This window comes from Zalophus californianus, chromosome 4 (assembly GCF_009762305.2).
Source record: "Zalophus californianus isolate mZalCal1 chromosome 4, mZalCal1.pri.v2, whole genome shotgun sequence".
NCBI classification, from domain to species: Eukaryota; Metazoa; Chordata; class Mammalia; order Carnivora; family Otariidae; genus Zalophus; species Zalophus californianus.
The window spans coordinates 104,407,716-104,518,630 of record NC_045598.1 but is presented as its reverse complement, the minus strand read 5'-3'; the positions used below and the strand labels follow the sequence as shown (position 1 = coordinate 104,518,630).

The following is a 110,915-nucleotide window of genomic DNA, read 5'->3' as shown; positions in this document are numbered from 1 at the left end:
CCCTCCATACAGCTAGAAGTGCAAGCTTTGTTTTCTAAGCACTTTGAAAGGAAGTGAACAGATCTGAGAAGTAAAACTGGAATACAAAGTCAAAAGTGTGAAGAAGTTTTCCACTAGCCAGGACTTTGGAGGGGTGGAGAGGAAGACCTGAAAACTTTAATTCTCTATTTTTTTTTGTTTGTTTCCTGCAGAACTGAAATTCTCCTTTATCTCACTTAGAGTAATTAGTCTACAGAAGAAGACTTTTTCTGCTTATAATTTTCAGGACTAATGTGAACATTTTGGACAACCTTTAACATGATACAGTGGTTTTCAACCAGTGATGATTTTGCTCCCCAGGGGACATTTAGCAAAGTCTGGAGACATTGTTGTTTGTCACAGCTGGGGTTGGGGAGTGCTACTGCATCTAGTGGGTAGAGGCCAGGGGTTGCTGCTAAACGTCCAACAATTCAAGGGCAAAGACTTATGGGCCCGCCGTATCAATAGTGTGTAGTTGAAAAATCTTGGGTTAATAGGATGTTATTTAATTTTTTTTAAAGATTTTATTTATTTACTTGACAGAGAGAGACACAGTGAGAGAGGGCGCCCCAGGATGTTATTTAATTTTTGACGGACTTTCTGTGGTAGTGATGTCAGATAGTGTTTAAAAATTTTACTATAGGGGCGCCTGGGTTGCTCAGTCGTTAAGCGTCTGCCTTCAGCTCAGGTCATGGACCCAGGGTCCTGGGATCGATAACCGCATCGGGCTCCCTGCTCGGCGGGAAGCCTGCTTCCCCCTCCCCGACTCCCCCTGCTTGTGTTCCCTCTCTTGCTGTGTCTCTGTCAAATAAATGAATAAAACCTTTAAAAAAAATTATTATAAAAGTATAAGCACTAGAGGGCAGTACCTGCCCAACAGTTGCAACTGATGTTACTTTACTTTGGTGGGGGAGGGGAGGGTCTTTGAAGGAAAAAAGAGCTTGTGATTTAGGTAACTTGAAGGTGACTGTAAAAGATCCTTAAAGAAGTATTTAAGTAATTCTAGATCAAAAGACAGTTTTAACGATTACCGTTTCTGAAGTCAGTAAAAGCAGAGCAAGAAGGGCTTTTTTTTCTTTTTATAGTGATACCTTGTGAACTGTTGCCAGAGAGAGGGGAAAATTCACGCGAGGTTTTCACATACTGAAACATAACGTCATTGCTACTAACACTTCCATTTGCTCTCTTGAAGCAGGTGATGGAAAGTCGCTATTCCTAGGGCATATGGATTCCTGTAATGCTGTTGAAGCTGTGTCTAGAACAGGGGAACTTAGAAAGGCAGTGATTGAACCCACTAGACAACTCAGTCTGACTCAACTCTGTGATTCTATGAAACAGATAAAAAAATACCCAGTTTGTTGCTGGAAGTTATTTACGTTAGCTATCTATACAAGAATGCAATAAAATTTTCCTAAGGGTCGGTCCAGTTTTTAAAAATGAAACAATTGAGGTGGGTGGGGGGATGGAGTCACTGGATGATGGGCATTAAGGAGGGCACTCGATGTGATGAGCACTGGAGTGTTATAGGCAACTGATGAATTATTGAACTCTACATCTGAAACTAATGATATACTATATGTTGGCTAGTTAAAAAAATAAAAACAGAAAAAAAAAGAAAATTATTTTTCCTTTTTAGTATGAGACATCCAAGCTTAAGCCTGAGTTTTTGGGGATTTTAATAAAAATTGAACCCCTTCCCCAAAACAGGTTAAACCATTTGCTAAACTCATGCTAAACTCACATTTTTATTATTAAACATTCAAGGTGTACAACATGGTATAAAGAACGGACACGTCTTCTCCAGTTGTATCCTTCTCTCCCTGCCTTCTGCCCTGCCCTCAGGCCCAGGGAAATGAGTTTGATGTTTGACATTCTCCTGTGTTTCTTTTTACTTTTATTACATGTGTTAAAAATGCAGAGTAATATATAACTTTTGCATATTTAAAAACTATATGCCTGGCATGTAAGTGTTCTGTAATTTGTATTTTTCCTTCAACATTATGTCCATGTTGATAAAAATAGCTCCAGTTATACCAACATTTATTTATTATCTTTACGATTATAGATATTTAGGTTGTTTCCAGATTTGCTAATACAAATAATGATGTTATGTACGTTTTCATATTTAGTTGTCTTTGTGTACATGCTCATTTTTTGCCATTTTACCAAATATAATTTTTAAAAATGCAAAAAGCTATAACCTGTTGCATCAGACTGCATATTTTCTGAAAGTCTTAAATATGAAGAGAATTCTCTGAATCTTATGCTTTCATTTGGTTTAAGTGATGAGCTTAAGCACATCTTTTTTGTTGCTTCTGGGGCTAGGGAGAGGGTAGTAACTGGTGTAGTGGTACAGAATACCCACTAGGTTTATCTTTCTTTTGAGAGGGTGCTAGGAATTGAGAAAAGACTAGGAAAATAATGGGCTCATGTAATTTTTTTAAAAATACTTTATTTATTTATTTGACAGAGGGAGAGAGGGAGAGAACAAGCAAGGGGAGCAGCAGAGGGAGAAGGAGAAGCAGGCTCCCCGCTGAGCAGGGAGCCCGATGTGGGGCTTGATCCCAGGACCCTGGGATCATAACTTGAGCCAAAGGCAGACATTTACCTGACTGAGCCACCCAGATACCCTGGGCTCATGTAATTTTTGAACTTAAAGATCTCTTTTAAATATTCAAGAATAGGTCATATTAAACAAAACATAAGTAGTTCAGACTGACTTTATTGGTCTGGACTGGCTTTACTGCCTTCTGCTAGAATGTAAAATCCATGAAAGCAGTAATTTTTGTCTGTTTTTGTTTATACTTGTAAAAATGCCTAGCATGTAGCAGATGTTCAAGGAATATCTGGTCATTGAATGAATGAATATATAGAACCCAATCCATCTGGATGAAAGCTTGAAATTCATTGAACTACTTGGATATTTATAATACATCACTTAATACTAAACAATACTATATTTGGAATTATCAAGATATTGTTTTTCATCTAGGTTTTTTACACAGTAAAGACACAGTTGTGACTTTGCTCTCCATGGTGAATAATAATGAAAATAGCTAACCCTAGTGAGTAAATGCTAGGCACAGTGCATTACATGTATACACTCTTTTAATCCATGTAAGAACTCTATGAGGTAGGTATTATTATCATCTCCATTTTTACCAGTGAAGAAACCAAACACAGAGAGCTTAAATAACTGTCAGAAGGCTAGAAAGTGGCAGAGCAGATATTTGAAATCAAACAGTTTGGAAGAATTTTATTGTTTAAACCTGGGATCTTTGAAGTCTTAGAGTCCAATCCTTTTAAGTCAAGCTTTATAATAGAAATGTAACATGAGAGGCTCCTGGGTGGCTCAGTCAGTTAAGCGTCCGATTCTTGATTTCTGCTGGGGTCTTGATCTCAGGGGTGTAGGATCAAGCCCCGTGTTTGAGCTCCATGCTCACTGGTGAGTCTGCTGGAGATGCTCTCTCTCCCAACCCCCCAATCCCCCTCCACACTTGTGCTCTCGCTCTCTCTCTCTCAAATAAATAAGTAAATCTTTAAAAAATATATAACATGAGCCACTTAAAAAAAAAAAGATTTTATTTATTTATTTGACAGAGAGATAGAGCCAGAGAGCACAAGGTGGGGAATGGCAGAGGGAGAGGGAGAAGAAGACCCACCGACAAGCAGAGAGTCAGATGTGGGGCTCCATCCCATGACCCCAGCACCCGGGTAGCTCAGTTAAGCATCTGCCTTCTGCTGGGGTCATGATCCTGTGGTCCTGGGATCTAGCCCCACACCCCTGCATCGCATCAGGCTCCCTGCTTGGTGGGGAGCCTGCTTTTCCCTCTCCCTCTGCCTGCCCTCCCCCTGCTTGTGCTCTCTCTGTCAGATAAGTAAAATCTTAAAAAAATTTATTTTATTTTTTTAATTACTTACTTTTTAAAGATTTATGTATTTTAGAGAGAGCATGAGTGAGCAAGGGGAAGGGCAAAGGGAGAGGGAGAGCAGCAGACTCCCCACTGAGGCACCCTAAAAGATTTTTTATTTTTAAGCAATACTTACACCCGATATAGAGCTTGAATTTAGAACCCCAAGATCAAGAGTCTCATGCTCTACCAACTGAGTTAGCCAGGCACCCCCCAAATTATGAGCATTTCAAAAAAATGTTCACAACTATAATTTAAAATGCCTACATGCCAATAGTGTGATGTGTCGTAATTTCTTCAGCCATCCCCCATGGTTAGACATTTATTCCAGTTTTCCATACAGGTATACTTTGGAGATATTGTGGGTTTGATTTCAGATCTCTGCAATAAAGCAAATCAAATGAATTTTTTGGTTTCCCAGTGTATATAAAAGTTATGTTTATAGGCACCTGCGTGGCTTAGATGGGTGAGCATCTGCCTTCGGCTCGGGTTGTGGTCCCGGGGTCCTGGGATTGGGTCCCGCATCAGGCTCCCTGCTGGGCGGGGAGCCTGCTTCTCCCTCTGCCTCTGCCTCTCTCTCTCTCTCTGACTCTCATGGATAAATAAATAAAACTTTAAAAAAAGTTATGTTTATAATATACTGTTGTCTAATTAGTATGCAATAGCTTTATCTCTAAAAAAATGTATATACCAGGGCACCTGGGTGGCTCAGTTGGTTAAGCATCTGACTGGCTCAGGTCATGGTCTCAGGGTCCTGGGATGGAGCCCCACCTCTGTCTGGCTCCGTGCTCAGCGGGGAGTCTGCTTCTTCCTCTCCTTCTGCACCCCCCCCGCTCATGCTCGCTCTCTCTCAAATAAATAAAATATTTAAAAAATGTAAATACCTTAATTAAAAAATACTTTATTGCTGAAAAATGCTAACCATCATCTGAGCTTTCAGTAAGTCACTATCTTTTTTGCTGGTGGATGGTTTTCCTGCAATGTTGACGGCTGCTGACTGATCAGGGTGGTGGTTGCTGAAGGCTGGGGTGGCTGAGGCAATTTTTAAAAATAAGACAACAGGGTTGCCTGCCTGGCTCACTTGGAAGAGCATGCAACTCTTGATCTTGGGGTTGTAAGTTCAAGCCCCACGTTGGGTGTAGAGATTACTTAAAAAAAAAAAAAAACTAAAAAAAAAAAGGCAACAATGAAGTTTGCCGTAGCAATTGGCTTTTCCTTCCACAAATGATTTCTCTAGCATGCGATTCTGTTTGATAGCATTTTACCCACAGTAGAACTTCTTTCAAAACTGGAGCCAGTCTTCTCAAATCCTGCTGCTGCTTTATCAACTACATTTATGTAATATTCCAAGTCCTTTGTTGTCATTTCAAGAATCTTCACAGCACCTTCACCAGGAATAGAGTCCATCTCAAAAAACCACTTTTTTAAAAATTAACATATAATATATTATTTGTTTCAGGGGTACAGGTCTGTGATTCATCAGTCTTACACAATTCACAGCGCTCACCACCACACATACCGTCCCCAAAGTCCATCACCCAGCCACCCCATCCCCGAGAAACCACTTTCTTTGCTCATCCTAAGAAGCAGCTTCTCATCCCTTCAAGTTTGATCATGAGATTGCAGCAATTCAGTCACACCTCCGGCTCCACTTGTAATTCTCATTCTCCTGCTGTTTCCACTACCCTGCAGTTACTTCCTCCACTGAAGTCTTGAAACCCTCAAGGTCATCCATGGGGGTTGGAATCAACTTCTTCCAAACTCTTGTTAATCTTACTATCTTGACCTCTTCCCATGAATCACGAATCGTAAGACATGAATCATGTCTTATGGCATCTAGAATAGTGAAAGCTTTCCAGGTGGTTTTCAATTTATTTTGTCCAGCTCCATCAGAGGAATCACTATGGTAGCAATATCCTTATGAAATGTATTTCTAAGCTTTGCGGAGTGACAGTATCATAGTCAATGAGGTTTATCTGAGGCGTGATTATTGCTAATTGAAATGTATTTCTTAAATAATAAGATTTGAAAGTTGGAATGACTCCTTGATCCATGAGCAGCAGAATGGACGCTGTGTTAGCAGGCATGAAAACAATATTAATCTCATTGTACATCTCCATCAGAGCTCTTGGGTGACCAGGAGCATTGTCAAGGATCAGTAATATTTTGAAAGGAATCCTTTTTCTGAGCAGTAGGTCTCACAGGTGGGCCTTGTTTCATTTCTAGAGCACAGGCAGAGTAGATTTAGCATAATTCTTAAAGGTCTAGGATTTTCATAATGGTAAATGAGCATTGGCTTTAACTGAAAGTCACCAGCTGTAATAGTCTCTAACAAGAGAATCAGCCTGTCCTTTGAAGTTTTGAAGCCTTGAAGCCATGCGCTGACTTCTGCTTTCTAGCTATGAAAGCTCTAGGTGACATCTTCCAACACAAGGCTATCTCATCTACACTGAAAATCTGTTATTTAGTGTAGTCACCTTCATTAATGATCTTTTTAGCTAGATCATCTGGATAACTTTGCAGCTTTGACATCAGCACTTGCCACTTCATCTTACACTTTTATGTTATGGAAATGGCTTTTTTCCTTAAATCTCATGAACCAACCTCTGCTAGCTTCAAACTCTTCTTCTGCAGCTTCCTCACCTCTCTCAGCCTTCCCAGGAATGAATAGACTTAGGGCTTTGCTCTGGATCAGGCTTTGGTTTAAGGGAGTATTGTGGCTGGTTTGAGCTATCCAGACCACTAAAACTTTCTCCATATCAGCAAATAGGCGGTTTTGCTTTTTTATCAGTTGTGTATTCACTGGAGTAGCACTTTTAATTGCCTTCAAGAGCTTTTCCTTTGCATTCACAATGTGGCTAACCGAATCCAGAGACTTAGCTTTTGGCCTGTCTTGGCTTTTGACATGCCTTCCTTACTAAGTTCAGTCATTTCTAGCTTTTGATTTAAAATTGAGAGACATAAAAAATAAATAAAAATAAATAAAATAGAATTGAGAGACATGTGACTCTTCCTTTCCTTTAAACACTTAGGGGTCATTGTAGGGTTATTGGTTGGTCTAATTTTAATATTGTTGTGTCTCAGGGAATGGAGAGGCCCAAGGAGAGGGAGAGAGGCAGAGGAACGGCTGGTCAGGAGAACAGTCAGAACACCTACAACATTTATGATTAAGTTTGCCATCTTACATGGGCATGGTTCATGGTGCCCTAAAACAATGAGAATAGTAACATCACAGATCACCATAAGAAAAATAATAATAATGAAAAAGTTTGAAATTTTTTGAGAATTACTAAAATGTGACACAGACACGAAGTGAGCAAAGGCTGTTGAAAAAATGGTGCCGATAGACTCGTTCAATGTAGAGTTGCCACAAATTCTACAATTGTAAAAAATTCCTGCTTTTCCTTCTGACCCTGCCCCCTCTCATGTGCTCTCTCTCTCTCATTCTCTCTCTCTCTCAAATAAATAAATAAAATCTTTAAAAAAAATTCAGTATCTGTGAAGCTTAATAAAGTGAAGTGCAATAAAACGATGTATGCCTGTGTTTCTTTTTGTTTTGTTTTCTATTTTAACATTTACTCTGCATTCTTTTTTTTTTTTTTAAAGATTTTATTTATTTATTTGACAGAGAGAGCACAAGCAGGGGACGTGTCAGGCAGAGGGAGAGGGAGAAGCAGGTTCCCCGCTGAGCAGATGGAACTCGATCCCAGGACCCCAGGATCATGACCTGAGCCGAAGGCAGTCACTTACCCAAACTGAGCCACCCAGGTGCCCCTACTCTGCATTCTAATATATATATATATATATGCACACACATATATATATTCTTTTTAATTAACATATAATAATAAATTTATATATTCTTTTTATTTTTTTATTTTTTTTAGAAGAAACCATTCATCTGCTTTCCCAACATGAATTGTAACAGCTGTCTACATGATACTGTTGCATTTATTTTTATTTATTTATTTTTTAAAGATTTTATTTATTTGAGACAGAATGAGAGAGAGAGAGCACATGAGAGGGGGGAGGGTCAGAGGGAGAAGCAGACTCCCTGCCGAGCAGGGAGCCTGATGCGGGACTCAATCCAGGGACTCCAGGATCATGACCTGAGCTGAAGGCAGTCGCTTAACCAACTGAGCCACCCAGGCGCCCTATATATTCTTTTTAATTAACATATAATGTATTATTTGTTTCAGGGGTACAGGTCTGTGATTCATTAGTCTTAAATAATACCCAGTGCTCATTACAACACATATCCTCCCCGATGTCCATCACCCAGTTACCCCATCCCCTCACCCCGTCCCTCCCCTCCAGCAACCCTCAGTTTGTTTCCTATGATTAAGAGTCTCTTATGGTTTGTCTCCCTCTCTGGTTTCATCTTGTTTCATTTTTCCCTCCCTTCCCCTATGATCCTCTGCCTTGTGTCTTAAATTCCACGTATCAGTGAGATCATATGGTAACTGTCTTTCTCCGAATGACTCATTTTGCTTAGTATAATACCCTCTATAGTTCCATCCATGTCATTGCAAATGGCAAGATTTCATTTTTTAGTGGCTGCATAATACTCCATTGTATATATATATACCACATCTTCTTTATCCATTCATCTGTTGATGAAGGCATACTTGTGTTTGTAAACAAACTCTTTTTTATATTCAGGATTATTTTCTTTTTTTCTTTTTTGGGGGGCTCTATACTCTGTTTTTATTTATAAAAATCTTTATTTTTATTTCAAGTTTTTATTTAAATTCTATTTAGTTAATATATATGGTAAAATTGGTTTCAGTTGTAGAAGTTAGTGATTCATGACGTACATCTAACACCCCAGTGCTCATCACAAGTGCCCTTCTTAATATCTATCACCCATTTAGCCCACCCCCCACCCACCTCCCTCCATCAACCCTCAGTTTGTTCTCTATAGTTAAGAGTTTCTTATGGTTGGTTTCTCTCTTTCTCTTTTTTTTCCCTTCCCCTATGTTCATTTGTTTCTTAAATTCTACGTGAGCGACACCATATGACATTTGTCTTTCTCTGACTGACTTATTTATTTCACTTTCTATAATAATACACTAGCTCCATCCACATCATTGCAAATGGCAAGATTTCATTCTTTTGTTGGATGAGTAATATTCCATTGTGTGTGTGTGTGTGTGTGTGTGTACCACATCTCTCTCTTTTTTTTTAACAGTATTTATTATTTATTTATTTATTTATAGTGCAGGGGAGGGGGGAGGAGGGAAGGGGAGGAGCAGAGGTAGAGGGATAAGCAGACTCTGAGCTGAGTGCAGAGCTGGAGGTGGGACTCGATTCCACCACCCTCAGATCATGACCTGAGCTGAAATCCAGAGTCTACTGCTCAGCCAGCTGAGCTACCCAGGTGCCCCTACACCACATCTTCTTTATCCATTCATCAGTCGATGGACATTTAGACTCTTTCCATAATTTGGCTTTTGCTGTTAGTGCCGCTATAAATATTGGGGTGCATGTGCCCCTTTGAGTCAGTATTTTTGTATCCTTTGGGCAAATACCTAGTAGTGCAATTGCTGGTTGGTAGGGTAGTTCTATTTTTAACTTTTTGAGGAAACTCCATACTATTTTCCCGAGCAGGATTATTTTCTTTAGGTCCAATTCCTGCAAACGGAACTGCCATTCTGAAGAATGTAAACATTTTTAAGGTTCATGATATATTTTAACAAATTGCATACTAGAAGGGTTGTCCCATTTGCACCTCATCGTGTGTGAAAGGGCCCATTTCATGGCAGTCACCAGCACTGAAGCAGTCTCATTTTTTTTTCTAAATTGAGAGATCAAAAATGTTATTTTATTGTTTTAATATCAATTCTTTGGTTGCTATTATTCAGTATGAACATTTCCTCGTATATGGCTGTTTTCTATATTATAATTTACTTTGCCATTTTCTCAGGTTTTTCTTATCAGGTCATTTGAGTCCTTGATATATTAAGACATTGTTAGTTTTTTAAATGAATAGTGTTATAGTTCCTTTAAAATAATCCTTTCAACACCAACTTTCAACATTAAGAGTTTTTGTTTTTGTAAATATTATTTGAAGAAAACATTTAGTTTCAGTTTTTTAGGCGCTCTTTTGAACTTTCTTTTTTTCTTTAAAATTTTTTATTGTTATCTTAATCACCATGCATTACATCATTAGTTTTTGATGTAGTGTTCCATGAGTCATTGTTTGTGCATAACACCCAGTGCTCCACGCAGAATGTGCCCTCTTTAATACCCATCACCAGGTTAACCCATCCCCCCACCCCCCTCCCCTCTAGAACCCTCAGTTTGTTTTTCAGAGTCCATCATCTCTCATGGTTCGTCTCCCCCTCTGATTTACTCCCCTTCATTCTTCCCCTCCTGCTATCTTCTTCTTCTTTGTTTTTTTCTTAACATATATTGAATTATTTGTTTCAGAGGTACAGATCTGTGATTCAACAGTCTTGCACAATTCACAGCACTCACCATAGCACATACCCTCCCCAATGTCTATCACCCAGACACCCCATCCCTCCCACCCCCCCACCACTCCAGCAACCCTCAGTTTGTTTCCTGAGATTAAGAATTCCTCATATCAGTGAGGTCATATGATACATGTCTTTCTCTGATTGACTTATTTCACTCAGCATAATACCCTCCAGTTCCATCCACGTCGTTGCAAATGGCAAGATCTCATTCCTTTTAATGGCTGCATAATATCCCATTGTGTATATATACCACATCTTCTTTATCCATTCATCTGTCGATGGACATCTTGGCTCTTTCCACAGTTTGGCTATTGTGGACATTGCTGCTATAAACATTGGGGTGCACGTACCCCTTCGGATCCCTACATTTGTATCTTTGGGGTAAATACCCAGTAGTGCAATTGCTGGATCGTATGGTAGCTCTATTTTCAACTTTTTGAGGAACCTCCATACTGTTTTCCAGAGTGGTTGCACCAGCTTACATTCCCACCCACAGTGTAGGAGGGTTCCCCTTTCTCCGCATCCCTGCCAACATCTGTCGTTTCCTGACTTGTTAATTTTAGCCATTCTGACTGGTGTGAGGTAGTATCTCATTGAGGTTTTGATTTGGATTTCCCTGATGCTGAGCGATGTTGAGCACTTTTTCATGTGTCTGTTGGCCATTTGGATGTCTTCTTTGGAAAAATGTCTGTTTGTGTCTTCTGCCCATTTCTTGATTGGATTATTTGTTCTTTGGGTGTTGAGTTTGATAAGTTCTTTATAGATTTTGGATACTAGCCCTTTATCTGATATGTCATTTGCAAATATTTTCTCCCATTCTGTCGATTGTCTTTTGGTTTTGTTGACTGTTTCTTTTGCTGTGCAAAAGCTTTTTATCTTGATGAAATCCCAATATGAACTGCTTTCTTATACTGTCAATGGCTGGGGGATCCATTAATTTCTGCAAAAAAATTGTAGAAAAAATGCTTTTGGAAAAAATATGCCTTTGGGAATATTTACTTTGGATTATCTGCACCAACTCTTCTCCTACGATAGTGCCAATAGAGTTGGTTGCATGTGAAGATTTTTAAAAAATTAATTTATTGAGCTGCAAATCACATACAAAATGATTTTTACATTCAAATTTTGAAAAGCTGTATTGTTTGATTTGGAAAGGATGGATGGGCTATGCACCACTTTTTTTTTTTTTTTTTTTTTTTTATATCCCAAAACCTGAAGAGTGCCTTATTGTTGATTCCCAGTGCTCAGGACTTTTTTTTTTCCTCCAATAGCTGAAAACGGAGACTTCTGGGTACTTTTTTATTTCTTCTTTCTTCACAGTTTTAAAAGAGCCTCTTGCCTCCACTGTTTGTCATTATGTGTACTGAAGTACAGAATAGAAAATGCAAAACAAGACAGCTGTACAGGAGGTTTTTCTTTTTAAAGAAGTCATAGACAAATGGCACAAGGTTCACTGTTCTTGCCAGCTGAGAGCTGAGCTTCCAGAAAGCGCTACTTTAGGGGAACAAGTGATGTAGTGTGGAAGGTCTGAAAGTCTTCATTGACACAACAGCCGGGAGCCTCTTGTACCACATTGTCTGGTATGCGCTGCCCTTCGGAAACCAGCTCTTGAGACTGCCACACTCCCAACATCCCCCAACGCTTAAAAAATAGTTTGTTTTGTTTTTTGTTTTGTGTGTGTGTGTGTGTGTGTGTGTGTGTGTGTGTGTTTGTCATTGTTCTTAGTTTTCTAAGGGAAGTTCCTGAAAAGGTGTTTGTTTTTGTTTATCTTTGCCCTTTGGGTGTTAGTCAATGATTCCCATAATCCCTTGGGGGCCTGGGCAGTAAGGCCATGACCCTGACAAATCAGTCTAGCATTAGTGTTTGTTTTCTGAGCTGCAAGCAGAAGGGAGTACTGGAGTGGAGGAACATAAGGCAAATCTGAAGCTGATGATTTAAGCCATTATTGATAGTTTCCCAGGTTTCTTGAAGGTTGATGTGGAGAGATTTAAGTTTATTGTAAGAAATAACTTTCCAGTGGAACAAGATATTAAAAGTTATAGGTTTGTATCAGTGAAGTTGTAGACTCATTTGTAAACATAGAGAGCTCTTCAAGGAAGACACAGTGATCTGTGGCATGTTGGTTTGGTCCAGAAGGGCTGGGGCCAGGCAACCTCTTCATCGATGTCTTTCATTCAAGTCTTAATAGAGCTCTCATTATGTGTCTCGAGAAAGGATGCGGCCTGTGCTCCTAACTTTGAGGAACTCAGAGTCAGAGACCCGTAGCCTGGAAGATCCTTAGAGATCAGTACTCCACGCTTATTCTGCAGGGAGCACTGAGGCCTGGAAGGGTGATTTGCTCAAGACTACACTGAGAATTAGTGGCAGACTCGACTTTCTGGAAGCTAAATCTTTCTACTTCCAGCTTGGTATTTTTCCATTCACCTATTGTTGAAACTGCTCTATAGCTGTTAGAGAGCAACTCAAGACAATATATAATTAAGTGTAAATTGAATAATCAGTTGCCATCAAATATGGGGAGAGTGCAATTGTTAACTGTAGTTGTCTGGATGTATATGACAGATTTTGAGGAATTGGGTATGGTGAGGACATTAGAAAAGAACCCGAAAAATCTGGTCTCTGTTCTGTGTTGTTGGGGGACATACACGAAGAAATTTACATCCTTCAGTCCAAGGCCAAAGCCTTTAAAGGTGCTCTCTGTTGGTGCACAGGCGCCCACGAAATTCCCCTGGCAAAGATCAAAGTGAAAGCAGGGCTGGGTTGGGAGGTCAGGGGTGGGAGAAGGAGTGCAGTCCAGGTGCTTCACGGATTTCTGAGTAAGCTTGGAAAGGCTAGCATACCTTTGGGGATGAACCTAGATTGCTAGACCTTTGGGTCTATGACAGGAGGGTCCCTTGTACAAGTCTGGATGTAAAGAACTTGAGTTGTCCCCCCACCCGATAACTCCTGCTTGGCTGTTAGGAGTTAGTTCTTGGCCTTAATATTTGATTTCTTCTCGCCCTCTATGCCATATAGGTTTCCTTTCCCTTTGTAGAGGATTGCCGAAAGCAAAAGTAACAATCAGAACCATCTGCCACTTAAATAAGAGGAGATGTATCACTTTTAATAGAAAGGATGCTTGTTCCTACAGCAGAAGGGTAGTCATCAGAGAGGAAAGCCTGTGGTTACTGCTCTGCAGTCAAGTTGGTGGGTGGGGGTGGGGGGTCCCCAAAGAGCAAACATCAGATACAGAGAGTTAGAGGCCAGAGGGAGCACACTGCTGGCTCAGGGAGCCGGAAGTTCAGTGCCTCTGCAGCAGGGCTGGAGTTTAGAGCAGGGGGCAGGCCCTGAGGCATGTAGTGAGGGGGGCGGGGAGGGGGAGGCTGAGGCTGAGGCTGAAGAATCCAGATCTGGAGGGTCCCGTCAGAAAGTAGATTTTAGAAAACAAATAAAGAGAAATAAAACAAAAAAGTTTAAAAAAATGTAGATTTTACCTCAAGGGCAATGGGGAATATTAGTATCATTTAAATTTTAGAATGTTTGGATTGCAGTGTGGGGATGACTTATGAAAAAGGGAGGAAGAGAAACAATGAATCGATGAGACTAATTACAACCCTGTTCCAGCAGGTTGAAGTGAGGGGAACTGATGGTCTGAACCATGTAGGGGCAGAACCGGGAACAGCGCTTTTGGGCCTCAGGGCAAACATCCCAAAATTGACCTTCAGACAACTCTGTAATTCAAGATTTGCCCTGCAAATGGGTGTGACTGGTAATGTGCCTTTCAATAACTTTCAATTAAACTAAACATTCTGGATATTTAGTGCTATTTTAAAAGTGCTATTCTTTTAAAACAATTATGTACATAAAAAAAAAAAAATCTACCTCCTTTAGATTTTTGTCTACAGGAGCAAAGTACAGTCAACCCCTGGCAGTTGGTCTGGGACGGAGGTGGGTGAGGGAGGGAGGTAATCAGATTTAGGAGATATTTAAGAAGTAGGATGGACAAGGAAAGCTTTTGAGGGGGAAAATATTTTGAATTCATTTTTTTTAGGTTTTTTTAATTGAAAGAGTAATATATGCTATGGTAAAATTCAAACAGTACTAAAGATATACAATGAAAATATGTCTCCTTAACCAAAGTCAACCAGTGTTAATAGTTCTTATGTACTCTTCTAGAAATTTTTTGTGCCAGTGTAAACTTATATAGGTATTGCTGGGTGAACTGGGGAGACCCTGGGCCCTGGTGCCTTGATCCAGCCAGACCAGAAGGAGTCGCCGAAGATTCTTGGTCTTGTCACGAGAATGAATTCAAGAACAGACACATAAACCTGGATGAATAACACAAGCAGAAAAGTTTGTGAAAGTGAAAAGTGAGCTCTGGAGGTATGAGAGCTGTGTGCCCTGGGGGTGGGTTTCTATCTTTTATTGACAGTTGTTAACTAGGGGTTTGACTATTTACTACTTGGGGTGGGAGGCAGGGTTTCCCAGTTTTTTTTTTCTTAATTTGGTCAGGAGTTTCCTGTGATGGCATTGGCCATTTTGGGCCTATCTGGTTTGATCCGGCTTCTTGTGGAGTGCTGTGGGGACAGGCCTCTGACCTTCCCAGTATCTGCCCATGACTTCCTCATTGTTGACCTCCAGGTATCCTGTCAGAACCTAACTAACTGCCTACTCTAACACAGGCATACCTCAGAAATATTGTGGGTTCAGTTCCAGATCACTGCAATAAAGTGAGTCAAATGAATTTTTTGGTTTCCCAGTGCATCTAAAAGTCATGTTTATACTATACTGTACTCTATTAAATGTGCAATAACACTGTGTCTCAAAAATTGTACATGCTTTAATTTAAAAATACTTCATTGCTAAAAATGCTATCATGTGAGCTTTCAGCAAGTTGTAATCACTGATTACAGATCACCATAACTAATACAATAATAATGAAAAAGTTTGAAATATCATGAGGATTACCAAAATGTGATAGAGACATAAGGTGAGCAAGTGCTGTTGGAAAAATGGTGCCCCTAAACTTGCTCGATGCAGGGTTGCTGCAGACCTTTGATTTGTAAAAAAAAGGCAATATTTGCAAAGCACAATAAAAAGAGGAATGCCTGTTCTTTTTAATATTTTTGCAAAAATAATATTTATTTGTATTAAAATAAATATTAAAATGTTTAATATCTCTCTTTTTATAAAACGGGGAACACACTATGCACCCTGCTCTTCCCTTTACTAATTCACTGAAACATTGTCTTTTGGCAGTTTTGCCACATCTACTTTATTCTTTTTAATGATTGCTTAATGGTCCATTGAATTAATGTGTTATCATTATCTATATTGGTTTGCAAACTGATGGACTTCAGGGCTGTTTCCAGTTTTTGACATTTGAGTTAGATTATAAATAAGAGCAGACACATGAATAAATGAAGGAAGAATTCTAGGTGGTGAAAAGAGGTTTACACATGAACAGGGACCCCTAGCATTTTTGTGACTGAGGAGCTAGCTGTTCTTGACTTGCCTCAGCCTGAAGGTGACATATTTATGAGGGCAGAGGTGGGAGAGCAGTGGGTGTTTATGCAGACCTTCGAGTCTGTGTGTAGAATTGGAATGTGACTTGAGAGCTGGGCATTTCTAACAGGCAGTACCCACTTCGTCAGCAATTAGAGATCTTTCAGGGGAAGAGGTGTGAACACCGACCACATTCCCCTCCATAGAGATGCCTTCTTGCCCCTCCATAGCTGTCACCCTATTGCATTCTATTTTTTTTGAAAGATTTTATTTATTTATTTGACAGAGAGAGCGAGGGAGCACAAGCAGGAGGAGCAGCAGAGGGAGAGGGAGAAGCAAGCTCCCCGCTGAGCAAGGAGCCTGATGCGGAGCTCGATCCCAGGACCCTGGGATCATGACCTGAGCCGAAGGCAGATGCTTAAGGACTGAGCCACCCAGGTGGCTATTGCATCTAAATCTGCCTGCTATCGTAGTTGTTTCCCTGGGCACCCTCGCCAGAGTGAGAAACATGAAGGATTTGTAAAAGACAGAAAATAGGTTTGATGGCTTGAATAGAAAGTTATGTCAGGGGAGAACGAGAAATGGGCCATCTGTGTAAAGCCACGCCCTTTCACCTAAGCCCATTTGCCCTCTCCCACTGCTGTTGGAAGAGTTCATCCCAGATGTACCCATTTTTCAGTTGCATGATTTTGAGAGAGTCTCCCGCTTCAGTTCCCCTATCAGTAAAATGGGCATAAGTCCTGGTTGGCACAAGTACTGAGAAGGTTGAAGAAGCCAATGGATATGAATGGGCCTATTTCACTTTTTCCAAGGCCTTCACAGAATGGAATTTGTATAAGGCAATATGTGATCCAATCCAAGACAGTGAAGCATAATCTATTCTTTCCTGAGATGTGCTTGCCAGTGGCCAAGGTAAGCCTCTTATACCCTCAGCCTGTGTGCTTTATTTAAACAATTCCTGAAAGTTCATCACCTTTTGGAAAATATTACCAAATTTCTTACCTATCACCTTTAGGAAAATATTACCAAATTGTATATCACTCTGTGGTTGGCAAAGAGACCTTAGCAACAGTGGTCTCGTATAAGCCTCCCAGCAAACCATCCAGGGTAAGTAAGGCATATTTGATTCCCAGGTAGTTGGTGGTACAACAGGCTCAGAGAGATTGATGTAAAGAAACTGAGACTCAGAGAAGACACAGAAATAATAAACAGCAGAGATCAGGGATAGGTCTCCTCTAGACAACTTACAGGACTGATGAGGTGAGAGATGACAGCCCTGCTCTCAGTCTGCCTAGGCTTGCGATTCTCGTGTCTGTTTTCCCCAGTCATATTTTACATCCTAATAGAATGCATGTCACTTTTAAAATAATTTAAAAAAAGATTCTATTTATTTGTCAGAGAGAGAGAGCATGAGCTCTCTCTTACCATAACCCTATGAGGTAAGCAGAGCAAATAGGAGTAATTCCACTTTGCAGATGAGGAAATAGATTTAGGAATTGGGACCTGCCCAAGTAAGGAGCAGAGCCAGAATGGGAACTTGACTCTTTGGTCAACAACTTCAGTGCCCTTTTTATACTTTCATTAATGTTATTAGGCTTTTTATTATGCTTTTATTGTACATTTGTAACTTTTGCTAAAATTCAAATTAGATAACCTTGTGTAGACATTCATTACAAAACATTTATTGAGTACCTTGGTAAACTGGTCAGCATCTAGTTGCAAGAAAAGTAAATAAACAGTTACAGTCAAAGATATAACATACTTTGCAATTTGGAGATTTAATAAGTGGTTTTTAATGACAGCATGGTGACAACTTTTCCTCAAAAGGTAATAATCACAATTGACTTTTGTAAAAAGTGGGAGAAGGAAGTCACATACACACATACCCGTGTGTGTGTAACGCGCACACCCCTGCCCCCCATCAGTGAAAATTATCTGAATTTTACATTCCAGTAAGTAACTGGCATTTTCTTGGCATACCGACCCGCAGGGGATTACAAGCTGCAGTGTTGTGTATCAGCAGAGGATGTCAAGTGGATTCCGGTATTCTGTTACTTTGATGTCACTGCCCAGCCTTGTTTTGGTCTTTTCCTTGCTAACAGATACCACAACATCATGTGAAAAAAAGAGAATTTGTAATAATTTCCTTTGTAAACAGCATATTTCTTGCTTGATAATGAAGACTTTGCTTACAGAAGTCCTCGTGCTATTTTGGGGCCATAATTGGTTGTTGGTCTGCTCATCCTTCTTGGTTCTCCAGGGCAAAGGTGACCTGGAGCAGATTCTAAGAGAGGACGGATGGGGCAACGACCTTAGAGATCAAAGATTAGACAGAGCAGTGCCTTCGGAGCGCTAGATTTGGAATTAAAAAAAAAAAAAAGAAGAGGAGCAAAACTCCTCTATATAGTGAAAAATTAACTTTACGCGAAGTAAAGGGAAGAGTTGAAGCAGAGCTATGACTTTTGCCCTCTGCTCCCAGGAGGCGATCTCTAGGCATCTAGAATGTCCCACTTCATAGGGATGTCTTTGCTCTGAGGCTGGGGCTGGCGACTGGACAGTCTAACGGTGTGATTTGTGACAGCTTTGGAACACGCTGTATCAGTTCCAGCCTCCAGAGGAGCTGAAGATTATGGGTCAAAAGTGTGGGCAGTGTGTGATTGAGCCCTAGTAAAAGCTCCCGGACTCCAAGGACTTGGTGGATAAGGGTCACTGGTTGGCAACACTCGAGGATTGTCACACATTGTAACCAGGAGGAGGTAATGCCATCCAGGACTCCACAGGAGATGACGAGAAGCTTTGTGTTGCCCCCCCCACCGCAGATTTCACCCCATCTGTCTCTTCTTTTGGCTGGTTCTGATTTGTATCCTTTCGTTATAATAAAACTTTTACTGTGGGGCGCCTGGGTGGCTCAGTCAGTTAAGCGTCTGCCTTTGGCTCAGGTCATGATCCTGGCTGGGGTCCTGGGATCGAGCCCCATGTTGGGCTGTACGCTTAGTGGGGCTCCACTGCTTCTTCCTCTCCTTCTCCTTCTGACCCTCCCCCCACTCATGCTCTCTCTCAATTAAACAAATAAAATCTTTAAAAAAACCCACCTTTAATTGTAAGTACAGTGCTTTCCTGGGTTCTGTGAGTAGTTCTAGCAAATTATCTTGAGTAGGTAGTGGGATCCCCAAACTTGTCTCTGGTGACTGAAGTGAGGGCAACCTTGTGAGCACTGTGCCTTTCACCTGTGAACTTTGTCCACCTGTGTCACTGGGGTCAGACATCATTGCATTTCCCAAAACCTGATTTTAGATTTAGATTTTGGCACTTTCTAGCTTGGTTACTTCTGTCAGCCTCAGGGATTTTTTTCCCCCTTAATTTGGGGGTCACCCCTGTTCTATTTTCCTTACAGAGTTAATTCTTAATGTGTGTAAAAGAATACGCTACTTAAAAACTGTGATGGGCCATCAAGATATATTAATGTGACCACAGTGGACGTAAATGGTGGGGATGAATGTAGCAGAGGCGTGAGTGAGACAGGCAAGACTTCATTCCATCATTCATTACACAAATAATTGTTGTGTTTCTATACTGTCTGCAGAGTGCTAGGGAGATAAGAGTGAAGAGTCAAGGCCCTGCCCCTGTGGGGCCCATATTCTACTCAGGGAGAGAGAGAATGAGAAGGCAAAAGTGGCAAATGATCAGGCTGTGGTCACTGTTGGAAGCAAAGAGTGATATGGCAGGGCGCGCTTCCACTGGAAGAGACAGAGTGACCAGGAAAGAGCTATCAGAGGAGCTGACATTTGAATAAAGATTTTAAGGCAGAGAACTAGAGTGTTTTTTAGGTGGGAGAATAGCAAGGGCAAAGCGCCTGAGGTGGGAAGGAGGTCGGTGTGTTCGAAGAATAGGAGGTAGGTCTTTGTGGCTGGATTGGGAGAACATAAGGTGGGACATATGCACGGGTCAGATGATGAAGGGCCTTATTTTCCAGGAAAAGGAGTTGGGATTTTTATTTTAAGAGTGATGTGAAGCTAAGTCGATTTTAAGTAGGCAAGTTACATGAATTGCTTTAAGAAGACATTCCAGCTGCGGCCTGGGGAAGAGCTGAAGCAGAGAGAGAGGTCATCAGGAGACCATGCAGTTATTCAGGTGAGGGCCTGGCAGAGGACAGATAGAGAAATGGTCGGATACTAGCTATGTGCTTTTGAAGTAGAGCCAGACGCCTTGCAGGTGGATTAGACGGTGGCGCTGGGGAGGACACGAGGAAGAAAGGTGTGTTGGGTCCTCTGGGAAGCAGATGCCAAGGAGTGGGGAGTGTAAGAGGTATCAGAGGTGGGGTATGTCTATGAAAAGAAAGGGGAGAGGAAGCAGGACTGGTCAGGGAGAGCCTCGGTCTGAAATGCAGGTAAAATCTTGGGCAACCCGTTGGGGAACCTCAGGGCAAAGGTGTCTTGGGAGGGGAGGTTCCATTGGGCAGAAATGTCCGGGCCCTAGTGACCCCTCATGTTGCTCTCAGTCATTGGTGGGGGGCTGCCTGGGAGGAGTTTGCCCCGGCTTAAAAACTGAGACAGATCCTGAAGTTTCTACCAGCTGGAGGCTGACAGCTGACTGCATTTCTTACAGCTGATCAGCAAGCTCTCGCCTGAGGACAGATCCAAGCGGGTCACCGCCATGGCTACCAAAGTCCATCCCTTGTATCATGTGGACCCATCCCCCGGACACATGGTGGGGGGGCGGGTAGCCCTTCCAGAGTCCTAGTGAGCTCTCTTCCTAAAGGGACTTAGGAAAGGATGGTCTGTGGATTAACCACAGGCTATTGCTGCAGCTGGTCTTGGGGCTGCAACTGATAAATGACTGTCTCCCTGCTCCATTATCCACTCCAAATTCCACTGTCCCTCTCTGCCAGAGATTATTCCCACTCTCATCTCTGCTGGCCTTGATGGCTTGCCTGGTGGAGAAACCCAAGCCCTTATTCTTGAGGCGGTCTGAGACCCCAATAACCTCACCCTTCACTGGCTGTGCTGGGCTTGCCATTCACATCACAGTCAGGCAACGGAGTGCCAAGAGGTGCCCATGGGGATCACCCGAGTTCCATACATATTCCTGCCCCATGTGTTTAGTAGCATTCCATCTCGTTTTGCTGGGCAGGCTCAATATCCCTGTCTCAGTCCCCACTCAAAGCCACCACCTTGCGTGTCACCCAGGATATGGGCTAGAGCAGTACTCCTAGGTATCCAACGTATTGTCTCCAGAACAAAGAGGTCCATGAGGTATTGTGCTTCCTTTGTGGATGCAATATGCCGCAGTTTGTCTTTTCTTTATAGGAGATGTCCTAGCATGCCTCTGACCTCTGGATCCCCCAAACTATTGCGGGGGAGGTCCCTAGAATCTTCATAGAGTTTATATCACACCCTCTTGAGTGAGTGTGTCTTACCAAGACTTCCAGGGGCCTTCTTGTTCCTTCTCTCCAATCAGCACAATGCCACTGATGCGGTGGATCAATGTGGTGTTCTCCGGGATGTCCGCATGGTCTAGATCTTTTCTGAATGTATCACGACAGAGATTGGGAGAGTTGTTATAGCCTGGGGGAAAAGCCTAATGAATGTTGCTCAGTCCATGTGAATGCTGCTTCTGATCCTCTTTCCTGATTGGGATACAGAAGAATGTGTATGTTACATCGATGGCCACATGTCATGTATTTGAAGTCATATTTATCTGCTGTAGCAATGAGACCACATCCAGTGTGGTGGCCGCAATCAGGGCTTGAATTGAGCTCACTGTAGTCTACCGTCATTCTCCAGGATCCATCTATTTTCTGTAGGAACCGGAGTGGAGAATTAAACAGAGTTATGATAGAGACCACTATCCCTTGAGATCCTTAAGGGTGGTGCTGATTTCTGTCTTCCTTCCAAAATGGGATATACATATATATAATTTTTAAATTTATTTTTCCCCTTTCAATTCATTTAATTTCAACAATCTGTCAAAAAAGAGCCAATAAGCAAATATTGAATTACACTTTGTTGAGTTTTTCAAACCCTCCACTGCAGACTATAAAAACGTCTTGTGCGTCTCTCACCCTGATCACCCTGCTACTTTTCCATATTCCACGGGCCACGCATAGATGCAAAGCCGGCACGGTCTACTTGGAGCCAGTAGACAGGAGGACGAGGAGGCCTGATGAAACACTTACGGACAAAATATAGTTCACTGTGGGGTTGAAGTTCGTCAATATAAAGAAGGAAGCAACAATGACCAAGACCAGAAATAGGGTGTTGTTATAGAAGATGGAAAGTGTTGTGGCTTCAGAGTCAGCAACTTCCCTCTTCTTCCACAAGATTCTTTCATCTTTTTCCTTTCGAGACATCTTTCTGTTATCAGCTTCAGAAAGTTTTCAAGTCGCTTCTTTGGCAACAGCATCCTCCCTCTTCTGTGCTACTAGATGGGGATGGTGGACATGATGAAGTCGTTCTTGAGGAAGAGCGTGGAGGACTTGGCTGAGAGGTTGCAGCTGAAATCCTGCAGGAGCAGATCCTCCTCAGATTGCTGCTTGGAGCCACCTTTGGGGGCCATGGTGGAGCTCATATTTTAAATTGAAGTGTAGTTGACACAATGTTACATGAGTTTTAGTATACAACATAGTGATGGGACAACTCTGTATGTACGCTGTGCTCACCACAAGGGTAGCTGCCGTCAGTCACCATACAACACTGTTACAATAGCATTGACTAAATTCCCTGCGCTGTACTTTTCACCCCCATGACTTATCCCATAATTGGAAGCCCATACCAACCCCCCCCAAACACACCCCTTCACGCTTTTTGCCCACCCCTCTAACTCTCCTTCTCTCTGGCAACCACCAGTTTGTTTTGGGATATTGTTTTTTATTTACCACATTGCCTTAGAGGTGTGAGAATGGGGAGAGAGGCACAATTTCAGAAGCTTCCCCACTGTGATAGCTCTTATCGCATACACCAATGACCCAACATAGCGACTTTCCCAACAGCCAAAATCAGTTCCAGTTACACATATAGGAACGGGGCAATGACCACCAGGTGGGGCCATGGACCCGTGGAGCATCTTGCGATGGATTTCAGCCAGGACTCCATTTTGATGGGTCAGGAGTCCATCAGTCTAGTCCACCAAGCAGTCCATGTCCACAATGACAATTTCAGGTCTCTGAATATCAGGATCATTTCAGACCCTATGTCATACTGGATACTCCCCCCTCCTCTGGTTCACAGTTGCCCAAGCAAATGGCTGTTCAGGCCCTTTGCCAGAAGGACTGGTGGAATTATTACAATATATACTTGCAGTAGGGTCCTTCTTCCTGGGGACTCATCCACATTTTCATTCAGTAGATTTCAGGTCTGAAAACAATTTCAGATGTAGGAACTGGGCAAGGGATCATGACATTTTTTTAAGTGTCTTTAAAACATTTTATATTTAACTGTGGTTTAAAGACCTATAATAAAACTTATCATCTTACCGATTTTTAAGTGTGCAATTCAGTAGTGTTAAGCATATCCACGATGTTGGGCAGCCCAGCTCTAGAACTTTCTCATCTTGCCATACGGAAACTCTGTACCCATGAAACAACAACTCCCCGTTTCCCCCTGCCCGCCCCCCAGCCCCTGGAAACCACCATTCTACTTTTTGTTTCTATGAATCTGACTACTTTAGATACCTCATGTAAGTGGAATCATACAGTATTTGTTTTTTGTGTGTGTGTCTGGCTTAGTTCACTTAGTAAAATATCCTCAAGGTTCTTGCGTTGGGCTCCACACCGGGCATGGAGCCTGCTTAAAAAATAAAATAAAATGTCCTCAAGGTTCATTCACGTTGTAGTATATGACAGATTTCCTTCCTTTTTAAGGCTGAATACTATTTCATTATATGTATATATAGCACATTTTGTTTATCCATTCATCCTTTGATGAACACCTGAATTACTTCCGTCTCTGGCCCATTGTGACTAATGCTGCTATGGACATGGGTGAGCGGATATGTCTTCAAGATCTTGCTTTCAATTATTTTGGGGATATGCTAGGAGTGGGATTGCTGGATCATGTGGTAATTCTGTTTTTATTTTTTTGGAGGAACCACCATATTGTTTTCCATAGTGGATGCACCATTTTACATTGTTACCAACAGTGCTCAGGGGTCTCAATTTCTCCACTTTCTTCTAGCTGGAGACTGTTCCATTCTCTTTATTATTTCTCCCTCAACTTTTGCTTGCAAAAGGATTCCATATTGGTATTGTTAGCATTCTGCTTGGAAATCTCCTTAGCCACCTCCAACAAGTTTATTACATTCATTTTCTATTTTCCAAGTACCACAGGTTTCATAAATTATTCCACTGCTATATAGCAAAGACGACCCTTTCCTCTAAGCATCCAATAGCAATTTCCTCCCTGCTCAGCCAGCTGTACTAATAGTCTTCTTGCTGCCTGCCCTTTTTGCCTCTGTCTGCTCCCTGGGCCCAGTGCTAATGCATGTGTTTTTTTAGGTTTTAATTATGGCCATCTTCCACTTCCACGTACCAATTTCTGCTTCAGTATCTACTGCTGAATTGCAAATCACCCCCAAACTTAGTGGCTTAAGACAACAACGATTTATTCATTTCTCACAATTCTGTGGGTTGATCGGACAGTTTGGTCTTCAGGTCTTGCGTGGTGTGCTGTGTTTCGCCATGTTTGTGTGGAGGCTTGGATGTCGGGATGATTCTATGTGGTTTCAGGACCTCTTCCCCACGTGGTCTCACATCTTCAAGAATGCTCGTCCAAGCTTCTTTTATGCAACTGAATTTTAAGAAGCCCAGGCTTCTTACATGCAGTGAGGGAACTGCAAGACCTTTTAGGGCCTAAACTCTGGAACCTACACAATGGCACGTTCTGTTGCTCAAAGCAAGTTACAAGGCAAACCCAGATTCAAGTGGCAGTTGGAGAAAGAGCAACGCCTCTCGAGCAGAGGACCAGTAAACTCACATTGCAAAAGAGCATGGAAGGAGGCTGGTTCGGCAAGGACCATTATTTAAGGATTTTCCACACTTATTTAAGTTCAAGCCGCCTGTTAGGCACTGAAGTAGAGATGTCAAATGGGCACGTGGCTGTGTGTGCCTTGATCTCCGAGGCGGGCTGGGGCCTGGAAAGTGAATTTGGGAGTCATCTACATATAGACATGATGCTTCCGTGAATTGTCCTGCCCACCCGGTTCCTGGTTGCTGTGTAAGTTTGGACTGTGGATGGGGAAGGGTGCGAGCGGAGTGCAGCTCATTGCAGCCAGAGCTGGGCGGGGCGGGGGAGAAACCTTCTGTTCCGGCGGTGGCTCTGCGTCCTCCTCTCCACTCGGGCAGAGAGCACTTCGCTAGGCTTCTCCTTCCCTTCCCACCTCAGTAGAGCCCCTAGTGCTAGGGATGAGGTTAGGAGAGCTTGCCTGCACGCAGAGGACGGAGGGCAGGGAAGCGTTCTACTGCCCTGCTTTGCCACCTACAGAAAGGAACCCGGGAAACTGAGGACCACGTTGCCCTGCTCCGTCTCCTTTCTGTTGTGCCGCTTTCCTGCCAGGTGGGAAAGCTGCACGAGGAACTCGATTCTACCCCTCCTGGCTGTTCTTCTCAGCCTTCATCTAGAAGACAGTAATTGGGCGTCATCACAATACTTGGTTAACCCAAACCTGATCACCTTTATTTTACACTTTTCTGTGTTTCTCGGGAAGAAGGGGGCTCTTCGCTCTCACTGTTTTAATATCTGGAAGAAGGGAAAGCAAGAGTGAGGCTGAATCTAGCATTTCTGAAAGAAGGAGGTGATTTCAGAGTTATTCCAAACCAGCTGGAAAGACAGGGGAGACCACCCCAACTTGTCCAAAGCAGGAAGCAAAGAGGAAGAGGGATTAAGAGTTGGAGACTGGGGTGCAGATCAAGATTCTAGTGCTACCCACTCTTTTAGGAGTTACTCTTCTCCGTAATTGTCCCCCAAGAAAGGGAAAACTGCCTTATGTGCCTCGTTCCCATCACTGCACCAACCTCTACCCTCCTGATAACTTAGGAGGAGCTGGGAATCTGTATTCTTTCCAACCTTAACGCCGTTTTCCGCACATTTGTTAACTCTCCAAGATCCTATTTTTAAACTGGGTCTGCTAATTTTTGTATTCTCCCCTTGCCTGCTTCCAGGGCGGGGTTGGGCTGGGGCTGGGGCTGGGCTGGGGCTGGGGTGAGGCATGTACAAGAGTTTCTGGCTCCATCTCTCATTTCCTGAGCTGAGCTGGGTTGTACTAATTGACCTCAAGGGTCTCAGCTGTGCTAAGCTGGGTGTTTGTTAGATCTCGTTAGGCTCGTGATTAGTGCAGAAAATCTAGGTCAGAGGCAACTGGTTGGAGTGATGGTCTCAGGGGGCGTGAATAAAGGCGGGGAATAGCAAACAGGTTCCTGGTTCTGTGGGTGGGGTGAGCCAGGGACAGGGACCGGGGAGACTGGTGTCATACACACAGACGGAGAGACACAGGGTCACGTGCAGAAAGGCGCTCAAACTCTTGGATGCGCGAGTGTGCTGGAGTGTGTGTGTGTGTGTGTGTGTGTGTGTGTGTGTGTGTGTGTGTGTTGTATTTGCTCCCGCGTTTACTCGGGTTTCTTTCCAACCTCTCCTTATATGGTGTGGCTCCAGAGCGGGCTGGGGATTGGCTGCTGTGCTTGGGAGACTGGGAGCTTGGAAGAAAGGAGGAAGAGAACTGTACCGAGCAGGGGCTGGGAGTGAGAAGGGGAGGGGGCTGGAGCCGAGCTCCGAGCTTCGAGCTTCGAGGGAGGGCCGTGGAATGGGGCTGGGTCCCCTGCTTGCCTGTGAGGTGTAGAAAAGGGAGAGATTTTGGGGGGATGGTTTTGGTGGAATATACCGGTGACAGAGGGACTGGGAGCTAGGGTCAGAGTTCCAGGCTCAGCAGGGCATGCTCTCCGAAGGCCGGAGCAGGAGTTAGAGAAACTTGCGGGGTTCTCCACTTTTCTTCTCGCCCTGAACAGCCTACAGCTCTGCGAAATCGCATGCACAGGAACCCATGAGCTCTGCAGGTCAACACCGCAGACATTTTCCTCCTGTCTCCCAGACGGCTACTTCACAAGCGAGGGCGGGGGAACAGGCAAAGTTGAGGAAAAGGCCACTGAAATGTGAAATGGCATTTAGTTCTTCACCTCTCTCCACTCCTTACCTCGTTTCAACTCTGCGTCCTGGATTTCCCCATCTCCCCATCCTAGGGCCTCCCAAAAGATTCTCCCTTTTCCAGTTCCTTTGTGTAAGAAAGAAATATAGCCCAATTGATGGGAGAGGGAAGGCAAGGAAGAAAAAATACACATCCTGAAGCAGGTCCGCTGGCAACTGTGTGATAAGCGAGTGGGCTCACAGACCCCCTGCCCAATCTACCCACTTCCCAGAACCCAGCAACTGGGAGGGAGTGGAGGCAATATGGCAGGTGAAGAAACTGGGCTGGTAGAATGCGGGGAGAGAGGTCTGGGCGAGGGGAAGCTGGGCTCCCGGTGCTCTCGTCCTCCCGTCCGCCCACCTTCAGGGTCCCAGGGGCAAGGCTGGCTTGGTGCTGACCCCCGCGGCTCCGGAGGACAGGCGATCTGGCGCCCCGCCCCCCACGCCCCCCATCTCCAGCCGTAGCCCCGTCCCTGGCGCTGCGTGTCCTTGAAGAAAGGGCGCGGGCACTGCGTGGGGCAGGCGGCCTCAGTCCGCTCCCGCACTACAACAAAGTGGCAGCGATCAACCGCGGGCCCGAGGTCCCCTAGAGCCCTCGCTGTCCCCAGGCCAGCGTGGCGTTGTCGTGGGCACAGCCGCCGCAGGCATTTGCTCAGTGTCCGCGGCAGGCATTTCCCTCCGGCCCCTTTGCCCACCCGGCCGCCCAACAGGAACGCTCCATGTTGCAGATGAGCAAACGGGGCAGTCAGAAAGCTGGTGCCTTGCCCGGGGGCCTCATAAGGAAAAAGTCAGAATCTGAACCCAGATCTGTCTGGTTCCCAAGCTGGGCTCCTTTCGCTCCCCTGCGGCCTGGTTCTGGGGCCTGGGCCTTAGTCCCCGCCCCCCCCCAGAAGCCCCCCATCTTTCTTTTCTGCTCCCCTCACCTGTCATTCTCCTCCCAGGGCCTCCCTGTGTCCTCCAGCTCCCCTGGCAGCCACAGGGAATTGGCACCTTGGGACAGACACGTTCTTCCGGCTTTTGTCTTTTTCTTCATTATGTGGGAGCAACCAGGAAGAAAAAGAAGAGGGAAAGTGCTGGTAAAATAAAATTAATACGAAGGTGGACACTTCTACAAGGAAATAGTTTAACCTTGATTTTCATGATTGGACAACAAGGGGGTCTACCGAGCATGTGAGTTTAGTAGAGCGAGGCCTGTTGGGAGCATGGCAAGTCTGCAGACCCAGATTTCCTCACCTGCTACCTCAGGAGACCCTGGGCAGGACATTTAGGTGGCGCTCTGGTGTTCTCTCCCTCACTCAAGTAGGATACATACTCCTCGGGGAAGAGACTTGTTTAAAGAACTACAGGCCAGACCTGGGGAAAACCCTTCAGGATCGCATGGTGCAAGAACCTCTCTTCCATAGAGACTGTTTAACTTGGAGACATCCCCCATCGGGCTTACTTGGGATGCGTAAGTAACATCAGAGCAGAAGATTGGGAATTGAAGGGTCTGCGCTTCCCCCAGGGGATTTTCCTTTTCTCCCTCCTTCCGCATCTTCCTGAATGTCACATTGGGGCAGCCTCACCGCCAGCACCAACAGGCCATCTGTCCCCACGTTCTCCCCTTTCACCCCCAAGAGGAGCGCTAGGTCTTGACTCTTGGAAGCAAGAGGAGAACCTAGGGAAGAGGGTCAAGGGGCTAGCAAGGGGTGCATATACTTCCAAGTGGCTTCTAACCCCTTTAGTTGATTCGTGAGGCTCTCTGTCCCCTTCCTGTCAAAACCCACTCAGCTCTTGCCTTCACAACCCTTCTCTGGCCCCTGTCACTGTTGCTAATCTGATCTTAGGAACTTCAGAGGGAAGAAGCAAACAAAACAGAATGAGTGTGTGAAATCCACCGTTGACAAGAATGCAGGGGGGGCCTGGCCAGGAGGGTGGTGGCGTGAGCACAGAAATGTTTTGCTGAAGTCGGGGCCTGATGAGTGTTGGGAGAGAGGTTTGAGGAAGGAGAGGGAGAGGCTACAGGAAACCCAGCTTGGCCAAAAGAGGAACCTGGCCACACGTTTGGTTTTCCCCTCAATCCTGCCCAGCTTGCATTGCAAATCAGTTTCGTTCTTAGTGCGGTTCTTCTGTGGGGTCAGCCGCCCCTAGTTCCCCTGCACTTCCCCCCACCCCCACTGAAGGACCACACCATTCCAACTGTCCAGCACTGGATCTTCGAGTCGGTGTCGGGAAAGGTGGGGAAATGAAGGGAAGACACATGGCAAACAAGATAGCCAGGCAGCTCGGTCTCATTAGAGGGTATGAGTGAGAAGCTGGTGTGTCTGGTGGGATCCCACAAATCCTACTCAGGGCCGGGACAGATGTCACTTCTGTGTGCGCAGTTGGCAGTGGCTTCCGTATCCCCAGGGTTAGAGCTGGACAGCTGAAATCTCACCCTCAGATTGAAAACCTGGAATGGGATGGAACAGAAAAAGGCTCCCCCGCACACTTGGCTTATGCACGTCCTTGGGAGCCGCAGAAGGTTCCCTGCCGTGTCTGAGGGGTGGTGTGTGTAAATGGCCAGACTATGCCTTTATTCCCCCCTCTCTTCATCTAGGTGAGAGCTTCTTAATACTGCTGTAGGGGTCACCTCCTCAAATCCGAGGCAACTGAGATGCCAGAGAAACAGCCACAGATAAGGAAGGAAAGGGGGGTAGGGGGAAGGTTGGGCAGCAGCAAGAGCAACGAGTTTGTGGTTTTTTTTTTTTTTTCCTTTTTTTGACTGAGGTAAATAAAAAAGCTTTATCCTGCAACACTTGGAGATAAGAGTCCGTGTACCCCACCCCCCAAGTTCCAGCCGCCATCCCCCTCGTTCACATCAGGCTCTTCCGGTACTGACTGTGCTGAGTGGCTGGTCTGAGGTGGGAGTCGGGGGTCTGCAGGTCCATCTGTCTATACAGGTCCCTCAGCTCCCTGACTTCCTGCAGCACCCTCTTTGCTTGGCTCCAATTCGACGACGCCTCTCCCAGCAGCCGCTCCGTCTCCAGCAGCCGCTGCTCTGACTCAGAATCAGGAGGGGACCCCGGGGGGTCCTTGGCCTTTCGCTTCCCATCTCCCAGTCCCTGAACCTCTGTCAGCAGCTCCTGAGTCTTCTCCAGTTTCCTGGCGACCAGGTCCTGGATCCGGGACAGCTGCCCCGGGTGGGGTGGAATGAGGCCTGGGGGGTCCCCGGCCCGCAGCTGGAGGGTGCAGGCCGGGGCAGCGTCCCGCTGAGACAGGATCTCCTCCAAGGAGGCACAGCGGCCTTTCTCTGCGGGGCTCAGCTTCTTGGGGGCCTGGGGCGTGTAGGTGGCCCCTTTGTCTGGCTTTTCCCAAGCCCGGGGCAGGCCGCTGGCTCGGTCTGAGGAGGGCTGGATGCGGTCTGAGTCTGCTCTCCGCCGGCTGCTGGCCAGATGGGCCACAGACTTATCCAGGTCCACGCGAAAGCTCTCGGCGCAAGAGGCTGGTTCCTCCGGAGAAGGGTCTTCCTCCTGGATCAGGTCCAAAGTCAGCATCCCGTCCGAGGTAGAAGTGGAAGCCTAGGGAAGGAGAGGGCGGGGGTGAAGGGGTGAACTGCCATCAGTAGGCTGTTCAGGAGTGACTGTCTGAAAGAGGCAAACTGGCCTTCTCCCTCCTCCATCCTGACTGAGCCCTTTGACTTTCTTACTGTTTCTTATTCCTTCGATAGTGATTGGAACTTTTCTCTGACTGTTCTGTGATTTAAAGTAACTTCTCCCGCTCATGTCCCATACTCTCCCTTTTACTATAAACCTCCTGAAGAGTGCCTTTTTTCCTCCGTCTTGGGGACTCTAAGCACCAAATGGGGTTTGACACACACAGGATGCTGGGCACAGCGCAACTGCTGTCCTCTTCCGTCTGTGTCCTCCGGACCCTGCACCTCACCAGCCTCTGCCCTTTAGAGCTCAGAGCCGTGCGCCTTAGAGTAAAACTTGTGCGATTTCCAGAACACTACCGTAATAAAAAACAATAGAGGTACTATTCAGCACCTCAGGTGTATCGATGTAGGTGCTGTTTCAGTCATTCATTCATTCCTCACAGCAGCCCTTCAAGGCGGGCATGGTGCCTGCCCCCTTTCCTGCTGAAGACGTGCAGCCTCAGGGAGGGAGTCAGGAGAGAGTAAACTGCAAAGCTAGGTTACAACCTGGTTCTGTCTGACTCCAAAGCCTGTGCTCTTTCTACTATACCCGACTGCCTCTCTCTCTCTAGAGACCGAGAGCTCGGACAGTGAGAGGAACCAGCACTTGGTGTGTTGTGGGGCGGGGGGGGGGGGTGGGGGGTGTCACGTTGATCCTTCCTCCTGGAAGTGACTGCAGGGCCTGATGCCACCGCTGCGCAGTTAACTTCTACTCCGTGGCACAGCACTCACCTCTTCTATGTTTGCTTTCCTTGTGGGTAGATCTCATTTTCCACCAAGAATGATACATTTATTGAGGGCAAGGACTTTTGAACTCATAGTAGGTGCTAAATAAGTATTTCTGATTTGGAGGAATCAGGCAGGGGGACAGGGTGAAGAGACTTCCTGAGCCTTTGACCTTGGTACCACAGATGCCTCTGGTGGGCTGAACACTCTCGTCTGAGACGGACCCACATGGAGTTGGTCCTTGAACAAGTTTTACTTTCTTACAATCTTACGTACCACGGCCATCAGGTGTCCCCGAGTTGGGGGGCGGCGGGAGTGCTGGATTTTTGCCCTGTCTCGAGTGGGGTGCGCCAGATAGCTGTCCTCCTCAACGGTGACCTGTAGAGATGCATTGTGAGTCATGGGCGCTCTTCAGAGAGTGTAACCAACCCAGCATCCCCCGAACATGCCCGGACTGGGAAATAAACCCACCCCATTGACTGGTTCTGAGAAAATCCAAGGGCAAGGCCTTTATTGCATGTGCGGGGGCTCCAAGGCTGGCCCCAGGCACCACGAAGCATGGAAAGAGGAGTTGGCGGAAAGACTCAGAAGGAGGGACAATGGGGTTTTCAGAGGGGGCTAAAGAAGCATAGCTCGGGGTGGGGGGGGAGCAGGTTAAGTGGGGTCCACCCCCAAAGCTCCCCCTTTACATGAGTCATGGGTACTGCCTCTGCCCTGGTGCTCCTCCCCTCCACATGAGCCCCCCTGACCTCATCCAAGATACGGTTCTTGGCTCGGGTGATAGCAGAGTTGAGGGCATTGATCCATGATTCCTTCTCTTCTGGACTCACGGCCAGGAAGATCAGGTTGGGAGCCTGTGAGGGGAAGATTCTTGGTTCAGCCAGCGTTTTAGGGTTGGTGCCTCACTAGGAAGGGTGAAGAAATAAGGAATTATCATCTCATTCTCTTAGACCCAGCTCCTAGAAGGAGAGAGATTCTGCTTCCAGAGTCATCCACAACCTAAGGAAACCAGCCTCTAGTCCTAGAAGATGCCACAGCTTAGGGGTTGTTTTAGAAATGACCAAGGAAGAGCTAGGAAGGGTAATGGATATTACCATGTCACTGGAGATAATTATAGGAGGTTTGACAGTTAATAAAGGACAGGTACTAAAATACAGATCTTTAGTGTTTGAGTAAACAGAAAGCGACAGGAACTTCCCTGAGTCCCCTCAGACAAGAGAAATTAGATTCAGAACTTATCAGGGTACGGGGAAAGTGATTTTCTTCCAAGAGATGTATGATGTATGTGTGCCTGTGTGTGTGTGAGAGAGAGAGAGAGAGAGAGAGAGAGAGAGAGCGAGCTGATCTCTGTGGTTGGATAGTTTAAAGGCTGGCTCGCCTGGAGGGAAGGCAATGGCCACAATAGTCTCAGGTTATATAACAAAAGCTGTCAGGAGGGCAAGTGTGGGGCCTCTGGGCCCAGAGTCGGGGGAGAACCTGAAGGGCAAGGGTGTTCTCCTCTGCCCCCGACATGCAAGCCGGCCTGGGTTCCAGGGGCCCAGGAGGCAGGAGAAACCTACCGTGTTGCCGGGCTGTTTGGAGTGGGCAAGAGTAAACTTGCTATGATTTTTCTTGCTCCTGCTCTTGGATTTCCGGAGCTCTTCACACTTCTCATAGTCACTCAGGTCAAACACCTCTTGAACATTTTTCTCATCTTTTACCTAGGGGAGGGTTCGAGGTGAGGTGCTGAGGAGAAGACAACTTCATGCCTTCCCCCAGACTGTTAATTTAGGCCGGTTCTGGGAAACAGGATGAGCCTAAGGAGAGGGGAGGGAGCACAGGGTAGGAGAGCTCTCTGACCCAAGGCCCACACAGGCCTGAGAGTGGGCATGGTCCTGGGGCAGCCCTCAAGCCCCGACTCCTCCTGTGGGTTTCCATGTAAACCCCTTATCCCCTTATCCACACTCTCTTCGGCTAAGCTCCTGTTTCCAGAGCCCCAGGATCTGTCTCTTCACTATGACCCCTGTTATGTCCTTCAAAAGACACGGCTTACGTGGTGGCTAATAGGTTAATCCTATCATCCTGCAGAAAGCAAGACCTGGGAGGCTGTTGATCATCCAGAGGGAGGAGATAAAAGCAGGGTCAGCATCACGGGATGTCTCCAGGCAAATGCTACCTCTGGTCTCCCCCATCTTATTAAATGTTTACACTGTTGCTTTATTTTAATTTTAATTGATTAATTTTTTAAAAAAGATTTTATTGGCTAGAGAGAGAGAGAGCACAAGCAGAGGGAGCGGCAGAGGGAGAGGGAGAAGCAGGCATGCAGGCCTCAATCCCAGGGCCCTGGGATCATGACCTGAGCCGAAGACAGACGCTTAACTGACTCCCTACACTGTCGCTTTTTTTTTTTTTTAAAGGTTTTATTATTATCATTATTTTTTAAAGATTTGTTTATTTGCAGAGAGAGACACAGCGAGAGAGGGAACACAAGCAGGGTGGGTGGGAGAGGGAGAGGCAGGCTTCCCGTGGAGCAGAGAGCCCGATGCGGGGCTTGATCCCAGGACCCTGGGATCATGACCTGAGCCAAAGGCAGACGCTTAACGACGGAGCCACGCAGGTGCTCCAGGTTTTATTATTTTTTTTAAGTAATCTCTACATCCAACACGGGGCTCGAACTCAGAACCCCAAGATCAAGAGTCGCACGCTCCACTGGCTGAGCCAGCCAGGGTTTCTTACCTGACTCCCTCCTCAAATATATATTATTCTAAAAAGAGTCATCGACCTCCTTCATTTCAGGAGCTTCAGCACCACAGAAACAGTAGTCCCCTGTGTTGAGTTTGTTCAGACAAGCTGAAAAATATACCTGTAGTTCTTACCCTACTCCTGCTCTCCGAGCTACTGAGACAACCCGGCCTAGCCCTTGCAGGCTCTGAGAGCCACTTAAATCAACCACCTCTCCCTAGACAAAGATGCGCTTACACTGTCCCTGGAGGACATTTCAGACTTGTATTCTGCTACTTCTTTCCATGGTTCCAATTTTGAGAGCCTAAGTGCCTTCCTGCCTGGAAGTTCTCCTTTGTGTCTAAACTGAGCCCTTCCTGCTCGTGGTGTCTCTCTTGCACCCTGGTTCTACCCTTCGCAGCGTTAGCCAGCATGTGGCCCTTCACCCTCTTGCTGAACGTCTCATCAGAGACCACAATTCTCTCTCCATCCTCTGACCCCAACCTCTGTGGAGTGCCACAAAGCAAATCCCAGTAATACTTCTGCCGAGGTCTCTTGAAAAATCTCTCCGTTGTTTCTCCTCTCCACTAAGGTGTTCCCCACAGGCCTGAGACTCTGAAGCTGTGGCTCACGGATTGTTCTGGCTTACAAGAGGAGAGGAGAGGGACTTAGTCACTGGCCCAGATGAGCAGCCTGTGATTAGAAAGCGCTTTGTCCCTCTACCATTTGAGCCTGGGATCGGAAGACCCTGGGAACGAGCTGCGTGTTTTCCTGGGATGAGAGAGGAAGAGCGCGAGTGCTTGTCTTGTCAAAACTAAACAAACAGATAAAAGTAGTCTCCTATCTCCCTTGGAAGACACCCACCCTCCCTGATTGGAACTGTTTCTCAAGCGTGAACTAGGAACTGTGTGCACGCAGGTGACTTCATCTATTCCCCTGGTTCTCAGCAGCCTTGAGGTGGGGGAGTGAGTCTCTCTTCCACTCCCCGGCCCACCTCTGGTCTTGCATCTGCCTGTCCTTCGGACTCACCGCTGGGGCCAGGGGGCTGACACAGAGGCGGAGGGCTCATCACACAGCCTCGCTGGGGTCAATGGCTGCTCATACATCTGCCTGTTTGTGTTGGCCTGGAGTGCCTCCCCCATGGCTTTCCCCTTCCAGGGCTCCCCGGCTTGAGGCTAGTAAGTGACCAGAGGCCCGGGAGGCTTGTGGATGGGAGCAGGGAAGGTGTTGGCAAGGGGTATCTGAGAACAATTCCCAGAAATGTGGGGCAGGGAGGGAGGATGATGCATCAGCCCTGCTGTCCTTCTTCCTCAGTCTTGAGACTATCAGCAGCCGCCAGGACTCAGAGAGGGAAGTGCTGGGTGTGTGTACGGAGCCAGGGGAGGAGAGTTACTTGTTCTGTTTTCCTTTCAGGAAGGGAAGGGAAGGGAGAAGGGAAGGAAAGGGAGGGGGGTATTCTGCCTCAGACACGCTGACAAGGAGCTCCAGGAAGGAGACAGTGACAGAGGTTAGGCCGAGGTAGGAGAAAGGACAAGACAAACGGATTCCAGTCCCACGGCAGATGGACAGCTCCGAGACCCTCGTCCCAAAGTCTCATTTATAATTACCCATCTTCCAAAGCTAGCCCTTCCTTTCCCCTGGGCCCACTGAAAGGGATTTTCCCTTGCCAAAAAAGATGCCCTGAACCCAATTTCCTCTACCAGGAGATCTCCCTAAGAGCTAGTTTCTCTTCCTATACATCAGCCCCATGATCATAAGGTGCCCTTTGAGAATGAGGAAAATGATTAATAACAACAAATACAGAAGGATTTCTTTGATGGAGGTGGTGGTGGGAGACCCCCTTTATGAGGAGAGGTAACAAAAAAAGACTGTTGAAAATTCGAGGGGAGAGGGTTAGGGATATTCTTGCATTAACACATAAATTACAAACATTATACTTTGTATTTTGAAAAAAAACCCTTGAATCTATTAGCTCTGGAGCTTGTGGGAAGTGGACAGAATAGAGCCCAGAGTCCTCTGTCAGCTTCACCCTTAGCCCAGGCCTGCCGTAGCATGGAAACGGGCTCCAAAGAAGAGGAGTAACAGTAGGCTTGTCCCCACTTCTCCTGCACCCTTCTCAGCAGGGGGCCCCATGACCAGTCAGATGCTCCTGACTCAGAGGACACCAAGCCTTGGAGGCTGAGGTCATTCGAGCCTTCCCCCTGTCTCTGTACTCCTTCATCCACAAACAGGGAGCAAGCATGCTCTTTCGCTCCCAGACTCTTTTCTTTGGACAAATACAAACAAGAAAAGATGTCTTGTTCCTTCTACCCTTTCCCTGTTCTCATGGTTCCCCTCTGACGTGTGGGAAGTTCTCCCTGATTGCTCACCAGAGTTTCCTGCCATTATGAAGTTCGGGGAAGACAGGAGATACCCTTTGACACTTGCTTATTATTACTATTTTTTAAACTGGAAAGCCAGCAAAATGTGGAAAAACCTTCTACAGGATTTGGGATTGGGTGGAGGTGGCCCTTAAGAAGAAATCCTGCTGTCAAAGTCTTCTCCCACTGCCCTCCATCACCAAGTTCCCAGCTTGGTGTAAACAGTCAGGTCGAAACACCCAAAAGAGGGATGGCTCGGGCCTGGGCACAGCTTAGCTCTCCCCTACTTGCCTAGGTACATGTTCTGTTCAAATGAAGACTTTCTCTAGGACTGCGCATGTGTCTGTTTCAATACCATATAAGGCTTTATTTACCTAAATATAGTCTACTGCAGAAAGCAGAAGAGGTTAGAACTCAGGGTGGACTTCCCAGTTAGGCTGGGGGGGGGGGCACAGGATTAGGGGAGGAAGGGCCACCCAACCAGGGGAGCACAGGACAGTGTCCTAGCCTAATGTGGACATTCTCAGAAGTAGGGGACTGGAATGACTTCCAACTCAGGGAAGGCAATGTCAGTTTCTCAGGTGTTACTGATCTCAAGAAATAGAGATAAAAGGGAGAAGAGTGTGGGTTCAGTGATCTGGGCTCAGGTTCTGAATGCCGACTGTGGTTTTCATTTTAACTACCCAGGGACGGACAGGGGTTCCTGACTCCATTTGTCTCCTTTCTGACACAACTGGGGGAAGTTATGAAGAGGGTGGAGAATGAGTTCCTTGCTGCTGCTGCTGCTGCTTCTTTTAATGGAGTGGGAAGCATACAGGTTAGGAACGTTGGCTTCAACAGAAATAACTGCCACTCATAGATACTCTGCCTGAGGTCATATGAGACTGACCCAGGGTTGTGTATGTGTTTTCTGTGACTGGGGCAGCTGCAGTTGTGATATGACCCGCATATGCCCCCCCTGCTAGAGACAGGACCAAGGAGGTTCGCTGGCTGGGGGCAGGGGCACGGGAAGGGGTGAAGAAGAAGCTGAGCAGAGTTTTTCAGCAGCCGTGGCAAAGAAAAAAAAAAAATCCTACCTCCAGTTAGCTGCCAGGATAGGGTAGGGGGCAGCAGGGGACACTTAGAACTTTTGGGACACCTTGGGGGGGGGGGTCATCGTCGTTGTCAGAAAGGTGTTTGTCAAGAAAAATCATTAAGTAAAATGCCACGCTCGACTTCGATTTCTAACTCGGGTCTTCTGGAGAAAGGGTGACCTTTCTCTGCAGATCTGACAGGGGTAGAGACCAACCGAATTGCTGAACTTGCTTTTGGAACAAAATGGGGTGGGGGTGAGGGAAGCGGGAGGCGGAGGTAGGTGAGTCCCCTGTGGAGGGACAAAACGGGGAATGTGAGGAAGCAGGGACAGCGGAGGCAGAGGGCACCTACCTCCTTCTCAGAGATGTACAGCTGGTCCCCCTTCAGCACCACATAACGGTTTTTCCAAATCTCCCTGAAAATCCCTTTCCCGCAGAATTTCCGGACCCAGCCGACCTTCTCCGGCGGTGCGGACGGCTGGTTGCCATCCTGAAGCCCCTGCCCCAGGGCAAGAGCAGAACCTTCCGGTTAGGTGGCTATCGCCTTCTCCTCGTCTCATTCCGGCCCTCACGACCCCCCTCGGCTCCCCTCTCGCCGGCTTTCCCGTGACCGCCCCCCACCCCCCCCAGAGGCTGGACTCAGGGCGCCCCGCGTTCGCTCCCCACTCCTCGGAAGGTTTTCACTCCGGGCAACTCTCTACCCCACCGCTGCCCTCCCGCTTCCCCCACATAAACAACTCCAAGTGCGAGAGGAAGGGGCCGGGGCCCGGCCTGGGCGGAGGGTGGCCTCCGGCTGGCCGCCAGGTCCCCCGCCCCCTCCCGCAGCCTCGGTCCCCGCCGCGCCGGGATTAACGGCATTTTATTTTATTTCTCATTGTCTCGGGGCCGCTGCAGCGCGCACGCAGGCGGCGGCCGGCCGCCCGGGGGAGGGGGCGCCGGGGGCCGGCGGAAAGTGAGCCAAGTCCAAGCCCCCGACCCAAGTCCGCACACAAAAGCCCCCCCCCTCGGCGGCGCCGGGGCCGCGGGGCCGGGGTCCTCGGAGCGGCCGGCGGCGGGCGCGGGCGCACTCACCCTCTTGGTGGAATTGTTCTTCTTCATCATTCCGGGTGGGCGCGGGCGCGGGCGCGGGGGGAAGGGGCCGGCTGGCGGAGCTGCCCCCGGCGCCGCCGCCGCCGCTCCTCCCTCCCTCTCCCGGACTCTCCCCTTCTTTGTAGCTCCGGTTACACTAAAGGCCGGCCTCCCTCGCACTCGCACACACACGCACGCCCGCTCCCCGCCCCTCGGCGCCCTCCATCCCGGCGCCCACGCGGCCCGGGCCCCCGCGCGCCCCCGCCGCCAGGTCCCCGGGCCGGCGCGCTGTGGGCGGCCCGGCCCGCGCCCCGCGGTTCCATCCGCCGGCCCGCTGACGTTGCGAGTTCAGAATAAAGGGCGAATCGCGGAGCCGGAGATGGTGCGCTCCCCCACCCCCCTCCTTTGTTTCTGACTCGCTGAGGGTGAAGAAGACAGACCTAAACCCAGCGGGAGAGCGGCTCCCGGGGCGGGGGACGGGGAGCGGGGCTGGTCCGAGGGACCCACGCTCGCACCTGCGGCCGGAGCCGGGGGTGGAGCCCGAGACAGCGACCCGCTGGACCTGCCCAGACAGCCCGCGGAGGCGGCTGGAACGGATAATGGAGAGAGGTCTAGGAAGACCGAGATAACCTAGATCGAGATCGTCTCCCTCCCAAACACAAAAACAAAAACAAGAGCGGGAGGTGGGAGGGCGCCCGCCTTACCGAGAACCGGCATCTGGAATTCACACTCCCTGGGTGGTAGAGATAGTGGCCTGGGTAGGTCAGGTGCTGGGGAAAAGTTTTATGTTCCCAGAGGACTGGGGTACTGGTTGGTGTGTAGGGGCACGCGGGGGGAGTGGAGTGCATAGTAATCCATATTGCTACCAGTTTACAAAGCCTCAGGCCTTCTTTGAGCCTCCTAAGTATGAAGTGGATATACGTATGAGCTCCATTGCACATAGAGAGAAGTGAGACTCAGGATGGCCGAGGGATATGCAGACACACACGCTAAGTACTGGCAGGAGTAGATTTCTCTGTCTCCAAAGCCATTGTCCAGAGTACCATGTGGCTTTAAATATAAGCTCCAGGTGAGGCTTAAACTTCCTATTACCTGGGTATCTCTTCCTGCTGCACTGACCTGGAAACATCCCATCCGAATCCAGTGGAGGGAAGGGCTCCATGCCCAGAGGATGCCCTGACTAGGGGAAACCTCTGCTCATGCCTCCCACACCAGATCTGCCTCAGAGCTTACAGACTTATATTAGTAACTTCATTTTTTTCCAGTACAGATTTAAGGTGGGGAGTCAGGAAACCCAGGTTTGGGTACTAGTTTCATCATCACGACTTTGTGGCCTTTGGTCAAGTCACTGAATTTCTTTCTTTTTTAAAAAAATTTTAATTTTAGATTTTATTTATTTATTTAAGAGAGATAGGAGCAGAGGGAGAGGGACAAGCAGACTCTGCACTGACCTCAGAGCCCCAGGCGGGTCTCCATCTTACAACCCTGAGATCGTGACCTGAGCAGAAACTAAAGAGTCGGGGGCTTAACCCACTGAGCCACTCAGGCGCCCCAAGTCACTGAATTTCGTTAGAACTCTGTTCCTCAACATATTAACTGGTGAGGGATGAGCTGCCAATTCCCTCAACAAGGAAAGTTAGTGGGATATAGGAGATGACCTGTCGAAGTCCTGTGAAAATCTGCAAGTATTGTCCTCTAGAGCTAATTATTGAACAATAATAAGCTAACAGACACATTGCCTGGCATATGGTAGACATGCAACGACCAAAAAATGAATACAAATCCCTGGCACACAAGAGCAGGGAAAAGGAAGAACTCTTTTTTTCTGGAGATGTCTCAAGATAAAAGAAAGTATTGACCAATTTTGTGGTTTCAGGAATGGGGTGGTCTTGGCTTTTTCTGGCATCTGTCAAATGAAGGAGGGGCTTTTCTCTTTTCCCAGCCACCCCCTTTCCTCCTCATCCAATAATATTCCTCTTAACCTCTTTCCATTTACCACAGTAATTAATGCCTCTATTTTAGACTGATACAGAAATTTATCATTTCAAAATGCTCTTAGATATAATTTCTTTAAATCTTTAGTGCCACCTTGTGAGGTATGTGGAATAAATATTATTCCCATTTGGAAAATGAGTAAACTGCATGGCAACTCAATCGACTTGGCCATGTTTACAAAGTTACTGGCTAACTGGATTAGAATCCAGGTGTTCTGACTCCAGTCTACTGTTTAGGCTTTGTGTACACACACACACACACACACACACACACACACACACACACACACACGCCCTCACCCACCTCTCCCCTTCCACCATCTCTATTTCTCACTCTCTGTTTAAAAAGTGCTTTAAAAAGAATGAGAAAATCCAGGGTATCTTCATAAGTAAGGAAGCCAAATGTCCCAGTGTACTGGTGAGGAAAAAGTAGCAGGCATGCTCTTTTGAGGGCTTGCTGGCCAGGCAGATGAGAGCAGTTTGGATTTACAGTTCAAACAGATTCTGGCTTATGGGAGACGAGAGATTCATTTGCCCCATCTTCCTTTCTCCTCCTTTCAAAAGTCAACAAATATCTGAGTGTCTGCTGTATGCAAGGTAGTGGGGTCCTTTGTGCTGGAGCTTTGTGGAACATCAGGCAGAGGGACTGCTAAAAAATCAAAACCCTCCAAAGTAATTTTCAGATTCCAGAACAGATGCATGTGGGCTGGAGAACCTTTCCTGCCTATTTGCTCCGTAAGATGTTACATAAATCTCTGGGTTTTTCTTTCACTAACCTGCACTGCTGCACTGTCTCATCTTACTGTCCTGCCCCTATCCCCCTCACCTTGCCTCCCGGGGTCCTGTTACTCACACCTCTTTCCCTGGGCCATCCTCCTCCCGGGCCTATTCCTCGGCTCACTTCTCTCTCACCAGGTGAGTATCATGGCACCTGAATTGGGATTTTGGATTTAGGACTATTTCCAAATTCCAATTCTTAAGTGAGAATTCTCAGAGTGGGAATTTACGGGTGCTTTTACACATTGTCATAGCACTGTCTCCTCAGTGAGCTTGACACCATCGTACACATGAACCACAAAGATGACTCAAGCCAATTTCTCTCTTTAGTGGAGAGAAGATACTGGGAGAACTCGTGATGGGGTTACCTCCCTAATAGCATCACCATAGGTAAGACACACCTGCCAGCAACTTTATTCTTCAACTGTTTTATAAGCCACTCCAAGTAAGGGAGGAAGGAAGGAGCTATCAGCGATAAGGATTGTGAGTTGCTGCTTGCAAGTTTACCATGCAAAAACTGCTGTCCAAACATTTGGTTAGCTAAAAACAGTGCCTCGGCTTTGTAGAATAAATGGGACATTTGACTAGAGCATTTCAATCTGTGGAAGAGAGGTCATTAAAAGCACATGAGACTTCAGGGAAAATGCTGTTTTTAAAGGGTAAAGATAAAGAGCCACTCATAATGTAATCAGTTCTGTAAATCTTAAATAAAAATGTAAGTCTTTGGGGCATCTGGATGGCTCAGTTGGTTAAGCATTGGACTCTTGACTTTGGCTCAGGTCATGATCTCAGGTCATGAAATAGTGCCCGAGTTGGGCTCTGCGCTGGCTGTGCAGCCTGTTTGGGATTCTCTCCTCCTCCCTCTGCCCCTCCCCGGCAACTCACACGCGTGCATGCACAGTTTCTCTCTCTCTAAAAAAAATACTTAAAAAATTATTTAAAAATGTATGTAAGTCTCTGATCCTTAATAAAGAAATGCCAACTTCTGGCATCAAACATCTTGAGGATAAGGCTCACTTTTTATTTTTTATTTATTTATTTTTAAAGATTTTATTTATTTGACAGAGAGAGACACAGCGAGAGAAGAACACAAGCAGGGGGAGTGGGAGAGGGAGAAGCAGGCTTCCCCCGAGCAGGGAGCCCGATCCCAGGACCTTGGGATCATGACCTGAGCTCAAGGCAGACGCTTAACGACTGAGCCACCCAGGCGCCCCAAGGCTCACTTTTTAGATTTCTTGGTAGTGTTAGTTGAGTAGGCACAATGGAAGCAGGCAAATAATAGGAGGAATGATATGAGAAGTCTCTGTTCCTTTTTTTAAAAAGATTTATTTTACAGAGAGCGAGTGAGGGAGCAGAGGGGGAGGCAGAGAATCTCAAGCAGACTCCCTGATGAGCAGAGAGCCCAAGGCAGGGCTCGATGCCTCCACCCTGAGATCATGACCTGAGCTGAAATCAAGAGTTGGTTGCTTAACCGACTGAGCCACCCAGGCGCCCCGAAAAGTCTCTGTTGTTATTATTCTTATTCCAAAGAGTTATCTTGCCAAGAGGAAGGGAAGCACGGGTAATCCTGCTTGGAGGGAGGTTTCTGTTTATTTGAAAAAACTATGTAACTCATAAAATGCTGCAATTAAAATAATGTGCCCCCAAGTGAAGGCAGTCTTTTTTATTACAAAAAAGGGAGTAATTTGTAAAAATGTACCTAAAAATGACCCACAAAAAAAAAAAGGAATTTAGGTCTTAGCTCTTAGCTAAAATATGGACACAGCCTTAGGGCTTCACATGAGTATGAGTTAAAGAAACAACGGAGAAAAGGGAGAGGGAATGGGGAAAAGGGAGCTGGATAGAATGACCTTTATTTTTTCCCTTATTTCTTCAGCTGCTGATTAGTGCAGTGGGAGGGTCGACAGGAATCTGATCTTTCTGTATAGTGATTTTGTATCCCCAGGTTGGAGACAGGAATCAATCTTATTGTCTATTATTAGCGTTTGCAATGTTCTAAGTGCTTTATATGTATTATCAAATTCTTATAATCCTGTGAGGACGGTACTTTATTACTCTCATTTTTTCAAAAGATTTATTTATTTTAGAGACAGAGTGGGCAAGCAGGGAGAGGGGCAGAGGGAGAGGGATGGAGAGAGAGAGGGAGAGAGAGAGAAGCCGACTCCCCACTGAGCACAGAGCCACATTCAGGGCTCAATCTCATGACCCTGAGATCGTGACCTAAGCTAAAATCGAGTTGGCTGCTTAACTGACTGAGCCACCCAGGTGCTCCTATTACTCTTATTTTACAGATGAGGACACTGAGCCACAAGGAGACTACATGGCATTCCCAAAGCCTGATAACTGTGGCGGATTGGAACTTAGGCTCTCTGAGGCTAGAGAATATTTTATGTTCAACATAAAAATAAGGTTAAAAAATATACAAAGGACTTACGGAGAACCAGGGCAGGATTGCGCTGTGGTGTTTTTGCTATGATTTGAGGATGCCAGAACTTCCTGGCATTAGTGACATCACCACTTTCCACCGCTTTCAAGACAATCGAAATTGACACCAGAATTTATCATTTGCCTTGACATACTTTAAATATCCTTTGGATAGAAGCAATGCCTTCTCTATGTTCGGTGTTAAGCCAGCTCATGCCTCGTCTCATGAATTCCCATAAATAGTTATTAACCCCAAAGAAATAAAAACTTGTATCTTTTCACAAAATGGATTTTTATTGTAGTCATCCATGGTTTCTCAGTGCCACAAAAGACAAGACAATGTAGGAACAATTTTGGGATGGTTCTTTACAGAAACATGATGGGTTTTCAAAAAACGAGGTGTGCAGGAATGTGGTTAATGAAAAGTAAAAGGGGTCAAGAGAAGAGAGGATGTGTAGTGTGTGCGTCAAATGATTACTTTTTAAACTCCTCTGAGCTCTGATAACCGTTTTCTCAAGTAAGATCCCAACAGAATTCATCAGAAACTGAAGTGATTGTGCTGTCAAATACAAGGAATACATCTGTTTATTTAATACAGAAACCATGAGAAAAGTGGGTTGGGATGGGCATAGACTTATTCTCAACTCATCACTGGGAGTCTTGGTGTCTGTGCCAACAGTTCAGGAATTAGCAGGCTACTTGGAGATGGGTTATAACGACAAGCACAAAACCCAGGGCTCTTCTCCAACACCTCTGGCCAGCAGGGAAGGCCTGCAGAGAGCCTAGAGGGGAAGTCGCGCCATTCTCTTCACCTCACCATCACCATTTCATCTTCTGCTTGCTGACCTCGATGGAACTTGAGAGCTCTCCCTGCTTCGGCTGTGCAGTCCAGAAGCCAGAACTTCCTCTAGGAAACTAAGCAGTAGATTTGAGGTTACTCAAAGGAAAAAAAAAAGCATCTCCAAAAACAGAGTATCTCGCCCATGACATGTAACTGGCTAAAGGATAGCATGATTAGTATGCAAGGAGTACTGGTCTGCTATCTGGGTGCAGAAGAGGGGCATCAGTTGAACACTCAAACATCCGGATTAGAAGGAGCACCCCTTAGTGCTCTTCCCCAGGGTTCTCACTAACCTGGAAGACCTGTTAAGACTGAGTTTCCAGTTTGAAATTTCTAGTTAGGAACCCAGTTTTTTTTTTTCAATTTTATCTATCTATCCATCTATCATCTATCTATCAAATCTATCTACCTAGAAGGGAGCATAAGTGGTGAGAGGAGTAGAAAGGGAGGTGGAGGGAGGGGGAAAAATCTCAAGCAGACTCCATGCTGAGTGTGGATTCTGATGCGGGGCTGGATCTCACAACCCTGAGATCACGACCTGAGCTGAAATCGAGTCCGACGCTTAACTGACTGAGTCCCCCAGGTGCCCCGGAACCCAGAATTTTTAAGAGCAAGGCTACCATATTAATTGAGAACCGTGTTACATCAGCACCTCTTATTTGACTCTTAAAATGGCCTCAGAACATGGATTGTGCCTCTAGTCTCCTTCGTAGCGAGGGGACTCTGCAAAGTGGCACCAGAGTTGATTTTCTAAAACACAGATGATATCCTATTGCACACTTTCACCTCATCAGCTTTAAAACCTTTCTTTTTAATACCCATCACCAGGCTAACCCATCCCCCCACCCTCCTCCCATCTAGAACCCTCAGTTTGTTTCTCAGAGTCCATAGTCCCCCTCCGATTTCCCCCCCTTCATTTTTCCCTTCCTACATGTACTGCATGGAGCACTGGGTGTTATACCCATGAATCATGAAACACTGCATCAAAAACTAATGATGTAATAATGTATGGTGATTAACATAATAAAATAAAATTAAAAAAACCTTTCTTTTGCTTACAGAACGATGTACAGATTAAAATTCAAGGCCCTTCATAATGTATCCCCATAATAATACTTGTATTTATTTTGTTCTGAGGACTGTTTTAAGCCACATGTGTATGTGTATATGTATGTGTGAAGTAGATGCTATTTTCTCATTTGAGAGATGACGAAACCAAGCTATAGAGGTGAAGTGACTTGCCAAGTTCACCAGAGCCAATAAGTGGCTGAGCTGGGATTCAAACCCAGGCCCTGGAACCTGTGCCCTTGGGCCCCACGCACAGCGCGGCTTGTCCGCCTGGCAGCGTCCAGCCATTTGCTATCCCCTAAACACCTCCTGAGCTTTCCCACCTGTATGCTGTGCTCTTCTGTCTTGTGTCTGAAACGACAGACAGCCCTTCTTTGTCTGATGAAATCCTTTTTATCCTTTAAGGCTGACGATTAAAAGTCACCTTTTCTGTGAAGCCTTCTCAAACTTCTTCAGGCTGCATGGATCCCGCCCATCGCTATAACCCTCACTCTTCTACTGCTATTTGGGCTCCGTGTTGTTATTCACCAGGTACCCTCTCTATTATTGCCACCACACTAGACGGTGAGCTGCTCAGGGCGGGTCTAGGCCTTCTTCAGCTTGGATCTGCAGGGCTTAGCACATAGGCTGATATCTAGTAGGGACCCAGTAACGGTGTACTGAATAAATGAGCTCATCAAGATAGCTACACATGGGGGTGCCTGGGTGGTGCAGTCGGTTAAGCGTCCAACTCTTGGTTTCGTCTCAGGTCATGATCTCGCGGTCATGGGACTGAGCCCTGAGCTGGGCTCTGCGCTCAGCTTGGAGTCTGCTTCAAATTCTCTCTCCCTCTCCTTCTTGCTCACTCTCTCTCTCTCCCTCTCAAATAAAATCTTAAAAAAAAAAAGACGAAATAGCTACATGTTGGCAAGAGAGCCTTTGCTATGATACAGGCGTCTGGGGGCAGTATGGTAAGCATGCTGCAGTCACTCTCAGGAGACAGATCTGTAGGGAGGGTTGGAGGGATGACCAGGTACCTTATCATTGCCATCGTTTTGTAGTTTTAGACCTGGCAGATTCTGGACTTGGAGGATTTAAATTCCAAACTCCTTTGCAAAAGAAAAAAAAATGATGAAGTAGAGGGAAAGGAGTAGAAGCTAAATTTATTTATTCCCCTACTGAAATCCAGGCACCTTTGTCTGGCCTGGGCTTTTGGCCAGTTGGACTGGAGACACTTGGAGGGCAGAAAACAAGTGTCAGGGAATGAGGCAGCATTGCTTTTTTGAAAGATAACACAAGAAGTCTTTGATTAGTGACTTAGAGTAAGAATGAAACAAATGTGCTGGGAAACCCTACAGGAATTTATCAGGTGATCTTTGCTTCACTTCAGACTCTGCAACCAGTGCAAAGGAAAGAAGTAACTTAACTGAAATTATACTTCAAGATCCTCCCCTGTGTATCAACAAGACCCCACATTCTTGACTGCAAAGAGAAAATACTATTTATATTTGCCAAGTCTAATTTTGTTTCCTAGGGCCATTGTGACTTTTAAAAAGGATCTATTTGAGGACTTTGATGAGTCACAGCAGAATGCTTTAAAAATTATGGGCGATGAACATATTGGTATCTATACCCCAAATTTAGACTATGTTTAAAAACAACAACAAAAGAATGACTTTTGTTTCCTAGCTTTTTTTTGCATATAGAGATTTATTTAAATTCAATTAGCCAACATATAGTACATCATTAGTTTTTGATATAGTGTTCACTGATTCATTAGTTGCATATAACAATCAGTGCTCATCACATCGCGTGCCCTCCTTAATGCCCATCACCCAGTTACCCCATCCTCCCATCCACCTCCCTTCCACAACCCTCAGTTTGTTTCCCAGAGTCAAGAGTCTCTCATGGTTTGTCTCCCTCTCTGATTTCTTCCCATTCGGTTTTCCCTCCCTTCCCCTATGATCCTCGAATCTAGCTTTGTTTTAAATCAATTTCACTTTAGAAGCAAATTCAAAAATTCCCTTCTCCTGTGATATCATAATCTAATTCAATTCAGCTCAGTTCAATTTAACAGGTGTTTTACTAAGCATTCATTATCAAGTAGGCACTGAGCTAGGTGTACAAAGGAACACTTGTTATGATTCCTACCTTTAAGGGACTCTTAGAGATGGATACACAATCACAACTCAATGTGAGACAACACATAAACAAAGATGGTACCAGGAGCTACCGGAGGGGATTAATGCTACTGCTTGTCTTGGTTTGTGCTGTCATCATTCACAACTTTATGGAGAGAAGCCAGGTGGGCAGAGAAAAAGCCCTGATTTTATTTTATTTTATTAATTTATTTACTTAGAGGTGGGGAGAGGCAGAGGGAAAGGGAGAGAATCTTAAGCGGGTGCCCAACATGGAGCCTGATGTGGGGCTTGATCTCACAACCCTGGAGTCATGACCTGAGCCAAAATCGAGTCCACCGCTGCACCAACTGAGCCACCCAGGTGCCCCAAGAGACCTAATTTTAAAAAGTCAACCCCAAGGGTCGCCTGGGGGGCTCAGTCGGTGAAGCGTCTGACTCATGATTTTGGCTCAGGTCATGATCTCATGGGTCATGAGACTGATCCTGGTCTGGCTCCGTGCTCAGTGGGGGAGTCTGTTTGAGATTCTCTCCCCCTCTCTCCCAACTTGCGCCCATATGCGCACACACTCTCTCAAATATATAAATAAATGTTAAAAAAAAAGAGTCAACTTCAAAAACTCTTGTATCATGCATTGGAAAAAGAGTTTGTTCACTTTTCAGTCTTTGGTAAGGAACTGGAAACTAACACTCAAAGGATTTTAGATTGTAATTACTTAAGCAATTGAGTTGAACAACTGTGCTTCTAAACAAAGCTGTATAAGACTATCTCTATCTATCTATCTAACACTTATATCTCCCTTTTTTTCACTCTATTCCACAGATAGAAATTATGAGTTTCTTCATAATAAAAAACCAAAGACACCAAAGGAAGCTAGAATCGAATGTGAAGTGGTAAATGAAACAAAATGAATGGCATTTATAGGAAGCAGGAGCCTAGAAAAAGACTTCCTGGAAAATAATGAGGAAAAAAAAACCCCAAATATTTGCGTTAATGGAGTAATAATCTTCTAATTACAGCCAAACACTTAGCTGGAGATGCTGCAACACAGGAGTGGGTGAGAGAGAAGGATATGATGGAGCGTTTAACAGCCCAGAGCACTGACAAGCCCTCTCCACTGTCCGCTGCTTACAGCTGTCGGCGCTGCTATCATGTCCCCTACCTCTCTGCTTCTGCACACACTATTCCCTCCGTCTGCAAGGCTGCCCCATCCCTCCCGTACTTTATCTGAACTGTGCATCTGTTACAACTCAACTCTCGCGTTATCAATCCTCTAGGAATTCATTTGTCTCTGTGTCTTTTTCCATGTAAGCCTATAAGCTTTTTGAGGACACAAGTAATACATGAACACATTCTTTTGGCAAAAGTTTTGAATAGTACGCATAGAGCTCAAGGCTCCCGGACCTTTCTTCTCCCCATTGCTCTTTCCAGAGGTAACAATTTGATTAACAAATATTTATTAACTGCCTACTATGTGCCAGGCACTGCTCTAGAAGCTGTAAATATAGCAATAAGTAAAAAAAAAAAATTCTTCCCTCATGGGATTTATATTCCAATGGGAGAAAGGGAAGGTAAATGAAATTAATAAGTGAAAAGTAATAATAACATAACAGTAATAATAATGGTGAGCTCATATCACTGTACGCGAGGTTCTCATGAGATAAAAACTATCCCACGTTACAAAGAAATGGAGGCTCAGAGAAGCCAAGGTCTTACATCTTCAAAGTGACAGAGTCGGGATACAAACCCAGGCATCTGCCTTCAGAGTTTGTTCTCCTAAGCACGATGCAGCATTGCCTCTCTACAGTATGTGAGATGAACAAAGTGCTTTGGAGGAAAATACAGCAGGTTTGAAAAAGAGTTGGAGGTGGTGCTGGTGGTGTGAGATTTTAAATCCTGTGGTCAAGGAAGGCCTCACTGAGAAACTGACATCTGAGCCAAGACCTGAATGAGGCAAGGGAAGGTATCTGGGGGAAGGGCAAGTGCAAAGGGACCAAGGCCGGGTGTGTTCGGGGAACAGAGAGGAGGCTACTGTGGCTGGAGTGAAGTAATTAAGGTATTGGGTAGTGAGATATAAGACTGGAGATGTTAAGGAAGGGGATGGAGGGGAGTAGGAAGATGAGATCACGTGAGGCCTGGTAGCTTATTGTAAGGATTTTGATTTTTACTCTGAGTAAGATGGGTAACCCTGGAGGCTTTTGTGCAGAGATGAGACTTGCCTGAGTGACCTGGGCATGTCGCTATCACTAGACATATCACTAGAGTGACCCAGAGAACAGACTGTAGGGTTAAGGGTTAAGGGTGAGGCAATTGTAACAATCCAGGTGGGAAATGGTGGTGTCATGGATTAGGACAGCAGTAGTGAGAGGTGTCAGATTCTGGACATATTTTGAAGGAAAGGATCGTAAGATTTACTGATGAATCAGGATGCAGGGGAGTCAAGAAAACACCAAGTTTTTGGCCTAAGTAACTAGAAGGATGGATATGCAATTAACTGAGATGGAAAGTCTGAGGGAGGATCGTGTTTAGAAAGGTGTATCAGAAGCTTGGTCTTGATCGTGTTAAATATGGATAATTAGACATTCAAATAGAAGTGTCAAGTAGACAGCTGAATATACAAATCTGGAGTTTGGGGGGGAAGTGCAGACTAGAAACAGTGGTTCTTAATGGGAAGGGGTGTGAGAGAGGAGATGTGATTTTATCCCCACGGGACAGCCGGCAATGTCTGGAAACAGTTTTGGTTGTCGTAACTGGTGGAATGCCACTGGCTTCCACTGTGTAGAAGCCAGGGATGTTGCTGAACATCCTACAATGCACAGGACAGTTCACCGCAACAAAGAATTATCTGGTCCCAAACACTAATAGTGCTGAGGCTGAAAAACTCTGGATGAGAGATATAAATTTAGGAGTCAGTAGCAGACAGATTTTAAAGCCATGAGCCTGGATGAGATTGCCAAGGAAGTGGGTATAGAGAGAGAAGAAGAGAGGTGGTCTAAGGACAGAGTTCCAGGGATTCCCAAAATAGGAGAAATGAACAAAAGTGACAGAGAAGGAATGGCCAGTGAGGTAGGAAGAACAGGAGATTATAGTTTCTGGAAGCTAAGAGATGAAGGTGTTTCCAAGGGAAGAGACTGAACAACTGCATCAAATGTTGCTGACAGGTCAAGTAAAATGAGTGCTAAAAGCTGACTCTGGGGTTAGCCATGTGGAGGTCCCTGGGGACCATAGCAAGAACAATTCCAGAGAGTGATGGGGTGAAAGCCTGAACAGATTGAGGCTTAAAAGAGTCTGTGGGTTCAAGAGAATATGTAAGGAGAGGAATCAGAGACAATGATTAGAAACAGTTCTTCAAGAATTTTTGCCACAAAAGAGAACAGAGAAATGATATGGAACCTGGAAAGAGATAAGAGGCTAATACAGGGTTTTTAAAGGCAGGGTTAAAGTCAGTATGTTTCTATGCTTCTATGAATGATCCACTAGCATGAGAAAAACTGATTGAGGAGAGAGGAGTCAATTTGGAGTGATATCCTGGAGGAGGTGAGGGATGAGACCTGGTGCCTACCTGGGGGTGAGCTAGGCTAAGAACACTGGTCCCAGGGGATGGGGGGTGGTGGCAGTGAGAGCATGGGGAGTTCTCTTCTAATGGCTTCTCTTACCAGTTAATGTACATCTTGACTAATATCTTTTTGATCTGTGTATCTGCAGTAAAAAATAGATGCTGAATTTAGAGTTTGCTGAGTGAATATCTTAATCAGATACGTATTTCTATTTTATTTATTTGAGAGAGAGCGAGAGAGCACGAGTGAGAGAGCACAAGCAGAGGGAGTGGCAGGCAGAGGGAGAGGGAGAGGCAGGGTCCCCACCGAGCAGGGAGCCCGAGGTGGGACACGATCTTGGGACTTCAGGATCATGACCTGAGCCAGACAGATGCTTAATTGACTGAGCCACCCAGGCACCCCCAGATTCATATTTTTTAAAAAAGTTAAGACCTCATCTTAAATGTCACCTGTCATGCTAAACATTTTCTAAATATCCAACAGCAATTTTATCAGGAGCAAAGAAAACCATTGGCATTCAAGCACCGATGTCTGACAAAGGTAGGAATCTTATATACAGCTCTTCACTGGATATATGATTTACCCATAAAGAACTTCTCATTATTTCTCAAATGTGCTGTTCCTCTTTTTTTTTTTTTCTTTTTTAAGTTCCTGTCCTTAACTATGCTGTTTCCTTATCCCTGACTGCTCTTCCTATGGAAATCCAACTTATTCTTTAAGGTCTAGCTCAAATGGTATCTCCTCTGTGAAGTATTTCCTGATTACTTTGCTTGAATTAGTTACTTCTATTTAGGACACATTTTACTTAAGTTACATGCATTAACACTTCTCAAAATAAAAAAAAATTTATTTAAATTCAATTAATTAACATAGAATGTATTAGTTTCAGAGGTAGAGGTCAGTGATTCATCAGTCTCATATAATACCCAGTGCTCATTACATCACATGCCCTCCTTAATGTCCATCACTCACTTACCCCATCCCCCCATCCCTGCCCCTCCAGCAACCCTCAGTTTGTTTCCTATGATTAAGAGTCTCTTATGGTTTCTCTCCCTCTCTGATTTCATCTTGTTTTATTCTTCCCTCTCTTCCCCTATGATACTCTGTTTTATCTCTTAAATTCCATATATGAGTGAGATCATATAATTGTCTTTCTCTGATTGACTTATTTCGCTTAGCGTAATACCCTCTAGTTCCATCCACGTCGTTGCAAATGGCAAGATTTCATTTTTTGATGGCTGCATAATATTCCATTGTATATATAGACCACATCTTCTTTATCCATTCATCTGTTGATGGACATTTGGGCTCTTTCCACAGTCTGACTATTGTGGATGTTCCTGCTATAAATATTGGGGTGCGGGTGCCCCTTTGGATCACTACATTTTTATCTTTAAGGTAAATACCCAGTAACACTTCACAAATTTTTGTACCTGAAAACCCCTAACAACAGAAAAGAATGAACTTATTATTATTATTTTTTAAGTAGGTTCCATGCCCAATGTGGGGCTTGAACTCACGACCCTGAGATCAAAAGCCACATGCTCTACCAACTAAGCCAGCCAGGCACCCCTGAATTTATTAGTCTCAAGGGTATAGTCCAAATTGGTTTACCACCTTACATCTTTCTTTGAAGTCTGGTATTTTGTTTTTTAAAACTCCATAAAAATTTTGTTATTTTTCATAAAAGGACCTTTTAAATTTTGATATAAGCATATTTTAAGGTACTAATCAGTTATTTAATTCTACCTCTGAACATCTCCCCAAAGTATAAGAAAATGGACTCTCCAAGAGATGTGTCATGTTTATTTTGTGCTTTTTTGTGTCCCTGGGACTAATTATATCCTGATTTGAGAAATACAAAAATTTTTTGATCCCCCTCCACTGGACCATATGATCATCAAAGATAAGGACATATTATTTTCTTTGAATTTTAGACGCTGACTTGAATAATACCGTGTATAAAGCAGCTACTCAAGAAATATTTTCCCTTGTGCTCCCAAACAATATAATCATAACCTCCGTCAATATCGTGGCTCACATTTCCTCTTGCTGCTCTTTGATAAAAGCAATAACAGTAAACAAGACAAGACTAAACTAAACAAAAAGCCAACAACTTAACGGTAGATGGACAGGTGAATGGAGAAGTAAACTGTGGTATGTTCACACAATAAAATGTTACATAGCACTGAAAAAGGAGTGAACAAAGGTTATATGGTACAATATAGATGAATCTTAGAAGCAATGTTGAGTGAAAAAAATATGAAACCATTTTTTATAAAGCTCAAAAATAAGCAAAGCTAAATAATGCATTGTTTAGAAATATATAGATAAGCAATAAAAATCTCCCACCAAAGCAAGGAACTAAACACAAGATGTAGCATAGTGCTTACCTGTTGTAGGGAGGTAAGGGATATAATTGGAGAGGAATACAAACAGATCCATGTTATTGGCAATTTTCTAGTTCTTGGGTTATGTGAAGGATTCAAGGGTGTTCATTATATTATTATACCTTCTAACTTGTATGTTACATATATTTATTTATAAATATAAAAATATGTTAAAATACAATAAAGGGGAAAAAAAGCTGAATGGGTTTCTTTACTGTGGAGTTTCTCAGAATCTTCAACACGCTAATGTGAATTCTGACTTTCCAAGAGAAGGATGCAGTGTTTTCTAAACTTAGTTGGCTATAGAACCCTTTTTTAAGGCACTACCTATCAACACCCAACAAATATACCAAACACATTTTCTATAGGACAGACCTTAGGAAACACTGAATTAAGACATAAAATATTTCCTTGATTATAAACCAGTTCCACTGAGGATACTTTGTCCTATGACACTTCCTTACAAACAATGTACTGCCTACTAAAAAATGTAGCTACTCCTTCCCATTTCCCACCTTAGTACTGGACACCTGACTTATAAAAACAAAACAAAACAAAACAAAAAGCCAAGCAAAAGAAAACAAACAAAAAGGAGCCCTTGGCTTTATTTCTTCTCCCACTGAGAAGAAACAGGACAAAAAAGCAAGCAATGGGATTCTGCATGTATCCAGCACTGTGCATGTATCATTCACTGGAGTGCATGTGAGGAGGAAGGGTTACCCTCTTAGTCCACAGGGCACAAGATGGACTCCTCAGGGACAGAACCGCCTGTAATAACACTTACATGGAGGTCTGAAAGGAGATTATCATCTGAAAACAAAAAGAGCTAGAGATGTATTTTCTCACCACTGGGAACATTCAAGACCACATCAATCTGTCAGAGCCACCACAACTATGGGAGAAGGGTGACCCCCATAAAAAATGCAAGAAACAAAGCCCCCAAATAACCTACCTGTAGCAAGCATAGTTGCTAAAGACTCTGCAGACCTATTAATTACAGAGGTGCTGACTCTGGCAGCCCTCAAAGGGGACATCTGAAGTGAGCACAAATGGAACTTGAGCTACTAAAAATTTTTGTCCTCATAGACCACAAGGGTCATCTGGCAACAGGGCTACCTTCATAGTAAATTTCATCACTGCCCCAGTATATTCCTACTTGGGATAATAATATAATTCTGCTCTCGAATTATATTAAAGTGAAGGTTTTCAAAACAAATGATTTGGAAGTACAGGAGATGACAGAGGTGGTGATGATGAATAATATCCAAAGTCCCTTTTACTTTGTGTCCCCCAAATACAATAGTAACAGTATCAGCGGCAGCAAGTAACAGAGTGCTTACACTGTGCCAGATTCTCCTCCAAGCATTTTATATATATTCTATTATCCAGTCGTCACAAAAATGATATGAAAGAGCTATTATGACCTCCCTTTTACAGCTGAGAAACTGAGGTGCAAAAAGGTTAAATAGTTTGCATAGTCATACAAGTGGACACATGGCAAAAGTGGGATTTAACAAAGGTAGTCTGGCGCTGGGGCCCATGCTCGTAACTGCTATGCACACTGCCTTTCGAAAGACCAAGGGGTATTATGTCATGTGCAATAGTGAAAGTTTGACTTCTTTGCCGATAGAGCAACAATGTCCACAATAGCCAAAAGAGCCCAGCCAGCTGTCCTTCGACAGATGAATGGATAAAGAAGATGTGGTATATATGCACAATGGAATATTCCTCAGCGACCAAAAAAAAAAAAATGAAATCTTGCCATGTACAACGATATGGATGGAACTAGAGGGTATTATGCTAAGTGAAGTCAGTCAGAGAAGGACAATTATCATATGATCTCACTCATTATGTCGAAGTTAAGAAACAAGACAGAGGATCATAGGGGAAGGAAGGGAAGAATAAAATCAGAGAGGGGGAGAAACTATAAGAGACTTAACTGCAGGAAACAAACTGGGCTGCTGGAGGGGAGGTGGGTGGGGGAATGGGGTAACTGGGTGATGGGCATTAAGGACGGCACGGAATGTAATGAGCACCGGGTGTTATATGCAACTGATGAATCACTAACCTCTACCTCTGAAACTAATAATAATGTTAATTAAGTTTAAATTAAAAAAAAGATATATTTAAAAAAAAAGACCAAAGGGTACCCAAAGGTGATTTGTAAATCACAGGTCCTATTCAGCCCAGAGGCTCTAATGATAATCCCAGTGAAAGAACAGGTGTCTTGACGGATGCATCATTCGCGGTTGGGGAAGGCAATACAGCTTTGGTGGAGGAATGACAACTCGGGGTTGTGCTGAGGATAACCAACTACCCTTAGCACTTAATAATCCCAATGACATCAGGTCGATGACTTTTAAAAATCTGTAGAACATTTTAGTATTTATCATAAAAACATAGAAATGTAGATAAAACAGGAAGGAAACAAGTCACTTTTGTGTCACTCCACAGAGTTAGAAATGTTGAACTTTTCCTTCCATTTTCAACCTTTTATTGTTTCATCCAACAAAGCCCGAAACAAATAAGCAAGTATGTATTGGGTCTTACATACCATACAAAAAAGCACGCCCTACAAACTTGTAAGAGACAAGAACATTTTCCTAAAACGCAACATTCTGGCTACAAGAAACAAACTATTTAACCAAGTTTATGCAAAGGAGAAAGGTGTACCGGATGGCACGGGGCTGGGTGTGAGATGGAGCGACCTGGGAAGGGGATGAGTGCTGCTCTGGGACCAGACGGTATCTACCTCTGACTCTCTTGCCCCTGTGTCTCTCTCATTTACTGACAGGGGATACACTCCATCACAGCTCTGGTCCCAGCAGGAAAGTAAAGTCCCCCCAGCATCTCTACAGAGACGGTGATGATTCCAACTGTTTCAAAACCGATCCTGAAATGCCCATAAGTGAACAAGAGTGTCCTCTGGATTCCTCTTCCTTTGAAACACAAATTGTTACAGGATCCTAATTTTTTCTAAATAATTCAGAGATCGAACCAACTCGTGGTTACAGGAGAAGGTCCAAGTTTCTAGTGTTACTTGTTTAGGTAGAAATCTATAAAGTACCTATTGATGATATGAATCAGCCCCCTCCCACCTTCAAATTTATTTATAGAAATTCAAAATGCCAACTGTTTTCTAAATCCTAAACTGTGCTCTCTACAAAAAAAACCTGTACTCTCTACATTGTTAGTGACTTACTCTGTCAGGATTATATTATTACCAACACTTAGGCATCATCAACAGCTGCAACTAGTTAATTAAATTAACCATTTTTATTCAAAGAGCAACATTGTCTTAAATCTCATTCTTAATTACATTTCGATGACAAAAATCTTTTTTTAATTTTTATTGTTATGTTAATCACCATACATCATTAGTTTTTGATGTAGTGTTCCATGATTGTTTGTGCATAACACCCAGTGCTCCACACAGAATGTGCCCTCTTTAATACCCATCACCAGGCTAACCCATCCCCCAACCCCCTCCCCTCTAGAAACCTCAGTTTGTTTTTCAGAGTCCATCGTCGATGACAAAAATCTTAAAACAACACTAAATGATTCCTTACCTTTGTACTATTTTTCCCCCTGCTTTGGTTTACAATATTTCTTAGTAGGCAGAAAGTTTCATATATTGTCCATTTGGTAAAAACAAATTTTGCCTACCTTATAAGTGACATTTATAAGCAAGAGATTAAAATAATCATAGCTAGATAAACCTTCTTAAAATATTATTTCAACCGAGTGCTTAGGTGCCCAGACTGGAAACAGACTGAGTTCAAGTCCAGCTTTGTCACTTATTAGCTCTATGACTTTGGACAAGTTTTTCACTTCCCTAAAACCTCAATCTCATCTGAAAAATGAAATCAGTGATAATAATAAAAATATCTACTTGTTGTGTCATCACGAGACTGAAACAAAACTGAATGGGTAAGGCAGTACAATCCAGCAGAAACGTAAAGCAAGTTACAAATGTGAGCTGCTGTGTAATTCTAAATGTTCTACAACTATATTAGAAAGGTAAAAAAGAAAGGCAAAATTAATTTTTTTAAAGATCTTATTTATTTATTTGACAGAGAGAGAGAGATCACAAGTAGGCAGACAGGCAGGCAGAGAGAAGCAGGCTCCCTGGGGAAGGAGCCTGATGCGGGGCTTGATCCCAGGATGCTGGGATCATGACCTGAGCCGAAGGCAGATGCTTAACCTACTGAGCCACCCAGGTGCCCCAAGGTAAAATTTAATTTTAATAGCATATTTGACTTAACCCATATATCTAAAACATTATCAACTTCTAAAAATTATTAATGAGATATTTTACACTTTTTTTGGTACTAAATCTTTGCGATTGATATATATTTTATACCTGTAGCACACCTCAAATTAGACTAGCCACGTATCAGGTGCTCAATAACTACACGTGACTCGCGGCTACCTTATTGGATAGCACAGGTATAACGTGTTAAAACAGTGTCTAGCACATAGTTGGTACTAAATAAATTTTAGTTCTTGGTATCATCATGACCCCCTTTTAGGAACTGCTATGGATCAGTGTTTCTCCAGGTATGTGACTCATAACGCTAGCTAATATCAGGTGGTTCTAGAGCAATGGTGTTAAAAAACACTGAATTACACAGTGAGAAAACTATTCCTTTTTAAATTACTTTTTCATCTTTCTGACTATATCAAGAAAAAAGTGTCAGTTTGATACTACAGTACTTTTTAAAATTTTTAATTTCTTACTGATATAGAATTTACCAATTTTAAGGGCATCATTTGATGATTTTGACAAATGAATACAATAGTGTAACCATTTCCTTAATCAAGATATAGAACATTTCCATCACCTGAGCCAGGGCTTCTAAAAAATCAGGAAACTCGCACTGCCTCAACAACACAAGAGCCCTGAAGTCAACCCCATATCTTTGAATACATAAAGTCAAATTGCTTTCCAGAAAAGTTATACCAATTTATACTTCTAGTAGTAATATTTGAGTCTGCCTCACTGCACTTTTATCTTAAGGAAATAGTCAGAGATGGGACAAGGGTTTATCAATATACAAGATGTTTACTGACATCATATTAAACAAAAATGGTAAACAATCTAAATGTCTAACAGTAATGGTTAAAGACACATTTTTTTTTTTTTTTTTTTTTTGAGAGAGAGAGAGTGTGCACAAGTGAGTGGCGGGGAGAGGCAGAGGGAGAGAGAGAGAATCCTAAACAAGCTCCATGCCCAGGGTGGAGCCCGATGTGGGGCTCAATCTCATGACTCTGAGATCATGACTTGAGCCGAAATCAAGAGTTGGATGCTTAGCCAACTGAGCCACCCGAGGCGCCCCTAAAGACACATTCTTAAAGTTGAAATTATACAGCTATTAAGATTTTAAATAATTTTTAAAAAAGATTTTATTTATTTGACAGAGAGCGAGACAGCGAGAGCAGGAACACAAGCAGAGGAAGTGGGAAAGAGAGAAGCAGGCCTCCTGCTGAGTAGGGAGCCCGACACAGGGCTCGATTGTGGGACCCTGGGATCATGACCCGAGCTGAAGGCAGATGCTTAATGACTGAGCCACCCAGGTTGCCCCTATTTTAAATAATTTTTAATAACATGGGAAAGTATTCTCAATATAATTAAAAGAAAACAAAGTAGAAAACTATATAGACAATATGATCCTAATTATGTCAAAAACAAAATAAAACGTGGGGCGCCTGGGTGGCTCAGTTGGTTAAGTGTCCAACTCTTGATCTCAGCTCAGGTCTTGATCTCAGGGTCATGAGTTCAAGCCCTGCATTGGGCCTCCGCACTCAGCAAAAAACATAAAAACCAAACCAAAACAAACACAAAAGAAAAAAAACTTTAGGTAAGAAAAATAGGAAGGAACATGCCAAAATACTGACAGTGGTTTAACTTTAGTTGTACTGTTATGAAAGATTTTTACTCTTTTTTTTAAAAGATTTTATTTATTTATTCATAAGAGACAGAGAGAGAGGCAGAGGGAGAAGCAGGCTCCCTGCTGAGCAGGGCGCCTGATGCGGGACTCGATCCCTGGACTCTGGGATCATGACCTGAGCCGAAGGCAGACGCTTAACCATCTGAGCCACCCAGGTGCCCAAGATTTTTACTTTAATATTAATTTTTTTATTATAATGACAATGAATTACTTGGGGGGAGGAAAGCTTGTTTTTCTTCATTTGTCTTTGCTTTCAGAAAATAACTGAAAAACGGGACCATTAATTATTGTGCAGGTATATAGAGAGTTTAATTGAACTCAGGAGTATTACAGAGAACCTACTATGCGTAGTCATTATTATCGGTTCAAAAGGGAATCTGGCAGTAAGAGGACTGTTGATCTGGGGTCACCTTCTAGCAGGGTATGTTTTTCCTCCTTGTCAAAATTCTTAAGTAACTAAACTGATAGCACTGGACACTGAAGTGCTCTCTTCACCTAAGTCTAGGTGGGGTTCAGGCAATGGCAGCACTGTTGGCTAATACACCTACCTAGCCTTCCTCTTCGGCCCCACTTCTATCCTGAATTCCGAGAAGACAGAGGAATTTCTTCTACTGGGAGAACAATTCCATCCATACGGATCTGGTTCTTGGCCTCTCAGCTCACATAGCTAACTTAAAGTGTCAATTGCAGCCAGCAGGGACTAGGACTCTTTAATATTGATTGACTTGTGAAGTGATAAGGCAAGCCAGCTCAAATCCCTAACCAAGATGCTCATTTATTTGCAAGGTAGGATCATGTGCATCAGAAACATAACTAGAATAACAGATCAGTCTATTGTCGGTGAATAAATAGTGGGTATTGTTCATTTAAATACACCTAGGAATTTGCATTTTTATAACAACACATGTTTATTTTGAACCTTTAAGATAAATAATACTTCTCTTAAGCATATTAGCTTTGATAGCCAGCATGATCCTGATAAAATATGTCAGGTTACATGATTCTGCTCAAAAACCTACAATACACACAAAAACTAGTACATAAGTGTTTATAGCAGCATTATTTATAACAGCCAAAAGGTGGAAACAGCTCAAATGTCCACCACTGACAAATGATAAACAAAATATGACATATGCATACAATGAAATGTTTTCAGCATTAAAAGGAACGATTAAAAAGGATACAGGTTACAACATGGATGAACCTGGAAAACGTTATACTAAGTAAAAGAAACCACCCACACAAAGACTATATTCTATGGTTCCATTTACATGAAAAGTTCAGAACATGGAAATCTATAGAAACAGAAAATAGATTAGTGGTTGCTTAGGCCTGGCGTGAGGGAAATTCCTTCTGAGGTGTTGAAAATATTCTAAAATTGACTGTGGTAATGGTTGCACACATCGTGAACAAACCCCAAACAGTGAATTGTATACTTTAAAGGGATGAATTGTTTTATAACATAACAGAAGTTATATTTCGATAAAACTGTTAAAAAACAAACAGACCCCACACCTGACAATGCTCTCTAACTCATAGTGAAAAACCAGTCCTTGCAAGAGTCGACAAGGCTCTCCACTGTGAGGCCCCAGATAACTCTCTCATTGCAGCTCCCTCTCCTTTTCCCAGCCTCTCCGGTCTCCTTACACCTTGTGATTTGTGATTGTGCCTTAGGACACGGCTCTGCTGTGCCTGGATGTTCTTCCCTCCATCTGTTTGGTTCGTTTCCTCACCTCCTTCAAGTCTTTCCTCAAATCTCTGAATGAGGCCCTTTCCTGACACCCTACTGAGTAGTGTAACTTACTCCCACAGCCCCCATGCAATACCAATTTCCCTTGACTTTGCTCTGCTATTTTCTTCCATAGTATTTATCACCTTCTGAATTACTATAAAGTTTATTTATTAAGTTTGTTTATTTTTGTCTCCCTCTGCATTAAAATGTAAGCTTCACAAGGGTTAGGATCTTTGTTTTATTCACGGAGGTATCCCATGCTCAGTAAATATTTGCTGAATGAGTGAATGAACTATTAACTTTATGCTGCTCTTGTGTGTTCAATATATATTTATTTATGTATTCTAGAACTTGTAACTCCGGCAAAATGACTTCTGACTGTTCCACATAGATGTTGATGAAAATATCTGTTGTGCTATAGAACAACTCATGTCATATATAATTCCTAGAAACTGAAATTTGATGTATTCCTCCCCGCCTCCTCTGCAATTGAGGGGCAGTATGACTAACGAGACAAGTGAAGATGGAAGTTGGGGGCAGGCAAGCACTGAGACCGGAGACCACGGTATGCACACTGCAAACCTGCATGGACCCAGAAGCACAATGGACTAACCACTTAGGGCCAGGTATCTGCTGCATGTGTTCAGAGCCCTACGAAATCCACTACCCAGATCCTTTTTCAGAGCAGGTTTTCTGCCTTCAAAAAACCATGAAATTATGCCTTCAAAGAGGTCCCTATGATTGGTTAGTATCTTTTTTTCCTTTGTGTTTCATTATGTACAAAGGAGAGGGGAGGGCAATACAAAATTCATATTAAACTTCATATGGCTATGGAGAGAAGAAACTATTGACTGTCTCTCTTTATCAGAAGGCAATTTTATTAAGAATGTTGCTAAGGAGTTAATTAGCTTCTGGAAAATTCCTTGGTGTCTTAGCAGCATATACATGCTTTCTATTTTAAATGGTGTTTAATCTAAACAAGATAATTACAGTTACACCTAATCAGAGCAGGCCCTATAGAAACAAATCATATAGCACACTGCAAGGTCTGTAGAACTGTGCTTCTTTGTAACCAGTACTTGAATCACTGAAAAAATACTGTCACAAAAAAACTCATTAAAGAAAGAAGACACTTATATGCTACATTAACAAAATGGTAAAATCCTACGGTCAATCACCTCATGAGATGCAGAAAAAACATTTGACAAAATTCAACAACCATTTTAGGATAAAAATTCTCAACAACATTGAGTACAGAGGGAATGTACTTCAATATTATAAAGGTCACCATGACAAGCCCATACCTAACATCATACTCAATGGTGAAAAGCTGAAAGCTTTTCCTCTAAGCTCAGGAACAAGACAAGTATGTCCACTTTCACCACTTTTATTCAACATAGTATTGGAAGTCCCACCCAGAACAATTAAGCAAGGAAAAAAAAGGCATTCAAATTGGAAAGTCAAAAGTAAAACTATTTGCAGATGACATTATATATAGAAAACCATAAAGATTCCACCACAAAAATATTAGAATGAATTCAGTAAAGTTGCAGGATACAAAATCAATATACAGAAATCTACTGCATATCTATACACTAATAATGAACTATCAGAAAGAGAAATTGAGAAAACAAACCCCATTTACAATTGCATCAAAAAGAATAAAATGCCTAGGAATAAATTTAAAGAAGGAGGTGAAAAGACCTATACACTGAAAACTATAAGACAATGATGAGAGAAAATGAAGACACAAATAGATGGAAAGATATTCCATGCTCATGGATTAGAAGATTTAGTATTGTTAAAATATCATATACTACCTAAAGCAATCTATAGATTCAATGCAATCCCTATCAAAACTCCAACAGTGGGGCACCTGGGTGGCTCAGTCAGTTAAGCGTCTACCTTCGGCTTGGGTCATGATCTCAGCGTCCTGGGATCGACCCCCCACATTGGGTTCCCTGCTCAGCAGGGAGTCTGCTTCTCCCTCTCCCTCTGCCCCTTCCCCTACACATGCTCTTTCAAAGAAACAAAACAAAAACAAAAACCTCCAATGGCATTTTTCATAGAAATAGAACAAACAATCCTAAAATCTGTATGGAACCGCAAAAGACCCTAATAGCCAAGGCAATCTTGAGAAAGAAAAGAGTTGGAGACATCATGCTCCCTGATTTCAAACTATATTACAAAGCTATAGTAACCCAAAACAGTACAGTATTAGCACAAAGACAGATCAGTGGAACAGAAAAGAGATCCCAGAGATAAACTCATGCATAGCCAATTAATTTATGACAAAGGAGGCAAGAATAAACAATGGGAAAGGCCAGTCTCTACAGTGAATGGTATTAGGAAAACTGGACAGCCACATGCAAAAGAATGAAACTAGACCATTATCTTATACACAAAAATAAACTCAAAATGGATTAAAGACTTGAATGTACGATCTGAAGCCATAAAACTCCTAGAAGAAAACATTAGCAGTAAACTCTGTGACATTGGTCTTGTGATAATTTTTTGGATTTAATACAAAAAGCAAAGGCAACAAAGCAAAAATAAACAAGTAGGACTACATTAAGCTAGAAAAGCCTCTGCACAGCAAAGGAAATAATCAACAAAATGAAAAACCTACTAAGTGGGAGAAAATACTTGCAAATCATATATCCAATAAAGGGTTAATATCCAAAATAGATAAAGAACTCATACAACTCGATAGCAAAAAAGACCCCAAAACAATCCAATTAAAAAATGGGCAGAGGATCTGAATAGACATTTTTCCAAAGAAGACATACAGGAAGCCAACAGGTAGATGAAAAGATGTTCAACATCAGTAGTCATCAGGGAAATGCAAATCAAAACCAGGATGAGCTATCACCTCATACTGTTAGAATGGCTATATCAAAAAGACAAGAAATAACAAGTGTTGGCAAGGATGTGGAGAAAAGGGAATTCTTGTGCACTGTTGAGGGAATGGAAATTGGTGCAGCCACTATGGAAAAGAGTATGAAGGTTCCTCAAAAAAATTCAAAATAGAACTCATATGATCCAGCAAGTTGACTTCTGGCTATTTATCCAAAGAAAACAAAAACACTAGTTCAAAAAGATATACACACCCCCATGTTCATTGAAGAATTATTTTCAATAGCCAAGATAAGGAAACAACCTAAGAGTCCATCAACAAAATAGATGGAATAAAGAAAATGTGGTGTGTCAAAGATACAAATGTAGGGATCCGAAGGGGTACATGCACCCCAATGTTTATAGCAGCAATGTCCACAATAGCCAAACTGTGGAAAGAGCCAAGATGTCCATCGACAGATGAATGGATAAAGAAGATGTGGTAGATATACACAATGGAATATTATGCAGCCATCAAAAGGAATGAGATCTTGCCATTTGCAACGACATGGATGGAACTGGAGGGTGTTATGCTGAGTGAAATAAGTCAATCAGAGAAAGACATGTATCATATGACCTCACTGATATGAGGAATTCTTAATCTCAGGGAAACAAACAGGGTTGCTGGAGTGGTGGGGGGTGGGAGGGATTGGGTGGCTGGGTGATAGACATTGGGGAGGGTATGTGCTATGGTGAGCACTGTGAAATTGTACAAGACTGATGAATCATGGATCTGTACTTCTGAAACAAATAATGCAATATATGTTAAGAAAAAAAAAGAAGAAGATAGCAGGAGGGGAAGAATGAAGGGGAGTAAGTCGGAGGGGGAGACGATGGACTCTGAAAAACAAACTGAGGGTTCTAGAGGGGAGGGGGGGGGGGGGATGGGACAGCCTGGTGATGGGTATTAAAGAGGGCACATTTTGCGTGGAGCACTGGGTGTTATGCACAAACAATGAATCATGGAACACTACATCAAAAACTAATGATGTAATGTATGGTGATTAACATAACAATAAAAAATTATTAAAAAGAAAATGTGGTGTGTGTGTGTATATATATATACACACCCACACACACACATGCACACACACATTGAAATAATATTCAGCCATAAAAAAGGTTGGAATCTTGCCATTTGTAGAAACACAGATGGACCTTGAGGGCATTATGTTAAGTGAAATAAATCAGACAGAGAAAGACAAATATTGTATGATCTCACTTATACATGGACTTTATTTTAATTTTTAATTTTTTTAAAGATTTTATTTATTTGACAGAGAGAGACACAGCGAGAGAGGGAACACAAGCAGAGGGAGTGGGAGAGGGAGAAGCACGCTCCCCCGCAGAGCAGGGAGCCCGATGTAGGGCTCGATCCAGGACCCTGGGATCATGACCTGAGCTGAAGGCAGACGCTTAATGACTGAGCCACCCAGGCACCCCTATACATGGACTTTAAAACAAAGCACAACAAAATAAGACAAAAACAAGCTCATAGATACAGAGAACAAACTGGTATTGCCAGAGGCAGAGGGTGGAGGGGTGGGTGAAATAGGTGAAGGGAGTTGAAAGGTGCAACTTTCATTTATAAAATAATTAAGTCATGGAGATATAATGTAAAGCCTGGCAACTATAGTTAATAATACTGCATTGTATATTTAAAAATTTTGCTAAGAGAGTAAACCTTAAAGGTTCCCATCACAAGAAAAAAATTTTTGTAACTATATGTGATGATGGATGTTCACTAGATTTAGTGTGGTAATCGTTTTGCAATATATATAAATATCAAATTATTATGCTGTACATCTGAAACTAATATACCTCAATTTAAAAAAAGAAGGTACTTAAGAAAGAGGAGCTTAAGTTCAAATAACTTTGAATGGCAAGTTGAATTCCAGATTCAACTAATGTTTATCTTCTTTTGAAATTTAAGGGACATCTTCAGATACCTTTTGGCTTAAGATGAAGCTTACTATATACAGGCCCCATTCTTACCAAAAAATTACATTAATTTCTGTAAATATACAAGGGAGAGAAGAAAGAACTGCTTTCTTTTCTTTATTTTTTGTCTACAACTAAGATTTTGTTTCAATATGCAGTAATCCTTGATTTTTTTTTAAAGATTTTTATATATTTATTTGCTAGAGAGAGAGTGAGCGAGAGCACAAGCAGGGAGAGCTGCAGGCAGAGGGAGAAGCAGACTCCCTGCTGAGCAAGGAGTCTGATGCGGGACTCCATCCCAGGACCCTGGGATCATGACCTGAGCTGAAGGCAGCCGCTTAACCGACTGAGCCACCCAGGCGTCCCTAATCTGATATATTTTATTTAGTAAAAAAAAAAATTTTTAAAGTAAACTCTACACCCCAACATGGGGCTCAAATGTATGACCCCAAGATCAAGAGTTACATGCTCGGGTGCCTAGGTGGCTCAGTTGGTTGGGCGACTGCCTTCAGCTCAGGTCATGATCCCAGGGTCCTGGGATCGAATCCCCACTTCGGGCTCCCTCCTTCAGCAGGGAGTCTGCTTCTCCCTCTGACCCTCCCCCATCTCATGCTCTCTCTCTCTCATTCTTTCTCTCAAGTAAATAAATAGTCTTTAAAAAAAAAAAAAAGGAGTTACATGCTGTACCAATTGAGTGAACCAGGCACCCCCGATCTTGATGTATTTTAGAAATAGAAGGTATCCTAGGATGAAGGTTACTCAAATTGCTACATGAGAGGTAAGGGTACATGTAATTTTCTAGGATGCAAGAGATCAATTTTGACCTATCTGCCATTACATTAAGTATCTTGTCCAAATCATAAACTAGTAAGTGGTGGTGCTGGGATCTGACTGCAGAATAAACCTGTAGTGATCTCAAGTTTTACTTAAGAAATCAGGGAAATCAAGTGACCTGTATCCCAGAAATATCCTGCAACAGGCATTTTCCCACTTTGGAGGGATAGTAGTTTCTTATATCAGCACATCACACTCCCAGCTACAAGACATGATTTTTTTTTCCTGATCCAATATCCCACTAATCCATATCCTTGAAGGGCAGCCCATATCACATTTTACATGATTCCAAGTATTAAAGGAGGACACTCATCACTCACATCTAAAAGTATACTGTTTCCTGATCACCAGTCTCTTAAAATAATACTTCTGTGCTGTAAAGCTCTTGGGGTCAATGCTGTGTGCCACTTACTCCTTTGGACTTTTCCTTAAGAAATAACCCAAATATTACAGGGGCACCTGGGTGGCTCAGTCATTTAGCATCTGCCTTCGGCTCAGGTCATGATCCCAGGGTCCTGGGATCGAGCCCCACATCTGGCTCCTTGCTCAGCAGGGAAAGCCTGCTTCTCCCTCTCCCACTCCCTCTGCTTGTGTTCCCTCTCTCACTGTCTCTCTCTCTGTCAAAAATAAATAAAAATCTTAAAAAAGAAATAACCCACATATTACATAGGGAATTGTACAATAAGCCCCCTGCACAAAAATTAAACCCCAACAATTCACAGAAACAAATTATTAAACGTTCTGTCCCCCAAAACAAGGTTCTTTGTTAGCTCACAGTAGCCCCACTATATCCAGTTATAAAACTGATTTAAAAAAATATTAACCTTTCACTTACTGACAGTGAGTCTAAGTTTTCAAAATATATTAAGAGTTGTAATATTACTCAATATGCTAGTAATACCCAAGGTCACCCACATTCATCATGAAAATGGAGCCCTTCCACTAAAAGCTGAAGCTAAGTTACTTTCGATTACTTAAACCTTTACAATAACTGATCTCTGAAATACAAATTCCTTTATTATTTTTTTAAAAGATTTTATTTATTTGACAGAGAGAGAGAGAGAGAGAGAGAGAGAGCACAAGCAGGGGGAGCGGCAGAGGGAGAGGATCCTGAGATCATGATCTGAGCTGAAGGCAGATGCTTAATCTACTGAGCGACCCAAGAGCCCCTATTTTTTTTTTTTTTACTGATTGTGACAAATTTCACTGTTTACCTATTAGCTAGAGGTTATATCTTTGTAAATATAAATGATAAACACCTGATTTTGGATCATTTATGTAAACTTTAACTAAATATTTCCAGGTTGAAAATTACCACAGTAACTCCCTCCTTAAAAAGTTTCATTGGGGGCGCCTGGGTGGCTCAGTTGGTTGAGCGACTGCCTTCAGTTCAGGTCATGATCCTGGAGTCCCTGAATTGAGTCCCGCATTGGGCTCCCTGCTTGGCGGGGAGTCTGCTTCGCCCTCTGACCCTCCCCCCTCTCATGTGCTCTCTCTCTCTCATTCTCTCTCTCTCAAATAAATAAAAAAAATCTTTAAAATAAAATAAAAAGTTTCATTGGTTAGGACCAGTGAACAATCCTGCTCAAGATTTATTATTTATTATTTATTTATTTATTTATTTATTTATTTATTTATTTATTTGATAGACAGAGACACAGCAAGAGCAGGAACACAAGCAGGGGGCGTGGGAGAGGGAGAAGCAGGTTCCCCGCTGAGCAGGGAGCCTGATGTCAGGCTCGAGCCCAGGACCCTGAGATCATGACCTGAGCTGACGGCAGACACTTAATGACTGAGCCACCCAGGTGCCCCCCTACTCAAGATTTTATCAAACCTTCTATTGCTAATGCTGTCAGCTCAAACATAATTCAGGGTACTGTTTAGCATACTGTTAGGTCAGACAAAGAAATACCAAAGCTGGCTAGTTGGAAGAATCTAGTCTAGACCTTTTGCAAAGCAGCCTCACTTTCTTACTTTTACATAAAAGATTATTTAATTGCTCAAGAACCAGAAAGTATTTGGGGTTATAGAATTAATGTGATTAAAGAAAAATGAAGGATTTGAAAACACGAGGAAAGAAGAAATTAACAAAAAACATCAGGCAAATTTGAAAAGAGGCAAAACGAACTTATAGGCATAGAAATATAAACCTTTGACGTTAAAAACTGAATGGGCAAATTAAACACAGATGAAGACAGAATTATTGAACTGAATACTGATCTGAAAAAATTACACAGAAGGCAGCAAGAAAGATACAGATGTATAAACAAGAGGTTAAGAGACAGATGAAGGCCTAACACATATCTCATAGGAGTTCCAAAAGGGGAGAACAGAGGAAACAGAAAAGCAGCAATGTTCAAGGCAATAATGACTGGAAAATTTCCAGTAATTATGCCAAACATGAATTTTCATACCAAGTAGCATAAATAAAAATAAATCCACATTAAGATACATAATACTGAAAGAAGAACACCAAAGACAAAAGATAATCTTAAAAAGAATCAGAGAAGACTATATTACCTATAACCCCAAAAACAATTATATTGAGAGTAGACTTCTTAATAGCAACAATTAAACATAATATTCTATTGCCTTCTAACTTTTAAGTGCTGAGAATAAATTATCAACCTGGATTTCTAAACTTAATTAAGATATTTTTAGGAAAAAAATCAAGTTGACCAGGAGCTGAAAGAACTACTAAAGGATATTTTTAGTAAGAAGAAGATTGGATCAGAAAGAAGGACCAGGGTGAAAAAGTGGGAGGAAGGGAAAAGTGCAAATACATGGGTAAATCTAAACAAATAATGATAACTGAAAATAATAATGATGATTAATGTGGGGATTATAAAAACAAGATGGAACCAAAATGCTGGACAATGACAGCTTGGGACAGTCAGTTGGGAGGAAGCTGATTAGAGATCCTTCACAGGATCCTTCCAAGATCCTTGTAGTATTTGAGAAAGGCAGAAATAGATTACTTTTAACCTGTTTCTTCATTCATCCAACAAGCATCCTTAAGGGCAAGTAAAGCTAATCTACGGTGATAGAAGTCATAATGGTGATTACTTTGTGGGAGTTGTGACAAGGAGGGGACATGAGGCATAAGGGAGACTTCCAGAGGTGTGGTAACATTCTACTGCTTGGTTTGGGTGGTGGTTGCATTGTTATATGCACTTTGTCATATTTCATTGAGTGGTCTGTTTACTATTTGTATGCTTCTCTGTATGTAATGAAGTATGTAAGTATATGTAATATTTCTATGAATTATAAAAGGAAACTACTGCACAGTTTACTATAAATAAAATTTTGATAGATTATAAAGCTATAACTTTAAATACAAGTCCTAAAATGATGGAAAAAATAGAGGTTAGTATTTATATAATTTTGGCTGGGAAAGAAACTAATAAGCATGACACCAAAGGCAGAAATCACTGGTAGTTTTGACTACATAAAAGTAAAAAATAAAATATAATAAAATAAAACCTTTATACAACAAAATACTGTGAATAATGTAAAACAAAAACATCAAACAAGGAAAACTATTTGCAAAAAATATGTAACAAGTGGTTAATATCCTTAATTATATAGATATAATTAATAAAAATTACTGGAAAAAAAAGGAATACCCCAATTGCAAAATGGGAAAGAATATGAACTGGCAATTCAAAAAGAAATACATAAATAGCCAGTAAGCTTGGAAACTGACAGAGGGGTGCCTGGGTGGCTCAGCCATTAAACTTCTGCCTTCAGCTCAGGTCATGATCCTGGGGTCCTGGGATTGAGCCCTGCATCGAGCTCCCTGCTCAGCCAAGAGCCTGCTTCTCCCTCTCCCCACTCCCACTGCTTGTGTTCCCTCTCTAGTTGTCTCTCTGTCAAATAAATAAATGAAATCTTTAAAAAAAAAAAAAAAAGAAACTGACAAAGAGTTTCAGTAATTTGCCTAAATTCATAAACAGTAAGAGGGAAAGTCAGGATTCAACCCCAGGTAATCTTACTTTTCAATTAATATTTGTTTAATGAATTAATGTTCAATTAATGTCTGTTTTATGATTATATATTTAACACTAAAAGATGTTTATATTTACATCATAGACTACAAAATTCAGGTCATAAAACAGAACGTAGAAGAGATCCCTTTTCTGCTGATACACTCATATAAATGTTTATACAGGCTTAGAAATAAAAGGTCTGAAAGATCAAAGTGTAACAGTGGTGAGATTATGGGAGCTTTTTTCTTTCTCTTTATATTTTCTAAATTAAAAGAATTTCAGAATGAATGTGTACTACTTCCATAATAAAGGGGAAAAGTTATGTTAAAAAGCCAAATAATAATACAAATGGAGGGTCGCCTGGGTGGCTCAGATGGTTAAGCGTCTGCCTTCAGTTCAAGTCATGATCCCAGGGTCCTGGGATCGAGCCCCGCGTCGGGCTTCCTGCTCAGCGGGAAGCCTGCTTCTCCCTCTCCCTCTGCCTCTCTCCCTTCTCATGCTCTCTCTCTCTCTATCTCTGTGTCTCAAATGAATAAATTAAAATCTTAAAAAAGAATAATACAAAAGGAAAAAGTACACAAACACCCTCTAATGACTCCCAATATATCCATATGTATGTACATGGCTCGGCATGGATCTCTCAGGGTCTCTAATCTAAATTCAACTATCATGCCACGCTTCTCCAGTCTCCTCCTGTCTTTCCTACCCTAAGTTTCCAAATTAATCTTCCTAAAATACCGTGACCCTCTTGTAATCTTACTGCTTAAACAACTTTCAATGATTCTTCATTTTCTACACAAGAAAGTGAAGATTCCTCAGCCTGGAATTCAAGGCCTTTCACAATTATGGCCTTCAGTCAACCTTCTCACTTATTATACACATTCCAGCTGGTTGACTATTTGCTGTTCTTTTTCTATGCTTGTTGTCTACAGCTTCCGTAACTTGTTCATGTGGTTAACTCTGCCTAGTATGTTCTCTCCCTCATGTCCACTTTCTACCAAGGTTCAGCTTATGCACTATCTTCTCCATGAAACATTTGCTAATTTTTCTTAGTCACTCTGATAATCCATGGCTCTTTAGTCTGTCTCTCTAGGCACTTATTTTTTTATTTTTTATGTTCTATCTTTTCCTAATAGACAATGATTTCCTTGAGGTAGGATCTGACTCTTATTCATCTTTGTATTCTTCTTACTAAATACTTATTGAATGAATATAATTAATCAACAAAAAGAGAAAAACTCACAGATTTCAATACCATTATGTTTCAGTATACTCAAAGTGCCAGTGTGTGGCTATAAGATTTCTCCTTTGAACACAGGAAATATAAATTGTTAATGTACAGGCTGTCCTTACTCTTCAGGTCTTTGACCCTAACTGGCTGATTTATGAGCTAATGGAGTTAGATCCTCATCTCTATTACACTGTGAACTGATGCATTTTGGTCTACCAGCAGTTTATTCAGCTTTATAAATTTAAGCTTACTCTCTAGGAAAGGGAATAGAGTCGTAGGACTGAATGTTCTCCCTTACCTTTTCGTGTTATGCACTGTGGTTCCTCCCAGGACAACCTCACTCCAGGAGTGGTACGGTTCAGGTTATAAACTGTTAGAGCCTCTTCATAGGTGGCTCCTCCAATTATAAACACAATGATATCCTGAGGTCTGCAATAATGAAGAAAGTTAACATCATAGGATAAGAGGGGAAAAAGGCAAAGATTTGGTGTTACTATTATATGCACAGTTTTAATTTCTAAATCTTTCATTTTTGGTGGAGGAAGCAGAATTAAAGCAGAATAGAATAAAAGGCTTAAAAAAGTTTTAATTATCTGAAATTGGCAGGAAACAGAGCAGGAAATGCTGAATAGTGATTTGCTTTCTGTTTATGAGCGGATGTCTTATAATTTCTGTGCTGTGGATTTCAGAATAGCACAATAGTGTTTGCTGGAACCAAATGTAGAAATATTCTTTTATATTCAAGAGGCTGCAGAGTACTTCACTGTGCCGTGATATCAAGATAGCAGTAATTTATACTTGTACTACACAATTCCTTTTGTATATAAACCCTCTGTCCAATACTTAGTACAGTGTCATTACAATGGCCTCTGTCAAGGACTTCAAAGTATTTTGGAAAGTACAGGATATTAGGATGTTCCCAGAAGATGGAAACTAGAAACATTTAATCTTTTCAGTGTAAAAGAGAATGGGACCCATACATTAATGGCACTTCTGCGAACTCCACCTCTTCTTAAAATCTTTGTTCTCAAATCCTTTGATAAACAAGAAAAAAAAAAAACCCTGTGAAAACAAACAACTCTTGAGTATAGTTTTGATACTGGCCATTACTGACATATCAGCTCAGTCACTTGCCTCATTTGGGTAGCCTGTGTAGTTTTATTGTGTTCCAATCTTTATCAAAACAGCTTCATAACAGAAGAGCCTCCTATTGGCCCCTTCTGTAGATATCAATAAGAAGGAGACCATATCATTTCAAAACAGTTAGTTTGCCTTGTTTTTCTTTTCTCATGCCACCAAAGAAGATAAAATTACTTGATCTTAGCAAGCAAGTTAATTTTGTTAATGACTTATTGGACATTATTTAAAACTACATCAAGTAGAAGCATCCATTTTGGAGGTTATAGCACAAAACTAAACAGAAACCTCTTTAATAATACAGGCTATGTATAAATCATGGAAACCCCCCCCCCCCGTATATTTCCCTTCTGTTTGCCTCTTCCTAAAAACCTTGAAGGAATTAACTGAGAGAGTATTTATTCTTATGGCACTTCATGGAAACAGAATCAGATATTATGGCTAAAATTAAAAATGTTCAGATAATCTCTGAATTTCAGAGATACCCAATAATAGGCTCCCAATGATGAAAAGGTGGTTATTTTGCAATTAATCATGGCATTTCTATGTGAAATGCCTGGGACTTAAAATCATGCTTTAAACACTAAGATTACTTTCTCTGAGAGACAGAGAGAGAGAGACCATGAGCAGGGGCAGGGGGAGGAGGGAGAGAGAGAATCCCAAGCAGGCTCCATGCTCAGCATGGAGCCCAACATGGAGCTGGATCCCACAACCCTGAGATCATGACCTGAGCCGAAATCAAGAGTCGATGCCCAACTGACCAAGCCATCCAGGCACCCCACAAACGTACTTTTTAAGACAAAATAAGCATTTAAGACTACTCACCTGAAACAATGTATTTAGCACGACAATGCTTAAGAGTTACCTAATGTTATATATTCTATAATCATTTTTGCTATTTTTTTTATTTTCTTAAAAAGATTTTATTTATTTATTTGAGAGAGAGTGTGAGCGAGAGAGAACACAAGCAGGGGGAGTGGCAGAGGCAGAGGGAGAAGCAGGCTCCCCACTGAGCAGGGAGCCCAATGTGGGGCTCAATCCCAGGATCCCTGGGATCATGACTGAGCTGAAGGCAGATGCGTAACTGACTGGGCCACCCAGGTGCCCCTATTATTTTGAAATATACTATTTTTGACTAGATCAATGTTTGCATATAATATAAATACAAAAGGGTATACTATAAAAAAAGTGAGTTTCCCTCCCACCACAGTGCTCTTGCACTTCAGTTTCAATGTAGAGGCAAACACTACTACTTGCCTCTTATGTGTCCTTTCGGAGATATTGTCTATGTGTATATGTAAGTAATTATATGCATAAATACATATTCACACACATATATACACACTACACATATAGGATATATACGTTTAGCACACACACACATACATATACACAAGTAAAAGCATTTTATGTGCACTGTTCTGCTCCTGGTCCTTATCTTGGATCTAGTGTGCATTTTAAATTTTGGTAGATATCACCAAGTTGCCTCCACAGATGTCATTCCACCAGTAACTCAGGAAAGTGCCTATTTCTCCCATTCTTTCAGCACCATGTATTATCAAGGCTTTCGGTCATTTTAAGTTAATTAAGTTGATCACTTGTTCCTCTTTGATATACTTTCTTCATTTGGTTTCCAAGACATCACATTCTTGGTTTTCTTACTTCATTAGTTGCTCTTTTTCAGTGTTCCTTAATGGCTTCACCTTATCTCCCTGACATCTTAATGGTGGAGTCATTGGTCTTCCTTTCTTCTTCATCTACACTTACTCCCTAGATCTACTTTGCCTGATGTAGTTACCATCAGCCACATATGGCTATTTAAATTTAAACTAATTAAAATAAAATAATATATTCAGTTCCTCAGTAGAATTAGCCACATTTCAAGTGCTCAATAGTCACATGTGGCTAATGACTGCCTTATAAGATGGCACCAATAGAGCACATTTCCATCATCGTAGAAAGTTCTATTAAACTTATTGATCATCCCTAGATGACCACACCCAAGTTGTATGGTTTTAAATACATCTCTCTGCCAATGACACCCACATCTCTATCTCTAGCCCAGAGAGACCTGTCTCCTAAATGCCACACTTCTACTAGATGTTTAATAAATTTCTCAATTCAAATGTTCAAATTCCTAATCTCCCCCAAGCTTGTTTCACCTATAGTTTTCCTCATCTTAGTTGGTGGCCAGTCTATCTTTTCAGTTGCTTAGGATAAAAACTTTGGAGTCATTCTAATGAAGCAGGTAAGTTAAGACACATAGTGAGAGAAAGAGAGGGAGAAATAAGCAGTGGCCAGACCATGGAAGGCCTTGACTCTTATATTTCATGGGGGATCACTGAATCACTGAAGGGATTTAACAGGTTACCATGATCAAATTTGCTTTTTTGAAGGACAATTTTGGCAGCTGTGTGAGAATGAATTGGGGGATGCAGGTGGGAAAAGATGGAGAACAAAAGGCCACTGCAAGACTTCTAGAAAGATATGATGAAAAATGGGACTAAAGAAATACCAGGAGTGGAGAGGAGGGACTGGCTATAAGAGACAAAAAAAAAAAAGGACTCTTCAGTATTCGGTCAATGGTTAAATATGGAGGATGAGGATAAAGGAACAGTCCACGATAACTTTAAGTTTTCTGGTTTTGGTGACTAGGTATAGTGGTTTCTGTTTGAGAAAAAAAGCAAGACTGATTTCCTGAAAGACAAAAACATGTGTTGGAGATACCTGTGGAACATCCCAGCAGAGATGTCCACTAAATATATTATCTGGACATTTAGGCCTAATGATTTCCCCGAGTACAGGTGGCAGCTGAAGCCATGGAAATGGATGAGTTCGACCAAGGGAGAGCGTGTAGAGTGAGAAGAGAATCGAAAGACAGAGCTCTGGAGAGTTTTTAACAGCTACAGGACAAGCAGGATGAAGAGCCAGCAAAGGCAACTGAGAAGGAAACTGTCAGAAAGGTAAGGAGAACCAGAAGGGAGAGGCCAAGGGCCAAGTGACTTTCAAGAAGAACAGAATGGTTGGTTAATAGTGTGAAACGAACAGTCGGGTAAATAAGGTGAGGACTGAAAGAGACCACTGCGTATGCTGTTGTATATGAATTTGTAAGAAAAGTCTTAGTGTATTATAGTGGAGTAAGAAGCCAGGGTGCATGGATTGAAGAAGACAGTGACTTCATCCAGGAAGCTTGACTGTGAAAGAAAGGAGACAGGTCAGAGGAGAGCCCAGTTTCAAGGGCTTTATACTTATTGCTTGTTTAATAGGAGAAACCCAAGTATGCTTGTAGTCTGTGGGAAAGTAGTTAGATGAGGAGAAGCTGAAAATATAGGAGGCAGGGAGAGAGAGGGAGCAAGCAAATAATCAATACAGGAAGGCTTCAGAAGAGATGGTAGGAGTCTAAAACTAGAGCGTGGACAGAATGATTAGCTCTAAATAGGAAAGAGGATGTATTTCCTTTAGAATGGAGGAAAGACAAAAAGGTAGGTATATGTAAATAAGTTTATAAATATGGGGGCGAGACACTGAGGGAGTTAATGTCTGACAGATTCAATTTTTTTTTTTCTCTAGGAAACACTGCTGTGGGCTGGGTGGGTTGGGTGATTTGGAGAGAATGGAAAACATTCAAAACTGATGTGGAGAAAGAGACAAAGAGAAGAACTAAGGATGCATAAAAGTTTGAGTATCTGGGAAGGCCCAACTGAGTTTAGAAACAATGAATTTGTAGTGGCACTAACCTATAATTTGTAGTGATTTCCTCTAGTATCACAGAGAAGTAGATACCAGCCTGAAGGCTAAGTTATTAATCCAATATTAATCTAGTGCTTTAGGCTGCAGGGAAAGAGGTTCTTTGTAACTTACAGGAAAGCATTACCTGAATCACTAAAATACTCTACACCATCAAGGTTTCTTTCCTTCAAGTCCTTGCCTCCAGTTACTGGCTAGCTTTCTCTTGCTGTGAAAGGTCATTTGCTTAGGAAACGTTGCATGATTATGATAGTAATATTTTTCTACCAAGTATGATGAACTCTTAATTACTCAAGGACTGACTATTCAGGTAAAATACAGGTTCTCTTCTTTTTCTCCAACTGATAGGTATTGTTTCGGTTCTGACTAATCTTTCTACAGAAGGGGAAAGGGAATAGGAACAGCTAAGACTCAAGTTCAGTTCTTGTCAGACTCTTTAAGGATGGATTTCATAAGGGGATCAACTAAGCTACAGTTGGCTATAATTTTAAATAGCGACATGAGTCTCTGTAACCTTTATCATAGTATTACCCTCATGGATAGATACAATTTCTTTTCAACCAAATTTCAAAGAATGTAAATTTTTAATTCTTCCCACTATATTGGTTCTAGAAGTACCAATGAGCTGAGATAATAATGGCTTTTCAAATACAGTCATAACTGGTTTAATATTCATTAAAGGATGTGAAGAATGAGTTCCGTGGAGAAGAAAAATCCAATGTTGCAAGAATGTGCCATCGAGGAGACAGAAGACATTCTGCCAATTGTTTGGTCTATGTTGTAACTATCTGGGTGTCAGCCTAGGTAGAAACAGGAAAAAAAAAAGCAGTTGCAGTGTTCAGAAGTAATAAAAATCTTCAAAGCTGAAATGAAATTCTATTCTCAGAAAATGAGTATTTTTTTTTTTTTTACAGGGAGATTCCATATGCAATACTCTTTATGTTGAGGGGCAACCCTAGGCTGACACCCATTATGCAGTTTATCTTGAGTAAATACTCATTAATTGCACAGATTACTTCATTAAGAAGAAGGGAAGGAAGTTTCTCCCTTGCAGGGGTACAGTGACTGATGAGAGGAACCAGACAGTAACATTTTTGAGCTCCTGATCTGGTAAGTCAATTTAAAAAGCAGCTGAACAGACGAATAAGGATCATCCAGGGAAAAGAGATGGGGCTTCTCTATAGCTGCCCTCTGCGCATCATCTGCCTCAAGAGTACATCTGTCTCTTGTGGAGAAGGCAAGAACTGGGAAGGAATTAACTCAAGCAGACTCCTAGAAGAGCGCAAGAACTCTATCCTTTAGTCTGATAATTTCAGGGTGCCAGAGTATTTTCGTATTACTGGAGAGGGAAGAAAATGTCGCAGATGGTAACTGTGGGTGTAGGTTATATTAATATAAGGACAAAACTTAGATACTGGGATAGACTCTTACAGCTTGACTTAATTGTGTACCTAACAAAGATGACTATGTTGCATTTGGTTATGAAAACATTAATAAATGTTTTCCCTGAACCTCCTACTACTTACTCAAGCTGGCTTAAGGAGGAACATCGATGGGGAAAAAAATACAACCCTGACATTTTTTCCTTTTCTTTCCTTTCCCTGGTGAATTTTAAAAGTAGATGTTCTGATGAGGCCAATGGCTAAATATACAACAAATCATTTTTATATGATGATTGAAGCTAAGTGGAATACACAAGTTCAATTCTTTGTACACATCTTCCTGTGCTCTGAAATTCACTCCAGCAACCGAAAGCATTCATTAATTCAGGCAGCAAACATTAGACAGAGAAGAGCAGCCAGTTCATGCTGCATATAGATATACAGGACACCCTGAGGACTCAACCAATTTATATCTTATTTTATTATAAAAATAAACATTTTTCACATATAGAATTTCTGGAAATCATTACTTCTATACATGAATAAAACTAAGTAGAAAAACTTAAGCTTTTAAGAGGCAATATTTTATCTACTTTGTGGACCATTACACTTATGGCTAAAATTCAAATTTTTGAGTTCTTAGAGATAATAAGGATCTTATGAGCATTTACTGTAGGAAAAAAGGCCAATGGAAAAGGACTGCTGCCTTTATAGAAACAAAATGAACTGCTGCAACAAGGTTCCACCAAATTTATGTAAACGTGAAAAAGTACTTCCTTTTTGAATTGACTATGGAATGCATGACCAGACAGCTCCATTCTCTCACCAAATGTTTAAGTTGCTTGTTTTTATGAGAGACAAGGAGCAATTCTGGAGTGAGAAAGAAAAATGAGCCCGCTTTTAGCATAGGATATGCGGGAGTCCCATCTGCAGAAGAAAGATCAAAACTGAATTTGTAGATATGGCTATATTGCCAAACAGGTTAACCACATATAATAGCTAAGGGCTAAAACAATTCTACAGGTGTTCCTGATTTCAAAGTTGTATTCTGGCCACGTCTCCTTTGATACTTCCTAATAACAACAAAACCAAGGAATTCTATCACGATGAGACTTAAATTATCACAAAGATGACTAAAATCAATGACTCTTCTCAATGTGATGATCCAAGACAGTGGCCAGAACTGAGAGTGAGGCCAAGTGGATGTAGAGCCAAAATATTACAGAGTGTTACTGGCAACTGTAAAAATCTAAATTTTCTGGTAACATCAACCAAATTTATTCTCTAGTTTAAATTTTCCAACTGTAAGTCTTGTCATATCAACTGTTATAGATGCCTACATGAGAAATTTGACACCTGGAAGCCTGGGTGGCTCAGGCATTAAGCGTCTGCCTTTGGGTCAGGTCATGATCCCAGAGTCGTGGGATCGAGTCCCACATCGGGCTCCCTGCTCGGCGGGAAGCCTGTTTCTCCCTCTCCCACTCTCCCTGCTTGTGTTCCCCTTCTCGCTCTCTCTCTGTTAAAAAATAAATAAAAAATCTTTAAGGAAAAAAAAAGAGAAATTTGACACCTACCGAACACCTATTGGTAAAGCACTGTGTTAAATATTGTAAAAAACCCAAATACTAACATAGTTCCTACTTCAAGAAAATGATACTTAATACAATATCAATAGCTAGTGGGAAAGACAGATAGGCATACAACTAACTACTGTCTCAATATCCAGAGGTAACCACACTTAACAACTTTCTTATTCTTTCTGAAGTATGTATAGTATACATAGATATGTGTGCTTGCATATATATTATATACATACTATGTATAGTTGAGCAGACTTGTTAATATACACATGTGTATATAATAATATTTATGCTTAGATATGGGTTTTTGTTTTTTACACAAAAAGGATATTATATTTTAGTATATGTGCTGCCGAAGCGAGCACCACAAGGATATTATAGCATTTTGCTTTTCTATCCAATATATCTTAGAAAGTTTTTATATCACCCCACGAAGAGTTATGCTATTTTTTAAGAATGCATAGCACTGTACTGTAATTTAGGTAACCAGTCCTTTATGGATGGATATTTAGCCTGTTTCTGTTTTGTTTTTTGTTTTTTAATTGTTACAAATAATGTTTCGGTAACTATCCTTGTTTATATGTCTTTTTTGTACTTGCACAATATATCTAGACGGCAAACTTTTAGAAGCAGAATGTTCGGTAGGTCTTTTCAAGGCCTCTGCAGTCTACCTGCTGTTAAGCAGGGCCAGAAGGTGGCGTAGGTATCTTCTGTGCCCTGTCCTGTTGTTTCAGAACGAACTTCTCTGCCTTCTTCAATGTCTCCGTTATGTTAGAAGCCCATGATGCGGTTACACTGTTTTCTCCTGACCTCCTTTCCTGGTCACTCACTTATTCCCTGAAGACTTTAGCTCTGGTTTACTGTCCTCCTTTTCACTGCTGTTCCTTTCAGGATTTTCAGTTACTTTCACATCCATGTGGATTACTCATCTCACATCCTGGTCTTCTCACCCAGGATGATGTGCTCTTCCATCCCTCATAACCAACATCCATGATTATAACCTAAACTCTTTCACTTTAAGTATCTGCATTGTGAAATCTTGCATTCAAGATCTCTTTCTCCAACAACAACCTCCTCAACTTCTAATTAACTTACACTAATACTTCTACTATAATAATTCTTGGACCTCATCAAGACCACTAATTCACTCAACAATACTTATTTACCATCCAATACCCTCCTTCTGTTTTCAATTCCCCAAATCCAGATTGGGCCTAGCTGCCAGCCTTATCCTCATTTAATCTAGTACAGCCAAAAGTTGCTGGAGAAAACCACACAACTAGGCTCACGGGCTCTATTTTAAAGGTTTTATTTATTTATTTGGGAGGGGGGAGAGGAAAAGAGAGGGGAGGGGCAGAGGGAGAGGGACAAGCAGACTCCGCACTGAGTGTGGAGCCCACGTGGGGCTTGATCTCAAGATCCTGAGATCATGACCTGAACTGAAATCAAGAGTCTGTCACTTAACCGACTGAGCCACCAAGGTTTTTAAATTAATGATCATAAAACTCTAATGGGCACTCAGTTTTGCTAGAAGTCCTACTTACATTTCCCTAGTAAATCTGATTCCTGGCCTGCAAGATGACAGTTTCACAATGTTTTCTCTTTTTACCCACTACCTCAGTTGATAACTTGACATCGTATTTTACTGAGAAAACAGAAGCAATCAGCTTCGATGGTCCCATATTCTCACCATCAAAATTGTTAAAAAGAAAAAAGTAGCTCTGTTTCTATCAAAGGCTCCTCTGCTTATGCTCTGGACCCCCTGAAGACTTGTGCAGTTCTTCCTCTTTCTCTTCAGCATTTTTGACTTTTCTTTCTTTAGGGTAATTCTCATTAGATTACAGATACATACATACATACATACATACATACATCAGATATGCTCTAGAATCTCTTTCCCTTGAGTATACACTCTCTCCTAGCTACCATCCCATTTCTGACACCTTCATACAAAATTTCTTTAAAAGTGTTATATATGGGCTCCTGGGTGGCTCAGTCGTTAAGCATCTGCCTTCAGCTCAGGTCATGATCCCAGGGTCCTGGGGTTGAGTCCCACATCGGGCTCCCTCCTCTGAGGGAAGCTTGCTCTCCCTCTCCCACTCCTGCTGCTTGTGTTTCTGCTCTTGCTATCTCTGTCTCTGTCAAATAAATAAATAAATGAAATCTTAAAAAAAAAGTGTTATATACATTTGTTATCTCTATTTTATTTTATATCCCGTAACCCTAATTTGGTTTCTAATCTCCTGGAAACTGGGAATAGGTCACCAAAGACCTTCGTGTTGCCATATCTGATGGAGTCTTCACTGTTTTCACCTTTACCTCTCAGAAGACTACACTCAGGTTACCACTTGCTTCTTGGTCTGTATGACACTATGCTCTCCTGGTTTTCTATCTTTAAGTCTCCTCCTCCTCAGTCTCCATATCTGGCTCCATGTCTTCCACTCAATCCTGTCCTAGGCTCTCTTCTTTTCTTTCTATGCTCTCTCCCTAAGTGATCTTATATATCTTATATCCCATAGCTTTAAATATCACCAAAATCTTGTTGACTCCCAATTTATTATCCAACATTTCTACTTGGTTATAGGCATCTGCAACTTAACAACTTGATTGCCCCCCACCCCAACCTGAGAGTTATTCTTCACTTCTCTCTTATTCTGTGGTAAGAGGGTAAGAGTAGATAACCTCTTTAGTGGAGTAGATGACTCCATTAAATAAGTCTATTGACTCTTTCTCTCCCAGCCTCCTTATCCAAACCTCTTTCATCCTTTACCCAGACTATTACAACTGCCTCCTAAGTAGTCTCCCTGCTTCTGTTTTTGCCTTCAAATATCCATTCTCAAAAAAAAAAAAGAAATCAATTCTCCCTAGAAGATGATCCTTTAATAAGTAATTCAGTTCATGTCACTTACATGCTAAGCTCTTCAATGGTTTCCTTTGACATTTAAAATTTAAAACCCTTCTTAAGACCCTATGTAATCCAGCTCCTACTTATTTTTTCAACTTATTTCCTCCTTACTCACTATGCCCCAACCACACTGGTTTCTTTCCGTTCCATGAACTTACCAAGTTCTCTCTTCAAGGCCTGTGCTCCAGTGTTCCCTCTGCTTGGGATGCTTTTTCTCTTAATTGTTATGTGATTGGCTCTGTCTTGTAATCTTTTTTTTTTTAAAGATTATTTATTTATTTGACAGAGAGAGAAAGAGCACAAGCAGGCGGAGTAGCAGGTAGAGGGAGAGGAAGAGAGGCAGGCTCCCCGACGAGCAAGGAGCCGGATGTGGGGCCCGATGCGGGGCTTGATCCCAGGACCCTGGGATCATGACCCGAGCCGCAGGCAGACGCTTAACCAACTAAGCTACCCAGGTGCCCATTCAAAGCTCATTTTAAATAGCATTTCCTCAGAGAGGTTTCTCTCCATTTAAAGCAGCCCCCCTCACCTCTCCAAAGTTACTTTGTAGCTTATTACACTATTTATTTCCTCAACAGCACTTATCTCATTCAAATTATATAGTCTTTATTTATTAGCTTACTGTCTCCTTCATGTAAGTTCCTTAAGGGCAGGTAACTTGTCTTTCCTGTTCTGTTTCCCCAGCATTTACAACAGTTTTTGACATATTGAAGACACTCAATAAATATTTGTTATATAAAAGGATGCAGCAATAGAATTATTAGCTATATTTGTATTTAGGTAATAGTGACAAATGCTAACAGATGCTGACAACTGATAAATGTGCATTTTGTTGGAAAAGCATCATTCTGAGCTTTGTTCAGAAATGAATCACCCAAATTAGAAAGGTTTGCTGTTATGAACTAATCATACACAATATACTTTTCTGGTGGTCTATGGTGTCTCTTTAGCAATAAATAGCTAATTGATTGATAATTCTTATATGAAATTCATAAAAAGTAATATTTTTACTTTTATCATACTAATTAGAAGGCCATATAATAGAGTTATACTGTTTTTCAAAAAGCCTCTAAGATAGGTAAATAGCTTTAGGCTGGTTTGCATTCTTTCCACTTAGCTGACATTTCTGAAAAGGTCCTTAAACATTTTATCTGAATGAATGTACTGTCTGAATTTAACCCCAGATATTCTGCCTCTCAACCTTGGATTTTTTAAAAGATCTTTCTTTTCTGTTCTGTTACCAAATTACAGAGATTTTTTTTTTAAAGGAACAAAATGGAAAAAAAATATATTTTATCATATAAAAGAGTCATCTATTTCCTTTCAGAAGTTTATTATATTTATAAAACACTATTCTTCCAAGACTCTTAGGTTATGATTAGCTGAAATAATTGAAGAAGTCTACCAATAGTAACAATTTGCACATCAATCTATCCCATTACATATATTAGGTTCTTTATAATATGTGGTCCCAGTAAAAAATACACAAGAATATAATTTATAACAAAGTATATTTTGTGTATATTTAAAATTTCAGGTTGATCTAAGTAAGCTGATCTGGACGAGTTTTGTTTTTATTAAAACTAACAGACCACTGGATTAAAATGACGATTAATTGCTTCCTTCGGTTAACACCCCAAAAGCAAGCTATCCTTTGCTTCTGTGTAACAAATGGCCTCTGTTAATTAGGTCTCAGTTTCTATGCTGGCCACATTTGGCAAAGTCCAGTCCTCACCAAAAATAGTAACAACCTGCTCTGGATGGCAACCAAGCAGCAAATCTATTTTTGGCATTAATGCTTGAAACTCCAAATGTTAAATGCCATGGAACTGAACCTTAAATGGCATAAGTAAACTCATCTGATACCAAAGGACAAAATACAAGTATACGGGATACTTCAAAACACCTGTTTCTTTATTCCAAAAGAAATAATCTTGCAGGCTTAGTAGGTGAATTTTTATCTAACCCTGACACATGTAAAACCAAAAGAATCTCAGAACTGAAAAAACAGGAGGAGGAGTAGAACAATATCATCTTAGTTGTTGTCTCTTACAACGCTCCACATTTCCTATTTTCTTAGTGTTTCTGGTTTTTATTATTAATATCTTAGTTACCTTACCTGTCTCTGAGTGTGCTGGGGCCTAGATAAGGGTACACGTTTTCCTTAAGCTTTCCTTTGATGAGATGGTCCAGGGTCTCATGTAGGAAAGGTTGATGTTGAGTATACACATTTTCTACTCCCTAAGAGAGGGGAAGATGATTCTTATATCATTTTAGGGGAACTTGCAATATAACAGTTAATGATACTCATCAGAAAAGGACATGCACTCAATAGGGATTTCATGGGATAGATTCAAATGGGAATTTTCCAGTTAAATAATTTAAAAATTTCTTTTCATTAATTAGAAATGTTCTAATCTCATAAAAATACTTTGTAACTTAAGCCTAGCTATTATAAAAGAATTTCAAAAATGGAATTGCTTAAATCCTTTATCATCTTTTCAGTGATTCTTATCCTTTTGTGAAAATGTTATATGATAGGTAGAGCAAATAAGAGGAAAAGACCACATAGAAAAGGAGTCAAGAAACACTCAGGTAAATGGAAACATTTCAGGAAACATAAGAAAGGCTTGCAGATTAAAACTAATTTTTTTTACCATTTTAAGAAAATAGTAATTTTAAAAGATCTACAGTTGTTTGCTTCACCTTTAATTTCCTTCGAAGAAAAACAACCAAACAAATCTTAATGATAAAGAAATGGAGTAAAACAGCTATAACTAACAGAACTGTCTGTTTTACTCTGGGGTATTTCCTGGAAATTTTCTATTATTCCCTGTTCAGCTGCTCGGTCCAATGCTGATGCTGCTCCCATATAGAAAGCATTTGAAGAAAAAGCTTTTGGGAGATGTCTGCTTTAATTTCATTTAATTGACATAGTACTAAATTAGCAGCAATCCTGAAGTTACTTTGAAGATCTTATTTATTCACTCTCAGCCGCAGGGGCTTCCACTGTTTCTCATTTAGTAAAGTAGAGAGGACATAGCCATACCTTCAATCCTTTGAGGAACTGTTTGGTAATAGCCACAGCATCTTTGGGGCTGAAAAGGTCACTTCCTCTGACCCGTTTACCACCATATTCAACTACTGCAGACACAAGCTATTAGGAAAAAAGAGAACCACCTCTTATTGCTTGGGGATCAGGAAACTCATTTCATAAGAAAATACCTTTATTAAGGAAATGAAGACATGAGAGGACATAATTATACACTTCTGTAAGTAAAAGCAGTATGATTTGTCAGAACTAAGAATATAATAATAGAGTTGCTAGCTGTTTGGTGGGATTAATATATAAATTTGGTTACCTTTCGATACTTCTCAGAAACACCTTTATTCCTGAGGTCCATCATTAGTCCTGGTAGGCTATTGCTGCTGTGTCGCTCATAATGTAGAGCATAAAGCATCACCAGGCGGGCAGCATCAAACTCTGTCACTTTGGGGTTCTGCAGGAGCCTCTTTACATTCTGAAAAAACAAAAAGCTGGTATTTATCTCCCCTTCACCTGAGTGATGTATAAGATCTTAAGTCTAGTGAGTCTAATGAATGGCAGTGATGCATCTGAGTTCATGACTTAAGATTGCTATGATGGCAATGTACAGGTTATAGGTTTAGCAATTGTTTCAACTACAGAAAATTAAACGCCTTTGCCTAAGACAAGAATTTCCCATTGCAATTGCTCTAGGACAAAAATGAATTTAACTATGGATAGTTCCTTTCTTTCCTTTGATGAGATGGTCTATGGTCTCATGTGGGAAAGGTTGCAGTTTCCTTGCTGAAACAAGGAACATATACTATTTCCACCATTTCAATCAACACAGCACACGACAGAACTGACCCATTGACTTGTAAAACTATTGCTTAGCGTTAGTGACTGACCAGTGAAATGGAGACAAGTTGGTAGAGTTTTATGTAGGAGGACTGGGCTTAATGTCCAAGAAGCATCAGATGTACCAATATGTTTCTACATGCCTTTCAGAGATATGAGTATGTAAAGCATGTAATCTCTAAATTGAACACTTGTGATCTTAAGAGGGCAGGTACTGACTGCAAAGGAAGCTGGACAAAATCATTTAGGTTTTGTCAATCCTCATATTAAGGAACTTCCCCATAGTACGTATTTATGCTTATTATGCAACAGAACAAGTTAATTCAAGCCAAGAACTACACTGTGATCCCCCTCTAAGCATAAGGCACTATGCCAGGCACTGGAGGGGATACAGAGGTGAGTTAAACACAGTTTCTGTCCTCAGTGAGTTCACAGACAAGGAGGTGAAGGGGAATGAAACAATTACAGCCTATTCTGCTACAAAGCACATTTCTTGAATGCACTTTAACTCTATGAGATCATTAAATATGGGAATGGTGTCAGTTTAACACAGAAGGTATAATGGCTTATATGTAGTTTTTCCAGCATGTTAGTATTAAGGGAATAGGGCCAAGCTTCCTCTTTAAGAGGAAGCTTTAACACTATGTTAAGAAAAGAGGATGTAAATCCTACACAAGAGTTTTCTGCAAGAAGTAGCTGGTTTTGTAGCTTTAAGAGCTGTTGTATTGTCCACTGTATTAAGCAATATGGGGAAAGGGCAAGTGCAAATGAAAAGGATGTGAAGAAATTTCTCTGAGTTAAAAAGCAAACAAAATGACAGCCAAAAACTGACTGATATCCCCATATTGTATTTTTAATTTTGGTGAAACTAATTTATATGAGAAGCAAAAGTTTTTCTGACGTTACATCTTGAAGAATAAAATGTGAGCCCCAAGAATAAGGAAGGCTACAAAGGATGGACTGAGTATATTTCTAGGTACAAATGTCTGTGGAGAGTTAACTGTGCTAATATTTTTATTAGGACTGTCACTATTTTTATTAGGGCTTTGATTATAAAGTTATATAGATTTTTTTTTTTTAGTTACGTGGATTTTAAGTGACCTGCTTATAATCCTATTTTCCCATAATACTTGTTTATTTTTAGTACATGATTTTGCAGAACTGGAGGTTTTTCAGGAAAACACATGTGGTATTATAACAGAAACATATGTATGCAAAAAACAAAACAAGAAACAGAAACCGAGAATCAGCACAACGCGGGGAAGGGGACACAGAGTGAAGAAAAGTACATCTGGTTGCTGAGGAATCAAGAAAGACTTCATGAAAAAGGCCCTAAAGCATCAGTAAGTGTTAGAATTAGTCTGGGAGACTAAAGGAGGAGATGCTCTTAACAGGAATATGGAAATCAGAGAAAGAAGTGGGTTGAGTTGAAAGACTGGCAAGAGCCTTGGAGGGCACTAGAGTCTGAGGACATACATCCAAATGCAACTTTACAACTTATAAGATACTTTCACATACCTTATCTTTTTAATACTTCACAACAACCAGGTTTAATGTTTAAGAACTCTTCTGTTCACACCAAAGAGGACTATGATGACATGGGGAACCTCCCAGGTGGCTCTCAAGTAGGAAGTTCTCTGGGTAGGATTTCTATTGTTGCTTTTCTGGGTGAATATTTCACTAGCATCATCTTTAAGGAATCAAAAGGGAAGATATTTCTCTTCTTTAGATTTAAACCCTGCAGTCATAAGAATTTCCTTACTTTTTTTCTTTTGCAGTACCCTTTCCACAGTAATCACAGAATACAGACTATTTAGAATACCTGTTCAAATTTGCCACTAGTTTCTACCATAATAAGAATACCCTATTTCCTATGTCTCTCATCAACTTAGCCTAAGTTTAAAACATCCATCTGGGATCTCTGTTGCCACTTTTTTTATAGGCACAATGTTTCAATTCCTGCCCTTGGGATCACTCTCTTTTTACCTTAAATCTACTCAATTTCTATATTTTCAGCAAATCTGAGATTCTCAAGTAAGTATAAAACCACAAAACTGGTATAGGGACAAAGACTGCCCCAATCAGTTTGTACCCTTCTTACTTGCTCCCTTTCTAACTACTTTCACTTGTATCTTGACTCTTGGCTTTTTCCCATTAAAGAATCCACTTCTCTTCCTTGAGATCTGGTGCTGGTATTTAGAGTCCCTGGCTTGACTCATAGCTCTCCCTTGAGGATGTGGCTCAGATCTGATCCAAGATTACTTTGAGTAGATTACTTTGCTTACTTTTGATCCCTTAGGACCCAACCATGACTCAGGTCATTGTTCCAGCTAGGCTTATCTATTTCCTCATGAAAGGAAACATGTAGGTACAAGCTGAGCTCTTTCTTCTCTTTCAGCTATTTAAGTTTTTGAAGAGGAAGGGCATTTTTGTCTGCCTGGATCCCATGTTATCCTCTGACTTATTATTATTTTTTTAAAAGATTTTATTTATTTGACAGAGAGAGACACAGACAGAGAGGGACTACAAGCAGGGGGAGTGGGAGAGGGAGAAGCAAGCAGGGAGCCCAATGCGGGGCTCGATCCCAGGACCCTGGGATCATGACCTGAGCCAAAGGCAGACGCTTAACGATTGAGCCACCCAGGCGCCCTATCCTCTGACTTAATTTTGAACATTTCACTCATGGCTACTTGACTCATCAACTTGACCAACAGTGGTGTATGTTATATTGAGATTCCAGTGTACTAACCAGAGAAGAGAAAACAATCCGAGCGACTTCTAATTACACAGCAGGTATCTGCTACATGGTGGTATTTATACGTTGGAAATATGAGTGAATTACATAATGAACTTCTGGTTTCTCTTTTCTTATGAAATTTTCCATAAGCCTTGAGACTTTCAAGAGAGAAAAGTATATTTCACATAACAATGGCTGAGTAAAGAGCAAAAGAAAACTACTGTCCTCTTAAGAAGATAGGATTCAAACACAGAATTCACTGAATTCTAATATTCATATATGCCTAATCAAGGAATAGGAAAAGAAAAGCAAAAACACAGTCTCTGAAGGTCAAGTTTCAAAAAGGGGCTAATGTTCACTCAAAAAACATCAATTAAAAAACAATTCTTTTCTGATATTTAAAGATCCTTCCATTGTTTTGGGCAACTTTTCTGTTTTCTTCTACCAAAATTATGATGAAGCAGCATAAGAACAAATTTTTATAATGACTTAGTTATACCACTGTATAAATTACAGATGAAGTCAGCAACTAAAAATAGTCTTTATTTTTTGTTTTAATTTAACTTAAAGAACAGGAACTCTACCTTGTTATCTACTATCATATTAATGTAGTAAAATCATCAATGACTAGCATTAATAATCCAGCAGATTAGAATAATAAGATGAAATTGGCAGAAGCCTTCAACATGCTGATATGATAAAAAAAAATGAGTCTAACAGTTTGAGAGAACACTGTTGTGGGACTATAAAGAGTTTATCTAGAAAAAATGATAGAAAGTAGGCAGGACCCAATTCCACTGACTAGTAAATACATCTGAGTCAGTATTCTTTTCCTTAATGACTAGTCAACATAAAATTTAGCTTTGCTGTAGGTCTTCTGCTGGTCAACACTGTCTGCACACTGGCTAAATGTTGGTTTAGAGAGAAAATGATCACTTTTATTCTTAATTGGTGAAAGTAAAATTGTCACCTCAATGTGTCCCAAACAATTTTCTTAGGATTTTAATGAGAAGCAAAAAACCCTTCTGAAATCAGGGAGAGAGAGATCTGAGGTGATGAGTAGATTAGAAAACAATATCCTAGATGTCATAGAGAAAACAGAATGTATCATCAAATAATAATATGGATAATGTGACAGTTATTACTTATTGAATGTTTTAAGTACCAGGTACCATATTAAGTGCTTTACATGTACTAGCTTACTACACCCTCACAAAAATCTTTAAGGTAAGTACTGTAATTTTTCCCCATTTTACAGACAAAAAGACTAAGAGTGGTTATAATTTTCAAACCCAAGCCATTAAAGTCCCAAGCTCTTAGCCACTACTCTATACTGCTTCAAATAGAACTCTTCTTAATTTTTCTAAGAGTCTTTATATCTTTAATAGGATGATTTGAGGCCTTTTACCCAAGGTCAGGAAAGAAGGATATAAAAACAGACTAGTTCTTCCTTCTAAATGAAAAACTATGATATGACACACAAGGGGGAAAACTGCTTACTTTCTGAAGATATTTCTCTTCATGGCATGAAAAAATCTTCCTCACTAATCAAATGAGTCTTTTCCAAGGCTATAGATATGTTTTAATGATAGTACATTGCAGTTTGGTTCTAGTGAAAATTCTTCTAAATCAAATTTTTGTTAGCCTGTAGGATAACTGGTTAGAAGTGGCAGTAAATTTATATAAGTTAATTTTTAGCAATATATGTATTTTTTTCCTTCATCATGATATAGTTACTATTCAATAAAGCAAATGCCATCTCTACTCAAAAACCTCAATTCATTATTTCATGACATATTATCATCTAAGGTCAAGCCAAGGAATGCTATAACCATCTAGGGGTCAGGGCCCTGGCATGTACTCATTATCAAACAAAAGCTCCCTTTATAGACTATTTAAATCATGTTGCCAAAGAAATCCTTTATGGTGGGGGAGTCCAAATCAACTGCTCACTGTAAAACCCTAATAACATGGGCAAGAAAACCTTCAGAGGATAACTTTTTAAAATATAAAGTGGATCACAAATGGAATTCATATTTTAAAGTATCTATTTTTTTCTTTTAAAATGAACAAGAAATAAGGTTTCAGGCAAGGAAATTATAGTAACCTTGTCTAACTGCTTTCTGTATGGTAGAGAGATACAAATAAAGATACTAAAACTGGCTAGTGGTTAAGTTTGGTTCTGTTGTTTCAAAGGGAAAAATAAAAGATAAAGAAACAAGGAAATTTACATTTAATTACAGGACAAAATTTTGTTTTTATTTAATAAGAAAAGAAAATTTATTTTCTTGGAAAAAATAAAAAGTTTTCATAGGAATACTTCTATTAGGCCCACAAAACTGCAAACTGTTATTAGTAAGTACTGGTTCAAGTAAGTTGGTCAAATTAAACAGATTGCGATACATCTTTATAAAGGAATACTACTTAGTGATTAAAAAGAATGAGTGTTTAGATTCTGATCTGGAACAGTCTGAGATACACAGTTAAGGGAAAAAGCAAAATGCAGAACTATGTGTACAGTATGTTATCATTTGAATTTAAAAAAGAGAGGAGATACACACACTCACACAAACTTGCGCATATACAGAATAACTGTCAGGATGCATGTGAGACTAGTAACAGACTGAGTTTTTACTACATACCTCTTTCACCAAGAACTTATATCATCTATTTAAGAATTAGAATTCAATACAATTAAAAAAATAATAAAATCAGCCTAAAAGTTCTTTGAAAGAATTTAAGAACACAGGGATAAAATTCAGCGTTGACAGAAGTACTTTTCATAAATATAAAGCAAATAGAATCTTCATGATTTTCAAACTGATGATGTTTTCAGAGGAAATCTTAATAAAGAGTAAAAAGTAACAAATTGTAAATCCCAGTAAAGACCTCGCTATAACTAGAGCAACCACAGGGGGGTGGATTTCTTTGTTTTAGTTGTAGCATATATTTAAAGCATTATGTTTAGAGGAAGGGACCAACATTTACAAACCACCTAACATATGTGAAGCATTTTACATATCTCACTGAATCCTGGTAAAAATCTAGAAGTTCGAAATCTTTATCCCTGAGGTTTGGGCAAAATAAGTAATATTTTCTCAAAAAAACTTTGGTAGGTAGAGACAGAATAAAAGTCAGGACAGTCTGGCTCCAAAGCCTGCGTTGTTTCCATTATACCATGCTGGCTTTATTTTATAAAGTCAAGTCGAATTACAGCAGGGAAAGAAAGAGACTAAGTTGTAGAATATAGGGTCCTACTAATAAGGAAATGCACTTCTTATGGTGAGTGCCTTAGAAATGGCTACCTCCCAAAGGACCCTCATTCCCAAGTGACTTATCGCCAGTGATACCACACTGTCATTTCTCGGGAACCTTGGAATTATCGAATTTGTTCTGTCTTGTTATCCTTATATCCAACCTGTTGCTCAACTGTTTTCTCCCTTTGAACCGTCTCTCAGATTTGCCCTTACTGTACATTTTTAGTACTATCACTGTGAGTCTACTAGCCCAACGTCAGGTTTTTCACCTCCAAAGCATCCTTACTAGATTAAATTTCCTTAAATACTGCTTTCATCATATCAACTTTCTACATACGGCCCTACAATGGATCTCTCTGCTTATCTCAGCAAGTGCAAATTCCTCTTACAAGCTTCTTCATAAACTGGTTCCTGTTTACCAATTCAATTTCATCTCCCATTTCTCTTCCACACCCACTCTCCAACAGGTCACTGTTTATTATTTTCTGCATACTTCTGCCTCTTTGCTTTTGCTGTTTTCCCTGACTGAAATCCTCCCCCAGATTCTATTCATTGTTGATGGTCCATCTTAATATCACCTTCTCTAAGAAACTGTCCCTGATAACCTCAAATCTAATTATAGTCAGAATCACAATTTTAACTTAATTAAATAGTACCTTGAAACACTGTCTAAGTGCTCCTTGTGCTTTAGTGTTGTCCTTTCAACAATGCTGTGAATTTCTTGGGGCCAGAGTCTGATTATGTCCCTTTTCTTCTAAAATACTCTGGTAGCCCTCAACATTTTAAGATTAAAGCCCAATCTCCTTTCAATGGCCATAATCAGGTTCCGGGCTGTCTTTCTGGCTTATCTAAGACCATTCCTCATCTTGTACCCTGCACTAGCTACACTGCATTATTCTCTGTTCCCTTAATTTTTCTCCCTCCACATCTCCATGCCTGCATTCTCTCTGCCAAGAATTTCCCCTCTTCTCTCTGGTTGGTGCACTTCTACTGTTTGGTGCCCTCCTCCTTATTTGTCCAGACCCAAATCTAATGTCATCTTCTTAAGAAGCTTCATCCTTAGGGGAAACAGTTGTCCTTCCTCTGTATTTCCATATCCCTTAGTAAATACCTCTAGTAAATAGCACTTATAGCATGGTAATTCCTGGTTTAAATTTCTTTCTTCCCTTCTACATAGTGTGAGCTCTTTGAGGAAAAGGATGGTATCTCTTTCTTCTTTGTACCTCTGGATCCTTACAGCATAACGTACATGTAAGCAGGCATTTACATGTACATGGAACGAAGAGCAGGTGTTCAATAATAAAAAACTTAAGATAACGCATTTTAATATATATTGTATCTTTAAAACCCTCCTTACAACACTGTGAGGCAAATATAATTACACCTATTTTACAGATGAGGAAACGGGCTCAGAAATTAAGCCCACAGCTCCAAGTCACAAAGCCAGTAGGTGGCAAGTGGCTAAAATGCAGATCTTCTGATTTTAGTCTAGTATTCTTCCTACTAGACTAGGATGCCCTCCTAAATACTGTTAACTGTCTGAACCCTTTGCTATTGCACATTATTCTTCTCCTGTGGTTCTTGTATCTATCTTAAATAAAATTAATCTGTGTTCTTGTCTCAACTCCTTGTTAGATTATAAATTCCATGCTGGTGAAGAAGGATTACTTGCCTTTGTATCTCTTGCTCTGCCTGGCACAGTGCCTTACACATAGTAGGTGCTCATCAAATTGGACTGAATAGATACCTGGAGAGCACTAGAATGGTCATTTTGACAGGCCAGTTCTTGCTCAACTTCTGAAACCTCCAGCAGATTCCGCTCACTGACCAACCGAGACAGCTCTCCAACCACTGTCACATGCTTTGATACAGTCCCAGACATCTTCTTAAACTGTGGGTAATTCTCAACAAAAGCCTGCCATGGGAAAAACAGCAATTGGGGTTTATTTCTTGACCGAGGACAGACATGCATGAAGGGAAAAAATAAGCAGGAATTGTTCTGCCCAGACTAAGGCATCTACAACTTTCAATCCCATGGCATTTTGTTTCTGCTTAAAAAGAGAAGAACTGGTACATGTCAGTAGATTGACTTTTTAAATAGTCCAAATGTGACTGAAGAATGGAAAGAAGCACATGGCTTGTTATGAAGTTTTCACTATATTGTTTCCTAAAGAGAAACAGTACAGAAAATTATCTCAAACCAAACAAAATCAAGGCAGAAATCAGACTGAGAATATTCCAGAAGTGTTGCTTACATGAATAGTTCCAAAGTCTTGCATGTTAGTCATCCATGAACATGTTCAATTTACCTTCATGTCTGCTATTGATTCTAGTTTTTGCTGTTCTTTTGGTTTCTTCTTCTGAAAGTCTTCCATGAGATTCTTTATATTGCTACCAATCTCAGCAAAGTTCAGGTACATATTCTGTGAAAAAGGAAGTTGGAAACACAGTTCTATCAAAGAGTCTGACTTTCAGACTATTTAAAAGAAGAAGTGAAAAAGAATCCCAAAGGCAGAATTGAAGAGCAAGAAAATTCCATTATAATGACCGAATCTGGACATTGGCCAGGACACTGGTGATGAATACCATTACTATTCTCACAAAGGGCTACAGAAGGGAAGGAAGTAAATAAATTGAGTTCTAATTTTAAAAGTACAAAGCTAAATATGTGATTTCTATGAAAAAAAAAACTGTTAAAGGGTCAGAATCCAAATCGTCTGCCTTCTCTTGAGATGCAGTTTATCTACAGGATGCTCTATCATCCTTTCACATGAAATCCCATAACTATTTTCATTCGAACAAGTCAATACTGGCCTTCTTACATAAAAACAACTAAAAACAATTTTAAAAAATTTTAACCACCTACGTTAGCATAGAATTCATCGTTTTCAGCAGATAGGACCACCTCTCTTAAGTCTTTACTGATCCCCGGCACTCTGGAAAGATCAATCCGATTGTTGTTTATGCCCAGTAGTTCATGGACCATGGCCTGATATGTCCACTAAATGAAGAATTATGACAAAAAAAATTGGTAACTGATAAAACATGGAAATAGTAAATGTTGAGGAAAACAAAAACTGGTAACATTCTTAGCAACTAGTCTTCTTTACATAGAGGTTCTTTATTTAGTTCAAGTTTTATTAATATTTTGTGTTCTACTCAGCATTAAGACTCGTAATTGGTTAAACTAAAAGTCAAAATACTTTTAGATTTTACACTTTTGGAAGAAGGGTAGCAAGATTAATATTCCTGATAGAAAGAAAACAAATTAGGTCTATCATTAGCTACGGTTTTTGCCTGTGAATTCAGAGTATATTTTTGGCTTCACAGATAGGGCTATACTGGTACTGCAGTTACAAGCTGTACCATTTCCTGTACGCTTCTGTGGTTTTCTGCAGCATGAGAAGTGTGTTCTTACAGATCTGAGTGGTGCTATATTTATCCTGGGAACACTAATATTATCAGAAACAGACCTTGTGAGCTGATCAAAACACACATATTCAGAAGCTTTGCCTCTGAATCCATTTTATTTCATATTTTTACTTAATATAAATTGTGAAGAAGGACTGGTTTCTATGCTTCAAAATGTGAACTTATTTGGTGAAAATGGAATGGAGAAACCCCAAGTTTTGCCTTCTCACCATTTATGGAGAATGGGTTCCTTCTAGTCATAGGTCCAATATACAAAACTAAGTATCTTCTAGCATACTATTTTCTAAATCTAGAATCTAAATGCTAGAAATATTTATATACTTTTACTTCATCTTAAGCAATCTAGATTTATTAAGAAAAAACTTAAGGTTATAAAAGAAAGTGCTTCATTTCCTAAAATACTTGCCAAATGAATCTTTAAAAAAGCAAGTTTCAGGGGCACCTGGGTGGCTCATTTGGTTGTCTGATTCTTGGTTTTGGCTTAGTTCATGATCTCATGAGTTGTGAGATCAAGCCCAGAGTCGGGTTGTGCTCAGCAAGGTGTCCCGCTTGAGATTCTCTGTCTTGACCCCTCCCCCTCCCTCTCTTTCTCAAATAAATAAATAAAATCTTAAAAAAAAAAAAAGCAAGTTTCGTGGGGACATGTAAAATAAGTATAACAAAATATTTATGCTTCCATAGACAGCATCCTGTGCATGCTTCTACCATTAGTACTTACTCTGTAATTAAAATGATCAGTTTACTTCTCTCCCCATTGGATCATGAACTCTTTGAGAGCAGAGACTGCATCTTTTAGCCTTTTACCTCTAATACTTTTTTTTTTTTTAAGTAGGCTGCATACCCAACGTGTAGCCCAAGACAGGGCTTGAACTCATGACCCTGAGATCAAGACCTGAGCTGAGATCACGAGTCGGACGCTGAACCGACTGAGCCACCCACCAATACTTAACACAATACCTGGCAGGCACATAATAGGTCTTTAATGAAATTAGTTGAATGAATGGTTGTTTTTCTCTGGGTAACAGAATTACAGGCAATCATTTTTCTTTCTACTTTTTTATATTATCAAAACTTCTTTAGTGAATAGATATTACTTTGTATTTTAGGAATATAAGGCTATCCTATTATAGAGAAGCTGCACTCCACAGATTTCTCCTAGCATTAACATGATTATAAGCTGGGAAGAAACTGAAATATAAACTATGTCTTCCCCTACAAATTCAAAGTCACTATTAATAAAGCCTCTACTTTGTGTAAAGTACTGTTCTTTTTTTTTTAAAGACTGTATTGACAGAGAGAGACACAGCAGGAGAGGGAACACAAGCAGGGGGAGTGGGAGAGGGAGAAGCAGGCTTCCCACGGAGCAGGGAGCCCGATGCAGGGGCTCAATCCCAGGACCTTGGGATCATGACCTGAGCCGAAGGCAGACACTTAACAACTGAGCCACCCAGGCACCCCTATAAGGTACCGTTCTTATACTTGCAGAAAAATACAGGTAAGAGAGTCTGCCTTGAAGGACTATGTGAAAACAATCAAAGGTACAACATGGCAAATGAAGCACAAGACATAAGAGAGATACAAAGTTCTGCAGTAATTTAATGGAAAAAAGAACATGTCTGACTAGAAGAATGAGAGGCTTCAAGATGTTTATAGAGTGTTTTTTTCTTTTTAAGATTTTATTTATTTATTTGACAGTGAGAGCAGGAACACAAGCAGGGGGAGTGGGAGAGGGAGAAGCAGGCCTCCCGCGGAGCAGGGAGCCTGATGTGGGACTCGATCCCAGGACCCTGAGACCATGACCTGAGCCGAAGGCAGACGCTTAACAACTGAGCCACCCAGGCGCCCTAGAGTGGTTTTAAAGGAGAATGTTGATAAGTGAAGACAGGGAGAGAAGTTATTCGAAACATTCCAGCGTTTAGACAGAGGTCACAAGAGGAATAAAATGATGGCCGGAAACCACATGGCATATCTGCACAGTAGTGAGCTGTAGGTTAAGGTTGGGCTCATGTTGTGAAGGCTCTTGGATGCCAAGTTCAGTAGTCTGTATCTAAGCCAGTAGGCAAATGGGAACCAAGGAAGATTTTTTTTTTTAAAGATTTTATTTATTTATTTGACCGAGAGAGACACAGCAAGAGAGGGAACACAAGCAGGGGGAGTGGGAGAGGGAGAAGCAGGCCTCCCGCCAAGCAGGGAGTCCGATGTGGGGCTTGATCCCAGGACCCTGGGATCATGACCTGAGCCTAAGGCAGATGCCCAATGACTGAGCCACCCAGGCGCCCCCCAATAAAGATTTTTAAGTCAGGAGTAGTAAGATCAGAACTGTGCTTTAGGAAAAGTGATTTAACAACATTGTGTCTATGAGATACATCAGAGTAGAAAGAAATTAAAAGAGGGGAATCAAGGCCTTTGTGTTTCAGCCATCTTGGAGGCTGTGGAGGCCTGCTGGGAACAGGACTCCTAAAATGATAAATATGCCTGGAAGGCTGTGGTTCAAGGCCATGTTTTGCTGGCTAAAAGCAGGATCTCCAGAACCAGAGGGAGCACACAGCTCTTCTTAAAATTGAAGGTGTTCATGCTCAAGATGAAACTAAGTTCTATCTAGGCAAGAGATGTGCTCATGTGTACAAAGCAAGGAATAACACGGTGACTCCTGGTGGCAAACTGAACAAAACCAGAGTAATCTGGAGAAGGTAACTCATACTCATAGAAATAGTGGCATGACTCATGCAAATTCTGAAGAAACCTTCCTGCTAAGGCCTCTGAACACAGAAGCCATGTACCCTCAAGGATTTAAACTTATTGAAAAGTAAATAAATAAAAGTGTAGATTTTTTTTTTCTAATTTATTTTTTGACAGAGAGAGAGGGAACACAAGCAGAGGGGGTGGGAGCGGAGAAGCAGGCTTCCCACAGAGCAGGGAGACCGATGCAGGGCTCGATCCCAGGACCCTGGGATCATGACCTGAGCCGAAGGCAGACGCTTAACAACTGAGCCACCCAGGCACCCCATAAAAGTGTAGATTTGATCTCTTATAAAAAAATGAAATAAAAAATTAAAGTGAGGAATTGGCAGATGACTATTTCAGTATTCCTTTAAGAGATTAGGGTCTACACAAAGGTAATGGCAGTAAGAATGGAAAATTGCAAATAGATACTAGAAAAGGAGAAGCTACAGAACCTATAAGTTGCCTTGATCGGGTGAAGGTGGTGGCAGAAGGGAACAGGAAAGATGAGGCAGAAGAAAGAGCCAAAGGAAGACTGGCTGGAAGAATAGAGATACCAAAAACACCAGGAACTACAAGGCAAAAAAACAAAAACAAAAACAAAAAAAACAAGCTGAAAATAAGGAGGCAAATACATGGACCACACTGTTCATTTCCACATCTGCATTTTGATGAATACCACTTGAAATCATGCTTCTATTATGCTAATAAAGGGTTCTGCACCTGGTTTAGTAACGGGGTGATGGCATCATCGCAACGATCTAAAATAAGCAGCAATGGAGGCACCTCAGTCCGCCGGAATTCAAACAGTTCATATTCTTTAGTTATTACCTGCTGTGGATATGAGAGAAAGATGGTTTGGTCAACCAATTAGTTGCAGACAGAGGTGACATAAACAGAAAATTAATACATAAAAAACACATTTAACAACAATTCTTTGCACCTTCATAAGCCTTCTGAAAAGGATTAAAGGCTTGACAAAGTTTGGTAGCATCCTGTTTAAGAGGTTAGGATTTAAAACTCTATTTTACAAATGGCTTAATTGGATCAAAATAAGTATTTAACTTATTTAGCTTGCAAATGTTTCTTGAGTTAAGCCTAAAAATTTTAGCCCTAATTTGTTGCTTTTGATTTTTTATTACAAAGATCTACCTCTTTGCCAGTAAACCTAACACATCACCTCCTTGGTTATAGAAAAAAAAATTGCTATAGTTTCTGAAATATGTAAGGAAATGGATGGTCTTGATGCTTTGGAACTGGGGAGAGGGAAAGCCATACCTTAACACATTCTGCAAGTCTTTTTGCTGCTTCTGATGAAAGCTGGTAGCGAATCATGGGACATTTCTTCAGAGATAAAAGGAGAGCTGTCAGTCCTTGAGTTGTTCTGGATAGCTGGGCTGGACCCCAATTTCGACCCTTTTTGTTAAAAATGTATATTCAGAGAAAATATGTGAATTTTTTCTTACAAGTCCCATTACTTGCTGAATTAACTCCCACCTGATAAATAAACTTATTTTTTTATCCTTTCCTTCCATACCTGGCAGCAACCCAAAATATTGAGGGAAAACAAATGTGGATTCACAGCAATATAATCACCATAAAATTCCTGCAATCAAAGCACCAAGATAAGTCAGTCATTTCATAAATTCCAACTGTATCATATAGTAATATTTTCATATGTGATATAATACTATGTGATATAATCAAATTTGAAGAAATGCGGGTGTAAAAGAGATACAAAAATTGATCAATTAATTGAGTAGCAATAGTCAATGTGGAGGAATAAATTATAAAGCAGCAATAATAATAACAGATTGTTTAAAAAACAAAAAGATGTAGAAGTATGTATATTACATTTCTGGAGACCTCTGTGTACACTTATCCATTAGTAAAAATAAGACACTGCTATAGGATATACAATGTTACACACAGATGAAAAAGAACTTTGCTGTCCAGTGTATTCTTTTTTTTTTTTTTTTTTTGTCCAGTGTATTCTCGTGAGGGAGAATATAATTTAAAATAGGTCATTTTTTGGGCACCTGGGTGGCTCAGTTGTTGGGCATCTGCCTTCGGCTTAGGTCATGATCCCAGGGTCCTGGGATCGAGTCCCACATCGGGCTCCCTGCTCTGCGGGGAGCCTGCTTCTCCCTCTCCCACTCCCCCTGCTTGTGTTCCTGCTCTCGCTATCTCTCTCTCTGTCAAATAAATGAATAAAATCTTTAAAAATAAATAAATAAAATAAAATAGGTCATTTTTTTAATTATTATTCATTTATCACCTAGCACACCCTTCTGAAAATCCAAAACTTGTTAATTTGCTGCCCCATTCTTCACTTAGGTGATAAATGTATTCAGACATTTGTGATAAATGTATTCAAGAACACTTAAGCGTTTAAGAAGTAAAAGGTAACATGACATGTTCTGATGTGATGTATTATATAGCATGCAGAATATTCAGGAGTTATCAAGTTTTAACCTAACGACAAAAGTCTACTTTTTACCTCCCAGAGCAAGATAATCACAAACAGAACTTTAACAAACCTCATTCACATCCTTTACTTCCTATTCTTTTCCAGTCACACATAGCCCTGTAGATGAACATTCTTATAATGTGGTTCATAAAACTAGCATAGAATATATCTGACTCTGTTCCCAACCCTACCTCCCTACCCATTCAGTAGGATCCAGTACCAGTCCAATCTCCTTATTCCCACTGACTCCTTTAATTCTGTTCCCACCCAATTTCATACCTCTTACAAACTTTTTAAGTATGAGTATAGATAGTTTGGTGGAATGCACATTTATAATGTCTGATCAATAGCCTCCCTTCTTTTGAGACAGTACCTTTCTTATTGTTAGACTCAAATCTTTAAAACGGGCCAATATAGGAGATGTGTTAGAGGACCAATATGTTTACCTGAACCTCAGCCACAACTTCCTGTTCATCAGCTTCAGCTAACGACTTCACATCACTCTTGCTGATCACATTACTGAAATCTGAAACAGACATTATGAGTTGTGGCTGACTCAAAGGAGATCACTTTTGCTGCAATTAGACATAAAAGAGCCTAATGACTAAGCGAAGTTTTGTATACACTGCGGTATATGTCGAAGTCAAACACCTACAAACTGAAATTAGTACAAATATATTTAAATCCATAAATTCATAATAATACTTAAAAAAAAGTTCACCATGTAGGCATTGGAGGATGCCAGGGAACCAAGTCATTATGCTGAAAATAGCAGGTAAAGGGAAAGAAGTGAGTTTTTATTCTTCTATATACAAACTGTACCACAGATAACCAAATAGTAGATGAGAAGAAATTTCTCTTTATGGAAATATTCCAGCTAAAAAACAAAGAAGGAATGATCATGATAGAATTAAAACATCATCATTTTTATCAACCACTAATGTGCGCTGGGGCACAGGGAGAGGCTGAGAGAATCTCAAGCAGACTCCACACTGAGCACAGAGCCTGATGGGGGTGGGGGGACTTGATCCCATGATCCTGAGATCATGACCTGAGCCGAAGTCAGATGCTTAACGGCTGAGCCACCCAGGCGCCCCAAGAAAAATAATTTTTAAGAACAAATTTTTAGTGGGTCACCTGGGTGGCTGAGTCAGTTAAGTGTCTGCCTTTGGCTCAGGTCATGATCCCAGGGGCCTGGGATGGAGGCCCGTATTGGGCTCCCTGCTCAGCGGGGAGCGTGCTTCTCCCTCTCCCTGCTGCTCCCCCTGCTTGTGCATTCGCTCTCTCTCAAATAAATAAATAAAATCTTAAAAAACCAACAACCAAAAACCCCTAAATGTTTTTTTTTAGGGCCCATGTTTCAGTGGTAAAAATATAAAGAAAAAGCAAGTAAAACCAAGAGTCAATGCTTAACTGATTGCACCACCAAGGAGCCCCAGGAAATTTTAAACTACAAAGAATATGTTAAACTACCCTATCGGGATGCAATCATCAAGATGCAGACTGAGAAATTTTAACAAAACGATATAGTTCTTCAATAAATAAATTGCACTGGAGAGAGAGGGAGATTGAGAGAGAGAGAGAGAGAAAACACCTACAGAAGATTAAAGGAACTTAAACAACATATCAATCAGCAGCTTGTGTGGATCTTATTATGATCATTATTCAAATACAAAAACAGTGAGAAAAAAAACAAAACAAAACCATAACAGAATTTGAAATTTGAACACTGAGTATTTGAAAATAGGAATTATTTTTCATTATTTGGATATGTATAATAATGGTATTTTATTTTTTATAATAATAGTTATTTTATAAAATGTGTCCTTATCTTTTAGAGATGCACACTTAAATATTTAGGGTTGAACTCATATGACGCCTTAGATCTCCTTCAAAATAACACTGGTGGGGGAGTGGGTGGCAGTATAGCTAAAACAAGATAGGCCATGGCAAAGCAACCTTTGCAACTGGGTGATGGGTACACTGGGATTTATGATACTATTTGTATATATTTGAAAACTTCCATAACAGAGGTTTTTGGAGCCTATTAGACAATATATTTAGTAGACATAAAAATACAAAAATAAAATTATAAAAAAATGAGATGAGCAGAAGGAGTGTTTAGTGTTGATATAAATTGTGCTGAAAATTTGTAATGGATAAAATCACTACATACAAACTCATTTAGTTTATTTTAATCAAATAAAATTGTGAAATTGATTGCTTTACCCGAGTTCCAAGAGTCTGTTTTTCCTAGGCTTTAGTGCTACTTTAATATATATCATTTTTTTCTTCTACTTCATAGAATCACAGTGCAAATCAAACAACCTTTAGAACCAGAAGAATAGACATTAGATTATTGGTTACTAATCTCAACTGCTGCCTCAAAGAACTCTCTTTAGAGGAAAAAGGAGTCTTTCATCTCATGACCTACTCAATTTTTAAATGAGAGACTCAGCATAAGAAGTGATTCCATTATATGTCTACTTAAATTCGACAGCACAGGGAATCTCTCATATATTCCTACACACACACATATGTATGTCACTAAGTAAAAGTTTCTACACTTTCCTAAGTACCTAACTTGTGATCAGACTAAAAATACTGTAATGACTACACACTTATCAGAATGGCTAAAACAAAAAATAAGGGCAACACCAAATTCTCATAAGGATACAAAGAAACTGGATCACCTGTACAATGCTAGTGGAAAGTAAAATGGTATGGTCACTCTAGAAAACATTTAGCAATTTCTTGAAACACTAAACATGGAACTACCATATGACCCAGCAATTGCTCTCCTGGACATTATTTACTACAGAGAAATAAAGGCTCATGTTCACACGAAAACTTACACACAAATGTTTATAACAGCTTTATTTGTAGTGGCCAAAACTGAAAATAACTCAGATATCTTCCAATGGGTAGTTAAACAAATTGTGGTATATCCATAACATGGAATGCTACTCAGTAATAAAAAGGAATGAACTACTGATACATGCCACAACCTGGATGAATCTCTAAAGAATGCTGAGTGAAAAAAGCCAATCCCAATGGGTTATATACTGTATAATTCCGTTTATGTAACATTCTTGAAATGACAAAATTATAGAAATAGAGGACAGATTAGTGGTTGCCAGAGGTTAATAAGGGGGTTGGGTGGGAGGGAAGTGGATCTGGTATAAAAGGGCAATATGTGAGATCCTTATGGAGATGAAAATGTTTTGTATCCTAACTGTATCAGTGTCAATATACTGGATGTGGTATTAGTTATGTGAGATGCTACACTGGGGGAAATGGGTTTAAGAATAAATGGGATCTCTGTATTCTTTCTTTTTTTTTTTAAAGATTTTATTTACAGAAAGAGAGAATGTCCAAGCAGGGGAAGAAGCAGGCAGAGGGAGAGGGAGAAGCAGGTTCCCCACTGAGCAGGGAGCCCGATGCGGGGCTCGATCCCAGGACCCTGGGATGATGACCTGAGCTGAAGGCAGACACCCAACCATCTGAGCCACCCAGGCGCCCCATCTCTGTATTATTTCTTACAAGTATATGTGAATCTACAATTGTCTCAAAATAAAAAGTTAAATTATAAAAGAAAGCCTGTGACTATAGCCAAAAGGAAAAAAACCCAAACAAAATAAATAAAATTGCCAATTTTTACCTCTTGAGGTTGTTGTAAGGGCTAAATGAAATAATATATGAGAAAGTTCTTTATAAAATACCTTATCACAAATGTTAATTTTTGGTACCATTATTTAATTGTAGCATATAGTGTAGAAAGTATGCATATCTTGGAGTATAATCTAAACCCTAAAACTCCAAAGCCTTCAAAGTAAGCTTTAAAATTTCACAAATGCCCTACATACTGAGAGTTAAGGTTTGTCCTTGGTTTTGGAAATGGCACCAAATAAACTAGACTTACTAATCCCATAAAGATCAATAATGACATCTAGAGGAGAATGGATGTAACTTCCAAAGCAGAATGTATTACATCAAAAACCGGGGAGGCTGCTTCTCCCTCTGACCTTCTCCCCTCTCATGCTGTTTCTCTCTCTCTCTCTCTAATAAATAAATAAAATCTTTAAAAAAAAAAAGTCATATAAAATGTATAGTAACCACAAACCTAGTTTATTTCCAGAACTCTGCCCTCCCCCACCCCCCAAAAAAGTTATGTACATAAGAGATACCTACTGGATGACTTGTACTTTCAAGCATTACATAAAGTAGCAAAGAGAAATGGAATGTTTTCCTCTGGTATGTAAAGTAAATCTCTGCTTTTCCCACAAACTCAAGCATATCCTCCTCCAAGTAAAGAAATCAGCTTCCACGCTTCAGTTCATAAAAGTATAAAATAGGAATAAGTATACACCTTTTGTTTTGCACAGGTGGGATGTGAAATTTGGCTACTTGTATATTTTTGACTTATAAAGAATCTTGACAGGCAAAGTAAAACTTAAAAAGTAATTTTTACCTAATCCATCAATGATATAGAAAACCCCACTTAGCTCTCTAAAATAGAACACTGCTTGGTCATAAGACTTTTTTTTTTAAGATTTATTTATTTATTTATTTGACAGAGAGAGACACAGCGAGAGAGGGAACACAAACAGGGGGAGTGGGAGAGGCAGAAGCAGAAGCAGGCTTCCCACAGAGCAGGGAGCCTGATGCGGGGCTCAATCCCAGGACCCTGGGACCAAGCTGAAGGCAGACGCTTAACGACTGAGCCACCCAGGCGCCCCTGATCATAAGACTTTTAATACTTTGAAAGGACATAAAAAAATCAGACCCGTATAGTGACTGATTCAGTTAACTTATTGACGATATGAAGTGTCCAAGAGAACAAACTAGCTAGGGGCACCTGGGTGGCTCAGTTGTTAAGTGTCTGCCTTCGGTTCAGGTCATGGTCCCAGGGTCCTGGGATCAAGCCCCGCATCAGGCTCCCTGCTCCACGGGAAGCCTGCTTCTCCCTCTTCCACTTCTCCTGCTTGTGCTCCCTCTCTTGCTGTGTCTCTCTCTGTCAAATAAATACATAAAATCTTAAAAAAAAAAAAAAACAAACTAGCTAGGATACAGTTACATGATGGAATAAGTGAAATAATATACTTACAAATAAAATATATACTGTATTTTGGTCTCCGGAGCTCCTGAATCAGATAATCCACATTCTCCTAGAAAGGAAACAACAAACAAATAATACGTGAGAATTGTTTAAGTGAAAAAATAATAAATACCGTTAATTGATTTATCTAAGTATTTACTGAGAGTCCACTGAGTGCTGAGGTCTAGATTTAAGTGTATGTTGTAGGGATGAGGGCTGGAGGTGAAAAAGAGATACGTTAAATATAATGATCAGGAATCATCTATAATATTAATGAGCTGCATTACCTTGGCCAAATTAAGATTTAAAAATATTAAAAATACAAATGTTGAAGTACAACATAAAACTGATAATAATTCTGCAAATTTGCCTCAAGCTGCTTATCTATAAATTATTCATCTAATCAAAATTCTTAGATAGAATATCAAAATGTATCTAGTTCTTTAAAAACCAACATTCAAGAAAAAATACACTTAATTGTATTCACTTTGGCTTTTAACTTACTGGTACCTAAGACTGCACAACGGTAATGCTTGTAAAGTATTTGCAAACAGCAGGCTAAGACCTTTCATATAATTACATTATTTAAAAACAAAATATGGGGGCGCCTGGGTGGCTCACTCAGTTAAGCATCTGGCTCAGGTCACGATCTCATGGGTCATGGGATCAAGCCCAGGGTCAGGCTCCACACTCAGTGGGGAGTGTGCTTGGGATTCTCTTTCTCCCTCTCCCTTTGCCCCTCCCCCCACTCACACTTTCTCTCTCAAATAAATAAATCTTAAAAAAATAAAAATGAAATATGAAATTTAGAAGTAAAAAAGGTTGATTTTTATATGGTCAAAACATAAGAATTTCAATTACATAAGATCATAATGCAGGTTTTATCTATTTTTGATACTATTAACACATAGTTAAATTTCAATATGAATTTGGTCCCAAGTGTAAACATGATATGAAATACAGTTTTGAACATTTAAAAAAACATACATTTCCTTAAAGAACTAAAAATAATATAAGCAATGCATATTACTTGTTAAATGGGAAAAAAGTTTTTAAAATTGTCATTTAGATTAAAAAATATATTAAAATTAACTTTACAACATAATCTTAAAGAAAAACCATTTTTTTAAAGATTTATTTATTTATTTATTTGACAGCGAGAGAGACAGCAAGAGAGGGAACACAAGCAAGGGGAGTGTGAGAGGGAGAAGGAGGCTTCCCGCTGAGCAGGGAGCCCGATGCAGGGTTCAATCCCAGGACCCTGGGATCATGACCTGAGCCGAAGGCAGATGCTGAATGGCTGAGCCACCCAGGAGCCCCAAGAAAAATCATTTTTAAGAACACATTATATACATATATATATATATATATATATATATATGTATAAAGAGGTTCTCTAATTTCTCTAATGAAAATTATTAGGAAATGATGGACTAGATGATCTCCAAGATCCCTCTCAGCACCAAACTTTCGTGAGCTACAAATGTGAAAAACTGGAAATGACTATAACACAGTATTAATGTATTCATTAATTCAGGAACTATTTATTGAGGTCCACCACGTAGCAGGCACTGGAGACATAATAGTGTGAAAAAACAGATACCATCTCTACTTTCATGGAGCTTACTGCTGGTAGTTGAGACAGATATTAATCAAACCATATAAAACTTCAACTACAACAAGCAAAAGGTAGAAGAAGGTGGTGCTGTAAGTGCTTATAAGAGGGGGGTTTGACTTGGACAGCAAAACCAGGGAAGATTTGCAGGAGGAAGTAAAGAAGTTCCAAGCAGAGGGAAGTGCCTGTGCAAAGGTCCTGTGGTATGATGGAACAAAGTGAACTGAAAGATTAATGTGGCTAAGAGCAAAAGGGGGAATGGTCTGAAATAAGGCCATAGAACAAACAATGAATCATGGAACACTACATCAAAAACTAATGATGTAATGTATGGTGATTAACATAATAAAAAATTATTAAAAAAAAAAGAAAGAAGGCCATAGGAATGACAGGAACTAGAACACACAGAACCACAATTAAGGAGTTTTGCCTTTAGCATAAAAACAATGAGAAGTCATTGAAGGATTTCAAGTGGAGGTGACATGATCAGATTTGTATTTTAGAAAATACATAATATACAAGCATGATAAAAGAGTGCATTGGAGTTGAAGATCATGAATATAAAGAGAATATACAAAATAAGGCTGAAATAGTATAGGAGTTTTATAGGAGGACTCAAGCTAGATTTAGAAAATGATGGATGAAAATGGACAGAAGGCTAAAGAACCTTTAATTAGGGGAAGAGAATGAATAGAGAAGAGGAATGAGCATGTAGAGGGATGATAAAAAGGCACAGTTGGCAATAGTGGAGAAGGAGAGATTGGACATAGGAGGCTGGATACATAAGGGCAGACTAAACCAGTTAAAGGAGGGATTTAAGGACTGGGCTACTAAAGATTGATTTAATCATGGAAGTAAAATTGAGCCATTATATGTTCTTGTGCATAAATATGAATAAAATGATACAGACTCAAGATATTGGTGTACATGCATAAGTATATAAGATTAAGCAGCAATGGTGTTCAGTGTGATAGGTATGGATGTTAATCCAGGAATTAAGTGATGTGGGTCTCTGCTAGGATAGTTAGTGGTTTGGGAAGTATCTGGGAACCTAAAAGGCATCTTGGAGAAAAAACTGTAAGGAGTAAACTGAGATGTGGAAAGCAGGAGAATCAAGGTTATAACTCTGATGAACCAGGTTAATTATGATGCCATAAATGATAATACAAATTTATTTTGCTTTCTTAATGCTTTCATATCAGAGTGTTCTGTATTTGCCTGGGCAAATGACAACTCAGTAGGTACCTTCGTAGGACGAAGAAAACAAATTGCTTTCAGGTGTTTCATGATCTCTCGATTTTGAGAATCAATGCGTTCAAAAAGGTACACTTCCTTCTGAAGAATCTCTGATTGTGTGTATACCATACTCACTATGCCAGTCTGTAAAGAAAAAGATTTAAATAATATTATGCTAGTCAAAAATAATATAAACAAGCAGCAACAACTAAGACTTAAATTTTTTTCATTAATACTTAGCTGGATAACGTAAATATTAACATATGTAACATTTACTGAGCATCCAGAACATGTAGGTAATGTACCAGGATGAAAAACATGTTCTCTCTGAACACAGACAATCCATAAATTTCAAAAAGAATTTTTTTCCATCACCTTGTTTTTTTTAAATAATTCTGTGACCAACAAATAATAATCTGTCATCTCAGCTTGAGCACTAACAGCTTTATTTTAAAAACACAACGGTGACTGGAAATAAAAGTCTTCCAAATGTTCTGTCTCACATATTATTTCTTGGCAAAGGCGTTTAGAAAAGGACTTCTGATTCCAGTAAATTGTTCCGGGTAGAAGAAAGCTCTGGTGGTAGTCAGAGCCATTTGCACTGAAAACCTGCTAGACAAGCTTTATACCACCTCTCAGTTCCACACAGAACTGACCCTCGCTTCAAAATCTTTAATTAAATACTAAATCTTACAGCGGACTGGGAGTAGCTATTATAAGGGAGGGAGAATTCCCTCACAAACAAATACTGAGCAAAAGCAAACTCACCGTCTCTTTATCCATGAGGAGTACTTTCATACCCGGTCCGCTGTCCTCTATCATTTTGGAAACGTACTGTTTCACAGCAAAAACCACGTTCATGGTGGCGAATTGACAAGTTAACCCTACAGCCCTTCCCGCCCCCTTTTCTTTTGCTAAATTAACCCCCGGCCTTTGGGCCGGGTCTCAGCGGCTTCCTCCCCGCCGGGCTTTGGCTTCCGGAAGTCCGGGCAGCTCCTACGGTGCTGGGAGTTGTAGTTCCGCTGCGCGGAGCGCGCGACCGAGCCTCCCGGCTGAATGGAAAAGTCTGGCTGAGACCCGACCCCCCCCCCCCCCCCACCGGGTCGCAACGGTCGGAAGTGATTCTCTACCCACCTCCAGTGGGGAGGTGTTTGAGGCCTGGACTCAGACCCCGGCGGGCCGTGGGTCCTGGGTGCCCCGGCTGCCCCCGAAAGCCTCTCCTGCTGGCTAGGGGAGAGAGTAGCCTCTCGCCGCGTGGAGGAACTTGGCATAAGGCTGGCTTGGAGGCAAGAACCGCAGAGTGTAGCCGTGGTCACTATTGCCATTAAC

The 110,915-nt window shown here is 41.3% G+C and overlaps 2 protein-coding genes, 1 long non-coding RNA gene, 1 other non-coding gene and 2 pseudogenes across 5 annotated transcripts; 2 read left to right on the top strand and 4 right to left on the bottom strand.

The window, feature by feature from the left end:
* The first annotated feature begins 5,865 nt into the window (after nucleotides 1-5,865).
* Nucleotides 5,866-5,980, top strand: LOC113917070 (annotated as a pseudogene).
* Nucleotides 5,981-14,033: 8,053 nt separating this feature from the next.
* LOC113909023 lies at nucleotides 14,034-15,031 on the top strand. Its single transcript, XR_003515669.1, has 3 exons — nucleotides 14,034-14,159; nucleotides 14,567-14,773; nucleotides 14,903-15,031. It is a non-coding gene; the product is annotated as an uncharacterized LOC113909023 (long non-coding RNA).
* A 6,988-nt stretch (nucleotides 15,032-22,019) lies between these two features.
* On the bottom strand, nucleotides 22,020-22,450 carry LOC113909819 (annotated as a pseudogene).
* Nucleotides 22,451-29,315: 6,865 nt separating this feature from the next.
* Nucleotides 29,316-38,940, bottom strand: PLEKHO1 (pleckstrin homology domain containing O1). 2 transcript variants are annotated; one of them, XM_027573812.1, is made up of 6 exons: nucleotides 38,649-38,940; nucleotides 37,930-38,076; nucleotides 33,004-33,144; nucleotides 32,194-32,298; nucleotides 31,721-31,822; nucleotides 29,316-30,602 (listed from the first exon to the last, which is right to left on the bottom strand). In XM_027573812.1, exons 1-6 carry the CDS (start codon nucleotides 38,676-38,678, stop codon nucleotides 29,898-29,900), a joined length of 1,230 nt encoding a protein of 409 aa, XP_027429613.1. In that variant the 5' UTR covers nucleotides 38,679-38,940; the 3' UTR covers nucleotides 29,316-29,897. The 2 variants fall into 2 exon arrangements, with proteins under 2 accessions (XP_027429613.1, XP_027429623.1); XM_027573822.1 differs by lacking the exons at nucleotides 37,930-38,076; nucleotides 38,649-38,940 and having other exon boundaries at nucleotides 32,194-32,349; nucleotides 33,004-33,142.
* A 5,173-nt stretch (nucleotides 38,941-44,113) lies between these two features.
* Nucleotides 44,114-110,550, bottom strand: VPS45 (vacuolar protein sorting 45 homolog). The gene is given in 16 exon segments (XM_027609715.2): nucleotides 44,114-44,755; nucleotides 72,685-72,721; nucleotides 72,724-72,815; nucleotides 85,257-85,378; nucleotides 86,187-86,294; nucleotides 86,500-86,658; nucleotides 94,762-94,929; nucleotides 95,324-95,437; nucleotides 95,881-96,015; nucleotides 99,891-100,001; nucleotides 100,446-100,583; nucleotides 100,705-100,773; nucleotides 102,084-102,163; nucleotides 106,745-106,805; nucleotides 109,596-109,730; nucleotides 110,355-110,550. Coding segments are annotated over 16 exon segments (1,710 nt in total). The 5' UTR covers nucleotides 110,448-110,550; the 3' UTR covers nucleotides 44,114-44,667.
* On the bottom strand, nucleotides 52,919-52,991 carry TRNAK-UUU. The gene has a single exon. It is a non-coding gene; the product is annotated as a tRNA-Lys (tRNA).
* Nucleotides 110,551-110,915: the final 365 nt, after the last annotated feature.

What these genes read in the sequence shown, in the direction of transcription:
- PLEKHO1 (XM_027573812.1), bottom strand. Translation starts at nt 38,678, where the DNA reads ATGATGAAGAAGAACAATTCCACCAAGAGG. An exon ending in AGAACAATTCCACCAAGAGG is followed by an intron (nt 38,077 to 38,648) that starts GTGAGTGCGCCC and finishes GCCCTGGGGCAG; the next exon opens with GGGCTTCAGGATGGCAACCA. An exon ending in CCAAACAGCCCGGCAACACG is followed by an intron (nt 32,299 to 33,003) that starts GTAGGTTTCTCC and finishes TTCCCCTCACAG; the next exon opens with GCTCCCAACCTGATCTTCCT.